The sequence below is a fragment of the Streptopelia decaocto genome, assembly GCF_964273445.1.
Source record: "Streptopelia decaocto genome assembly, chromosome: 1".
Taxonomy (NCBI): domain Eukaryota; kingdom Metazoa; phylum Chordata; class Aves; order Columbiformes; family Columbidae; genus Streptopelia; species Streptopelia decaocto.
Genome location: NC_138663.1, coordinates 134,853,693 through 134,975,588, shown reverse-complemented (window position 1 = coordinate 134,975,588; position 121,896 = coordinate 134,853,693). Strand labels below are relative to the sequence as shown.

Sequence of the window (121,896 nt, the reverse complement as noted above, 5' to 3'; positions counted from 1 at the left end):
GAAATTTTGCTCAGAGGGTGTAATATATTTCTATTGAAAATACTTTTTTCTTCTAATTTTTTTCTAAGAACAGAAGGAAGGTGCCATTATTGTTTTGCTTCAGAAGCCAGTCCCTACTGTCAGAAAAGACTTGGCATGGCCACACACACAAAAGTGTTCAGGTGTACTATCATACAGATCAGTAAAGAATTTACAAAACAACATAGTGTATAATACTGTGACAGTTTTTCCAATATATTCACATACAGTAATCTCTGACTACCTGCAACTAAACTGGCCATAAATCCTGAAGAATCTTGTCTATAAAATTGAGTAACCCATCAATATGCTGTACCTCTTCTAAAAATACCCGTATTTTACACTAATATACAAGGTATCTGCTTGCAAACACAGAAGTAGCCATAAATAAAACTTTATTCTTTCATTTCATTTACAAGCTACCAAGTACCATGTATTTACACAGTACTGGACACTTAAAGTAGTTGCAGTCACAAAATGATCCAGACAGCTGTTGATAAAGTAAAGGATCTCAAGATAAAAGCAAAGTAATACTGTAACAGATAAGTGGCAAAAAAGCAGTTTTGCCGTAATGATCAGACTTGCATGTTGCACCAATTCTGGTTGAAACAACTGAGCGCCATGCGATTCTCAGCTTTAACTGTTTTGCAGTCTGGCTAAAGTTTGTACAGTCATTTCTCTTTTGCAGTTATTAAAATAAAAAAAGTTAAAAACTATAGCAGCAACAAGCAAACCCTGTGACAGGAAGGCAAGGTTTAAGAACTAAAAAAGTTTATACAATGTGCTTAGGAAGGTTGCAGGATTTATCTTCCATCGGCTGGAGTTCGACTGAGTGACAACATAATTCGGGCGTATCTTTCACACAGTTCGTGTGTGGAGTAGGAGGGTAACTTTGGCGGGTCATTGAAACCTTTAATCTCTGTAGAACAATCTAGCAGTTTTGGCAGGAAATCTGTCAGCTTTTCTTGCAAGTTTGCTGCAAATAAAACAAGAAGAACAAACGTAAGCATTTACGCCTGTGTGTGGAATTCTTTTTCTGGCCAACACTGACTTTTTATTTATTGGTGAGTAGGAAGAAGAGGAGTTTCACTTGGAATAATTGACTTTCTTCAGGTCTGCCAGCAATAAAGAGGACATACCAATTTCCAGTAAAATGTTAATATAAAAGCCCCTTCAGATGGTCTATCACCACAAATGTTTTCCCATTCAAAAAGCATGTTTCCTTTAAGGCCTAATATGCCAGTGCAATATACAGAAAAACTGTTTATTTAAAAGTGTACAGGGTCAGGATAGCCCAAAATACATTACCAAGGCACAAAAGAGTCAATTCAAGACACAGAAAACATCACATTTATAAAAAGGGTGCGCAAGGATCTTTTACCTTAATGAATAAATGACTTACGTTCCATTTCTTGTCCAAGATAGGAACACCAACGGTTTCTCATATCTTCCACAGCAACAATATCTTTTTCTTCCATTTCATCCACCAGTAGTAATGGCAAACATGGGACAATAAGCTCATTCATAATGATCAGGCCATTGTTTACTTCCTGATCATCTCCTGATTCAAACAGCGCTGCAGCATGTTCATTTAGTTTCTTCATAAACCACCACAAAAAAGGAAAGCCTTTAAGTATACAGCATTTCACATTCTACCATGCATCAGTTTGTTTGTTTTAAACCACAGTCTTCCTATTTAAATCTATCTTGTAATTTGTATTAACCACAGTTGCACTTTTAACGTTTACAGCAACGATGCATATACTTTATTAAACCACTTGATCTTGTGATATTCTTCAAGTGACTTCAGTTGATACCTGCAAACTGAACCTGTTCTTTTTAAAGACTGAGGTCCTCTCATCTGCTTTTGTTTTCTCACTATTTCTGTAAGTGACATAATCAAGGAAAAAACCCTTGTTTCTCGCTGATGCCTTTTCCAGTCTTTGTGTCTCTGTCAAATTGTGGCACCAGGGCGAATCTGCTGACCAAGACTGTGAAGTGTAGTTACCTGGCCCAGACACGCTGGCAGCCAGCGCACTATTTACAACCATAAAAATGATGGCTGATAATTCAAAAGAAAGTCATGGGAATAATATTTTCCTTCTTACTTTTGACTTTTTTCCTTACACAAGTCCGAAGCATTAACTTGCTAATGAAAGGGGTTTTTTGCTGGTTTTAGTTTGGTTTTAAATGATGGCAACGCTCTTCTACTAATTACTTTTGTTAAAGCTAGGCAGCAAGTTCAACGTTTTTGAAACATACTTCAACCTTCACTTACTAGCAAACATTCTCGTCTGTAGTGAGATATCAGCTCTTCATCGTGCCCTCTGTACGGGCCTTTGGACAAGAGTTCTTTGTTATTCTGGTAAGCATAGATAAGGTAGAGCAAGGCTTCCATATAGCTAAAGTAAAGAAACAAAAACATTAGATACAACATCCAAGTACCACCTATTTCAAGCTAACTACTGTGTTCTTCACAAGGTAGTCAAACAAGGGAAGTTACCTAATTCCACCCCTCCTCACCAATCTCTTCATAACAGTGTTTTTTCTACCATTCAATTTTGTCTTTAATGCACATTAGAACAATTTATTTTATTATCAAGTTAGATCACTTGCACACAAAGTCTGCTCCAAAGCTCACTGAAACTGATGGATATCCTTTCACTCCAAAAATAGTTTTGGATTAGCCTTGAGTATACAGGAAAACCTAATTCTTCTTGTGTGCATTTATGTCACATAGGTTTGATCTTCTGTTACTACGTATATCTTGCTAGCATCCCACACCTTAGAAGATTTAAAGCTGTCACCCTACTTCTAAAAAATAAAATGCAAATTTTTAGCCTCACTAACTGTAAGTTCTTCCAAACTTCTTAAGTCTAAAGTGATGGAAGCCACAATAGCATTTCAAAAGCAGAAGTGCCAAGAGACTCTCGGTATTCCTTTCTTTAATCTAAATACAGAAGATAAACACATGCCTAATTGGTAAAGGATGAGCAACAGAGGACCTAAGAATCTAACAGTTAATAGTCAAGAGAGATCCCTTAACACAGAGATTAACAATCTCCTCTCACACTGCTGCAAACCATTTCCAGCAAACACCTTAAACTGTTAATTCTCTGACTTCCAGAAACCCAGTTATGATAGACAGCCACTGAAAGCAGTTCAAGCAGCTACTCTAAAAACAAGCAGTTAGAAATCTCATTTTTATTCAAACTAAAAAAAAAAAATCTAGGAAGTGAAATTTCCTAATGGATCATTACAGTATGTTGTGTACTCACTCACTCATAGTGAGAACAGGAGGTCACGGTTAAGGTTTAAACTACCAACCCCAAACCATCGAAGTGCTAAAAATTATGTGTGAGCACACACAGGGCACACCTGAAAAAAACCATGTCAGAATTTTCCAAAGAAGACTTACACTAGTGCCTCCCAATGAGATCACATAAAAAGAAGGGAAACAGCTACTTGAAATATCAACGGTTCCTTAAAGCTTTATCTTCTAATATACCTGTTTAGAAGAGCAACATGAAGCCCAACACGATAATTTCAGAATCTACTGTCAATTTATTTATTCCACCATGAGATCTGCTCAGTCACTTGCAATTCTAAATATATATTGCTTAAATAATTAAGATATTACATTACGAGTACAGTCACTATTTTCTACCTTTTTGTCCTCAAAATACAAAGCTCTGCTTTCATTAGAAGAAGTCCTATTATCCTCTATTCAAGTCCATTTCTCCTGCCCATGAAAACTCTTCACACCACTGACCAAACAGCAGAAAACTTAATCTAGTAAGAAAGGGGAGAAGATGAGTGCAAAGAACTGGAATTGCTGGATATAAAGCCAGAGGAGCAGAACCTTCCCTCCTTTTCCTTTCTCAGTTATTTGTGAAAGTGCACGTTTAAATGACAGTGTCAACAGCTCAGATGATCCAAATTAAAACCTGCTGCTGGTAGTGGCCTTAATCCCGGTCCCTCTCTTCCTGTTCCTTCCTCCCAGTTGTGTGACCTTTCCTTGAAACAACTGTAGTGCCATTTAACAGCAAAAAAAGCTATTTTAAACCACCGTTACTATACTTGCAAGCTTCGAGTTCTTAGATATCTCGAGAGTTTAAGGAATACTACTACAGTGTCAATCAGCAAGCAAGTTCTGCCCTTTCACACCTGAAGTGCATAAAAGCTGCAGCGTATGAAGCCTAAGCCTGAAAATCATAGATGCTGCCCACAGAATTATGGAGCTCACTGAGTCTAGGCTTTGGAAAATATGCAGAAAGCATAGGGCGGCTAAATTTCAGTGCTGCTTTGAAAAAGGCATTTTAGTTTAAACTGAAAAACTGTATTTGCTTTCCAAGAAACTTGAAAGGTAACTGCTAAAGTCTACAATTTGTTCACTTTTCAGATACTACCACACGAGTGAGCTGCAGGTAAAACTCCTGCCAAGGCTCATTAGCTGGCTGTGGTCACCTCAGCCAGAGCAGGCCACTTACTCTACAGTGCAGCCAGAGGAGATACACCTGAAACACCCCTTAATTCTCCACAGGGCCTAGTCAACCACCACAAGGAATCACAAATGATCACTGAAATTAGGCATGAAAAACATACACCAAACTACTTCTTTAATATTGATTTTGTGTTTGTCAAAGTACTATTACTTAAGGAAGTCGAAGACCACTAGGTATCAATTAGTGTTACTAAAACTACAAAAAGCTGATCGCCTGAAGGAGATGGGTTTCTGAAAAAAGGCTCAAAACAGTCCTGCGGATAAAGGCTGTGCTTCAATTAAGAAAGTTTATGTTTTAATAAATATTTTTAAATTTTTATGATTTCAGTATTAATAAGGGAATTGGAAGAGTTCATCTATTTAGTCTCACTTCCAGAATAAGGATGGTAGCACTGCCCTCTAGAGTGTACAAGATATGAACCTCATTAAATATTTCAGTCCTTTGGGAACTTGTAGCTGCAACATGAATGTGTAATTGCAACGGATGCCTTTAGAGCTATTCAGTGATACCCAGATCCCCACCCATCCTCTAAGCACACTCAGCTCTAGTCTTACTGCCTTTGTATTAAATACCTCTTGAAGCATTTATGAAATTGCATTTCATATCGTTGTGTTTTGTTTGTTTGTTTTATTTCTGACCAATATTAGAGTCGAGGGCTGGTCATTATAGGCTTGTTTTCTAAATTACAATGATGTTTCGTAAAAAATGCCTCACCCTAATTTTGCAAATTAATCTAAATAATGTAAAACTATACCAAAAACACTGTTTAGCATAGAGCAGAAATCTGTGCTTTCCTGCCTCCTGGTGGCATAATTGGAATGTATTACAATAGGAAGTGGACAAGTGAAAACACTGGTATTTTGCAGTTGAAGGAGCCATCTTGTAGTACCAGTGCCAAGGAACTTGAAGACCTTTCGTTCCTGCCTGAATGCTTAGAGCATGCATATCTCCAGGGGTAGCAAGGAGGGTTCCTATATACCACACCGATGCCCATGACATTTTTGCCACCTTAAAGGATCAAGCAACACCAGAATGTTTATTTTTCAAATAAGCCAGGCAGTCTTCTGACCAACCTTTGCACATAAGCTGTTTAAGACTGGCAAAGTAGCACATTGCAATTTAAGTTACTGATGAATGTACTATTTATTACGTTAGCAACCAGAAGACAAACCAAGACTATGGGCTCATTGTATTAGCCACTTTAGAAACACATAGCTTGTCACAAAGACAAGGTAGTGTCATTTCCAATCAACTATCCTGTTTTGTTTCAGGCCTTTCTTCTTTGTGAACATACAAGACAAGAAAGAGAAATATGAAGCAGTTTACTACATAGCCTAGAGACAAAAAAATAAATTTGATTCTCACTATAATTTCATCACCTACTGTGTTATACATTGTCCTGGTTTTGGCCGGGATAGAGTTAATTTTCTGTCTATAAGCTGTGTTTTGGATTTAGTATGAGAAGAATGTTGATAACACACTGATGCTGCTTTGGTTGTTGTCCGTAGTCCAGGCCTCTTTTGGCTTCCCATCCTTGTCCAGGTGCACAAGAAGCTGGGAGGGGGCACAGCCAGGACAGCTGACCCAAGGTGGCCAAAGGGGTGTTCCTTACTGCATGATGTCATGCTCAGTATATAAACTGGACTTAGCCAAGGGGCAAATATCGCTGCTCTGGCATGGTCTGGCTATCAGTGCAGCAGGCAGGGAGCAACTGCATTGTGTATTACTTGGTTTTTATTTTCTATTATCATTTTATCTTCCTTTACTGTCCTATTAAACTGTTCTTAACTCACAAGTTGCTGTTTATTTGTTTTGTGGGGTTTTGTTTGTTTGATTTTTTTCTTTTTTTGTTCTTTGTCATTTGTTTGTTGGGGGTTTTTGTTGTTGTTTTGGTGCAGGGTTTGTTTGTTTGTTTTCTGATCCTCTCCCCCCGTCCACCTGAGCAGCTGCGCAGTACTAAGTTGCCCGTTAAACCATGACATACATGAAAAAAAATCAGTGATTGACTACAAAACTGTTTTCACTATCAAAGATTTTTATTGTGATAGCTCAATTTTCACACCACAGATGTCAGCCACTGGATATTCTGCAGCTAATCATTTCATTCTTTTGGCTGGGCATGGGAGCAAGAAGTACTTTTGAACAATTCTGTTTCAAAGGCTGCTCTGCAGAATGTTTTGAAGCATCTGTACTGTAATCACTATCATGTTGAATGTAGTAGATCAAAGAATACATTTTAGCTGCATTAAGTACACAAATGTCACCAATTTTATATAGCCACAATTCCTGACTTGGTTCAAAATGAGAAGGAAATGAATCACCACTGCCTCACGGAGCTATGAAGAATCAGCTACAACAATGATATTTGAGGAAAACTATAATGCATAACTATGGGGTTTTTTCCTGACCTTTAAAGCCCATCACAGGTGGATTTTTGGCTCAAAGAAATGCAGAAGGCTCAACTTTGCTGCCGTGGGAAGACCCAATAAAAAGCCAGATAAGACAGGGACCTGACTGACTGTGATTGCTGATGAAAGCAGATAAATGTATGTGCATATGTGGTGACAGAGAAGATTTTTATGGCTGAGGGATACCCAGAACACTTAGAGTAGGAGAGAAGGAATATGGGTGCACTTGAAGGGTGTTCTGAAAAGAGTCCATGGCTTGGTAAGAGATTGGAAAATGAGATTAAGAACAGGAAGTTGCAGGAAACTTTGATGGAGTTGCAAGACTGAAAACATTAATGGTCTGAATAAATGCTTAACTAAAATGAAGAACACATTAAACAATTCTTAATTTAAAAAATAGCTTTATGTATCAATATTACTCTTTACCTTCAAATTGCTTTATTGTATTTGAGTTTTATACTAGCACTTACCTCTTTTTTTGGAAAAACTCCAGTCCTACCATGAGAAACATGGTTGTTTCCCTGAAATTTCTATAGTCTTGATGCCATCTCTGCATATAAGAAAGGGTATATAGAATTTCATTCATGAACATGAAATACATTTATTTATCTTTACACACTCTTTACTTAGAGCTAAATACTCACATAAGTGCTAAGGACCCCTAATAAGTTCGTATGTGTGGAAAGTCTGCCTGAATACCCCCCTCCATCAACAAAAAGAAAACCCTGCAATATCTAAAATATTAGATTAGATTACTTTTACAGAATGTGTTACTATTTGAAAGGAATATAAAGCATTCTTGGAGAACCATGGTCAGAATTATGAGATCCCCTTTTTCCTCTCAAGAAGAGTTGAGAAGCTAATAGCCTTTTTTTCCTTCCCTACATTACACTCAGTTATTTACTCAGAAAGTATCAGAAAGCTTTTTCATACACTAAATATTAAGCTTAACTTTCAATATAGGATTGACATAGAAAAAGCCTGAACATTTCACATGGGAAGTGACAAAAAACATATACAGTACAGCCTGTGGATATGTTTATATTGGAGCAAAACATCTTACTGCATCACCATTTATACCAAGTGGCTACTAGTAAACTTTACAGGTAAATGCTCTAAGTGAGAAAGGCGCTGTTACTGCAGTTGGTTAGTAGCCAAATTTCAACTGCTCATTAAATATGAAATAGAGGACAGCATCCCATAATACACAGCCACTTACAGAATTAACACAAGAGCATGAGAAAGGATCCATGAAATGCCAACTCACTATGTAGGACAAATACTGACACAATCTTTGGAGAACCCACCACCTATCTGCTTCAAGAGCTAAAAAAAGTGGCACTTATCTGCAGGTGAATAGAAGACACCCCCACTCCCTCACTCTTAAAGCTAAGTCCAGAATTGTTTATTCTACCTGTGTAATGCCAGTCAGAAAACGGTAAAATATCGAGTCTTGCACAGTCTAAAAAATGCAATGGAAATCCCACTATAAGAGTCACGGGCTGGGGAGGACACACTGTAAAGTAGTAACAACTACTGTAGGTCCTGAACACAGTAAAAAGAGATGGCAGATATTTTTCACTTGGTTTGTTGAGGGGAAGATTGCTGCCTTAGTCCTCCCTGAACAAGCTGGACCTAATAGCAAAACACTGAGGTCTAAGTGGTGTGCTGGAATCTGCCTAGGACGTAAATATCCACTGCTAAGATGCTTTAATAAACAGTATTATGTAGAGCTGAAACCAATGCTGTAAAAGCAGCTACAGACTTAGCTTTAAATATGAGATGAGTTATTCTGGCAAATGTTAGTCACAATTATTTAATGGCTGAGATTTGCTTTTTTCTCCTTTAATAGTTCTTCTAAATAGCACAAGAGGAAAAATCAAATGCATAAACTGGTTACGTATGGTCTCAGCAAAAAAAAAAAAAAAAAAAAAAAATCTGGTGCTTCTAAGAAAAAAGGGAATGGCTGCAGAGATGGCTGGAAGAAAAGCACAAATAAGACTGTGCCCTTGACCCAGTTCTCAAGATGCATAACACTGATCTTAGACCACTCTCACTCCTTCACTGCTGGCTGTTTCTGACTGCAGAAAGCCAGTTGGCTCACGTGGTGATAAATTACAAAATATTAGTGATGACGGGACGCATTAAGGAGTAAAGGACAGACTCGATTCAAGTTCAAGTCAAATTTGACCTCAGAATTACAGCTTTAGATCAACTGATCAGAACAGCCTTTCTACAAACAAATGGTCTTTCAACAACCAGTTTTAACTTCTCAGCATATGAAAAAATCTTTGAAGACAAAATTCAGCTTACTGATAACTATTTCAAGGTTACAGTTTAATTTAAAGCCTAAAAAATACTGACCTCATATTCTTCCATGTTTACTTCATCTGGCTTTATCATTTCAAGTTTAGATTGGGCAACCTTCATTATGTTACGGCACCTTACAAAAAGCAACAAAAAATCATGGAAGATTACTGGAAATTAGCAAAGCATATTATTGATACAAAGACAGCAGCCTCAAAGAGTATAAGCTACAGTCTTATGCAAAACAGTATGAAAACACTGTGGAAAATATGCTTTTTATTATGCATGGTATAATCAGCAGAGGAGGTCATACTGTTGAAGTATGTGTGATAGAGGCCTGTGCTATCTAAGAATTACTTCTTGTTTTATTTTGCTAAATTGCCACATTTCTCAGTCTTTTTAATTTGAAGTTCAGATGGTTGGAAACTCTCAGATATTTACTTTGCAAAAGTAACATTAGAGGACTATTCACTATACAGCAATCAGACTAATGCAAGTAAATATATGAAATTTTGAGTGGAAAAGAGATAGTCTCTTACATTCAGGTAAGTTACCCAACTAGCTTGGTGTCCCATTTCAGAAGATGGCAAGGCTTTGCTGTCTACTGCTGGCTTTCAGGCCAGTGAAGAAAAGCAAATTACACAGCCTTTCCCAGTGTTTTGAAAGAAGGTACAGAAACCTATGTGTAAAATCATGAAGAAACCCTCAGTATTTCGCCTTATTTCATATTGACAGAAACTTAGATTTGTTTATAGAGATTTTATGAAGATGATAATTTTCACAAAATTATTCTTCCATACGTTTTATATTTGCAAGCTATTAACTAGAAAAGAAAGACAAACACACCAGCCTTCCCTCTATTATGTGTATTATCTGAATACGAAGGGGCACCTCCACCATCAGAGAATGCATTTGAGCACAAGAAATGAGACAAGCAGATCTTATTACCTTTCATCAAAGCTAAGATTGTGATCTCCGAACTGTTCCAGTAATGTTCTCTCAATTATCTTCTTTGGTGCCTGGTTTTGGATGAAGTAAACAATTGCATGACGCAAACGGTAATCACATTCAGGCGGTGGATCTTCCTGGGCTAATTTTAGCAGTCGTGTGTATTCCAATTTAATTGCCTAAATAATTTTAAAAATATACATTATTCTTTCTGGCTTTTAACTCATAAACATCACAGATACTAAGAGAATAATTCAAGTCCCACAGCCCTTTGTCTACAAAATAATTTTTAGTAATTTCACACTCCACCCTTGTATCAATGCTGAACTACATTAAAAACCAGACAAATGGTAAAATTATTCCTGTCTCTCCCCGATTACGGCAGCCAAAATCCCAGGTAGACTTCTTCTCCAAAAGCAATATCAATCTTGTGCTAGGTCCCCCTGAGAAAAGGTTTATCCAGTCCCTAGAAAGGCCTCTTTTAAGCATTTACAGTCCAAAAGCAGTATAGGATTCCAGACACTTAAAAGAATCTTCTAATTTCTCATAAGGTAAAAAAGGTACCTCTAATAGATAGTTAAGATTCAAATACATGAATAAAACAAATTCTACAGAAAGCTTCAACAACATTCACGATTCTGGAAACACTAAGTGAGAATGGAAAATGTCTTTCAACAAAAATAAAATTGTAGGATTTCTAAAGAAAACAATACTTCAATACGAATAGTATTAGTCCTCCATAGGGCAGGATGGACTCCTCACTGAATATTTTAGATTAAATTTAGAGGTCATCAGAAGTGTTTACTTTTCTAGCTTTGCTAGCACACTAGATTTTAATGGGCATCATCTGTTACATTCATTAGGTCTTACTCACTGAAACTATACAGCACAAGTGGAACAAGAAAAATAATGAGGAAAAATTGTGACAATCATTAATATGTTCCATAATTTATCTCTCAAAATAGGGAGGTGATGAGATTGTTTGCCCACACTAAATGTCAGCTTGAAACAAATGGCTTAACACAGTAGCTTCACATTTTACCGAAGTTTCAATACAACATATGCATAAAATAGAGCTCCAAAGCAGGCAGAAAAATTCCCTGTTCAATATTTCAAATTTCTTTATGTTGAAATACCTTGACGTTTAACTATCAGAAATTTGGGCTCCTGTTCTCTAAAACATATTTTGTTGCAAGTCTAAACATGTGGGCAGGATACTGTTCATACAGGCTTAAACACAGAGCATGGGGAGAACTTCAAAACTTAAGAGAAAGTTCTGCATCAGTATTTTTAAATACTAATCATAAGCACTATCAATAAAAAGGAAGTTTGGAAGAACTGATTATAAATACCAAAAGCCACAGAGAGTTTCTATTGTTTTACACGATAAGGAGTTCTGCCATTAGAAAACCAACACGGATAACTACGCAATTAAACCCTGTTTATTGGGGTAGGCCAGAAGCAAAAAGCAATTGCTATTAGACATTTAATTTCTCAGGGAATTACTTAGAAGTATGAAAAAATGCAACGCAAAAACCTATATTTCCATATACAAACAAAATGAAATGGTACATTACAGATTCAGAAATCCTACACACAATGAAAAATAAGACTTTCTTTACACAGAACACAGGAAAAAAAGGGCGGTAGAAAAAAGTATTACATGCTTTCACTTTCTTACTGAGAATGTTATAGAAAGATCTTAAGGCAAACATTCTGCAAGGAATGGTCTATAAAGTTTAAAGAAGGATAAAAGTGGAAGAGGATATGAGGCAAGAAATATCTCAACGGGCTTGTATTAGTCACATCTCAGGCCAGAGATCTAAAGGTGGAGTGAAATCTTGGCAGTGAGAATGACCCACATCAAGTGAGTTTTACCTGGGTTACACTAAAGCAAAGACATCATAGAAAAAACCTCACAATTTAAACACTCATTTTATAAAAAACAAACACGTGAAGAAACCCAGAGTATTAAAAAAACAAAAACCAAAAAAAAAAAACACAGAAGCTTTTACAGTAAGTGTATGGAATAATGTGAGATTTCAACTGATACATTTCAAAACATTAATTTTGTCACTAAGTAGGACCACTTCACCTGCATACACATTCCTTAAAAATGAAGAATGTTGCACCTCATCTAAGTTATCGCAAACATGATTCAGCAGAAAATGAGTAAGGGAACTTTTCTGTTCTCCAACAATTTAGTGTCAGAACATTTTCTTATGCACAGAAAAATTCTGTCCCCCACGAAGTGAAAATGTTTAAGCATTCAAAATTGAAGACCTAAAAATATTTCAACTGAGCATTGTTTTGATAACTACGAAGCACTAAATATAATTTTATTTTGAACTGCATTTCTGTTTCAAAAATCATCAAAATACTCTTCATATTTAAAAAATAATTCAGTGTAATTAACCTTTCTGGAACAGAGTTCAATTTATTTAAATAAACATTTTCTTTTTCAACTAAAAAAGATTGACAGCTTTTCATTATGTTATAAATTTGGAAAAAACCCAGCACTGAATCCCAAACAAAACCTATATCACTGAACAGAGACTATGGCAGGTGTCTCTCCATTCCCTGAGGGCAGGCACAGCTTACAGAGACAGCCCTGCAAATAATTGTTATGGTTATAACATTTCTCTATGTACCCATTACAAAACGCCACAAAAATCAGACAAACAAAACAACCCATGAGATTTCTATTTCCTTACCAAGAGGTCAGAAAATTTTTTGTTGTTGATGGTGGGGGGTGTTTGCGTTTTGGTTTGTTGGTGGTTTTTTCTTTGCTGTTCTTTTGTTTCTTTTGGTTTTTACAATTTTTTCTAATGCAACTACACCAGAATTTAGTAGTAAACAGACTGCTACCCAACAACAAGCAAGAAACTTCTCCCCCCCTCCATATCAGATTTGAGAGGATTTTACATCATGTCAAAATAATTCCCTTTCTAATACCATGAAAATCCAAAAGATCGTGAGCTAGAAATGCTCAGAAGTTTGTGTATTTAAAAAGACTAACACATTTTTAAATCTCATATCATTGTGAAGAGTAATAGCCACAAAAAGCCTACTGTCTAATTCCCAGTAATAAAACACTGCATAAATAAATAGTATGGACATCCATGCAATTATACAAAAGAAAGTAATTCAGATTTACTAAAAATCTTTTAAGGAGTACAAACCAAGAACATCTCTTCAAAATAAACAACAAATGACTAAACGCTGATGTTCCTTGGTAAAAAAATCATGTCCTAAACTGCCTAGCAAAGGGGGAAACAGGAGGAAAGGAAAAACAGAACATATTCTTACTGATTACACATCTAGGTTTCATGTTACTTGCTACTATTCTTAGAAAGGTAGAATGCAGAAAGGTACATAAGCTATTCATATCAAGGCAGCGTATTGCTCAATCACCAGGGAAAGAGCTAGCTGGTTCTGGTTTTCAAGGGAGAAATATCTAAATGAAGGATTGATATTATAGAAGAGTTGCGTATAAATGCTGGAACAGTCTTAATATGCAAAGGGTGGAGGAAGAAGGGATATCTAACAAGACACGTCAGAGGAGAAAAAGTTGAAAATGTTAGTTGTACCTTAAAGAACCCTGCTTCTGGCCCACACCTGTCATAAACATTCCTGGCTTTACCTATAGCCATGATAATACCTTGCATGTTCGGGGTCAGCATGACCTGCCACAAGGGATTTAAGGTAAAAGTTTTGAATGATTAATATCTTAATGACCAAATTCAATATGCTTTTAGTCTCATGCAAGAGAAAAAGCAACTTAACGCATGCATACATTGAAGTGGCACATTTCAATGCAGATCCAGTGTGCACATTCTGCAAACTAGTCATGGCATGTGTATATATTTTTACTATAACAATATATGATTAAAGGAAGCTTATAAAAAAATAGAAGAACTATGCCAAATACAATTTAAAAGTTACATGGTCAAAACTTCCCAGGAAAGGAACATGCATCGTTCAGCATTAGTATCCATCAGAAACTGCATACTGAATGAGTGCTACCCATGGCCACCAAATGATACAAAAAGTTTCATGTAGAAAAATCACCCAATCACACTTCATATATACTATACTAAAAACATCATAAACTACACTGCCTATAGTTTATGTGTATTTCAGTAACAAAAGAAGGGACCCATTGCTGCAAATGCAATTGGTCCATGAAGCATCTGCAGACTTGTTCTTAAAAATGAAATGCACAACATTTAACAAACACAAAGCCAAACATAAGACACACATCTCACAGCTATTCCCATCAGTTATATACAAACAATTTGACCTTTCTGAGCAATGCAGATGTATCTTATCCCCTTTTTTGTTTGTAAGCAAAGAAAAACAGTCCCTCTCTCCCTGCACAATGTATAACTGGCACAGTAACAAAAGAAGAACCCTAAACTCTCCAGAAGTTTCCCACACGTAAGAATAACATTAAGGCAAAAGCGAACACACACGCGCACACACACGCGCACACACACGCGCACACAAAATAGAGAAGACAGACAATGGCATGGGGACAACGCACGGGGGAAGGAGACACACACAAAAACCCAAACAAACAAAAAGCAGGCCATTAGGTGAGGCTAAATCCTCATGTCTTTAACAGTGGAGACTACACATCTGTGAGAAGCTGAATTCAGTGTGACAATGTCAATTAAATAATTTTATTCCCCATCCCATACTCCCAGTTACAATTGGTCACAATTACAGGGCAGAATGACCTGAAATATCCATTTGCACTAGGGAAGCAAGCGCCTCCCATAGTCCACCAAGAAGGCATGTTCAGACACCTCAGAACATGGGCTGCACCAACACTGCCCCCAACCAAAACAAACATGGGGTCAGCAGTGTCAAGGCAGGACAGCTGGATGACCGGGCAGTGTTGCTTGCTGCTACTAAAATAGGGCAGCAGAAAATAATGTGTCTCAGGATAACATGGGCCTTTCATGTGTTCCTCAAGTAGTATCAGGTACAGGCACCACCCTGTGTCTGAACCGTGAAAAAAATAATTTTTCTAATTTTTTTTCCTTAAACTTTGGAAGAGACAGCTCCACCAGCCATATCAGTTTCAAGTTATTTCCACAGATAATTTAATCCCTGAGGTCTGAAAAGCTTAACCTTGGCAAATAAGGGATCAGACTTGAACACCAGCTTTACTGGACTGACAAGAAAGCACAAACATTAAGAACATCACTCACTACACTGTCAATTTTAAATAAAGTTGTAGTCCACAGTCTATCACCAGCATTTCAAAGGCTATCTGGCCTAATGCAAACATTCAACTTCCACAGCTAAAAAGACAAACATACCTCCAGTGTAAACAGTACCATGCAAATTGTGCCCGATTAGAGTAGCTATTGCTTTCCTTTCATATTTCATTACAAATTAAGTCATTGTTAAGGTCACAAATTGCTAAGCATTTAGTTTTGCAGAAATCTGTTAGGTGTCATGATGTGCAAACATGCCAAAAATTCTCATCAGGCAGCACAAGAAAGCACCGAGGAGGAGCGGTGCACACAACTGCAATCAAATGTACCTCATCGTCATAACCCCCCTCCTCTGACTCAATCACAAAAGTCCCTACATCAGGAATCGCCACCTCTACAACTCGCTGGTTAGGAGCTGGTTGAGCTGGGCCATTATCAGAGCTCTGCAGAAGAAAATCATTATCAGTATGCGTGTGTGGGGGAAATAAAAAAATAATCAGAAAAAAAGACAAATTACAGTGACATGCAAACTGACAGGCTGATCAAGTAAAATGATGTGCACTGTCGAAGTTCTGAAAAAAACCTATAAATGCCACTTAAGTTCTCTAACTACTTACAGTTTCTTAATTTAAGCAGTAAATTTTAAAATTAAGCCTTTACTATTAAAATATTTCATTCATCCTTTATTCACTAATTACATCTTTACAGGTTAGTATGCCAGTATTGCAACTCTAACATCCATTACAAATTTAAGGCAGTTGTTAAAGGATGAGCCTGCGAACCACCACTTCTTTTCATACATTCCACAAAAAAATTACTAAATACAACTGAAGTATCTGATGAGTGCATAATAAGGGATGGCAACAAGCCAAAGGCTAACATTTCCTGATGCTCTGAGAAAAAATTAAAAACCAAGCCTCTAGCAAGTAAGATATTTGAAAGAATATTTAAAGGTGCATTACATTGAACAGGTTTATTTTTATTTTTTTAGAAAAGTAATTAGACAGAAAATCAGGGGAAGATTATGTTAGTCATTTTAATTTTTGCTATGTTAAAGTAAGTTTTAAACAACAACACAGACTAATCTCTGCTCCTACGGCCCATCATTGCAAAACAGTCAGTTTACAACATTTTCAGACCTTAAACCTTGACTCTAATCGAAGCAGCGTGCCATGCTAATTGTTTTACAACTATTACAATAGTCTCATTTTATAACAAAGATTGCATAAACAATATCTATTTATAGCCAGTATCTATTTACAGCCAGCACTGTATAAATACAAAGGGAGGCTGTGCAGAGGGTAGAAAAAAAGGACAAAAGGGCAGAAAATGGACACAAATGATCATGTGGTCACGAACTTACACTCCTATCTGTTACACGTTCTGATGTCAGCTTTCCTTCTTTTAGAACAGATAAATAAAAAGTGAAGGAAAGGAAAATATGCCTGCATGTCAGAATGCACATGGTGACAGAATAATTAAAAAGCACGCTGATATACTGAGAAGGAAGCCCAATTCTCCCTAAGTTAAACTTGGGTATACAAAGAACGGCTTTTAAACATCAACAGAGTATCTTCAGATTAGCTAGAAACTGGCTTTAGATTCTAACAGCTGAAATACATTTGTTTCTAAATAAAAGTCTGCATAGTTTGTTTGTTTTGTTTATTTTTTTTAATTCCTGAACAGCCATCCACTTTGTTGCAGAAATATACAGTGAACAACAAAATGACCTACATCAGCATCATTAAGCGTATCATGATGTTCTCCACATGGCTCCTCAACCACTGTCTTGTAAAGTCCTATGGCTGTGCAAAGTGCTGTTAGCCTAAACTAAAACACTTGATCTGTGGAAAGAAGTCAATAAGACTCCTCCACATCCCACTGGGCTGGATGCCCACAGACCCTAGAGAAATGACAGCACTGTGCAAGACATTTTATCATGGGTTTGGTACTTTTGTAGCTACCCCTCCAGCTGGAAGTACCTCACATTAGACAGGGCTCCCCCTAAGCTGTTTTGGATTCTGAGAACTCCAAGAAGTCAGATATGCAATAGCCTAATGCATCTGCATGCAGTTTTCCTGCTTTAATTTCAGTGCTGCTCTGCTCTCTCGACACCACAGGAGAATGGATGGAAAACATGTCAGGTCAATAAGTTGTCGCATAATTTTGAAAGGCTTTAGGAGGACTCTCCTGTTGGCCCCAAAGGTACCTGGGGCTAGACTGCTTTTGTTTCATGAGGATTCTCAACTGAAGTTCAGAAGCGTATTTTGAATTTTGCACAGATCTAAAGTGTTCATATCTCAAGTGGTTACTAGAGGTGCCATACTGTTCACTTCGTGTGTTCTAAACTTACAGATATGGTTCCAACACAAATGAATGTATTGACTTAAAGGCACTTGCTTTTGTGGCAAATACATTGGTCATTTATCTATATACTTATAGAGAGGCAAAAAAATATTTGCTGAAAGAAAAAACTGTTAAATATTAGTTTCATTAATAACTTATGAAGTAGTTACATTTCTAATTCCTCTTAGTATTTGTTGTAGGAAGTGAAAACAGTATCATCCAACACTACCTTTTAACCATATTAAGTTACTATATGCATCTGTTGAAACACAATAAATAATTATCACCAAGATGTGAATTTGTATTAGAACTACAGAATACTGTTGAAAAACCCCTTACTTTTGAAAGCTACTTTAGCACTTCCATAGTTCTTTCAAGGAAACTCAATTATAAATCTTATATTCCTCAGATAAAAATCTGTTTAAATCAGTATTTTTCAGGTCTTTTACATGGAATGTCAATGTTTACTCCTCAAAAATAAATTCAACAATCTAACATTTTGAAAAGATGATGGGCGCAAACATGACTGTCATTTGAAGAACATGCTGTGCTCTCAACAAGTACATTGAACACATAGAAGACATCTACCTTAGTATTTTTCCTTTACTACCCCTACTACTGTAGTAAACACTTTCTGGATGGACTTGAGTGCTGGGCAGTCCTTGAAGAAACAGCAATTTTCAGTACAAAGTTTCCGCACATACCCCTTTTTATCAGCTATCATACCGCTTCCATTTGCAAAATAAAAGCAAAAGAAGTATTTCAAGCTTTAAAACATCCTCACCGAATCCATTATAGCTTCCGGACCTCTATCTTCTTGTTCAGCTAAAGCTTTATTGATTGCTTGCACGGAATCTTCTTTTAAGTGCTTTGAAAGATCAGTTCTTGATGGCTGTTCTAAATATTCTGGTTCTCCTGCTTGAACTTGGTGACAGAAATAACATAACAATTTTATGTGTTAACATGAGCATGAATTCTGAATTGATTGATTAGTTTTATTGAGATCACTATCTCACAGATAAGGCAACCCACACAGAAAAAGTAGGGTAGGTCACACCATTCACAAATAAAACTTTTCACTAGTCTGTGTCTCAAGTCACTTTGAACATTTTCATATAAATGGACCCATGATTTTATATTAGGAACAACAGACCTCTCCTGTCTATAGACCCATTAAGGCTCTTGAGTAAGGGGTGTTCAACAATCATGTAGTGGGTGACTGAGAATAAAGATGACATTCTACTTCAACTTTGTGGCATACAGACCCAATATATGGAATGAACTACAGCCACTTCAGTGCCAGATGTATTTTTACTTCACAAAATAATCAACATGTCATATTCTTCTGACTTAAGGGAAATCTCAAAGTCTCCCCCACTAGAAGGCAATAAAATTGATTAGCATAAATACTGTTTTATGTTCCTTACATGATAAAAGCAACTTTTGGTAGACAAATAAATCATTAATTTAGTATTTTCCATTACTAACAGAAGAACTAAAAGCAGTCTCAAAGTCTTTATAAAGTCAAAACATATAGAGGATGAAGTCACTCTTCATTGAGTTTGTGAAAGAGAAGCGTCATTAAATCACTGCATTTTTTACATTCAGTTTGTAGCCATAAATAGTTATGAGACATATATGCTCAGTCTTAATGACTCAAATACAAGAACACCTGGACAGCGATCTCACTACACAAATCCATCATGTCACTTTTCACATAATGTACATACAGCCTTCTGCAATGGAGCAAATGTAAGCTAAAACCTGACAGGTTTTTCCATGTCAAAGCAGGCATATGTTCTGTAGTCAGATGGCCAGTGGTTTTTATTAGCTAGGTTCCTAACACCATTGGCATCACTGTTGCTGCTAAGAGCCTTTTCCACAGTTTTAACACCCTTGTTTTTACATATTAATTCTAAGTAATTTCTTAAGTGGGCCCTACTATTGCTAACTCTGTTCAATACATCACACTATATCATTTTTTTTCTTTTTAGATCTAAATTCTGTCCTAATTTAAAATGAGAAGGTAGGTCTCCTAATCAATAACTCTGAATAGAACAATATATATCACTTATGGACTAATAAATTCTCAAAACAGACTGCTGAGACTTGTTAAGAATTACCAATCTTAAGAGGCAAAATTTTCCAAAGAAATAAAATTAATTTAGTAAAAGCTAAGCATGACTATGAGGGAAAAGGCAGAAGAACAAACAAATATTTTTCTTCTTTAAATAAAAAATAAAATGAAAAAATCCCAACAGACTAAACTTCAGGTGCAGTTACCTTGGCCAAGTAAATAGTTATAAATCACAGTAACACAAATTCACTTTTTCTTCCTTAAACTGCAAAACAATATATACAAAATCCAGGGATTTTTGGTTCTACTCCTTTTATAAAACCCAGTGATTTTTGGTTCTACTTTAACAAAGAGGTAGAAGCAGCCAACCTGGAGCAGGTGAGGGTGCTGGTGCCCTAGGTATCTGAGATAACAACTTCTCCTGCTGTGCTTTCTGAGCGAGTTCTGCATCCCATTCTTCAAGCTCTTTTTCAAAACGTTTATTGTCTTCCTTGACGTAATCCCTTAGATCAGAAGGTAGCGTGTCCATTCCAACAAGGATTTGTCCCGTTTCTTTGTTAAACTCCTCTGCAGTAACACAAAATAAACATTTCAGAAAAAGAAAGAATAGGGGAAAACAAAGTATGTTTAGCAAATTTCCTCAAGTGAATTACTGGAAACACACAGTACAGCACCAAAACCCCAAAACTGTATTACTTTTAACAAGTTTTATTATCTGTCGGGCACTCTCTGCTACTGAGATGCATTGCTACTGCTCTTAAGATCTTTGGGTTATATATTCTTGGGTACCATCAAATCATTGCCATTTTGAAAGATGAGCCTTTTGGGCTATGAGCACCCTATGATTCAGAAAACAAAGTCACAAGAAACCCACCATAGCTTGATTGCATTACTGCCACATGGGCCTGGACACAACTCAAGTTACCAGCAGAAAAGGGGAAGGAGAGTGGGACTACAGGGATTTGGAAGGTCAACTGATAAGAACAGCAGCTACATGAAGTAACCTTGAGAATGGTCTCTGCAAGACTGAAAGAAAGCTGCCAGATGTTTATTTCTCCGTTTCAAGAGTACCCCAGCTCCTGGGGGACAAACCAGCTCTAATTGTTCCCCAGCCAAGCAGGCCTCAGACTTAATTAACAGAGTGGCACAGCCACCTTAGAGGGCCCATAAACCCTATGGCTGCGAGTCCACTCCTGAGGTAGCAATCTAGAAATGTCAAGGTTCATATCAGTTCTCATTTGAAAACTGAGCAAATGCACATTCTAGCTTTCTGTCCTATGAAAAGACAAGAACATGAAAATATTCTACCATCTCTTATTGAATCTCTGGACATGTGCAGTCAGCTCCTTAGCTGACAGTATCAGGCCCCACAAAACTCATGCTAAGGGATTTCTGCACTCTCTCCAAACCCTTCTGTACAAGCCTTACAATTACATACTACCACCACATGACCTAAAAAAATTTTCCCAATCCACTTGTTACTCTGGGTTAACATGTGGTTGGTAACACGTCCTGGTTTTGGCTGGGACAGAGTTAATTTTCTTCCTAGTAGCTGGTGTTGTGTTGTCTTTTGGATTTAGTATGTGAATAATGATGGTAACACATTGACATTTCAGTTGTTGCTGAGCAGTCACAGACTTCTCAGGTTCTCAAACTGGCCTGCAAATGAGACAGCAGGAAATGCACAAAAGGCTGGGAGGGGACATAGCTGGGACAGCTGACCCCAACTGACCAAAGGGATATTCCATACGGTATAATGTCATGCTCAGCAAATATATCTGGTGACCACTGCTCAGGAACTGGCTGATTGGTTGATAGGTGGTGAGCAATTACATTGTGAAACATTTGTTTTATATACGTTATTATTATTATTATTATTTTCCCTTTCTGTCCTATTAAACTGTCTTTATCTTAACCCACGAGGTCTACCTTTATTTTTCTGATTCTCTCCCCCACCCCAGGGAGGTGAGTGAATGGCTCTGTGTGCTGTTTAGCTACCTACCAGGTCAAACTACAACACAGGGCTAACTTATTTGCATTTCTATATACTGCATAAAGCTTCAAGTTTCCACCCTCCAGCAAAGTTCATCAGAGTTCTGAAGCTTACAAAAAAATAAACCTGCATGAGGATTTTAATGTCAAGAGGGTTAATTTATGTATTTATATATTTCTATTCTAATCTTCAGTGAGATAACATCTCCATAATTCTGAACATGTGATCATCTAGCTAACATGTTTACAAATTAGCAAACTTGGTTTATTTTGCTCTCTTGATAATGCTGGAACACAGGCATTATCTTTATTAACCTAAAAGTAAAGAGCAATTGTTCCACCCATAAAAACAATCCGAGTAACAGTTGTGGGCATAAATACAAATTTCAATAATTATTAAAACCACTTCAAAAACCTGGAAATCCATCTGAAAGAAAGCTTGCAATATATTCAGCTATTCTATATCATGCAGAAAACATATCCATAACATTACCTTGTATCAAGTATTGTTCCTTATCGTTGATATACATTAAACAATATGCACTGGCATTCCTGTAACCACCAAAAGAGTCCCGTTCCAACTCTTCCCAAGTTGACTTTGTCACAGAAATATCATTGTATTTCATCCATCTCTTTTGGTGGTGGTCATAAATATATGCCCAATAGTGTCCTGCATTAGCTTGACCTTCATGAACTAGCACAGCATGCAACCTATAAGGAACCTTAAAAAAAAAAAAAAAAAAAATCAAACTCTCCTTGCCAGTTAAATGGGATCAAAACATGACACAGAGGAAAAAAAAAAGGTAAAACTAGCAACCCTCTAAGCAAAAGGACTTTGAGCTACTTTACTTACCACTACTACTTGCAAGACATCTTATAAACATTAGTGAGTTTACAGCATAAATACCTACTCTGCTGTCTTCACTGTCAGGCAATCCTGTTTTCTTAATTCCTTAATATTCCTACTTTCCTTGTATCTATTAAAAAATCCTCTAATATGTCGGCTCTATGTGCCAGTAAGAGAGTTTATTTAAGGGAATATCTGAGAGTTGAATACTTCCATCACCCAAAGGTAAAATTCTTACAGTAGAATAGGAACGCAACTGTTTTCCAGTATTTAAAGATATCAGTAAAAGCATTGCTAAGAGAAGAATGGAACACATGAAGGCAGAGGAGGAAGATACCAGTTTCTAGGATCAATGTGAAAAGTGTTCCGGATTACATGTGTTCACTGAGAAGAAGAATGGGAAACTTAGTTTCTACAGTAGTAGTTGGAAATCTGAAGGAGAGAGGGAGAGAGCAACAGAACGAATGACTGCTTCCTCACTTAAAAGTCTTTCAAAAGCATCTTAGTGATGGGCTCATTTTAACCTGCTGAAACAGCACATGCAACATACAAGGGAAAACTGATCTTCCCTGCTATGCACAGTATGCCTGAATGACAGCAGCTTAGCCAGGATGAAAAACCTGAAACGCTATTTTACTGGTGTCACAATCCGGACTATAGACACATGGTCTATATAACATACAGTGTACTACATTATTTGTTGCAAATATCATTTGAGCACTACAATAGTCAGTAACCATAAATACATATGTAACTATGATTTGAGAAACCCCTTGAAGTTATTTTTAACCTGATCATTCTCTTCCAGGCTATATGCAAGTGCTGGAGATCTTACAGTCCCTCTTGAACTGTAAAGCTGACTGACTGCACAGCAGCTAGAATCAAAGTCTGTCATCCCAGATGCCAAAACACTCTGTAAATCTCCCAGAGACAAGATATATACACAGAAGAAACCCTAGCAAGTCCTTAAATCTGAATGCCCTTGAGTTTTTAACATGTTACCAAAACAGTGTGAAAGCCTTCTTAAAATCATTGCAAGTCCATGCATATGCACATAAATATATGCAGATCCTCATTTAAAAAGAGGTAAGTAAAGTCTCTTTAGACTTTGACAATAAAATTTCCTCACTCTAAATTGGAGCACTGAAATCCAAGGTGAATTTAAATCATTTTACTTAAAACTATGCTAACTGGGTCAGCTTGAGCGCCCTTCCCCCAGCTCTGGAGGGCTGGCTGTCAGTTGTCCGTGCTGAGCTTCCAGGAAAGTTCCCCACAGAGGTCTGTGACTGGGTGACAGGCAAGTTCAGCGCCGACAGGCATCTCTTGCAATAAGCTCTTATATCAACAGTAATTAACAGTACAGGGTAACACAACAAGTAAATTGTTGGCATTAAGCTTCTTAGCTTACGCTTACTACTCATGAAACAGAAATGGAGGTTCACCACTCTCATCACATGCAGCTACAGAACACACATATTAAAGCAGATACATCAAAGACAAATTCCCACAGGAAAAACAGGTGTGTTTCATTTTCTCACAGCAAGTTCATGGAAGGGGGGAAATAATTACGTAAGCGGCTAATGAAATCTATTCATTCAGGAGGACAAGACAAAATAAGAATTTAAGCGATATACTTGATATGACTATTTGACAAGGGTTTTATGGACAACTGTAGTTTCTTTAGAATCATAGGACACAAGGAGAAGATGAAGAGCTTCTTAAGTAGCTCATACAAACACTAGTAAGTATCCTGTAATCCTAGTATCCTATAATATGTTTTCCTTAAAAAGTCTAGTTTTATATGCCCAGACCGTATTGACTCCCAAGAGAAAAGCTTTCAGTCCTCCAATTGTACCACTCAGAGGAAAAGATCAATACTGCTCCCATAGAAGGGGCAATACTGAGCTACCCAGTCACCCTGGCACAGAAGTAGGCAGGGGAAAGCAGACAGCTGTATGCACCGGCCTCCTTCCTATTATGCCAAAACACCCACAGGGACAAAACCGGCTGAGCTGTAGAAGGGCAGCCTTCACTTCCAGCCTCTGATTTGAGATGGGTTTGGCACCTACTTGTTACGTACCTACCACTTAAAACACACCACTATTTTCAGGCATGGCACAGGAATCTGCTCTACAAATCTATACTATATATCATCTTCATCCTCCTCTCTGAAATTATGTTTCAACACACACACAAAAATCGCAAACCCACCCACACACAAATATTTAGCCTATATAATATAATCTATACTAGGACAAAGTGTTTTACTAATTAATCTCCTTTTTCCATTATAATCATTGCTGACTAATATCTTTGCCATGCAGAGGTATTTCTTCCTATTAACACAAAAGGCAACAAAGGTAGGTTATTTGGATGCAAGATCACCAAATTACTTCCATTTACTGTCAGACGACATGCAGCCTGTAGCCTTCCTGTTGTAACACAAGTATTGAGGAAAAAAATGTCTACAAGTAGCAAGCTTAAATAAAGCCATCTAGGCAAGTCTGCCTGAAATCCTTAACATCAGAGTTCAGCTGCCAGGAACTCTTACAAGCCATGTACAAAATGAAAATGTACCTCAAGGAAAACTATAAGCTGAACAGATATTACGTGGAAGGAAAATAGATCTTTTTACTAACAGAAAGTAACAAAGGAAGTAAACTTTAACCTTAAAACCTGTCAAAGTGAGTGAACATGAGTATGTGAACATAACAAATACCAGAGAAGCCACAACTCTGCAGTAAAGCATTCTAAAAATGCTGTTCAGATTACAGAGCATGCGAATCTCCCTAAAAGGCAGCTTATACTAACAGTGAAGGTTGTGACTGATACTATATCTAGACAGTTTTAAGAAATGCAACAAAAAAACCCAGAACAACAACAAAAAAACCCCACTGGCATTATTAACTACAAATTAAAATCCCAAGCCCTGAATTCCCTAGTATAGAAGCTGCAATACACAATGGCAATAAGCGCTGAAGTATAAACATAATAGTTTATTGTGTGAAATGCTCTGTCACCTTCAAGTCTTAAGGCTACCTAGCAACGTGGTCAAATTGGAGTGAGAAAATTTTATTGCATTATACAAAAACAGAAGTTCTGCATTCAAGTAAAAAAAGTGGAGCAGTGATAGAACATACTTGGGTTTTTCCTCACAAAGTTGCTTAAACTTAACTATGTCATATGATATACCTGTCTCATGGCACCTGCAAAATATTGTAATGCTGTCTTTCACCTGATTGTGCACAATTAAAAGGTCTGCAAAATCCATTACGACTTTCCACTGCAATTTCTCAAACCATTACATATAATTGTTATATACTTGCTCTATTTTCAAGTATCTAAGAACTTTAATAAAAGTGACAAAAGGATCTATTTTGAATTATTTCATGCAGAAATTGTACTTACTTGAACCATTGTTTTGTCAGAGTACATCAATTCAATTGTCCGATGTATTCTAGATATACTTTCTTGTAAATCTAAAACAAACAAACAAAAAAAAGCAGCTCTCCCATGAACCTGCATAATTGCGCATGGCTACATCTTTATGTTTTCTCATTAAAGGCTCAAACAAGGATACATTTCACATTTGGTGCATCTGTCTATCGACCGATATGCCAAATATTAAACTTGCTTGGATGATAAAGCAGAGAGAGTGATTCGTGACACGTCACTGCTCATTTTCTAAAGTTCAACCAAGCCCATTCCTGCTGGCGTAACTGCTTCCCTTGTTTTCCTCAGAGCAACAAAACAGATCATAAGCTCTACCCACTCCAAAAAGCCTTTGCTCAGAAACTTGCAGAATTTTCCCTCATAGAAGGGGCCACTCTACCCTAACTCCTGCACAGAGCACAAAGTCACAGCCTGAGCTCAACCACTATCACACTGACAGCTCAAACACATTCGCAGATGTTCTTTGGTGTGGATCCCACCTCTCTTTCACTCTACTCCCTGCAACACCACACACACACAAACTTGCATGGAAACACCTGTGTACGCTACACTCAATGCCCAGTTTGCATCTTCAGTTTACACAGAATCATAGAATCATTTTGGTTGGAAGAGACCATTAAGATCATAGAGTCCAAACATATCCTAACTCAAGCACTAAACTGTATCTCTAAGAACCTTGTCTGAACGCCTTTTAAACCCCTCCAGGGATGGTGACTCCACCACTTCCCTGGGCAGCCTGTTTCAATGCCTGACAATCCTTTCTGTGAATAATTTTTTCCTAATATCCAATGTAAACCTCCCCTGGTGCAACTTGAGGCCATTTCCTCTTGTCCTATCACTTGCTACTTGGGAGAAGAGACCAACACCCTCCATGCTACAACCTCCTTTCAGGTAGTTGTAGACAGCAATAAGGTCTTCCCTCAGCCTCCTTTTCTCCAGGCTAAACAGCCCCAGTTCCCTCAGCCGCTCCTTATCAGACTTGTGCTCCAGACCCCTCACCAGCTTCGTCGCCTCCCCTGCACTCTCTCTAGTGCCTCAGTGTCTTTCTTGTATTGACAGACCCAAAACTGAACACAGGATTCGAGGTGGGGCCTCATCAGTGCCGAGTATAGGGGGACAATCACTTCCCTGGTCCTCCAGTCTACTACAATCCCTGACTTCCCTTCCTATGTGCTAGAGATAAGCTTAGAAGTACAAAAAAAGCAAGTCAACACACACATGGACATTAAGGCAGATTTTCCCCACTTCCACAAATCTTTTCTGACAGCAAATGCATTCCTCAGCTTGTGGCATTACCTCTAGTGTCATTCTCTACTTCAGTCCTCCAGCGGTGTAAACAGCCTTCTAGGACAGACAGCTCTTCCTCAGTGATGTGCCTTGGTGCCGGATGCATTGGCAGGTCAGGAGGGATTCGTGATTGTGTGAACGGTTTATGTATTACTGATCTTTGTACAGGAGATGTGCTTGGAACATCTGAAGACGAGGGGCCCTGCTGCTCTATTGTGCTGCATTCATTCAAAACATGAAATATAAAAACTGAATCATCATGTATACAAACTAAAAGCTACACCATAAAAATAAGCTTTTCATCTGAAAACAGGAATTTTAAAGGTAATAATTTCCTTCAGTGCAATCGAGGAAACATACCTAAAATATCAATACAGAATTAGTATATATGTTCTGAAAACTTTGTGGTGTACTACAGGCTAGCACAATAACAACTCTGGCTGCTATTACCAAAGATAAAGAAATTGGATCAGTCAAGCTACAGTTTGCTTGACTTGAAATGCTGTTCAATATTTTCAAATAATGTCATACAAGTAAATCACTGTGGTTTGAAACATTTACTGCCACACTGCAGAGAGAAAATTCACAGCAGCTTGTCAAACCAATAAACACAAGTTCTCTGTTTAATAACTCCTTCAGGTGTCTTATGCCTAGCAGACTTTCTTTTCCAATCCCCTACCTACAAATTATGTCAACTGACCAGCAACAATGAAGGGACCTCTGACATTTACAGCACATGGAAAATTTAGCACCAAACCATTTGAACTTTTTCCAAACAAGTCTTCTAATTCAAACAGCAAAGCAGCCATCTTAGGAGAATTTCACAAGATCAGCAGAATGTTAAAAATTAATACCTGTTACAGATTTTTCTCTTCCCATGAAGAAGACCACCTATATGTAATCATATGCATAACAGGAATCTGAAGATCTTTCTAGCAAGCCACTGACTTTTTACTTTGTGTACAGCATTATGATATTGCCTGAGGAACCTGGACTCTTCACTAGTTTAGAAAGTACTAAGAACATTAAGACCTGACAACATGACTCCACTTAACATGCTGTTGTGTTGTTACAGATTGAAAAAAACAGTCATAATGCTTATATTTTTACAAAACAAACTTCCTATATAGAGTTTGAACAAAGTACATTACTTTTGAGACTGTATTTCATCCAAGCAATGGTAGCTTGTACAAGTTTTTCTTCTCTTATTAATCATCATGATTTCTGCTGGCATTGTATCAGGAAGGCATCTGAAATCTTTTAAAGGCTTCATAGATTTATTTACTTCACTTCTCTGAACTACAAAGATAACCATCTTGACTGAACCAGAACCTTGAACCCTACTTTCCAAATGCAATATAAAAAGCTCTGTTGGAAACTAGCCAAGCCCTATCCTAAATTATGCTCTATTAACTGTTAATAATAGTTACTAGCTTTGATAATGAGAAACGTCCAATAATGTTGTATTTATCCCCCTGATACTCTGATTAGTCTGTATGTAAGAAGGCAGACTGTCCCTGACAACTTGGTGGCAAGTATAAGCTGCAAAGCAGACACAAGAGTTTAACTCCCAGGCTAAAGTTAACAGATAAATGGTACACCAGAAACCTTGAAGCTCTGCACCACATACATACTGCCTAAATTCAGATTCTTGACGAATACACTGGGGAAGTGGTGACCTCACCAGATACTGTGTCTATTTGGAATTGTAGTTTGTTTGAAAGTGGTAATTCTCCATCTAAAGACCTTTTCATAAGCACATGAGAAAAACCCAGATTATTAACATTTTAGTTTATTTATTTAAGTCTGTCCTGCTGAAAAATACTCCTAGGAAGAGAGCAGAAACCTTACGCTATACCCCTTAGGAGATGCCTCATTGTATGAACCCGGCAAACGAAACAGTTAAACCTCCTCCTGTCTCTGTCAGTGGCCCGGTTTGCACTGAAGGGATGACCGGCCTCTCACCTTGGGCAAGTGGGTTCAGCCCTTACCTGGGGGAGGTCTGGGCCGGCAGCGTGCCGCTGGCAGGGGCACTAGCACCCAGGTCATCGACGGGAGACGTGCACACTGGCTTGCTGGAGGCGAACTCCAAGGCGTACTGCAGGACATCTACCAAGGGGAACCGTTTAGGACCAGAACCATAGCTTAAATATCTGTTAACCATAAAACATATTAATGCCATGACTCACATATACAAAACCAAAACACACACACACACACACACCAAAAAAAAAAAAAAAAAAAAAGAAAATAGAAAAGAAGGACTTTTTTTCTGGTTGACTGCAATTAAATAAAGCATTTCCTAGGACACTTCACGCACCAGAACTACTGCACTTTACAGTTTCCAAGAAAAACGGTAAAAGAAAAGAGATACAGCAAGGAAATTTAGAGCAAATAACTACAAAGTGCATAGTTGAAAGGAAATATTCTACATAGCTCATAATATAATTTGCATTTACACTGAGAATAGTTATCTATAGTACCGTTCTAATCTCTGCTGTAAAACTGTGAGGTATTCTTTGAGTCTCTTGATTTCATCCCGTTTAATTCTCGTTATTTCTCTGTTTTTGTGCATATACCTGTAAAACATGAAAGTCAGAAAGAGATGTCAGCCCATAGCATTCCAAGACTGAAACTGAGGTCTGTACCCATCAGCCATGCTGCCTAGTGCTAATAAAAACTAACAGTCTCTAGAACCTTGTTTTACCTACAACACTCTAAGCAGTAAATAGAACTGAGAAGAAAAGGATAACCCCATTAAGTCTCCCCTTCCACAACTTCCAGAAGATGCTTTATCCCCAGTGTCAAAAGCTCTGTTCATACCATGGGTATGTCTTATAAATGTACATAAACACACACTAGAAAGCTTCTAAATAAAGTGGTTTCAGAAGCAACCACGCAGCAATATTCCTGTTTCATTGCTTAGGCTCACAAATTACACCCTGCATCTACCTGAAAGCCAGGTGTTTCACCTCTACATATAAGCAGCATGCCACGATGTTTAGAATCCTCTTCAATCCATGCAGTCTATCTGGAACACCATTAAATACTTAACTACTCACCCTCTTTCTCAAATGGACACAAACAGTGTGATTTTTTCAGGGTGTTTTGCCTGTGTACGCAACTACCTAGCAATAAAGACTGAAGTATAAATAGGTTTTGGCACAAAGTAGCAGTAGGTCTCAAACTGTTACCTCCGTGTATTTTCTGAAACAGGTGAAACCCATGAAAATTGTAACTAGTCCAGCTAGAACAGAAATTTGCTGTGATTTAAGTGAGTATAAGATGCATCACTAACTTTAACAAACTCATGAAACTTAATTCATATTCATACTAGGATTTTGTTGATAATATTATACTGTACCTGTCCAGATACAAAATTGGAGGAAATTCTAATTTGTTGTGTATCTTCTCTGGTCTCCCCAAAGCCTGATTAAACTCAAATCTTGATAGCTCGAAAGTTAAGACAGGAGGAAGCTCAGTGAACCAGTGCTGAACAAAAGAAAAATAGAAAATCCCACAATTAATGCCTTCTAATAGCAGAACCTTAGTAATAATGTTACAATACTTGTAGACTGACATAGCTATGGGAGAAATCGCTTTTAGAGGGTGGATTGGCAAAAGCATTCCAAAGTTCCTATCTTTCATTTTCACTGTAAACAGTCCATTTGTCACCCATGCTACATGAGACCTTTTGAACTATCCATCACTATCTGCATTAAAGCAGAGAAGGCGGGAATGCTTCTCCCTTTCTCATTCATTTCACTTGTACTAAAAGTGGCGTAGGCTTGAACCTACCTGCCCTGCCCACTGTCCTCTTCTCCTTTAACTCTCAAAGGGCACTGGAACAATCTTTATACAGTGTCAAGCACTATTCCTGCTATCTGCCTCAGGGTCAAGTTTCTGACCCTTTCATTCACCTGATATTACTCAAAGTTTCTTAGTGACCTCTGAAGCAGGATCAGCAGGTATTCTGCTCTGGGTCAGACGAGCTCACTCAACACTGTAAAACTGGTACATTTCATTGAAATCTCCTCCACGCTAACAACCTCTCCTGAAGTTTCTGCTCACATCTCTAATCACTGCTAATCTGTCCATGGGCCAACACACGTTTTCAACATCTTATCCCAGTTTTCTTTCAGTATTCAATAGAAGTCTATCCTTAGTCCTCATTTCTTTCCTTACATATTTTGTTTCTCAACTATGGGACAAATTCAACTCCAATTCCAGCATTAGAGTTCCTTTTTTCTCCCCACACTCCAATATAAAAACCACAGTCTACCCACTGAATACATTTTGGATGTCTAACCATCAACTCAAGCTTCTCTGATTGCTGCAGACACAGTTGCCGCACACTTCTGACATCAATGCCCACATCCCAGATGTGGCGTTTGACTCGGGGCTTATTTCAAGTTCTCCTATTCAGCCAAATGTCTGGAACAGTCTTTTCATACAATACCTCCAAGACAGCCTTTTCTTCCTGTGCTCATGGCTAAAATTTGGATCTAGGTTCTCATCGCTCCACATCGCAGTGCAATTTTTCCTCTCTTCTCCCCTTGCCAGGCCTTAGCCGTGTCAGGCTAACAGACTTCCAGGATATTGCTGAATTTTCCTAGTTCATTGCTTTCAGCATCACTCCTCCCATCTGTCTACATGCAAAATGAGATGCTTTCCCTTTTCTTGCCTGTATCAGCCTCCACTAATCACCTCTGCAGTTTTAAAGGAGACAATCACAACTTCTCTCTTGCAGCAACTTCACACAGCAGCAAATTTCAATGCTTAAGTCAGCAAAGCCACGCCACAACCCTTCCCCCTACAACCCTTCTCTTGAAAGGCCCCCAAATCACTTAACAACTACGCTACTGATGTGCTGAAGTTCATCAGCCATGAGGCTGACAAACGTTATATCATCTTCCCCACACTTCAAAAGTTCAACTATGTGCATTGACCTTCATCTTCTCTTGAATTCAGATTTAAGTTCCTTGGGATAGAGAATGTCTCTTTTTTTTCTGTTCATACGTTAGCTTGCTTGCTGACAACCTACTTCATGGCTTTAATGCACCATGATAATAACAACAATAATCATAAAGTTGAATAACCCATTAGAGGCAATGGTGGGGACAAGGAAAAAAAAAAATAGAATGTTACTTTCAGGATAAAATGAATCTTTTAACACATGTGACAACCACATTAATATTATTATCTTTAAGCTTTGTTATCTACCTCAGATGAATACCATTTGAAGTCTTTGTTCAGTACGGAGAGACTTCATTAAAATTACAAGAAATTCAGCTTCCTTCATACTTCCAAACCTCTCAACACACTGTAACATCTTTGAAGCATTATGTTTAAACAGAACTACTAATAGCAGCAACCAGTTTGGGAAAATTAACCAATTTGCTTGGTCCTGGTAATAATGCAGTAATGTTTTACTAGATTAGGACTTAACACATTACTTTTCTTGTTAATGTGTCATATGACTATTTCACTTCCATTTCCACATGCTAAGAAGCCAAGCTGATTAAAACACTGGCAGTTTCACAGAACTCAAAGCTTAGCACTCTGGACCTGTACATGTATATCATTCTGTTCCCCATATTCTCCTACATGACAGGTTAAAAAAAACACTCAAAAAACAAAGAAAAAAGTTTGACATTTTTAGTCAAGCATTTATAACTGAACTGACATTTTATGCATAAATGCACATAAGTTTTAACTGCAAGACAACATTCAGTCCATAAGATGAACGATCATACTGTTGCAGTAGGTACATTCAAGATTTCACCTGGCATAAAGAAACTGAACTTGGGATTGTACCAAGATATTTACAAGATTTTTTTTTTTTTCCTTCTAGCTATGTTTCAGGAAACATGTTCATTCTAAGAAGACTTTTCTACGACTGCTAGAATAAAAAAAATTGAAACATCCTGTGGAAGAACACATCCAATGAAGTGTGTAAATGCATTTGAAAATGCTTGTTAACATCTGATTTGGTCCATCAATATTTGATCAACAATAGCTGATCAGAAAAAGGGAGTACATAAAGGGTGCTATAAAATCTGGTTGGTAACATAAAAATGGAAACACAGCTTCAGACTGGAAGATTATTTCAGTGTGTATCACTAGGCTTTGTGATTAAACACTTCGTGTATGTTGATATGATTAAAGGAAGCAAAGCTTCATTACTGCAGAAGATTGACATCTAGGAAGAAACTATATCTGAACATTTTACTTAGGCAGAAGAAACCTTTAAAGATTTCACATCTTTAAAATAACTGTGATGAAACACGAACAACTGTGTAAAGAGAGAGTAGCTCAGCCTTCACAGATAACGGGGATTCCGGTATTTCTAGCACAATAACCCACAAGTTATTAGAGAGCTCTGACAGAGAAAAATGCTGGGCATATTGCAAGCCAGCAATAAGAGCGGGCATTTCAGAGCACACCCTCTTGGTTCTACAACCACCACTGGTCCAGTTACCTCTTTTCCCTAACCTGTGGCACCTGCACAAGAAATCTCATTTGTCACCTCATCGCAACACCATACACTGCATACCCCACACTTCTTAGTGAGAGTCCTTCTGAATCCCTCCACCCATGTTTCCAGCATTCCATGACATTTGGAAGCCTCCTGGTCTAGCAAGAGCTCTCCTGGGAGGAACAGCAGCCCACAGAGCAGGTACTGTCTGTCCACCACTGTAAGCAAAAGAGGAGGAGAATTGCCCACTGTAGGGGGCAAAGAAGAAGATATGCTGGGACACATCAGTAAAAAGAAGAGAAGGGAAGAAGGCTAGGGTGCTGAGGAATTACAAGACAGAGGCACAGAGGAATAACAGCAATGCCCAGAAGCAATGGTCAAGTGCACAGCTCCCAGCTGCCGTTGACAGCACAGCACAGGGCAGCCAGTCAGTCAGAGCGGTGCTCAGCTACCCCAGGACATGATACCCGTGACCTGTCTGGAGATCAAATATCAGCAACAGGTGGGAACCAGCCTGTGCCAAATCACTGTAAGCACTTTATTGTGCCAGCTTTTAATAAGCATGAACTTCATATCTTACAAAAAATACAAAAAGATGATACTCTGAATACTGCAAAAGAGACACCCCCACCCCCTCAAACTAACAATCCAGTTATGCCAGATATCAGAACCTGCACAGCAGCATTTCACATAAAGAACTACTATGAGCCTCAATAAAAACTGAAGAGCACTACAACAATGCCCTGAGAGAGGCCCACAGGAGCACTTAACTCACCTCCTGACCAGACTTCGCAGAGTTTTCTGAATGGAGAGATTCAATTTCCCCTTCAATCATTGCAGCTTCTAGGCACTCATGCAGATCCTTAAAGCCATTAACCTGGAGTGGATACTGGCCGAACATTTCTGTGTTTTCAAATTTTTTACCTTCATATAAGAAATTAAACAGTTATGGTTTTAGGAACAAACATTTACCTATTAAAAAAACCCTAACAATCCTAGGTCACCTGATCCAGTCTGCTGAACAATACCCACATTTTCTTATTGATCAAGTCAATTATATGTATGAAAGTAAGTTACTTGAAAAAGTTGCTTGAACATAATACTGAAAATCACTGTATTTTCCTCTTCAGCCCCTTTTAAAAATTGTTCCTGCATCTACTGGTAATAAGCAAAACTTGAAATTACTTGGCACCACAGATGTATGGGAAGTTTTACATATATAAATCAAAGTCCTCCTCCTGCAAATAGCAGCTCAGTAATACAACCCTACATTGTATTAGAAAAGTCAGTGGAATTGCCAGCATGAAACAGGCCTTTGTATATTTTGCAAAAATAAACCACAAAAGAGAACATTGATGACTTCTGTCCTGAAAACAAGACCATTATCTGGTAAGAGTGTATAAAGATGTAAGGTCAAACATGAGCAGAAACATGGGTGACAAGTGATTTCAATCTACAGTTTCAATTTATTTAATCCTGAAGTTAATAACATCTTCTTACATCCACCAGTTTCTTTACATTGTTTTGTTACGTATCTTCTCCTTTATGATGAGAATGTAGGGGATGAAAGTAGCCAAGTGCAAAGGAACAAGAATGCTAGCTAGCTGCAAGGAATCTGCAGAATGGCTTTGAAATCTGACAACAAATCATTAGATATGCTGTTCCAGGCCGAGTAACAAACTGGAAGCTGCCTTAAAGATTATAGCTGCTTCATTCAAATGCATCTCAGGAGTCATTCAGTCTCGAGATGGGGGCCAGGATCACCAACATTAAAAATACTTTCACAACTGCTGGCCTCCTGGAAACAGAGAATGCTGCAGTTCTGCAGATCTACTAACTCTATGCAGATAAGATAAAGGGAAGCTTGTCGTACAGTCTCTTCTGCCTCAGTACTCTCTCCAACACTGCCCTTGAGCAGGTTTCCACTGATTTGTTTTGAAACTGTGCTTTTAAGAGGGTGTTATCTATACCAGAAATTGTGCAGAAGAAAAAGCAATAATTGAAATTTTAAATTTCATTGAACGAAGCAGAGAGAGTCCGAAAGGCTAGCTCAGTGAAATACAGTAACTCGCCTTCTATATACCATTAGTAAGTGGCAAAAGTGCCCTTATAATAATTTCCTGCAAGCAATTCGCTCAGCGTCTCACACTAACTTCTGCTGCACTTAGGTACATACGCTCAGCTCCTGAAGGTTATCAAAACAGTCTCTCTGGACCATTGGAGCTCACTACATCTGCCTTCAGTCCCATATTCTCAGGACAAACCCTCTGTCACAGATTGAGAGTGTAATCTGCAAGTGTACTCTGCCAAAGTACCTAAAATCCTACAAATAACATCATTCACCTTGGTACTTAGACAAGCACTGAACAGGCACAAGCACAGAAGTCCAGGTAAATTCAGATGCATACCTTCAAGTACACCTACTGCTAGAAATCGTCCATAAAACAGCTCCACCATTGGGTTCTTTGGTTTCTCTCCATCCCTAAAAACAGAAAGCGAGTTAATGCAAAAAAATCAAACACAAACCTACAAACTTTTACAAAACTATGAGCAGAATATTCTGAATTCGTTATGGAAATGCTGCCTCTTTTGCTCAGTTACAGCTCATTAAGTTTTGTACTTTCCTTCAATGACAATAACAATGATTCACATATTTGCAGTAAGTATATTCTGAAAATAAGTTTCAGAAGTGCTTCATTCTAGGAAAATTTACGTAAATCAGATTCAATTCATGAGTGATTAATTGTACAAAACCCTTGTAAAAACTATTTCCTGCAATACTCTAGAGACAATTATGTATTGAAAAGACAGTTTACAGGTGTTCAGTTATATAAATGAGGAGTATTTTCTTCTGAGAATTTGAAGTATTTAAACTACATGATTGAAAATTAAAACTGCATTCAAATGAAAAAAGCCTCATTCATTATGTACAAAACATATCTCTACTGTTTATATATTTTGAATATTCAGCAAGATTTCTAACATGGAAAAAGAACGTGAAAAAAAGAAAACTAATGGAAAACCAAAGGTATCAACACATCTGGAAAAAACACAACAACTAAAACAAGCTACAGAATTGGATCTTTTTCAGCCAAACAGTGAGAAGTGGATTTTTGGCTGCTTGCTTTGCTTTCTTCCCAAGGTGATCAGTATACAGAGCAAGGAAAAAAGAAAAATCTTACCTCTCCTCTTCAGCTTTAATTTGGAAGGCATCCTCTAGCCAATCTAATAATTTGTGTGTAAATTCACTAACATCTTGCTGTTGAAAAACACAAAATGATTAGTATATGTTCACACATATAACAGAACACAATGAAATGTTACAAGATCAGGGAGCAGTATTCCCCTCCACAAGAGCTCCAAAATCACACTATATCTAAGACTATGCCACGATTTTCTTTTTTTAATGGGTGGCTCTTCAAGCACACTAAGGCTCTGCTGTCCCTCAGCCATTATTACACTGCCCTGTGATCATTATTACTTGGTCTCAGCTTTCATACCATCTTAGTCCAAAGGCATCTTATGAATCCCATTGTTCAAACTCTTTGGTATCTCAACAAGTGGTGACTAATCTTACCTTCATCAAGCACAACAGGGTGTTTCAAAAAGACGGACCCAATTTGAAATCACTGTATCTCTGCAACCATGAACCGCCCATGAACGGAACTCCTATCGCTTGAAAGGGTGAAGTACAGAGTTTCAAATTATTTCAAATTTGATAACTCATTAGACCGTTTGTAAATTTTTGAGTAATTGTAACATGTTGCTATCATGAAATACTGTCACGGAGGCATGCCGAGGTTAATTTAAGGGACAACAGAGTCCAAAACAACTTTTATTAAACCGGTGAGAAACAGGGTTTTAGCAATCCAAAAGTGACTTAATTAAAGGTTCGGATATCAGTTGAGGAAAATTATTAAGGGGCAGCAACTAATACAACAGGCGGTCCACAGTGTGCATGCACGTGGCTTCACTCAAAACAATGCCGGAGCCGTCCCTGAGTCCCAGAGAAGTACACACTTGCCTGAACACGGTGCGGGATTATTTTTAAAGAGATATACGTACTCGTAGTGAGTACGGGAAGTGTACACTCGCGATTCCACGAGGGTAAATTTATAATACACTCGCAATCCTGCGAGGGTTAATTTACTTACACATGCAAGTGTGCACAGAGTATTACACGTGCTTATGTGGAAGCACGGGAGGAAAATACACTCGCGATTGTGCGAGGGGCTCTCGGCGGCCACTCGCAATTGTGCGAGGAAATAATTTCTACACGTGCTCGTATTGAGCACGGAAAGTTACGCGTGCAAATGTGCACGGAAGGAAAATACACTCGCGACTGTGCGAGGAAATAATTTAAAGTACACGTGCAAATGTGCACGAAAAGTATAAATATACTCGCAATCCTGCAAGAAGTTTTACTTACACACGTGGCAGCAAGGCAAGCGGAGTCTCAGTCCCGGGGAGCGGGGGGGCCCGTGGCTCCCGGCGGCAGTGGCCAAGCTCGTGCTCCGAGAGACCCACGACAATGGGCGGAGTCTCAATGAGAGTCCCGTTTTTATGGCTTCTGATCAGATCTGACTGTAGGCATTCTAGAAGCTCCTCTGCACCCCCACACTGGCTGTGGGTGCCCCTGAAGCCTTCAATCATCCCCCACACTGGCTCCTTGGCACTCCCTTCTCCTAATGGCCCTGGCCAGGGTGCTCTGGGGCCAAACAAAAGAAGCTGTTAGCCTCAAGTAGCAGAGAAAGAGGGAGAGGTGCCTACTCCTTCCTGAAGGAGGGAGGGGGAGAGAGGAGGGTTGCATTCTGCCACAAATACACTGCTTTGAAATTGGGTCCATCCTTTTGAAACATCCTGTAAATTCAGCAGGCTGCTGTACTTGAACACCTTAGCCATATAACCTGACATGGGGAAAAGAAAAAGCATCCGAAGAAACAAAGTGTTTCTCAGAAAAGCAAAATGTACCCACTGTGATTTAGGGAAGAATCCTGAATATGAATAATAGGACTCTTCAAACTGATTTCTACACAGACAAATAGTGTACTAGGACTGTACCAGCCCTGGATGTACTGTTAGATCAGAACAATAAAGCTCTTTCAAAACTCACAGACTCAAAAGATAAACTAAACCCTAAAAGCAAGAATGTGCAACTACCAGTTAGTTTCTAAAAAAATAGAAAATGTACTTAATGAAAGAGTCACACTGTCCGAAACTCTTTAGTTTTGTTTTTTTGTTTTTAAAAATGACTAGAGATCACATAATATTAAAGTTCAAAGACTTTGATAATTAGAAGTTCCTTTTCTGTGGACATGTTGAATTTTTGTTGTCTATTTTAAGCATTGCCTACTGTTAGATAACCATATGAAAACAAGCATAAACTTGAATGAAAATACATAGAAATTACCTGTTGGGAATCATTTGATTTAAAAGCATCTTTAAGGATTTCAACCGCTCTTGATGGGTCAACATATTTTCTCTTGGAACCAACTAGAAGTGCAAATAGGTACCTCAATTCACGCATGAAAGGCAGATTCCTATGTTCCTGTATTCAAAGAAGAATAAAAAAATATTTAACAAAGTGGTAACAAAAAAACTACAGAAGTGTCACCCAATGAACTAAGTGTATATCCAGTTAATCATTGTAATAATATATAAGCTTACTTGCAGTACTACCAAGGTAGTGTTGTATGCCTTTTACTTGTCAGCTTTACAAAATAATGTGGTTCTCCAAGAAGAAAATCACATTTCAGAAACTGAAAGCTCCCTGAAACCACATCTAGATGTGACTGTTTGACTTGAAAAGGGACTGAATGGAGAAGCTGAGTTGCATTTAAGACAGAACTGTTGTTACCAAAACCTAAAAACCCTTAAGTAATACACTGCGACAATATGCAGTGATTGTATTGAAATTCGTATTTCTCTATATCTCTAGAAGAACTTCTTGTGAACCTACACACTGCCTAGTACTTTTTCAAGCTTATTTTTTACTGAAGACTATATTTGCAAGGTATACACAAATCACCATTATCTCTCTTCACAGAAGTAAAAGAAATTGGTAGAAAGGGGGGCAGGCTATTTTTTGAAGTATAGTTCACAGGGAATATGGAGCTCTTTCTCTGGTTTCTAGGAGAGAAGCAGAAAAATACTTTCTATAGTGAAAAGCAAGTAAACTGAACCACAAATCCGTCATGCCATAGATTAAACCACAAGTTACAAATGCTGTGGAAACTGGGCATCATTCATACTCCTGAGCAGACAGTCGACAAATACTTTTGAAATTAAAACCCATGTAATATCCACTTGTATTTAGAACAAAGTATCATTCAAAGGCAGCCGAGATGTCGGATGCTGGTCAAACTGGAATTACTTGATGACAAACTATTTCACATGCTCAACAAACAGCAGACTTGTTTAGTCACCCCTATGTCAATCTAGTACACATAAAGCTTTTTGTACATAAAGTCTGTTTTGTTTCAGCTTTAAAAACTGTGTGTGGTGAATTGGAATATGTTCTGCATAATACCTAAAAATACTTCTAGTCACATAAATTCCCAAGTTTTTCTTGTTTTTTCTAGTCCACCTTGCGAAACACCTGACAATTACAAACAACATTCACAGAAAAGGCTGAAGACTTCACCAAATGCCACCCTAATTCAGCATTAAATCATCATAATTTAATAACAAAATCAGCCTCCTGTTTACATAATTAAAGGACTTTATAACAACAAAACAAGGAAACAAATTGTGAAAGTGATTTCTTCTTACAATTTTCATAAAGTGTTCTAGTAAAAATAGAATTTCAAGTTTTACATACAAATACATTTTATCCAGCTGCTTCAATACCAGTGATAATTCATATCTATAATACAGATAATTGACCACAGAATAATCTAGATCTTGCCCTCCATTTGTTAAATCTGAAGTATATAGGCAGTGAGTATTATTGCATTACTTACCCAAATTTACACTATTAATTTGCCCCAATTTTAAGCAGACTTGTAGCTTTAGGTTGAACAACTGGCTACTTATGTCAGTAGGATTACTCAGAACAAATGTATCTGTAAAGCCTATAAAAGCTCTCTGAAGCTACAAAAATCCTTGTTGTTCTTTGAGAAAGCTCAATTTAATGCACTAGGCAAGATCCTTGACCAGATTACATGGGCATTACCACAACAAACTGGTTCTGACTAAACAAAGCCTAAGATCTTCAAAAGGACACGAGCCAAGTGCCCAGGACAAGGTATACAGTTCCATAAAGGACTTGCACATTTAAAAAAAAAGAATTAATCAAGTAATCACAGCACAGCATACGGCTCTCAATTTTAAAGCATACTGTAGGTGCAACAACACACATACACACAAAAAAAATAATAAATCGATTTTGAAATAAAAATTGTGAAGTTCAGAATCTAAAGCATTCTCTATTTTATCACCTACCCTGCCTGCATGAATAATTTCTCAATACACTGATGCTCGAATGACTTATGATTAAGAAATGCTTCTAAAGCAATCTACATGTTTAATACACGGCAAACATTCATTATTGTCCCTCAGTGTGCCACGACACTAGCAAAATGATAATGTTTAAACAGACAGAAGGATGTGCTAACCTGTAGCGCAGTAACCCACTCCCTCTGATAATAAAACGTTTCCTGAATATATCATCAAGGCCAAATACTTAGCTGGCCTCACTGCATACAGCAAAAAAGACCTGTTCATATGACAGCAAGAGGTAAGATAACTGGGAGAGCAAAGAAGCTGCAGTAGCTAGAGAACCATATTTGTTCCACAGAAGGAACCTGCGGAACACATCAAGGAATAAAAACATATTTCAAATGAAAAATAACAAAAACAGATTGGAGATTTTAAGTGTATGCCCAAGTTTAAAATCCAGAAAAACAAAGTCAATTAGCTGGGTCAACCAGGGTGGGGTTGTTTTGTGTTTGTTTGGGTTTTGTTTGCTTTTCATTTTTTTTAAGTCAAAATTTATACCAATAGCTTCTAGATTAAAAATTTTACACTGCAAATTATTGACAGCATTTGGATTCAATACATTAATTGAAAGAACAAAAACACCCCACTATGCAATATTCCCTGAAGTATAACCACACACTTTGATTCTAAATCATGGGACTGTCATGACTCTAGCATTAAGCTCTACTTTCCATCAACTGGAAGAACAACAGGATGTAAACCAAAGTCTTGAAAATCTGAGATTATTAAAACTTGGTCTTTATTAGGAAGGAAATTCGGTTCTAGGAAATGTCAGTCACATACAGTACTTAATACTAGGTTAAAAATAAAAACCCAAAGTTGAGATCGTTTTAAAACAAGTACACAGATGGACATAAACTCCAAGGATTTCTGCTGTCAATTTTTGGCTTATATTACAGCTTCAAATCAATTTGCTCCTACTTGCCTTCACCTTATAAAGAAATAAAAGCACCATATTTGGGGCCATGCATGCTTATTTCTTCTATGTCTAAATTCCAACTAGTGAAGCAATTTCTTTTCCTAAGTTCTTCACAAAATGTATTTCAACACCAAGACAATCCTGTTTCAGCTGTAGATAAGACAGACGAGTACATCAATTAATCATGTTATTTCATTTTAGAATTTAGGTTAACGAGAACATACAAAACGCTGCCAGAGATTCTTACTAGGAGACTTGCAGAAAGCAAGGTTTCTGCACAAAACCATATACTTACCTGGTGTCACATCACTTCACCCAGCCTTAATATTGTCTGTCTTGTTAAGTATTTCTAAGAAATAGTACTATGGAATTGCAAAAGGCATTCAGCTGCTAGAATCAATGCCTGGGCAAGATGTTTTTTGAAGACAACGGCTTGTTACTGTCTATTTCATACCATCTCTTAGATGCCAACTGCCTTTTACACTCTGAAAAACTAAGGTAAAGAACTCCAAGCACTGGAGAATATTACTAAAATTATATGACGAATAATGAAATACCAGGCAGAAAAATCAATCTAAAAACCAAAAACTTAATATTTCAGTACAACATTTTGGTAAAGCATAACTTTATCTTCTCTTTCACACTAAAATACACTGTTCTATCACCCTCTTGTGAGTTATTCCCCATACAACATATGTTGGTTTTGCACACCATCTCATGATCTAATTGCAGCTCTTACTTTTGCTAGTGAACATTCCAGTCACGCCCGAAGTACCCAACAACTAAGAACAGGCTGACAACACACTCCCTTTTTAAAATCCAGAAGAAAGGGGCAGTTTCCAGATACACAAAAATTCAGTGCTCTATAAGCCCCTGCTAGAAATCAGGACATGGAGTGTCTTCACATTTCACACAGCAAGTTCCTCTTCCTATTTCTTCCTTTGTATTTCATAATATAAACACCAAGGTGTCCCCATGTTTTTCTCCCAGAGGGCATCCATGAAGGAAGAAAAACTGGTCTGTTTTGTCCCTCGGTCCATGACCATTCCCTCTCACTATTCTGAGGTCACAAGAAACCTGAGCCAAAACCTCCCCTCCCCAATCCCATATGAGTACCAGAACAAACATGGCAAAATTTACACTTACAATCACCTCATGAGAAGGCCAGGAGAGACAAGCAAAAAACTGAAAGCTTAATCTCAGATCATGACTTACAAGTAATTAACATCCCAGAAAAAAAAACAATGAAGTGACCAACAATGCTGCTGGTAAAGCTACACAGATCAAAGGCATGCAGGTATCCAAGAACCATGCCCGCAGCTGCACAGTGTGAGGGGTGTAGAATAAAACAAGTTTGCTAACACAAGCTCCATTCACATCAGAAATGCTCAGCCAGTAGCGGCAGTGCTGCCACAGCTGTTATCAGCCAAGCCCTCCCACTGAACCTGGTCTACACAGCAGCATGATGAACAAATTCTGCCTCTCTCAACACCCTGCCCCATGCTCGACTGTAAAGCCAATGTATTTTATGCAAGATCTGTAAGAGGAAGTTCAGAGAAATGTTAATTGGCACCTATAAAATCCATGCTAATTTGAGCTCGAGAACAGTGCAAAATTCAATTACAAGAGACAAGTACCCTTATCAGTCACCATGGGAAGTTAGCTTCTAATTTTACCTTTTGGTTTCGGGGCAAGTCTTGAGCATTTGCAGGAGGACTGAAATTCAAAACTAGTCTTCGAAACTCCAGTAGGTTAAATAATGACTGAAAAAGAAAAAAAAAAAAAAGAAAGTTAAGCACTTCTGTAAACAAGTTCTTCCAAATATGCCTTAGCAAACTAAATGAAATGCCAAACACATGAAAAGCTAAAGTTTCATTTCAGAATCTGTATTATTTCACTTAACTTTGCTAAACACATTTTCAACAGAAGACAATTATTTTTGCGGAGAAAAAAGCATAACCAAACCCAAACTTTCTTTGCAGTTAATCATATCAATGGAAAAATAATTTCAAATGATCAGTAAATTACCTTTTACAACAAGAATTTTACTAAATGTATAACTGTCAGTTTTCAAATTGAAATTAAAGCCTGTTCAGTCATGCAAAATTAATCTTGTAGTCCCTCATTCATCTACCTCCTCAGTGCAGAGAGAGTATATCTTTGTATATTCAACTTAAATCCACTTGCAATTATCTGTACTTTCTGCATTCTGTCCACTTCTCCCACTATTATAGAATCTGAAAATGATACATTAGAGTAAAGAAACTGGGTTATACACCTTTGCAAGTAAGGAACTGATATTTATGGACATTTTATGGACAGTAAGACATGAGAACAGGTGCACCCATAAAGAACCCCACAGTGTAACACAGAGCCTGGAGCCAAGAGAGTACAAGAAGAAGACACATCTGGGTTGCAAAAATAAAAGCCCAAAGCAGTGGCTGAGAATCAAAGCCCTCAGCACTTGTGTAACTGCATCCTTGCTTTTCTATACAGGCAGACAGTACTTCAGCTGAAGTTCACCTCATTACCATGGACTAGCATGTTGATGAAGAGAGGGTAGCAGAAAGGGCCTAAAGCATTTTAAACATGCTCAGAGAAGCACAGGAAAGATTTGTCCTTTTGTTTTATTATTTATAATTGACTTTTTTTTTTTTTTCATGATCACATATTGCTCTTTATTTTGGAAAGGCAGAGCTTGCCTAACCCCAGGAATAGACTTTGATCCACAAATTGTCCTACACAGATAAAGACTCAATTCACAGACCACAGGCTTAGGTTTAATAAGTGTTCATCTCTGTAGTGCCAAGGAAGTAAACCCCAAATTGTGAGGAGGCACTACCTTTACTCTAAGAACTTAGAACATGAGGAAGGAGAAAAAGACACGTTTGTGAAAAGTTGCAGCATACCAAACTGCCCTCGTAAAAGAGCCTTTACCAAGTTTAACCTCTTCCCATACCCCACAGTATACAGCATCTCCAGTAAAATCAAAAGGCTACCAAAGTTGTCCTTCCTAGCAAGTAAATTAAAAAAAAAAAAAAAAACATAAAAAAAAAACAACAACCCACACCCCCTACACCTCTACAAAAACATCAACCAAAAAAGACCTTTGTGACCTTGTTAAATCAACAGAGACAATTGAGTAGTCAAACTTTTTTTTTTCCCTGTTTTGCTGTTCAAAATGCAGGTTCCCCTTTTATCAGTCCTTGCAGAGAAGCGAGATTAAAACACAAAGTCTTTTGTTTACTTACACAAAGCATAGAAAATGTTAATATTTAGTTCAAATGTCATTCTAGAAGTTGATGCTAACTGAAGTCATGTCTCATGATGTAACAGCATTCCACTGGTGAGTTCTTCATCAAGCAAAACATAGCAATGTCTTACATACAAAATATACCAGCTGCTGAAAAATTATGTCCAAAGACTGACTTCTCTCCATGACTAATCCAAGCGCCATAAAAGTGCCAAGCAGCTGAGCTGGCCAATTTCCTAATACTCACACACAAATCAAGTACAGAAAACTGTACTGAAGTTTAGAATTTTCACCTGGCATTAAAATCCACAAGCTTTTCACAAAAACTACATTGCTTTGATCCAGAACTCTAAACGGTAAACACATAACTCCATGCTTTACTAAGCTGAACCAACCTTTTCCTGCAAGCTGCTGAGAAAAATTAAGAGGACTGCCTGATACACTCTTTTCTTCTTCAGCTTTATTCCACTCAAAATTTCTTATGCAGGATATTTAGTCTTTAAACTTTTCTCAAAAAGAAAGAAAATTAGTTTTAGAGCTTACACTGTTCATTGCTGTACCAAGAAGCAGCAGAACGTTCACAGTAATCTGCTGCTAGCACCACTAATGCTAACAGGACAGTATCATGTGGTAGATCTTCCATACTGAGCTAAATCAACTTCAGGAAACTTCTATCTTCATTAAAAAAGGAGAAAAAAAAAAAATATATATATATATATATGTATAAACACACACATATATATATATATATATATATAATTTCCTAGCATAAGTGTAAACAAGTACACAAGAAGTGTGCTTGAGACCAATAAATTTTTGTGCCCAAAATACCTCAAGAAGGAAATTCTGGTTCTTCCTGAGGTAAGGAAATGTATATGGCCTCACCAAAGCACTCACTGCAGCAGAGACCTCCCATGGCCAGTGCTTCAGAAAGGAGCTGGGCAAAATGATTCCCAATTTGCTGAAGCCATCTGTTGACCAGGCTTCTTACAGCCAGGGCACGTGACACCATGGAGCAGAAGCTGTTCTTCTACAGCCAGCGAGGGAGACACAGCAGAGACCATCCGTGGCCCGAGTGTCACCCGCCGGCTGCAGGCCAAAGCAGTGGCCTTCCAAGCACCTTGCACGGGACAGCACTTCATCTCTCACCCACTTGGCTTCGGCTGCAGAAAGGTGCCAGGAGTCCCAGTGCAAGAAAACAGGCTGGATCCTGAAAGCTGGAGACTTCATATCTCCTCATCTTGGTCAAATATGTTTAAAATTTGCCAATGTAAATTATGCACACAAGAAAAATTCTCTAAAAGGTGGGGTTTTTTTCCAGTGTATTTAAACCTATTTAAAAGTTGTCATCTGGAAACTTGACCAAGCTAAGGCTAAGTTATATAAACTCAAATTATCAGGAGATTTTCAGAATATCTACTTCCTATTATGTCAATTTGGGGGCTTAAGAAGAGATAAAAAGAAAATGAGAATGAACAACAACCGTGCTGAAGGACAGCAGACATACTGTGGCCTTCCCCTGCTATAGATGGTGATCACGTAGACATGGGCAGAGTTGTAGCTTCAAGATTATAATATATTAAAAATCACTTTTCTGAGTAATATCTATCCACATTATATAGAGTCCAAACAATTTCAAACTATAAGCTGCCTTGGTTTCACCTAAAACAACCTGCCTATCCCTTTTTCCCTCTTAATGTCTAGGGTTAGCAAATATAAGGACCTTGGCTGAATTTAGGTTGCCTGAGTAAAGGATTAATTCTTAACATTCAAGTACTGTGATGATGCTTTAATACTGTGAGAATATAAATGAGTCAGCACATTAAAACCATAAAAGCTTGGCATGCAACACAGATCATGAAGAACTGCCAGCAGAGTCCTAAAAAGTAAAGGTATTGATATCAACAGTACTTGGAGAGTAGGAAAACTACTACTGTGTCTAGAGTATGATATACTGAGATGCTGCGCAGGCACTCTGATTCTTGCAATTCTGCAAGCACAGGACACAAAAAACAGCCGTTTCAGTAGCAGACGTATCAAAAACTTTTGCTTTCTTTGACTACGAACTTCATATTTGTTTCCACCCTTGAGAACAAAAAAGCAAAAAAATTTGTGGAAGAACTGGAGATTTTTTAATATTGATCACCTTTCTACAAGTCTACACAAAACCCATAATTTTGTAATACTATGAACATAGCCATCTTTCCATTCAAATCATAAAGATAAGCTTGAAAGGAAGAACTGACTTTCAAATTGATCTGTGAAACTAACAGTAAAGCAATTGTGGCTACTAATTCTAAACCAGTCAGCAAGATGCCAAAAGCATTCTCATTTGGCAGAAAACCATCTAGGATCCTTAAGTGGAATGAGAATACTTTTGACCAATTCTGTAATGACTGCAGAAAATCGAAACTTCTCCTAAGGCGATAAGTAAGGAAAAAAAAAAAAAAACTTAGCAAACAAAAATAGCACCTACCTACTGGCAGACAGCTGGAACACACCAGCGTATTGTAAAATGCAATCATCATTCAGGGTTCTCTTAGTACTGCCCAAGAAAAGTTGTGCAATTTCTATTCCTGTGGCAGGCCAGTTTGCAGGTTCTCTTTTACCAAAGTCAAGGGGATTAACAATAGGCAAGAATGCCACGACTAGTGTTAAGTGTGCGTAATGATACCTATGTGTCAGCAGCAAATACTGGCTACGAATTTGTCCAAATTAATGCCTAGGCTTGAGATTTAATAGGAGAAAAATACAAAGACTAATCTGAATTTCAGCAAAGAAAATGAAGAAAGGACTTGATTTGGCTAGTGACCAAAAACTAAATATCTCTTATTAGTACAGCTTGAAAAGCAACACTTTGGCAGGGAAAGAAAAGTATGCATTCCTATAAAACTCCTAAATTAATTGCTTCAGGTACTGGCATTTCCCTAAAACATGATCTTGTGTAAGCTGAAAGCTTATATAGGCATTAACACATTGCAACACCCAGTTGCCTCATTTATTCACCTGGGGCCTTTTATGCTTTTCCAATTTTACATTTATTCAGATTTTAAAGCTACAAAGCAGAGACTATATCTACCTTTATTTTGTATAGTAAGCAGAGAGCAATCTTAAAGAATGAATACATTATTATTGTTCTAAAAATAAAAAGCAAATACAGTGTTCTGCCTGTGTCATTAAGTATACTATTTTGAACAGTTTGCTAACATGACAAATTAGATTTAAGTTCTCACTTCACTTTATAAACAATTTGTCAGTTTACTGTATACAGAGCTATTTTTAGTGAGGTAGAGCAGCCACTATTAGGGTTAAATTTTATTCATGCCAATAATCTAAATTAAACAAAGAATGCTATGGGATGTATGCTCCCACCCACACACACAACCACATGTTCCTTACAATAACATTAAGAACTTTAAGTTTACTAGTTATGAATATTTGAAGTTCTAAGGGCTCAAAACAGAAGTACTCATAAATAAAGGAAGTATTTAGGCTTATTAGTGACTTCACACATCTGCACACCTTAGATTCAACCCTGCAAACTTCCATATTGCAAAAACATAAATAACTTCACTGGCAACTAAGTCCATTTCTTTCCAGTTTTCAAGTCTTTTGGACTCTAAACCACTAATTGGGCAGCATCATTTCTCCCTCTTCTTTAAGGCCTTCCCACTTTTTCGATTCACTGATCTATTTTACTGTTTTACCTTTTGGTTTATATTATTGAACCTACTTTTCCCACAGCAGAAGTCCAGGAAGTGGCTGTTTATTGGTCACTGCACCATCCGCTGTGCTCCTGCACTATGCTCCTTTCCACCCAGCACCTCCTTGTAACTCGCACTGGGGCTGCCTCCTCCTCTACTCGTGTATGTCTTACAAGTGGTAAATTCTGTTTTCAGAATAGAGACTGACAACAGGCATTAAATGTGGTCATCGGGTCTATATTTGAGCCTATGCATGCACCACGCAGCAGTAAAAGTCAGCAAGCATAATACAAGAATTCTTCCTATAATGCTGAAACTAAAAGGAAACTAACTGCTACGCTTGCATTGGCATGTAAGTTTAAAAACATTTTCCTTATAATGTAGGAAACAATTATTATAACAGGACTATAGAGGATTTTAAGTATATTTTCTCCTAAGCCCACAGTAGCCCTGTGGATTGTCTTCTACATTTTAGAGAAAAAACCTTAAGAAAAAAATAGGAAGTTACCTAAAACACATTCCCAGAGAATCTGGCACAATAAAAAGCCTTCCTGAAAATCCTCACATTCTTTAGAAAATCGCATGTAAGGAAGAGGGAAGGTAGGAAAACAGCTTCAAAGATGGGACTTCAGCACATTCCTGTTTCAAACTTAGTTATGAAAGTATAGGAAGAGGAGTTTTTTCTCTCTCCGTCTCTGAAATAAAACTCCTACAGACAGATACGGCACCATCTCATGGCCGAACTTGAAAAAACCCACATGCACAGTGGTAGCCATCAGGAAAACATTCAGCATTTTCAAAGTCAGAGAGATTCAATCCCAGATCTTCAGTACTTTGGAAAGTATCTCAAAAAGGACATTTTTATTTATAAACAGACAACCAATCAGCATTCCAAGCTGCTGAAAATACAGGTATAAAATGCAGTTTTAAACTGTCCTGTTTTGCTTTTTCAAAAGGCTGAGGTGTAACATGGAAGAAGATGGAAAACAGCTTTCATACTGTTTGATCTAGAAAGTCAAACTAACTTAAGACCTCTAGCAGACTGGGTTAAGTCAACATTTTAAATAAACAGCTCACCATGGTATTACCAGCCTGCATTTAGAGAACACTTACTTGTTTATAGCAACAAACTCAGAACATTACTGCAATTTAGAAGACAGTTAAGTATGATATGAGATGTGTCCAGAAGAATTCACTTTATACTTGTGTTTTGGCACATACTAAAAAATGCCATTCAACCACTTCTCTATGACATGTCCAAAGCAAGAAAAAAAAAAAAAAATCCTGTTAGGACATAAAATAACAGCCAATATTTCCTTACATGGTTGCAGTTTTCAACTTCTTACCAAAATGCACAACAACGTTAAAGAAGTTTGTGGTATAACATTAAAAAACACACCTAAACAATGCAATAGCTTTATGCCCTTCTAGACCTAGGAACTGCACATAGGACTAAAACTCAACACTTATTCTGTATCCTTTAACTAAGTGAACAACTTTTTATTAGGCAAAGCTAAAGCCATCACCCACTAAAGCTTTCCAACCCTTCATAACATAAATTTTGCAATGTTATATACCACTAAACAGAAGGTAAGAGTTTCAAAAACGACACAAGCAACCTGAGGGAACTGCAGACCACAGAGAAGAACAACAAACTAGAAAAGAAATATCTTATCATAAGATATCATAGGATGACTCAACTTTGAAGTGACAGGTCAGTCTTTACAGAGGAACAGAAAGATTGAAGGAGGGAGGGAAAGCAATAAACTAGATTTCCAACATCATTATTCCTCTGCCCATGAAACTCTACAAACATCACAGTCCCCACAATCTCCCCTAAAAAAATAGCAGAAAGAAAATATTCCATCAATGACCATTTTTACTCGAATGAGGCTTGCATACTGAATGTTCTTCAGGGTGTAACCTTTCACTGCATGCCCAGAGAAGCAAGGGAGTCCTGTATAATGCACATATATGCAACTCTTACTACATGATACTAGGCATTAATGGTATTAATGCACTGCAACACCAACCATCACAATCCCTTCCATTCAACACAACAAACAGGAAAAACAAAACAATGCAAAAGTTAGATACTAGTGGTAGACTGCTTCTAAGATGGCAAGAACAACAGCCAAGCCACCAACTGGGAAGAAAATACTTGCTTGATTTTCACCCATCAAGCTGGCTTGCTTCTTCCCAGAACTTGAAGCTTAGGATCAAATGAGATCCTAATCCCAAACATAATGACATCAAGAAAGAAAGAATGCTGCTCCTACACACAACGCAACAGAGTAAAATGCCAGGAGTGGTGTTAGGGAGTCTGGAAAGAAAGGTTAAAGAGCAGCCATGGAGATTTATGCTTGTAAGATGGTAGCTTGTTAATTCTTTGTTCCGGGGAAAAAAAAAAAAAAAAAAAAAAAAAAAGCCTCATTTTTGAATGACTAACCAGACTCTGACAGCCTTCTGGAGAAAAGGAGTGCAGAGCTGCCAAACCCCAGCTGGCCTGTTGGGGCATAACTCATTTGTGAAGCCTCATCTGTGGAGTCAGGGAGTCACCATCCCTAGAGGGGTTTAAAAGGTGTTTAGACGAGGTTCTTAGGAACATGGTTTAGTGCTAGAGTTAGGTTATGGATGGACTAGATGATCCTGAGGGTCTCTTGCAACTGAAATGATTCCATGATTTGGCAAAGGGAGAAGCTACAATCTGGACAGGCCCTCAGGAAGTCAAGAGACCCAGGAAAATGCTGCACTTGGTACTTTAGGTGTGGGTCTGGGGGAGGGGAAATACAGCAGTATTTACAGTTGATTTTCATATGATTCCCCACACACTTTCTTCCTTACATCAGAAATTTGTCTTAGTTGACCGACTGGATGACGTTCACTAAGTGACCAGCTGCGCGACACCTTTTCCAAGGGGTGAGTACTGCCAGGGCATTATGTCTCGCATGTGACTGAAACCCTACTCTGAACTCCAAAAGATAAAGTTACTCTCGTGTGATATTTTCAAGCGAAACACCTGGGAGACAACTGGCACAGGCAGCAAGCCTTCAAACACGATTCCAACAGCGCATCCATGTCCTGTGAGTTATCTACTTTCTGTCTCCTGCTCAGCATGACACAAAGGAGCTGCTTCACAGACTCAATAAATGTATTATTTGTAAGTCATTTTCAGACTGAACTCTTAAAGCAAGGAAAATTGTGAAGTTACCTTTTTACAAGGGAGCCACTGAAATGTACTGGGAGAAAAAAAGTAAAAACACATAGTAGTATATTTGTGTTTTGTTTCTTTAAGGAAATTGATATCTTAAGTTCTATTTCAAGATTGGACACATGTAGTTGCAATAATGAGAATTAAAAAGAAGCCCACATACAAACCACCTCCCGGAAATATTCTAAAAACTCAAGACTTATGGATCTTTCTATAAAATTTAATCTAACTAAACAGTAGCAAAAGTACGTATGGGTGAACCCCTGTCAAAAATGTAGGTTTATTACAAGTTGAGAAGGGGTGGAAAAACCACTGAGGGACTTCATTTGCTTCTTTTCTTGGTAGGTAAAGAAAAAGTGAACATACTTTAATACAGTTTTGTTTTTACTTATTTTCTTGGGCACTCAGTTTTAAATTCAAGGTATTGTCAAGTCAACAGTCTTCAATAGCAGGGCAGACTTTTAGAAGTTAAACTGTGGAAAACATATTATTGTTCATTCTAATTATGCTAAATGTAACTGCTGAAAGCAAAACTTTGTTTTGGAGCTGAGGAGAGACTGCTCTCTTCTCACGCAGAAGAGGATGACTTCCACATATGCGCATTTCTCTAATGCACAAATAAATACAGTTTAAAAGGCAGTATTTCTAGCAATGCCCGAATCTTGTTAGGGTTTGCTGTCACTCACTACAAACGTATCTTAAGGAATTTCATGCTCTTAATGCAAATACAACAAACCACTGGTGGTTGTATATGACTAAGCTAATTGGTGGATATAAAAAACAACATATATTGCGTAAGGAAACTGTCAAAATGTCAAAAGCTTCTTTTTTTTTCCTCCTTATCAAGCACCCCTTAAATAGAAGGAAATAAATTTTTCTTTCTTTACTACTTAGTTTTAGATTACATTAGAAAATGTATCATTGTGACTGACAGTGGTTAACATTTAGATATTGTTGACCTATGTGATGTGTCAGGTTTCAACAGATTCCTAAAGAAAGCTTGAAAATACTTCTACATAGTCAATGCAACCCAAGGAGTCAGTCTACCCTGTGGATAAATAAATATGGTATTAGCTAATGCTCTAAATTAACGTGCATTAAGTTTCCTGAGATGGTTGTTTGAAACATAAGTCTTCCTGGCTGGCAGACAACATTAATAACCTAATTTTTCAACCAACTGAAGTTATAAATCTTTCAATGGTTTACTTGAATTACATTCTGTAGACCTAAGTACAGAAGTTTAACTATCTTTTAGGATCAAACCATTATAATTCCAAACGTCACAGATTTTCACATAATATGGGCAATGATTGTCTAGCTAACCCTCTTTTTAATCGGTTTTCAAGGTATGAAGTAGCCCATCAGGGACAAATAACATGAGATCATAGGTGTAGCACCGGTTTTTACATTCCCTAGCCTCTGCTCTTATCTCTGTGGTTAATGAATTAAAATTCAAGTTTCCTTGAAAACATTTAATTTAAACATTTGCAGTTTCCTGTGCAGAAATATTTCTTTAACAGAAACGTGCACACACATAAAAATCAGTCACCTTGAGATTTGGGACTACTATGGAATGTAAAACTTCACTACACAGAGAAGATAAAAGGCTAAGTCATACCAGCTCCACAAAGAGCTTTATGGAAATAAAATGCTTCTCTATATTAGCACCAAGACAATGTTTCTGCTGTTGAAAAAGAGCTATGCACATGAAGGAACAAGGAAAAGAGAAGAGATGAAGAAGGGAAATATCGGAAGATCTCAGGAAAACATGCTGAAAGGAAAGAGGCCTAAGAATACAAAGACTTCAGTGGGAAGGGAGATGGTAGAACAAATAAGACTGTTTCAATATCTACAGCATTACCTATCACCTGCAGGTAAGTAAATCCTGCCCACTAAAAAAACAAACACACACACCACCACAAACAAAAAACCCCACCCAACACCAACAAGTCAAAAGAACAGCAAGCCAATTTATGTTGTCTTTTAGGATTTCAAAGTAATTTCTGAAGAAGTCATTCAACAAAAGCTTTTAACTAAGCATCAATAAGACAAGACAGAAGGTCCAGGCACAGATAAATAAGCAATCAAAAAAGAAAAAGAAGGCAGGAGTAAACCACAAGTTCCCACCTGAATGGAGGTTACTGCAAATTCATGAAGTCTGTGCTGGTAAGCAAAATTCAGAAGTGATCCAGAAAGGAGGGCAAGTGGCAAGATGACCAAGTTTGCTCAGTACAGAGATATGCAATGTAGTAAAAACAACAGCTGGCAAAGAAGAACTGACAGAAGGATCTTACAGGACTGAGTGATAATGTATTAATAATAAGAAAGCCAAATTCAACACAGACAAGTGTAATGTGAAGTAAATGGTGGAAAGCAACCCTAAAATTTATAGAAAATGACAGGCACTGAACTAACTAGTATTATTCAATTATAGTTCCATGAAAGTATCAGTTGAACACATGAAGAATAAAAGAAAGGAAGACAACGAAGCAGAAAACATTTCTATACAGTCACAGGGTAATTCAGCTCAGAAGGGACTGATGAAGTCTCTTGTCAAACCTCCTGCTCAAAGCAGAAGCAGCCCTGTCAGATCAGACCAAGCTACTCAGGGCTTTTTCCAGGCACATCTTGAAAGCATCCAAAGTTCGACAGAGCCTGCACAGCCTCTCTGCACAATCTCCACTGCCTGACTGTCCTCATGGGGAAAAATGCTTCTTATAATCAGGCTGAATCTCTCTTATCTCAACTTACTCCCATTGCTTCTCATCCTACCAATATGAACTGCTGTGAAAAGCCTGGCTCCATCTTTTCAATGGTCCGCTAATGCAGACAACCCCATAGCTTCTCAGACTGACTTCTTGGCGTGTCTGCAGTTAAATCAGAAACCTCTTTGATTCCCCATGACCTTTCAAAGATTATGGAGGGTGGCCTTGCTAACACGTTTCCCCATTCTCTCAGCACCACTGGATGCAGCTCAGTCGGTCCTGTGGACTTCCACACATGAAGTTTCCTCGGGTAATCTCTGACTTAATCCTTAACCACAGCTCAGAGCTCCTCTCCCGCAACAAAGCACAGTCATCTGAGAGACCTCATCAGTGAGGAATGCAGGAAAGCAAAGCACTGGGTACCTCAGACTTATTTAAGCCTGTTGACACTAAATCACCTTCTCTATTCAGCAACAGAACCGCATTCTCTTTCCTTGGCTTTTTATGACTGGTGTAGCATTAAAATCTCTTCTTGTTACTCTAGACATCCCTTGAGGCATCAACTCTAGGTTAGCTTTCACTTGCCTAACACTATGCCTCAATGGTTGGGAAACATTTCCAAACTCCTCTTCGGTAGCCCACCTCTGATTCCAGATCCTGCACATTGCCTGTTTGCATTGGAGCTTGGCCAGGAGTTCCCTGAGCAGCAGAATGGACCTTTCTTGCAATTAAATGTTGACAGCTTTCCTGGGCTCCTCTGCCATTCCAAGCTGCCTCCAATGGGATCCTAACACCAACTTCCTGAAGAAATCCAAGTCTGCTCTTCTGAACTCTAGGGTCTGTACCCTGCTACTTCAGGATCTTGAACTCCACTATTTCATGGTCAATGCAGTCAAGAGTAGCCACATTCCATCTCCAACTAGTTCTTCCATTTTAGGGAACAGCAGATCCAGCTCTGTATCACCCCTACTTTGCCCATCAGCACTTGCATCAAGAAGTTGCTCCTGATACTCTCTAGAAATCTGTTTTGCTTGTGTCCTGCTCTGTTAAACATCCTGATGCCTGCTGGAGGTCCATTAAAGTTCCCCACAGGAACCATAGACCATGATCCCGAAACTTCTTTGCCTTTAAAGAAAGCTCTGTCCACATCCTTACCCTAAGGAGAGTGGTGTGCAACAGACTGACCAGGGTGGTACCTTTACCAGCCTTTACTCTGATCCTGACCTGCAAACTCTCATCCTAAGCTGTCATCTTGTCCCGCACAAGTAACATGTATATTTGAGCTGCTCCTTCATAAGGAAGGCAACGCCCTTTCTTGTCATGCTTACTTGCCCTTCTTGAAGACCCTGTATCTGTTCATCATACCACCTCACAAATACATAGCTTACTCACACCTTGAGAACTTTCCTGGTCACTTGAGAACTTTTCCTGGCAGTAGAGTTAGAAAAGATGTGGAGAACAGTGACAAGGTGTATCAGAGGAGAGAACAGATTCTATATAGGCAACCACTCAGCTCTCAGCTTGGAAAAAAGACACCACTGACCTGTTGAAAGAGTATGACAGCAGGTCCACAGAACTGTAATGACAACCAACTTTTAAGTGTCTTGTCCACCAGGAGGCATGGAGGCTATCACACAAAGCTAGTGCGAGCCATGTTCAAAAAACAAACAAAACCAAGGTAGTTCTTCAGGCAATAACGACCAAAACTATGGAATTCATACCCAAAGGACCCTACGGGTTCAGAAAGTTTGCAAGGCTCAAGAGAGACAAGTACATAGAATCACGGAATCACAGAATGTTAGGGATTGGAAGGGACCTCAAAAGATCATCTAGTCCAATCCCCCTGCTGGAGCAGGAACACCTAGATGAGGTTACACAGGAATGTGTCCAGGAGGGTTTTGAATGTCTCCAGAGTAGGAGACTCCACAACCTCCCTGGGCAGCCCGTTCCAGTGCTCTGGCACCCTTACTTCTCAAATTTAAGTGGAACCTCTTGTGTTCCAGTTTGAAACCATTACCCCTTGTCCTATCATTGGCTGTCACCGAGAAGAGCCTGGCTCCATCCTCGTGACACTCACCCTTTATATATTTGTAAACTTTAATACAGTCAACCCTCAGTCTCCTCCAAGCTAAAAAGACCCAGCTCCCTCAGCCTTTACTCATAAGGGAGGTGCTCCACTCCCTTAATCATCTTCATTGCTCTGCACTGGACTCTCTCCAGCAGTTCCCTGTCCTTCTTGAACTGAGGGGCCCAGAACTTAACACAACATTCCAGATGCGGTCTCACCAGGGCAGAGTAGAGGGGAAGGAGAACCTCTCTCGACCTACTAACCACCTCTCTTCTAATACACCCCATGATGCCATTGGCCTTCTTGGCCACAAGGGCACAGTGATGGCTCATGGTCATCTTGCTGTCCACCAGGACCCCCAGGTCCCTTTCCCCTACACTGCTCTCTAATAGGTCATTCCCTAACTTATACTGGAACCTGGGGTTGTTCCTGCCCAGATGCAAGACTCTACACTTGCCCTTGTTATATTTCATTAAATTTTTCCCCGCCCAACTCTCCAGGCTGTCCAGGTCTCGCTGGATGGCAGCACAGCCTTCTGGCGTGTCAGCCACTCCTCCCAGCTTGGTGTCATCAGCAAACTTGCTGACAGGGCACTCTATTCCCTCATCCAAATCATTGATGAATATATTGAATAATACAGGTCCCAGTACTGACCCCTGAGGCACTCCACTAGATACAGGCCTCAAACTAGACTCCACCCCATTGACCACGACTCTCTGGCGTCTTCCCTTCAGCCAGTTTGCCGTTCGCCTCACTACCCGATCGTCCAGACCGCACTCCCTCAGTTTAGCTGTAAGGATGCTGTGGGAGACTGTGTCAAATGCCTTGCTGAAGTCAAGGTAGACCACATCCACTGCTCTGCCATCATCCATCCATCTTGTTATGTCCTCATAAAAGTCAATGAGGTTGGTCAAGCATGACTTCCCCTTGGTGAAGCCATGTTGACTGCCCCTAATGACCCTCTTATCCCTGATATGCCTTGAGATGGCACCAAGGGTAAGTCGTTCCATCACTTTCCCAGGGATGGAGGTGAGGCTGATCGGTCTATAGTTACCCGGGTCCTCCCTCTTGCCCTTTTTGAAGACTGGAGTGACATTTGCTTTCCTACAGTCCTCAGACACCTCTCCCGCTTCCCAAGACTTGGCAAAGATGATGGAGAGTGGTCCAGCAATGACCCCAGCCAGCTCCCTCAGGACCAATGGGTGCATGAAAGAGGTCTACCGGGGACTGCCAACTAAAACTGAAGGATCAATAAACTCTCCCAAGAAAAAAGCAGTTAGAGGCTTGGGAGCGTTTTAACAGAGCAGTATCATGCGTACTGTTGGTACTCCTCTGTAAGCATCCATTTGCAGAAACTGCTGGGCAGAACACTGATCTAAATGGACTCAGCCTGAAGTACAACAGCCATCATTATGAAAGTAACAATATCAGTTTATCTGAAGTGCTTCAGCCTGACAGTAATTTGTTAAAAATGCATAATGAATATTTTATTTGCTTCCTCTCAAAATGTCAGACTATGAAAAGTTACAATACGCTGAATTTGCTTCTTGTAGATTAAAAATAAACTTGTCCCTATTGTATTCCAGTTTCACCCACAGTTTTCCGTGGGTTTGCATGCTTTTGAATACATTTACACATTATTTACAGAAACATACACAGATTTAGCAATTACTTCTAGAAGAAAAATCTCTTAAGAAATGGAACCAAAAGTGTATGTTCAATCATTTATTGACATTAGAACATTAGATTTCACTAGACATATTGCAGTATCTGTACTCATTTCCATACTGACTTTAAAAAAAAAAGGTAGCTTTTAATGCAGCTATACACACAGAAAAACAGACTCAGAGCACACATATTTGCTACATTATGTACAACAACCCAAAATGGACACAATTTCACCTGTATCAGACCTTCAGTTTCTTCATTCTCAAGTTTCCTTCTCTATCGCTTATTCTTTCTTCTACCCACCTCAGCTATCTATTTCCTTGTAGCTATTCTAGTTATCACTCATGATTGAGTGTCTCATTTCCGCTACCTACATCCATTGTCAGCCGCCCCCTTTCAGTCATCTGCATGGATTCCTTTTAATATCAAGTCTGTTCCTCTATCTGTAATCCAACTTCCACCCATTTTTAGGCATCCAAAATTGTCACTGATGTCAGCAGGAGCTGCAGAAACCCTGGGTCTTCAGTCTTCATAAGTAATGCTCAAAAACATCTAATGCAGTGGCCTAAACATCCCAGGAAAACAGATATCTTAAATTATCGAGTTAAAAAACAAACCACCTCACCTCACAGTAAATACAATGAAGACTATACACAGCTAATCGAAGAGCGTACTTACCTGAATGACAGCACTAAACCAGCACGTGTTGCCAACATTCTTTAATCCCACTGGACAGTTGTCTTGCCGCTTTCGATCATATGGGTTGGGAGAGTCACTCCACACCTCTGGATGTGTCCTCTTTAAACTTGCTTTATTTTCTGCAATACTGGCTTCTAGGACTCTTCAGGAACAGAAGGGAGGGAAAAATGTGAGAAAAGGCAAAAAAACACAAGACACAGTAAAACACCTTCAGTTACTGACACACATCATAATTACATCATTTGCTAACATATTGTTGATGAACTTTGTTTTAATTTTATATGCAGTATGTCTTCAAAAGTAAGATGCCATTTTACTTTTAGAATGTTGCAGTAATTCCATTACCTTTCGGAAAATTTTATTGGTGAGTGAGTGAATCTCTTGTGAGAGCTCTAGATACAAAAGCCATGTCTGTAAGTCATCAATTATTTAAGAATGAGATTCAAACAGGATGGACAACAAGAAATTTTAGGCAGTACTATTAGTTTCGTCTAAAATGCTTTTATTGGTATGCAAAGCATGAAGTCACCAATATTTAATGACAGGAAACCAAAGCTAGTTAGGCAACTTTCAAAAATGGAAGACTTTTTTTAGTTTTCATTTTTGCAACGTATGCAAGTCTATTTGTTGATTTACGTAGCAAGTAATTACTTTATGACTCATGGAAAGACATCTCCTCACAATTTTTCAAATGTTAGCCAATAAGTTAATTCAATGCTAAAATGACCACACTCTTCGCAGGAAACTGTTCCCATGTGATTTATGCAGAATGTCCATATTTCGCATGACAGTATGATCTGATGCGTGTTATGCTCCCAAACTCAAGCTTCACTCAACACAGTATTTCAATCAGCACATATCAAGAATGCCTAAAGGTAATTTGTGGTAGCCACATATTCTAAACAGAAAGATGGAGATGGGTACATTCAGGTCATATAATAATGACTCTAACTAATACAGAAAGTTGCCTGGTATGTGTGCTACCAACACAGCTACTGTCCCCAGCCACCGAGTCTAAGTGGAGCACTGGAACAGGCTCCCCAGGGAGGTGTCACGGCCCCAAGCCTGACAGTGTTCAAGAAGAGACTGGACAATGTCCTCAGACACATGGTGTGAACTGTGAGGTTGCCCTGTGCAGGGACAGCAGTTGGACTCGATGGTCCTTGTGGGTACCTTCCAACTCAGGACATTTTATGATTCTACTCTATGATTCTATGAAGTACCACACAAAAGGCTGAGCTACTACTGAACTACAATTTTTGCCAAGCACAGGATTTCAGGAGCTGCATGACAAGCATCGAAGCAGCCTGTGCAGCCTGGAGGATTGCCCACTTCGGTTCTGGACTCTCTAAACATCACAGAAAGGCAGGTCTAGGCTGGTCTGTAAATGGAGTTACTAAAGGCAAAAGTTTGAACTCCTTAGAGAAAAACCAATGAAACGGGCAGAAAAACCACCAACCACATGATGTAACGCTTCAGTAACCTAACTGTAAATTTTTGTTTCAAGTTATGCTCTTGTCAAGCATATCTCTCTCGCATATCTTATAAGATACACAAGAACTATGAAGCATTATATGAATTTACTGTAGATAAGTACTTTGGGGAACATACTAATTTATAATTGCTACTTATTTTGAAAAAAATAGAAGCATTCAGAATTTAAGAGCCCATTTGGTATAAATACCACTTTTGTATCAATATATCTCAGGAAGAACCTAAAACTTGTAATTTCCTAATGATTAATCCATTTCTGACATTTAGTTTTTGACATATAACGTCATAAACAGCACAGACTTTTACACTAGCAATTGTAATGTTATCTCCTAAGCAACCCCCAAAATGTAAAGGAACAGTCAAATTCATTTCCCTTCTCACTGATACAATCCTTCAAAAGTGTTAGATGACCAGTGTATCCCTGCCTTGAGAGAAAAAGTTATTTGATGGGAACAATAAAAATTAATTCAAAACAAATGCCATACGTATTCCAAAAAAATTCTCATTCAGGTAGAATTACTTGTACTCTAGTTTAAATTAAATTGAAGGGACCTTTAAAACTGATGGGAAGAATCTGGAAGACTGGAATAAATTTAGTATTATGTTGTTAAAGGACCACAATACCTACTCCATACCACTTTTGTTTCTGGGAAAAAAACTTGCCCCTGCCCCAAGCTCAAGAATATTTCAAGTTATTTCAAGATTCAAGCTCAGAAAAATACATATCGTTAAACTGAAACAGGCCCCTGACCCCAAGAGTATTACCATTTATCAACCTGATTACCTACTAAAATTTCTGCCTGTATTTGGTTTTGTAGTTCTTTAGCAGGTAAGGGATTTCTTCATCTCTAACTCCACCACAAATCCGTTTTTCAGATCTTCAGGATATTTTTCCTTATATTTACTTATAACATTACCTGTTCTAAGAGAGCACATGCAATAGCTGCATACCCTGTATGCCAAATTTATTTTCAGCCACAAGGATAGCTCTGATGCAAACCAATATAAAAGTAAGCATAGTAAACAGGAACCTAATGATCAGTTCAAAAGCCACATCAATAAATGTATTTACCAGCATAATAAGTGTACCTCTTATGCTCTTTTGGAGCACAAGTCTGATGAGGAGTGGCTGAGGGAACTGGGGCTGTTTAGCCTGGAGAAAAGGAGGCTGAGGGGAGACCTTATCGCTATCTACAACTACCTGAAAGGAGGTTGTAGCATGGAGGGTGTTGGTCACTTCTCCCAAGTAGCAAGTGATAGGGCAAGACAAAATGGCCTCAAGTTGCACTAGGGAAGGTTTAGATTGGATATTAGGAAAAAATTACTCATAGAAAGGATTGTCAGGCATTGGAACAGGCTGCCCAGGGAAGTGGTGGAGTCACTATCCCTGAAGGTGCTTAAAAGGCATTTAGACAAGGTTCTTAGGGACATGGTTTAGTGCTAGAGTTAGGTTATGGTTGGACTCAAGTATCCTGAGGGTCTCTTCCAACTGAAATTATTCTATGGTTCTATTCTACGATTCTACTAGAATGTTCACTACTATTATATTCATACAATCCTGATTTGGGAGACTGCCTTGGCAAAGAATCTTAGTCACACATTGCTCTCAACAAAATGAGCATCTTTCCAGAAAGTTAGCACAAAGATTTAGCAAGGTGGATTACACAGCCGAAACATGCTCTTTGCAGCCCTGGGAGAGCACGGCAGCAGTCAGGAGCAGCAGAGCCATAAGCTGCGTGCAGGCCACGGCCTGTCTCCAGCCTCACAGCACCAAAGGCTTCCCCACCTCCAAGTGCTGGAACCTTGTTTGGAGGGAAACTCTGGAGTAAGGGTTAGTTAATGCCAGGCTTGGACTTGAAAGGAGTGTTTTGTTTCTCTCTGGAATGAGCTGGGCACTGCCAAGCAGCTTTCTAGAGCTGCTTACACAGGGCTAGCCAGGCAATGAAATAGGCCCCGGGCAAAGTGAGTCCACAGCACTAAACTTTAGCGAAATCATTTTGTGAAAGCCACTAAACATGTTCCAGAAAAGCCCACTCCAGCAGGCCACTCAGCAAAAAGAACAAGGGTAGGTCTTTATACTGGGACTGTCTTATAGCTTGACATCCAGGAATATCCCTAATCCTACATCCCTTCGGAGTTTCACCTTTGATCTATACACACAATGCTTAGCACAGTGCTGAGCTCCAAGCTAAAAAAAATTAAAAAAAAAAAATAAAATCTAGGGGTTGTAGACTTCCTTATGCGCTGAGAGGCAGGGTTCTCATTTTAATAATGCTACTACCCCAGGCACAACACAGGCCAGCTAGTTTTTCCTTTCAGTCATATCTTACTAGCTTCCCCAGTGAAGCCCTGCCTGGCCAGCCTCATTCTCCTCCAAGCCATGAAAAGCAACATGAACAGGAGAAAAGTTTTCATATTAAGACAGACACCGATCATGCACATTTCCCTGGGAGATGTAGTAAAAAACTTTAAACATGCCATGTACAAGATCTACAGCTTGGACACTTGGACATTTCAGCTGCACTCCTCTCAACACCTACACAGTAATCAGATCTGTCCTTGTTAACTAGCACAAGGCAATTATATTCAGGAAGACAAATTCTATGTGCATTACAACATTAATTACACAAGTCAAGAAATTCCATTAATGCTCCCATGGAAACCTTAACAAAATCAGTGCAAATTAGGTTCCAAACCACTATGAATACCTTTGGAAAAAATATCCTCCACACCAAAGACTATTTAAATATGCATACGTCCTACACAATTAAAAATGAAAGACTTCCATAGTTTAATTTGCTTATAATTGACTTCTTATTTGATTTCTGCTTATTATTTAACTTAGAAAAACAAAAGTAAATGGCTGCAGCTTGCCTTGTTTACAACCATAATGTTCTACTTTTTGCTTTGAGAAGTCCTGAACAGACAATGTGCTTTCTATTGGAATGCCAACATTCTTTTGTGGGGTGTTAACTACAAAGTGATTTTTTTATTTAACAGTCTTAAGTCCTGTTCTTAAGGAAACTGACTGAACAGTTCAGATCCAGAATTCAAGAATTTTGAGCTTCCTGTATTTGTACAACTCTGACATAATTTGTTATCAACTCAGGGTGTATCCTGGTATGTAACTGCATGGATCTAATACCCCAGTGCTGCCAAAACCCTCAAGATCCTCACTCATCTCTGCCTCTATTCACAAGCAAAGTCCCATTTCCCTTTATTCTGCTATGTTACACTCTGGATCTTTTAGTGACTGTCCACATGTCTTTGTACATACAAGGGGAAAAAAAGCCATACGCTTCATTATTTTCTGCAACGAGAAGGAAATACATCATAATTTAAGTAGAATATTTAAGTAGAAATAATACATAGTTATGGGCTAAGCAGATAAGACCAAAAAGGGCTTTTTAGTCTCAGAAGTGAAAAACAAAGTCTCCATGAAAAAAACCTAAAGCTTCAAGGCTCCCAAGAAGAGAGCACAGCAGAAGCAGTCAAAGCTTGGTGAAGGAAAAAAACAGGAAAAAGATTTCCATATCCAGAAATAGGTCCATCTTTCTGAGTGTTTGCCTAAATCACAACTCCGTAATTATGACAGTTCCAACCTAGGAACATGCAAGAGGTGAACTTCTGAATCAGAACTGAACAGAACTCCCACTATAATCTTGTATGCACATGCACATACTGAAGTCTTAGAAAGAAACAACTCCTTAGAATCATCATCTAAGTATTAATGAGAATATAAACCCGTCTAATCTCACTATTCTCTCCTAAAGTATGTTCTCTTAAAACTCAAACAATAAGATGGCTTTTCTCACAAATGGGGTGAGGGAGGTATATGAAAAATAGATGTACTAATTGTGAGAATAAACAAATGGAAAAAGAAAATGACTGCTGATAAAGTAAGACTCTTCATATTCTCAGAGTTGGACTCTTCTGATAAGCCATTTAGTCTGTCAAATACAGCAAAGTGAGGAAAAGAATTGTTGTGATGAATCTCCCCCATCTAAATCATCTTTTTATAAAATTAGTCTTTTACAAGGAGGCAGTACTTAACCTTCTAAACACAAGGCTCAAATCACTGCCCTTTTCCCCTAGAACAAAGCCAGTCACAGATTAAAAAAAAAAAACCCAAACCCAACACCCTTCCCACACAACCCTACACTCAGGCTTCGTTCAAGTCCCAAATATTTCATAATTGTATCTATATTTACATATAAACACATGCTGTACAAAAAATTGCAGTAAAAGCTGATCATAAGTTAACTTACAGACTCATATCACACCCAAGTTGAGAAAATTAAGTTCATACAACTTTAAACCAAGAAGTTAACTTCACTCAAAGCTTATAAATCCTATTTGTTAAATAGGTTAATAACATACTTTATCAGCTAAAATACAGCAGCTGCTCTTAGTATAGCATTACCCCCCCCTCCCTTCAATCTCAGCCTTAGCATAGGGGTAAGAAAATGTTAATGTAAAGTGAAAACTACAAAAAAAAAACCAGGACAAAGAATTAGCTTCTTAATTATATTTTTGTTTTCATTGTTTTTTACCCAATACAAGAGAAACTTTTAGTTTTAGATCCTATTTAGATACAACCGTAATCCTCTATCTCCATCCACTTCCTCCATATTTAACAAATACATCAACATGGAACATACTATTACATCCTAGCCCACACATAAGACTATTTTCCAGTGTAGAACATACAATACATTAAAGCAACATCCTGAAGCCAAGCATATCAGTAGCACAAGTGAAAGTAAATAAGTTTGTTAAATTAAAAGTTAAGAAAAGCAATACAGGCCAATCTCCAACTCTTTAATTCAATGTCTGCTTTATATAAGTTGTTTGTTTACCTGCTAATGGCTTGTTCCTCATCTGTTATTCCAGTCTCCCTGAATGCCCTGTTTGATTCCTCCAAACTCAAGGCAATTGCCCTCTGAAGATCATCTTTATCATCTCCAGTGAGATCAATCACATCTGAAAAGCAAAACTATCTTTCTCAAAATTAAAAGTGAAACAGAATGAAAGGCAAGTCTTACTGTAAAGGAGAGAGAGCCCATGTGGATTGCTGAGTGCCATTCCAGTCCATCCCTCCTGTGCCCTGTGCGCTTCCAACCACTAACCCTGCTAATGGCTCCCTTCCTCCTCCAAGCCAGGTAAAACCCTCAGCAGCTTGCTCTTACTAAGATATGATGGGCAATAGTCTTCTTTCCTCCTAATGACCTTAAGTTTCACAAGGCTATAGGACGAATTAAGGAATCCATTGTTTCTGAAAGCCCTCTATAAGCAATACAATTAAATGTATTATCTCAGCTACCGTGATCTGTTTCTTCCAGGGAACACATGTTGAAGACAAACTTCTCTTAAAAAGGATACCTTAACTGGGCATAGCTGGTTTTCCCTCCTCACGGAGAAACGCGTGCAGAGTTTTCCCAACACAGCTCCAAATTTTCCAAGTATTTCTGTGCACTGGTGAGCCAAATGCTTCCATGGGGTTTCATAATATGTGGGAGAGTCCCTTACTTAACCTAACTTTTGTCTACCCTGTCTGTGCACTCCTTTTCTGAACATATTTAAATCCAATTTCTATGTACTAGAAGTAACCCCTCTCAACAGGAGAATTAAGAAAACAAATACTTAAGTCAAGATGAGGACTCATACTTGGACATGTGGGGAAGGCTGGATGGGCCACTGACTGGGTAATGAAGATGAAAACAACGCTACTTCTGCCTTCCTCTCCAGCTCCCATTATTTAGAGAATCAGATGTTAAAATCCCCCACAAACCTCCCCATTTCCTGAGGGTAGTGACAGCACGCTCCCTCCTGAGTAAAGAGGGATTTCACTATCCACATTGAACCGTGACACCAAGCAGCCCCCGCCGGGCACAGCCATGCTTTCAGAGCAGCCAGGGCCACCAGGCATGTCCATCAACTACACAAGACCTTCAGAAAAGCCAAGGTCAGTGGTTATCATGATTTCAAGGGCCAAAAGTCTCATTTTGCAAGTCAGCCAGACAGAAATAGAGGGAAAAGTGCAAAAGAGACTTCTATGTGTAATATTAGACAGACACGCACGCAGAGCATTGGCTGGTTTCAGTCTCCCTCCTCCAAGACCAAAGATTAACCAAAGAGCTATAAAAGGGACTGTGGTTCAGACATTAGAAGCTAGAAGACTCTGGGATAAAAAGATACAGATTCGAAACTGATGATTGCTCACAAAGAGAAACAAGCAGCTTCTCTGAATTTCTCCTTCCACAAGCCAGCTCAATTACTTGTACCCAAAGAGCTTCTCCACCTAGCTTCTTACTTCTGGATGGGCTGACTTGCTGTAGAGATAGCTTTCCCTGTTTCCTTGGGCTTACTTATCAGTGACATTTCTCATTGGATCACAATAAAACACTGAACTAGTGATACAAAAATAATTGCATATATGTATATGAACAGAAAGTGGGATTAATTATTCTCACAGAAAGCTGAAACTGAAAAGAAGTTGAGAAAGAAACTTTTCTATTAACACCAGCATCTTCTAAAATGAGTTTTCAACCTTTCTTCCCCCAAATAAAGATGGTTGACTTTCTGTTTTACTTAGTGAGCCTTTAAAGGAAGCACTCTTACTTACAAAGTAAACTGAGTAATTTGTCATGATCTGGAAGTATGGAAAAATGCTATGACCACAAAAGCAGCACTTCACAATTTTATTCCTATGTTTTTTATAGTCAGCTCAGATCTTCAAGCATATTCTAAGGATACTTCAACTCAAATGCCTAAAATTCCCCTTCAGAAGTACTACAGCAATTACAAGAACAACCAGCACAAGTCTCACCCAGAGGAGTTTTGATGTACGAGCTGCCATGTTGAGAACAATGTAATTTGGGCTAAAATAATCCCTCAGCCTGGGTCACACGTAAGCATGGTTCTGTTCCAAGTCTGAGAGCAGGAGAAAGGATAGAAAGGTCGACAATGATGAGAGGATCCCATGATCACATATACTACCTATCATGCTCTAAAATGTTGTGCTTATGTTGCATCTTCTACCCATTTCCAGGCAGACACACATGAGCACCTCATCTCCACTGGAGATGAGCTATTTTTCTGAAAGTAGTAATAGTGGTCACAACTGAAGAAGGAGTATGCCTCGATCCAGCAGCCACACACACTGATGGAGAAACATGCGATTATTCCAATCACTTACTTACAGAGAGGAATATTCCTTTAGCTAGTCTCTAGTCAGGTAAGGGTGATGCAATTCGTATATAACAATAAAGAAGAAAGTTAGATTAAGAAGTAGGATCCTTTATATGGGGAGTATTTTCCAGAAAAAAAACTCATAAGCTAGCTGAAACTTATGTGGTTAACAAAAGCTCTCACTATTATACAAAAAAAAAGAAGTATCAAGGCCAACTCCAATTCACACTTTCATTAACTTATTCAACTTCTTTGCACCTCCCTAGCTCCTTAATCTTTTCTAACCTATACCACTACCTTACATGTTCAGAAGTTTATTATTATTCATATTACTGGTGATTACATCACTTTTTAATATGAAAACCCCAAATCCTTGACTTCTGCCTGCTTTCACAAAGCAGATCAACACAACGGTTTCCTTTGGCATGCAATGGTTTTGGAGCAGACAATACAGGAAGATTCTCTTCAGAAATGATGTTTTCACATACACATTGTTCTTGATTTCCATGAAAAATGACCTAACAGTGAGGACCTGCTACCAGATACTACCACCATATGTGAGTGGTGCAACAGATTTGTGTCACAGAGATTTTACCAAGCATAACTTATGCCAGAAAAATACATTTCTAAATATCAGCTGATCCATGGTAACCTATTCCATGCAGGCTTTTAGTTTGTAGCAAATGTAAAATAAAAATGTTTTGGACATTTACGCTAATGCTAATGTATTTTAGTTCATGTTGGTGCAGTCCATGGTCTTTTTCAGCATCTCAGCTAACACAATAACATATTAAGCTACAACAGCTCATGTATGAATCCTAAATCATAGGATTATAAAGAGATCTCAGTAGAAGTCATAACAGAAGGGGAATAGTCTGAGACTAAACTTCTAAAAGAAAAAAAACTTTTAAAAAAAAAATCAGCTTGTCTGCACAGTTTGCATTCCCTTCAGTTGGTTACAGATTATAGAAATGTACACATACTACATGAAATTCATACCAGTTGTTTGGAAATATCTTCATGTTTTGTATATTCTTACACGGGGATTTTTTTTTTTTTTTTTAGTGGAAAGACGTAGAATAACTGCTTGAAAATTGGACAAGTATGATCACTTTGCCTTCTCTCACAATCGTTAATAAATTCAACATTAACCTAGTTTTAATTTCATAGTCCTAATGCAAACATATGACTTTATAGCAAACAGTAGTGAAATTAATTCATGAAACTGATCTACTGAGGCTTCCTATCTGATGAGCTGATTTCTCTGTTCAATGTCTGAGTTTGAAGAAACAAAAAAGCTGACTTTTACTCAAAGTATTTATCAGGCACACGAGTTTCCTGTGACAGGCTGAAGGATGGATTTCATAAAGGTATTAAGAATAATGTCACTTCTCCAAATTTATAGTAACCTGATTTTAATTTACATACGTCGATTTTGTAACGCTCTTCTCATTCAGGTCACAGAACATTTTAGTTCTCACTGGCTCATCCCCATAAAGGTACTTCTTGCTGTACATTACATAGTTAAGAATGTTTACGTTCTCTAAGGTTAAGCCATGACTACTTAATAAACAAAATTTTGCTTCTGAAAAAATTCTTTATGTATGAAGAAACTGCTCATCAAAATAGTCTGGCTCACTGCATTTGTGATGCTTATTCAACTAAAATTAACATGAAGAATTAATCAACTCTTCTACTTAGAAATATATTCTTGGTTTACATTATTCTATAATGGATGTTTGCTTTTGGTATATAAGACCCAGAGAGTTTGACATCATTTGTAATTTTACAAAACAATTTTAAGTTGTATAATGAAATTTGTGACAAACATACTAGTGTATATGTAGTAAATGCACACACTGTACCTATCCTCATACACCTCCTTTTCTAAGAAAAGTTCTTTTCAATCTGTTTACTTAGGAAGTTTCTATCATCATTTAAATAAATAGCTCTTACTTGGTAATTGCCTAGGTCATTAAAATAATTACTGTGTTTTTGACTAGTTACTTATATCAGGAGGAGGCCGAGAGTATGCACTTCCAACTTAAGTAGGATGGGAATCTCAGCATGAGCGACAGATCTGAAGTAACAATTGAACCCAGGGACAGGCAATAAACAACCACAGTGATGCAACGCCTGGCATAAGGAGAGGAAAATGAAGGCACAAGGCTGATGGGTTCAATGGACAGCTGCCAAGTATGGAAATCCAGCAGCAAGACTCCAATTTCAACACACCAACAATACAAAAGGAAAAAAAAAAAAAAAGAAAAAATGAAGTTAGGACTACACTTTTGTTTATTACAAGAAGAGCTAAGCAGGACACTGTATTCTATAGTCTATTCTATAATGTTAAATGTCATGATGGTCTTGAGTTCCTACATAAGATCTGAAGTGATTTAATCGGCTTTATATGCCAATTCTGGTTAAAATTGGATGGGGAGAGAATACACAGCATCCCAGCAGCTGCTTATCCAAGCCAAACAGAGAGCTAGCAAACGTTAGCCACCACTATCTTACAGGAACTTTCTCATCTCAGCTGTATTTACACTGTCCTAGGATGATAACACCTTAAACTGACAATTCTGACGGGGATTGTCATTGAACAGATGAACAAGTGAACCTGTAAGATGAAAGGAAGACCTCAAGGTACAAGACTTCTGACATCTTGAAGCAGAGACCCTGCCATACCAAGCTGGAGACACTCCCAGGAACCTGGACGGAGATGACACAAATAATCCCTGACATAGAAGGAAATGTCATGAAGGCACAGAGCAATATCAGACTTAAGTAAGATGACAGAAGAATCTACTGTCAAATTCTACTGACAGAAACAACAAAATGCACAGCCAGAGAATGAGAAGTGACTAGGACTTGTGCCAAGAGAGATCTAGAAGCTGCAGCTGATTCATGTTCAACCTGCAATTCACATCTTCATACTTTCTTCAGTGCTGTGATGTGTTACACTGAGGTATATTGCCAGAGTCATACATGGATATTTATAGAGATTCACCCATTTTCCCAAGAACTCAGCTGAAGTCTTGGGTATTGTTTTGAGTGTCACAGTGCAAGAAAAAAAGCAGAACAATTAGAGAAGGTGCAGAAGAGAGGAAAAAAAAAAATGACAATAGGTATACGAAATGCATCCAAAGACTTGGAAAGAATTTGGGCTGTTTAGTTTAGATCTGAGAAAAAGTCTGAAGAGGCATTATGATCCACTGTCTTCAAGCATGCAACACTCCTTTCAAGACAAAAGGACTTAAGTGTACTGTAATCTCCACAGGGAACAGTAAAAAGAATAAAAAACTTAACCTGAGGCAAGAGGGATTTAGGCAAAACATTAGGAGTCTAAAAGTAAGGACAGTGAAGCACCAAAAGTGACTCTGTAAACCTGTCAGTGTCTCTAGAATGGAAGAGCTTTTACAAAACGTTACATCAACATCACTTAGGGAGGTGTTAGTTAAGTCTATCTCATTGAAAAGGGTTGATTGAATTACTTTTGAAATCTATGCAAAGGCACCAGCTCTAGGAGAAGGAAGGTATAAAAGCCAGGTCCCCAGAAGCAATGAAGTCTACAACCCTCAAGTTGGTGTGCATGGTGTTTTATAGTTACATTGTACTGTGTCCTTACAAAAGGGCTTGAAATCTTTTGTCTTGGCTGTGGAATGTGCAATTGCAAAGACTAATAATTCAGTTTTTGTGAAAAAGAATTTTGAGTTTTCAAAAGAAGGGAGGGAAAGAATTTGTCTTGACAGCTATTTCATTTAAAGACAATACATCTTCTATAATATATGTCTTCTCTTCATGCTGCTGCTTCCTTTAACCCTGGGTTCTGCCAAGTTTCTCATCTAATGAGAAGGAAATGGATAAAAGCTTATCAATGCAATAGTTCTACTGTGCAGCCATAGATGAAAATAAACTGAATTACTGCAAATGGAAAAAAAAAAGTTTCTAGAGAAATCAGTAAAGTGAAAATATTGGAAAGTACTCCTAAACAACAACTTCTGTTTTGCTCTAAGTGCAGTGCCCAGGATTTATGCTACTAAGTAGAACACAAAAGTGGTCTTAGGTGAAAAGGTGCTCACTTGTACAATGCAACCCTAATACTTAAGCACTTTCTGCTAACATTGCAGGAAGGAAACGAAAAAAAAACACTTTTACAAAAGGATCAGATAAAGTATGCATCACTCTTGACTTCAAAAATCTATACTTGCAGGTACTTGCACATGCCATTTTTAACAGGCAAAAAGGCATCACGAACAAAACTGACCGTGCAAGTCAGCCTTTGGTTTTAAAGATGGAGTAAATTTCAGGCAAACTCAATATTTTTGCAGCTGCTGAAATGCTGCATTTGCTAAAAAGAGAAGTGAGGTTTCCTTATACCTCCTAACATAAAGGATGCAACTCTCAAACAGCAGAATGACTGCTGTCACTTTTGGAACAGCCAGTGCACAATCCAGGCTAACTGCTGGTAGTTAAGGTATGACTTCCTGCTATATACGTTATTATTTTACCCCTTGACTAAGTAACCATTTCAAAGAAAGGTAGTCAGTCAAGCTTGCAGAATACATTTGACAAACCTTTATGCAAGGCATACATTTAAAAGCCTTTGTAAGCGGCTGGAGGTTTTCTGCAGCATAGAAGACAGTTCTGATATTTATCTGCAACTCCCTCTCACCCCCAGCTTGGATGACTTAACTTGGTTGGACCGCGAAGCTCAGTGACTCATGGTATTTTAAGTTCCAAACACACAGAGCTAGTTAAGCAGTAAGGAACAGTAAGGGTGAGTTATAATTATCTTCATGTAATTATATATATGTGGGATAGTAAAAGGGAGTCAAATTTGAAAGGCAAGATACTGCCAGAAACTCAGCTGAGTTACTGGGAAGTGCTAATAGCATTCTTTGCAGAAGGGATTGTTGATGGTTGGAGCTATCACTGCTGAAGATGTTTTCCATCTATGCCCACCCTTCCATTCTCTTCTCCCGAGTCATGTGCTGTCACCATACTCCCTTACACAACAGTACGTACCAATGCAGGGCCCTGAACCTTGTCCATTTTAAGCGTGCTGCATTTTTAAAATTCATAATCAAAATAGTTACAGGCAAGTAGATCCCAACAAAAAAAACTTCAGGGTTCTGCAAGAAGCTTCACTAGATATCTACAGATGGAGGTCTGTGATCAGAGATTGGTTTAGACTTTAGTTCTGCTGTGGGTGTTTAGCTCTTGCCCCATGAGTCCTCCAACATGAAGAAGAGTTGGCCAAGATGCCTTTATCTCGCAACATGCCTTCAGTCTAGCTAAAACAATAAAGACTGGCAAAGGGACCTCATCTTTGCTGCCACTGAGGACCTGGCCAGACACTAAAGATTAAAACAAACAAACAAACAAACAAACAAAAAACCACAACAACAACAAAATCAACCAACCAAATAAAATCCAAAACAAACAAACAAACAAAACTCAAACAAAAAAAACAAAAAAAAAGCCAAACCAAAAGAAAAAACAAAAGTCTGCATGCTTTTTCCACAGCAGTTGACACTTCTTACTGACCTGCAGTGCTATAAAACTGTAAGGAATCTGAGTCTGCCTTCAGCCCTTCAGAAGAGAAGCTGAAATTCAGCTTGGAATGTGCAACTCTAAACTTACTCTTTTTAGTTTGGCCATCAATCACAGGTAATGCAGACTCTGCAGGCCTGACTCTTCTCTTTCTTACATCCCTTGTCTCCTCATATCTTCAATAAAGTTGCACAGCACAGTTAAGTGACAGCAAAACTAAACACATCTATTAATGGGATTGCTAATAAATCTAATTAAACACAGACTGCAAGAGAACCCAGCTTACTATTCCACTGCCATAGTAGATCTTCAGTACTGGAGACTATGACAACAGTGGTAAGTTTGTTGAAAATAGTCTCCATTTCCTCAATGTGAGCTTTCTGACATTGAAAATTAAATACCTGTGGGGTTTTGTGTGAGTTCTCTTTCCAAAGGAGCGGGAAAAACAAAACAAAACAACAACAAAAAAACCCACACCAAAAAAAGAAAGCAAAACCAAACCAAACCAAACACAAACACAAAACAAAAAAAAACCAAACCACCTTCCACCACGCAGGAGGCAGCATAATACAACTGCCTATAATGCACTCAAGGCATTTTATACAGGGTTGCTAGTAATGCCAGGGATTAAAATGCAGTTTTCAGATTGGAGATGTTGAGAATAAACTCATCTCTAATTTAAAAAAAAAAAAAAAAAAAAAAAAAGACAAAAAAAAGTTTATGTCAAGGTGCCAGAGGCAAAAATAAAATTTTGCAACTAACAGGGAGATCTAATTAAACTTCTTTACAATGGTGCCAGCATAGCCACCACAATTTAGCAAAATGAAGAGGGAAAAAAAACCACCTAGTGCAGGTGAATCTAAATAACTCTACTCATTTAATAAAAGCTACAAGCACATACTATATATATAGTCAAAGGATTATTATATAATTTAAATATTGTAAATCTCTGTTTAGAATGTTGGAATTTAAATACAGTATCAAGAAACTCAGATTTTACAGAAATCAACCCCGCTACAGAACTTCCTTTGACTTTTTATTTCATGTTACTTCCCATGTTTATTTGCAGAACACATTTAACATGCAGGGACCACAAGAAACCAAAACTTTCCCTGTCAACAGTTTCCTCATCACCATCTTATAAAAAGTACAGTAGTTTTAATGTTTCCTCCTCCTGTTCCCCCCCGCTAAAAAGAACTATGCAGTTAAGCAAAGGAATAGAACCTGCAAGCCTCAGAGGAATACAAGTTGTGAAACCTCCTGTATCAACTAAATAAAACTGTTTAAAATTAAGTATATTTGATGTTAATTTCACATGTAAAATACCTACTCTTTTACTACAAAATGCGCACCTAATCTCCCACTTCTCCCGTTGGGAAAGTCATCGCTGCCAGGGAGAAGCATATCAAGACAGACATTCACAGACCTCTCTCAAATTTTATCTTGACTGGAAGAGTACCCAACTTTTGCCTTCATTATTTACTGCATGACCCCAAAATAAAACCTATAATATGGAGAGAAAAAAAAAAGAAAAAAAGAAAAGGGGGAAAAGATTGAAAACCCACTTATTCACCCTCCGATCAGTACCGTACCCATACATGTAAAGGTAATGCTTAAGGATAGCTCAAATAAACAAAAAAAAATACACTGAAATAAGGAAAGAAAGAATACATAATAATCTAAAAACTGTTCAGTAAGAATCATAAGCAGATTAACAGTCATCTCACAGGCAAGTTTTTAGTTTCCTTGCCTTTAAGCAAAACTTACAAAAAGAAAAAATACCTACTGCTGTCTGCCTGGCTGCCCACGCTGATGTATCTGTCATTTCCAGGAAGGGCTGTTTGATAGTAAGTCGCCTCCTCTAGCTGGGGAACCTTGGCATTCTTTGCGGTGAGGAAAGCCACAGCCAACTCCAGGTTGCCATTGCTGTCCTTTAATAATAATAAAAAAACCAAAGTGAGAGTCCCCCCCACCCTTTTTTATTTTTCTTAACAGCAAAGGACAACATTGCAAGCAACTTATAAGATCAACGACACGTATTTTCAGGTGAAACAGTGATAAGAAAATAAAGTTTCCAAATTCGATATATTCTGCATACTTCACTGTTTTTAAGCAAAATGAAGACAGAACATCTTGTAAAAATTTACTTGGGTAGAATTCTACTTCTTACAGGAAAAAAAAAAAGTTTTGTAGTATAGGTCAACCTCTCAATAAGCATAATCATCACACTCCCATAGACTTTAGTCAGCCGAATTCTTCTGAAAATCTACCAGTTCATCATTCAGACCAGCAATGTTGGCTTTTGAGAGGAGTTCTGTACATGACTTACACTGAATCTGAAGCAACAACTATATATCAATTTGATATAAATTTACTAAATCCTCATTTACCATGTAGAAATGGCTAAAAACCTCTGCTTAAGGGAGAAAATTGACTTTTTCTTTATATATATATATATCTTTTTTTCCTGGGTGCAGCAGGGACTAGGACGCAGAGAAACCTGCCATTCTTTAGTTGCATCCAAGAACCCTCCTGTGTTGTAGAAGAATTGACAATGGTTGAAAAAGAAAAAAAGTGAAACAACAGCAAATTAGCAAAGTGTGGCAAGTTCAAAGACAGTGCTTCATTCTGTATACTGAGCACAACCTATCCATGATAGAAAACTTAGCTACAGTTTGACAAGAAAACACTGAACTCATCAGGAGTTGACCAGCTGTACTAGTACCAAGGCATCTCAAAACACTTTAGCCAAAGGTTACAGGCAAGTCATACCATTCCTGTCTTTTCATTTTTGAAACTACATTAATTTTTATGTCAATACCAAAACAGGCCAAGATTCCTTTTGAAGTGAACAAGCTTTTTCCCCTGAAATCAATCTAAGAGGTATTCAAGCTGGGAACAGAAGGGAAGGAAAACAAGAGCAAGAAAGGGTGGGGTTTATGGCTTTCACAGGCAGTTAATGACAAGATGTATACTTTCAGCTACAAGTCACACGACCATCTTACCTTCAGTGCCTGTTGCAGTACCTGGATGTCATTGATACCAGTGATCTCCCTCAGCTGATTTAAAAATGTTTGCTGGTGCTAAAAAGAAAAAGAGATCATCAAAATAAGAGCCAAACAACAGCAAAAGGAGTTACTTACAAAGATATGCTTATCTACAAACAGAAGAAGTATCTCCATATAAACTTCATGCACCACAAAGTGGTAGAGCCTTCGTTATTCAGGTTTGTCTTAGTTTCTGCTACGTGGGCACTTTTAATTCCTAAATGTAATGGTTTTGTTTGTTTGCTTGCTTGGGGTTTTTTTATTTGTTTTGTTTTAAATTGATGACGGGTAAGCTCATGCAACATGAGTTTGAGAAGCCTGTATAAAGCCACAACCAGTCCTCCTAAACAAATACAACTCCAAAGCTTGGTTTTCAAAGGCAATAGGGGAAATAGCTGATAGAACTCTCACCAAAACCAATTTCTTCAACTCCCAATTATTCTCAATCCCACTATTTCCTTAACATACACAATTCCCAGCCATTCTAATATCAAAAAATAAGAAATTAATCCTTCCTGATTAGGTAGGTGTTTTAAGAGAAGTACTATAAAAACATCCACACAAAACAGAGGAGTTTCTTGAGACTAAAGCAAAATATCAGGAATTCATCTTAACCACCTTCCCAGACCAGCTGAATCCAGCTCTCACAAATCACAGTATCAGTCAGCATTTATCACAGAGTTTGAAGATAATAAGAGGTTCTGGGCCTCTTAAATAACAATTCACATGAATTTTGAGGCCTTTTTTTTAAAAAAAATAAAAAATTGGTCCCACTCCTTGTTAGAGCCAACAGACAATTCCCTCCACTCATGCTCAGATATCACATCATGGAGGCAAAAAGCAGGCACTAGCATGGAACAATCCTTGAACTTCAGTTAACCATTAAAAGCATCTTAACCATTGAAACCATGAAAACACGGAGAACTGACCATTGTTGCATACTAAAAATTCCATTCTTCCTTTGGCATGGGAAAAGGAGAAAAGCTTGGTGGTATTTGCAAGTGGTTTTTCATTTTTGTTGTTTGCCCACCACACCCTGACCTCAAAACAATAATTTCATCTATAAATGAGGAGATTTTGTACGGAGCTTTGTTTGTTAGACAAAAAGCGTATTTCATATCAGTGACAAATAAACATTCTCAAGTTACTCTCCAAATTCAATTAAAAAAAAAAAAAACTATAATTGCCTTGCGGCTACTTCTAAAACACTTTTCTTTAAAACGAATTATTTGGAATCAAACATTCAAATACCCTTATTCTCTCCTTATCATAGCTTTGTACAGAAGAAGAAATTAAGAGCTACATCAATGCTGAGTTCCCCAGTGTGAAATTAACCTGGCAGGCACTACTTCACGCCCTAATAAGTTGAAATAGAAGGCGTATAGTTCAGGATGTTTATGAATTACATACACAAACTTCCCTTCATTTATGATCCTAAGGGACACTGTTAACAATCCAATCTGCCCTTTTTTTTCCCCTTTTCTTTTTAAAAGCCCTGCTATTGGCACAAGAAAAGTGAAGCGATGCAGCAAAACAAACTCCCACTCCATCCCTGTCTCTCACCCCCTCGTTTGTTTACTCTGTGCATTTCACAGCACTGTACAAAGGCAGGACTTGTTTCCCCCACAAAGTTGGTTTCCTGCCCCTGGGTCTGGCAAGAAGCAAAGAAAAGAAATAGATTATTTGGGAAAAGTAATTACAACAGCATTAAAACTGGCAGGAGCAATTCAAAGGCAGTGCATGGCACCAAAATGATTTCGTTTTGTATTTGCTACCAATGCCATGGCTAATAAAGTGGAAAGTAGTTGCACTATAAAGTATTATAAAAAGTTATAACAGATTTCTGTATCTTCCACAATATATACAACACTTGGAAAGGCTGACTGGAGGATATTCATTGTTCATGGAGACTGGGAAAAGACAGAAGAGACATAGTTTAGCAACAAACAACCTCTTAGCAGTTCAAAATATTGGCTGTTAATTTATGAGCACAGCTGCGACTTATAAACCTAGACATCTGTAGTTTATATCCAGATTTTTGTATTCCAGTGTAAAGCTGTGGCTGAAGGCTCCCTTCCCAAGGCCATACAAATTTAACAGATCAGAACTAGACACAGAGATGCGCCTTTCTCATTAGGAGATTATTTAAGTATCTAAATATGCTTTTTTAAGGCCAAAGGCTTAAGGCACTCAGCTCCAAAAATTCTAACTGGTAATTAAGTGAACACCACAGAGATTGCATAAGCATCGTCCTTAAAAGTGACAGAAATTAAGAAGAAAATTAACAGTTATCCTGAATGCCTCAAATGGAGCTAAACTGCTTTGAGACCACAAACACCCGATTTAGACGTTACTGGCTTTTCTGGTAAATGTGGAAAAGCTGCCATTAATCTCATATGTGATCTGAAATTACTCAATTAAAGACAGACGATACACTTCCCTTCATAGAAAAAGGAAGAAACGTATAAAACCAAAGTATCAAAAAAGTATAATTTGTTTCCAGCTGATCAATGTACTCTTTCAATTCCTGCTAACAGACTAATAGGTCTTCAGAAACAATTCTGGACCTGCATAAGGCAGGTAAAAACTCCTTAATGTGGCATTAGACTGGTAGCCTTCTCTTTTATGCATTCACCGCTCTCCCCTCATCCTCCCAAATCTGACATAGCTGCATTATCTGTGCTGCATACAGACCTTTCTTGCAACTGCATGTTTAACTTTGCCATTATTCTCTTTCACTGTTATATTAACAATATGTTATCACCCATGAAACTGTATTAATTCAGGTAATTCTATTTCTTCTCATTACAAATGACAGTGTGGGCATTACTACCAAACTCCTTCCTCATTCATTAATCAGAGGGTGAGACCAAATTTTCTTTTTGTTTTTCTTTTCACTTTGGAAGTTTAAGAGATACAATCACAGTCATATTCAGAGAGCTGAGATTACTTCATCCTTGATGGAACTTTCATTTAGTGCATTTACACTAGACTGCCAAAGTCAAAACGGGTTAAGCTTACTTGTTTTGAATCATATTCCTTTTGTACATGCTACAGTGGTGTATAGAAAGACTAAAAAAAAAAAAAAGAAAAAATTATTTAATTTACTATTACCCATAACTGAATTGTGGAGATCAACTTGTAATACAACCACTAAATGACTAAGTCTCTTCTGTACTGTAACTGATATTTAATAGAATACTCAGGACAGACTTCTATACACAAAGTGAGCCACCCTCCTTACTCCTATTAATGCTCTACCCAATGACACCTACCATAGAAGCTTTACCCTTCCTGGAACTTGGGCCATCTTGAGTTGAAGTGACTGTAGCATCCAGACCCTCAAATGTCCACAAACACTAATGTAGATGTTCTAAACAATTACGATCATAATTCACTCAAAGGCTTACCAAAAACACCCAAAAAAGCTCACACTACACTAAAGCAAAGCTAAAAATTAAAGAGCGAGCCTACAATTACATACGCCTGAAGTAACTACATTAATGTGCATTAATTGTATCAGGTCAGCAAGGGAGATTCAGAACACAACTAGCAGTCCTAACATAAACAATCCGCTTCCTTTGTTCAATACAGCTCTTCCCCAGTTCCCTATTTTTTTCCATTAGTAGGGGTCCAAATTCCAAATTCTAACTCACTGCACTTTAATAAGCAACCTGTCTCTTCAAATGCAGAGCCAAAGAGATTATTCCAACAGATTCAGGTGTACCTAGTGGTGCAAAGAAACCCAGTTTCAGTTTATTTGCCTGTCCTCACTTCTGTTTGCCATCCTTTCCTCAAATTTACATGACAGATTCCATAGTTTACCTATAGCACAGATCCTCCGGTTTACTAAGTCAATATTCCACATACATCTGCAGCGTACACACACCACCAAATGTGTTATGTTATACATGCACCCACATAACATATACACACATCCATGCAGCCTGAATTGCATTTGACTCAACTCCAGAAAGGCTCTGCTCTGTGACACCAGACTCTGCTGGTGCAAGCGCTGCAGGGCAAGCCCCAGTCCCCAGCCATGGGAAGGAGCAGGTCTGCTGATGCTACAGCTGCCCTGCGATCCAGCTGCTCACACCCCTCAGTCCCACCACATCTCGGGTCCCCAGGGCTTTCATGCTCGAGCTGTTCCCAGCCTTCCCCCTTCCGCTGGCTCCTCGAGGTACGTGGTACACATCTCCAGGCTTTCAGCTCTTGGAAGATTTCAACTAACAGGAAATTCTCCCATTTTCCTGGATGGAAGCCAAATTCGAATATTAGGAATGCATGCCCTTATTTCCAATTCTTTCCTTTTTCAGCCATCCCTCCCTTCCTCTCAGGAAATACCCAATTAAGATTATCTGGTTTATAACTTCACACAATAGCATATTCAGTAGCTAAGCCAGTGCAAGTGAAGCAGAAAAGGATCTACACTATTATCTGCTTAGGGAGATACTGTGCTCAAATTAGTTCCACAACAGTACTGTAAACTCTGATAACTTATCAAAAGCAGAAAAAAATGCCAAATTATACAAATGCTTTTTTGGACAAAGTAAATCTCCTAAATTGACTAATCCTGAAGTATACTGCAGATACATTTGAGGGAAAAAAAATAGCCACCTTTTCATATGTTTATTTTCTCATCTTTGTAGCTTCTGAAGAAGTACATGTAAGCTTTGGCTTTATTCATTACAACATCCAAATATTTGTATTTGCAACATGAACACTTTCAAATTTAGAAGATAAAACAACCTTCTTCAGTTTCCAAGCACAGAAAAAGTCATACGTTTAGTAATAAATTATATGGTCGAGTCATTACCAGGAGAAAACAGGGCCTACAGCCTCACTACACAGTTCATTTAAACAGTATATAACGAAAAGTAACTAAGGGAATCCCTTCCTTCAAGGGATGAATACTTGTACTAAAGAAAAAAAGCAAGGGGGGTGGAATGCAAGTGCGAAGAACAGTATCTTGACTCTGTTCCTCCACACAAAACCTGCTTACTTCACTTGCCATGCAATACTGATTCAAAAGAGCTATTTGTTGGAGGAAAAAACAAATGACATTGCACAAAATATTTAATATTCAAGACTTCTGACGTAACCTGAAATACTGAGGGCCTGCTAATGGCACTGTTTGCAGGCAAATAGCTAATAAGCTAGTTTCCTCATAGGATGTTGCTGTAATGAGAATAATACTGCAAGATTAGAGGAATGTAATCCTCTATAAAAGGTTTTTGGTTTCTGCTACGAACAAACAAAAAATAGGAAATGTACAAAGGACGAGTATACTAAAGACCCTTCATTACTACTGTGAATGTCATTTTCTGCCACATTAATCACATCTCTGAGGAACAGTTAAAAGGCCCACATACACTGCTGAGCACTATGGCTGCCAGCAACACAGATATACTAACCATCTTCTAAATAAGCTGATGGTCAAGTTCCAAAGAGGCAAATAAAAACTCTTTCTATGAAGACACTAAGTTGAAACACATGGAAAACACACAGTCAGTTCCAGAAAGCTTTGTTGCCTGTCTTTGTTCATACCGCCTCCGACCTCAAGACTTTTCTGTGTGTGTGTGTACAGAATAAACACACATAAGTATGTAAATTTAAAAGTGGGTATATGTATATATACATATATTTTTTTTAAAGCAGTATTTTGATACTGCAAAGACTAAATTAAATCTCTGCACTGGCTTCAAGGTGTTCATTCTTACAGTACCTTACCAAAGCACAGCTGACTGACATTCCCTTGCCTGCTATCTGCTAACTGGGTTTCCTTTTGTTCAGTTAGGGAAAGAAAAACCACTTGCATGACATTGTATCGACTAAGAAAGTAGGTAAAGATATATTTTTATACACACACAAATGCAAAACGCACCTCGCCTTTGGCTTGGACAAAATCACCTGTGAAAAGCAAAGGACATGCACAGAGACTGCGGACTTTCAGTCCAGGTGTGCTCTGCACAGACTGCCAAAACTTGTCAATGACAGCAGCAGCTTGTGCAAACTGGGTCATCACCCACCTGCAACTGGACTGAGAGCAAACTTACTTCAAGGAAGCAAAAGGACACATTGTATGGCAGTAACTTCCAGTCAACCACAGCCTGGATGAAATAAAAGTTTCATGGGAAAAATGCCTGAGCACATTATTTATGTGCATACAGTCCTCCTTGAAAAAATAAAGGAAGGATCCTGCTTAATCATAGCATTATATAGCCTATATTCATCATAAGACAACACTCTGTATACTCTCACCACATTTCTGTGGTTTCTGTGGACAGTAACAAAGCTGTAATTCAACTGAAAATGGTTTAACTACTGGCTTTCCAATGAATTTCAAGATGTGATATTAAGAATTCTACACAAGAGCATGCACTCATGTAAACACTCACTATATCCTGAGCCTCCTATGTGCCCTCTCACCCCACTCAAAAAAAAGCCTCATTTATTCTCAACATATAACACTTAAATTTATTTTAATTCAAGCTAATATTTAAACTTTTTGAAATGAGCTTTTTAAAGAGAGGCATGAGGAGTTTGTTTTGTATTTACTGACACTAAATATAAAGCAAACCCACCTCATATAGTGATTACATATTTACCAAAAACAGAAGTTAAATGTGAGCCAAATCGTCACCCATGTGGGAAATACTCCTGCAATGAGCAGGAAACCCTGCCAGTTCACAGGAGGAGAGACTCTCCCAACTATTCCACCCATAGGCAGGAGAACAGGTTTCACACCCTTTCTTCCACAATCACATGGAGAACACAGGGAAGGAATGAGACCCTGAAGCCAGATTTCTTATACAGCTCAGGCAGAAGAAAAGCAGGGGAAAAGCGTCACCTTATTAAGGTGTATTAAGGTATATTACTATACAGGTCTTCCTAGGCAAATTTTGGGCTGCTAAAGAAACGGAGTAATAATGCAGCTGGAGAAGAGGCATCACTGGGTACATACATACGATAACATGGAAAGCATTCAGAAAGCAACAAAATCACACTTCCTTGAACATCTTGAGTGGATTTTGTCTCATGTTCCCACAAACCAAAGTAGTACTGAAACTCAGACCTGGACTCCAGCTCAATGCCTCTGCAGGTCTATTGCCTGGATTAAAACTAATCATGCTCTGTGTACATTAGCAAGAGATTTGGCTTTCCCCTGTGAAAACAAAACAAAACCAAACCAAAAACAACAAAAATGAAAACATTGGCTGAAGGCAATTAGAGTAGTAATTATAAAGACAAAGCAAGAGCAAACACTAGGAAGGCAACAAAGCCATTTAAACTAACTTAAAAGAACATGATAAAATGCCGTGATCTACCAGAACAGAAGCATAAACTGGCTCAAAAATCTTGTCATTTCCATCAAAGCAACACGGTTTAAAAGTAATTCTCCAAACCAAAAGAGAAACAACTAAAATGTAACTGAAGTTCTGTCTTAAAATTAGTTGATGAACTGATTTATGAACACTGCTGCTTGAGCGAAGAAGCATGTGAAGAATTCCTTATTTCCACATTTTGTGGAACACATAGCTCATGTTGGTAACTACTCCTACACAAGCTTCAGTGGCAGGCTTCTAATAAGAAAATATAGCAGCCTTAGTATTACTTAATACTTACTGAAAACATAAAAGGTGCCAGAAATGTAAAATTATTGAGAGTTTTGAGGTCTGTGTGTTTTAAACCACCATAATGATTTCTCACACCCTGCTCAGAACTAGAAAGCTTCTCAATAGTAATGACAACTTCTCTAAAAATTAATTAACTGCCATAAAACCAATGAGTTCTTGAGTTTCATTTAACTAGATGCAAGTTAAACTTCAGGTTGTATTCCCTGGAACAGCTACAGGAAAATTTGCTTCACAAAAATTGCTTTTGATTCTTATTCCAATAACTGTGACAGTAATTAGCAAATGTATCTCTGCTACAATGCAAATCTGATGGGTGATTAGAGTTACTGGTGTCAGCGGGGGGTCTTTCAAAGCACCAGCACACATTATCTATAAACTATGTATAAAATCCAGAAGCATTCTCTCAAGAGCCCGCTCATGGACTGGGCAACACCACATCCCAGTGGTATGCTCCAGCCGCAGGTCAGGTCCCAGTCCCACATCAACGCATTTGGATCCAGCATCAAGACAGCTGCCAACAATGTGCACAAGCCACAGCAAATTAAAGCCAGTGGGACTCAATAATAAGTGACATTATGCAGAAAGGAGGAGGCTGGAGGATGACAGATACACAGCTGTGTGTGTGTAAACACTCACATACATATTCACACATATCTTCCAATCACTCCTGGTTACTTTCTGTTGTAAAAGCTTCCTCCTTAATTTTTTTTCTTTTGTTCACAGACATTTGCCATCATGCCTAAACATTCAATTTTTCAGTGTCTGCTCAGATATTATCACCAAAGCACATGCTTCCTCCTCACAGGAGAGACTATTGCCCAGGGTATAATAATTTTACTGCAGCAGCTATTAAAAATGTCCTTTTGAATGTCTCAATTCATGAAATTTGTCTTTCTGAGGTCTAAAACAATGCCAGAAAGATCCACATTTTAACTTTGTCCTTTGAGATGTTTTCCTTTGCATTCCAATCACAGTTTAACCCATTACACCAAACACAAGCTATCCTGGCTCACATTTGAGGCTCTTCACAGTCCTTTCATTGCCCATTTATTATCTGTCACTGATCAGCTAATATCTACCTCTCAACTCAAGAGGGCAGCCCCGCTAGCCCATTCAAGCATCTAGCTTTTATGTCTTTTTCTCCAAATAGCCATCATGATAATCTCTCCATGCTCTTCACAATGTAGAAGAGCTCTCAAGAAAACAACATCAAGCTAGCCCCTTTGTTCTCCTTCCTCTGCCTTATAACAAGGACAACAACTCTGGGAACCAACCAACCAACTCTGGAAGCTGCAAGTATCCTCAGATCGGTGGGATGCCAGACTCTGCAACACTTGCAAACAATGAAGTTTACAGGGGCTGTCAGACCACAAGCTGCTGCTGCCGAGTCAGCTGTCCTTCCCAGGCTGTAGCTCCTGCCAGTGCTGGCCAGCCCAGGCTGGTGTTGCCAGATGCCACCCGCCCTGGCCACAAGCCACTCCTCCCTTTGAGCCAGAACTGACACTTGCCTCAACCTCCGGCAAGCCAACCCAGGCTCTCAACAAACCATCAGAAGGCTCCTCTTCGCTTTTAATTAATTTTTTGCTGACTTTGTGAGAGCCAGTGGTGGGACAGGGGAGAGGACAAGACCAAGGCTGAGCCTGTTTCCACTGGATTAAACTGTTGTAGAGCAGCAGCCAGATAAGAACGAATTGTTTTGCTGCCTTTATTTTAATGTTATTTTTAACCAGTGAAAGAAACTGAAGGGGAAAAAAGCCTCCTGCAGTCCTCGTCCTACTTAGGCAATATTGCAGAAAACTCACTCCAACAAAAGATGCATATGAAATTCATACAGCAACAGGGATCTGATGTTCCTGGTATGCCTGGGTGGTCAAAGCTGCACACCATACAAATGAACGCACACACTCGTGCCCAGTCCTGCACAGGCTGAAACCCCATATACTGTTCTCCGTTCCCTGGTTGTTAATCCCAACCGTTAATGGCACAAGTACCAAAGATCTCACCTCAAACAACTCTGCTATGCGACCTAAGTAAGCAATACCGGGAAAGGCTTCACAAATAATTTTTCCACACAAAATTCAGAATAATACAGCATGGAAATCCTAAATAAAAGTTAAATCACACTGTTTAAGACAGGTCTGTACTACAAATAGTCCACAGTATGCAATAGCAGGGACACATTTGGGTGAAGAGCTCAAGTGTCTGTTTCGAATAGAGAGAAAAAAATAAGAAAAACTTATCAGAAAACTTTTCAATACAGGCTTTTCCATTTAGTTTGATTAAAAAAAACCCCAAACACTAACCCGATTTTCTAAAGAAACACACCTTGTGATCACAGAGTGTGCACGTACCCAGGCATGCCTGCCCGTCAGAGGAACAGCCCTGGCAGCCCAGAGCCACTGCCAGCAGCCCAGCCTGACTCCAGGGCTCCCCGACACCCTCGGCAGCACCTTCTGGCCACAGGGGCTGCCCCCAGCAGCTCAGCCAGCCAGCACGCAGCTCCTGACCCCCTGACTGCTGCTGCCTGCTTCCCTACCACAAGAAATCAGGTGAGACAAGACAGGGGGCTGGGGAAGGAGAGCCAAAGGGAGCACCTCCACCCCACCGCAGGGAGATCTTCCAGAGGAAAACTCATCCTGCAGCCTCAACCGATCCGCCCTCACTGCAACTTTTAATCCGATGGCATTACATGAGGAAATGGCCTCAAGTTGTGCCAGGGAAGGCTTAGAGGCTTACCTTTCTGAGGTACTCGAGAGAGTGCAGAGGAGGGTGATGAGGCTGATGAGGCGCCTGGAGCACAAGTCTGATGAGGAGCAGCTGAGGGAACTGGGGCTGTTTAGCCTGGAGAAAAGGAGGCTGAGGGGAGACCTTATCGCTGTCTACAACTACCTGAAAGGAGTTTATAGCATGGAGGGTATTGGTCTCTTCTTCCAAGTAGCAAGTGATAGGACAAGAGGAAATGGCCTCAAGTTGCACCAGGGGAGGTTTAGACTGGATATTAGGAAAAAATTATTCACAGAAAGGGTTGTCAGGCATTGGAACAGGCTGCCCAGGGAAGCAGTTGAGTCACCACCCCAGAGATGTTTAAAAGATGTGTAAATGAGGTTCTTAGCGACATGGTTTAGAGATAGACTTGGCAGCATTAGGTTAATGGTTAGACTCCATAAAGGTTTTTTCCAACCAAACCGATTCTATGAAATTCCATCAGAAAAGTCACGCAGCAGTTCTGGGCTCCCCAGTTTAAGAAGGACAAGGAACTACTGGAGGGAATCCAGCAGCAGGCTATGAAGATGATTAGAGGCCTAGAACACCTTTCTTATGAGGAGAGACTGAGAGATCTGGGTCTGTTCAGCCTGGAGAACAGAAGGCTGAGAGAGGATCTCATCAATGTTTACAAATATCTCAAGGGTAGGTGTCAAGAGGATGCGACCAGACTCCTTTCAGTGGTGCCCAACAATAGGATGAGGGGCAATGGGCACAGACTGAAGCACAGAAGGTTCCATCTGGATATGAGGGGAAACTTCTTTACTTTGAGGGTGCCAGAGCACTGGAACCGGCTGCCCGGAGAGGTTGTGAAATCTCCTCTGGAGACGTTCAAGACCTGTCTGGACACATTCCTGTGCAATCTGCTCTGGGTGAACCTGCTTTAGTAGGTGGGTTGGACTAGATGGTCTCCAGAGGTCGCTTCCAACCCCAACCATTCTGTGATTGTGTCATAGCTTATCCTTCCTCCTACTAATCACTTCAAAAGGAAACCTGTGAAGAGACACGCATTGTTAGCTTGAGGGGAATAAATACGTAAATAAACTCTGCAAAAGAACGAGACTACAGATAACATTAAATCATCTAAATTCTGGGCCAGGATTTAACAGGGTGCCTGCAAGGTGAGAGGTTTCCAAGGGCAGTCCCAGCTTCTCCAGCGAGACAGCCTTTCCTGGGTCAGGCGCCAGGAATCCACTGGCACGTGCTGCCTCCCTGACGAAAAGCCACGGCAACGCCACGGACTGCCAACCTCTGGAGGTCAGCGAGGTAACAACCTCAACAGATGCAGATGACCCTAGAACTAAAGTGAACCTCAAATGCAGAGGCACTATAGTATTTGAAGATGCGCTGAGATTTGTACTGAACGTCAGCATATAAGTTTACTACCTCACAATTAAAAAAATCGTAAATTCAGCAGTGCACTCCACAGAGGGCAAATGAAATTTCCCAGACCATTTTCTTTCAAGGAAAAAGCAGAAAGACAAACTTGAGAATCTTTGTTTTTTGGGGGTTTTTTAATGTAATTCGAATTACCTGATTTTGAAAGACACATTTGCCTCAGCTCCCACAGAAAGCTCAACATGTTATATTCTAATATGTGAGGGCACGGTCTCAAACTTACAACAACTTTGCTTTACAACTGCTCTTTGTTGTAATTTTGCCCCATCACTCTTCCCTATCTCAGTGGTGGTGTGGCAATATCAACAGTGACTTTCTGCCATCCTTCATCACCACCCCCCTAGCTGAAACTTCATAGGCTGACTTGAGTAAAAGAGGTATGAAAGCCTCCTCTAAAGAGTTAACATTTTTGAGAAATAATTTGAAAATTGAAATTCTGTGCAGCCCTCCTACCAGCAGCATTCAGCCAATACATTCCCCATAAAACAAGATGGATCATAACTCCAACAGCAAAATTTTCAACCCTTTTCTATTCAGTAAGGTAACAAAGCAACAGTCTTGGGCACCTTTGCTGGGGATAGCAGGCAGCTGTGAATGCCCTCTCTGGTCCGTAGCAACACAGCAGAGTCTGTTCACTGCACCCACACCCCCGCTCAGTGCTGGGAAACAGGTGACACGTTCACCAGCATTCCTTAAATCATCCCAGAAGAAAGTTCAAGGCAATCTGCCAAGTCAGCAAGAGCAGGAACTGGTGATGATGAGTGAAATCTGTCCATCTTTGCCATCAATGAATCCAAAGGTTACCCAGCAGACTGTACCCAGAAAAGCAGCCCCGCCAGCTTCAGGCAAGGGGACAATTCTGGTCCAGCCAAGGTTGTCACAAGAGACGTTCTGTGGCTTTCAGCACCAAGTCCCATAAAACAGAAGCAAGACTGGAAGGAACTTTTTAAAGTTGCCACTAAGATGTTGTTTATTTTTCAATTTCCAAACAAGTAAAGGAATACCGAGATAATGAGAAGACTTAATTCTAGTACCCCTTAAAAAAAAAAAAGTTAGAAACTTATGTGTCTGAATTTAAAAAGCTTGCTGATTACTACTACCAAAATAATTAAAAGGTTCTAATGTAAGAAAGGAAGACTGTAGTGGAAAGTCTTTAAATTAAAAGAGCATGGTCCTCAAACAGGTGAGAAATTACATGAGACACACAAGCAGAATTTGAAGAAAGGAAGCTGACAAACAGTGAAGCAGGTAATACAAAGAAACAACTCTGCAAACTGTCTAAAAGCTATTTAGCTTTCAAAAAAAAAATTTACAAGCTTAAAACCTTTTTCTTATACACTTGCCCATGAAACTGTACCAAAACAAAGCAAAAGGTAGAATCTGCAAAATACAGAAATGCTTTCTCAGTCATAAGATATCTGGGATATGATGAAATACACAGTATCCAATCCTCTAACCAGGCCACGTATACCTATGCTCTTCATAAAGTGTAAAAAAATAAAGTTCAGTTCTAACAGCTGTGGTCCCAGAAGAAACCTCTTTTTCAAAACAGCTAACTTTCAGAAGAATAAAATGAAACAAAACACAAAAGGGAAGTGGAGTAGGAGTCTTGTTCTCACCATCTCCTTCACTTCTGAATAGAATGAAGAATGCCACATGCCTGTGCATATTGAGCCTTCTCCGGCTGCTTACTTTAAAGCACTCTCAAATCATACACCTGAATGTACATGAATACTATTTTGAACTTTCATGTAGCATTATTTTTTTCTGGCTTAATCCCAGTAAAAACTCAACTAAATTCAGCTTCTAAAAATGAGGTTTTGGGGGGGTTTGTTGTTGTTTCTTTGCGGGGGTTTTTGTTTTGGTTTTGGTTTTGTTTTTAATTGAAATTTTATCAAAATATCAAAAAAGGTTTAGTTAAAGATACTATAAGCACAATCTGCTTGACGCAAACTTCTATAAGCTTGACTGTTGCCAATTAGCTGATAACAGAAATAGTTTAAAATAAATGTTGTGCAGGGTATAATTTTTTTCAGCAAGAATTCACCAGCTAAAATAATTCAGAAACCTACTATAAACAAAAGCATTGAGTCTAAGCTGTGCATCTCACAATAAATACTGTTAGAATCTGCATACTGATATTTCTGCTGCCTTAAAAAAAAAAAAAAAAAAAGGCATTTTACATACACAAATCTGTGTCCGGTGACATTTCCAAAGTTAACCTAGTTGTACACCAGCCTTCAAGCTGTTCACACTACATTAAAACTGTGGACAGTGTGTTGCCACCTCGCACAACAGTGCTGTTTCTATTAAAAGTCCCATCATCAGATAATGTGAGGTTTCAGGAAAACTCTTATACTGATGTTTTTCAACATGCTCCTGTATTTCATTGATTAGGGCAAAGAAAAGCAGAAGTATGTAGCTAATTATATTTGCTAAAGAACTAAAGCTACAAAACCTAACTGTAAACATCATCAATGCCTTCTTAAATTGCAAGACTCTGTCTAAATAGATTAAATATTTTTATTGTGAATTTCAAATGTTTGAAATTAATGATGTTACTAAATACATGGAAAACTAGTCCATAATTAAATAGACAAGAACTCACAAAGCCTGCCTGAGATGACTAAAATTATCACAGTGTCCTGCTCACGACATTTTGTACCTATCTGTCCTTTACACCATCTTAGGATCCAATTCTTCCTTCCTAGGAATCTCAAAATTGACTCAAATGTTGTTTAACATCTCATTCTTGTTAAAGCCTAAAACCCCAGATTCTGCACCGCAGTGACCGGGAAAACTACTACGCAGTTCAGTGTATTAAAACCACCCCTCTATCAGAAAAACCATCCCTGCAGCTGTCAGCACAACACTTCTGCCACTCCGGATCACAGACCAGTGCTCTCGTCCCAAATACCCAGGCAGGGAGGTGCAGATCGCTGCAGCAAAGAGATGGATTTACGCTCCCTCTATTCACTTTTGGAAACTGGGATGGTAACGTGGAGCAGAAAGGTGGTATGGACAGGATTACTCAAAACGAAGTTCCATGAAAATTTTCAAATTATGGTCCATAGAGCCCTTAGCGTACTGCAAGTTTTGAAGTGCTAAAGAAACCCAGTGATAAAAGATCTAAAGCCTGCAATACAATGAGAAAGCATAAATTTGAACACTATAAGAAAACATTTTGGATGGTGATTGTACTCAACCATGGCACATACTACAGCTGTTCCCCATTCTACCTGCAAGCTTGGCTGAGGTGTGTTGGCACAATGCAGCCTCTGACAACATTTATATTCAGCACCGCAATAATGTAAGGTAACACTGAAAAATCTGACATGCATTGTTCAGAATGCTGTGTTGCCAAATTAAGAGTTACAAGTGTTCGCAAAAAATAGCAAGAGATACCATTTGCCAACCTGATGCAGGAAACAGGAAAAAGTATTTCCTTTTTTTATACTTTGCACAAAGCCTGAATTTGTACCAGCATGCAAGGCATGCCCCTGCTACTGCTATCCTGTTGAGCAGTAAAGCACCTCGCCACTTTCTCTTTACTTCAGCCTCACAGCTTTAGATTGCTTTGTAACTGTATTTTCTCTTTTTAAAAATAATTCTAAAAAAATATTTAAATAATAAAAAATTAAAGTATTTTATTTAAATAAAAGAGACAGATTTAAAATGAAAGTTTCAACTTAGTTTTACACGCAACCAACTATTGTGATTTACAGTACTAGCTTTTCCCTGTCAATTATACCTGACCATCCATTAACCAGAACTTTGCACATATCACAGTCCTGAAGTGAATGAAAGGAGTTACCACCCCACCTCTGGCACATTTAGCTCTCTGGCAGAAGTCCCATGTGAGTTATGTTAGTTTCAATGAACTTGGTTAAACTAACATTTCACTCCGGTTAAATATTTTCTACTCTTGGCAGATAATGACTTCTTCAACAGCACCCCAACTGATGAAGTGTTGTCATCAGCTAACAGAAGCAGTCTTTATTTCCTAACGGGAAGAAAAGACTGAAGCCTACTCTGAATTCATAAAATTCATTCTGAAATACATTGTCACAACAGCCTCTCCTACATCACTCACCCAATACTCTGGCTTGATAATTACATCGTGATGCTATGCTGCTACCCCAGGCACGAGTTAACAGCCCCTGGTGAGCTCAATTCTCTCCAAATACAGGTGTCTCTGCTCACTAAAGACCATCACATCCATAACTTAGTCACTGGGTTTTGATGGGGAAGTTGAACACATCCACGTAAAACAAACAAACAAACAAACCACCACAAAACAAAACTAAACACAAAAAACTACAACACACACAAACCTTTGTTGTGACTCAATACAACCTTCCCCACCCTTACGTAATTCCACTGGTTATCACAAGAGAACTAGAAAGTGAAAGTGCTCAGGAGACACTAGTTTCCCAGAGAAACTGCTCCCACACACGTGCCTTTCCGACTCAGTAAAAGCAGAAAAACTTCCCTGGCTTGGTCCAGGTCCAGGCAATGCACAGACATCTCCCTCAGATTTTTAAGAGCTCTGTTCCACAATAAGTACAAGAAGTCTATAATAAAAAAAAAAAAAAAAAAAAAAAAGTTTCCTACATGAAAACAAGTAGGTGAAGACACTGCTTTTAAGCTTTTTGTTTAATTTTTATGCTAAGAAACATCAGGAATATCAGGAATGTCATCTTTGGCTCTTGTCTTTTGCCAGATAACAAGCTAGTAATAGCAAATCAGCATCTTCACTACAGAAAGCAAAGAGCAATAAAATATAAAGGAACCCTGGAAGCACCCCTGGGCACCTGGATAACGCCTCCATCACTGGCACACCAGCAGCAGCTGTAAGGGGGTGACTGATGGCAGCACCCCAAACAACTCCTGGCACAGATGACTTGTGAGGGTTAAACACCTCTCAGGTAGTTCTGCGAAGATTTTGGCCCTGCCTGAAATGGCAGCCTCCAAGTTCGCTAGGGTCAATTTAACAACTCTGTCACTGCACCAGTCCCGAGCATCCAGGGTGTCTCTCAAGCCAACCATTCACCATCCACAAGTCATGGAGCCAGCTGCTCAGGGACTGAATAACTGGACAGTCAACACTTGGGTGGGTTCTTCAGCCAGGAAAAAGAGAAGATTTAGTCAAAACCAAAACAGAAACTACATCTTTCATTCATCTTCAGTTAGAGAAGTCCCTGAACAGCAACTGAATTCAGAGGCTTAGAGAGATGCTACTTGCTGCTTTAACATATCTTGTCAGGCATAAGAGTGCAAGAAAAGCAACTATTCAATTATCCTCCCACTTATCTTTACAAACTCTTAAAAATGTGAAATATTTTTTCTATTTTGAGACATGGTAATTTGCTTTTTGAAGCTGATGGGTTTTGTCATCTTTTGTAACTGCTGCTCCTCATAGTTGTAGATACAGAGTCATCCTAAAAATATATTTTCAGCAAGTACTAAGGATATTTTAAAATAACATTACAAAAGATTAACAGGAAAATGTAAAAACCTTAATTTTCATATTCTGAAGCAGTATTTTGCTTTCAATATGTGGATCAAAAGATATGTAAAGACATTATTTTCGATAGATGCTAATGATAGTACTATAGTTGTAAACTTCTGCTACCACAATCAAAAATATTACTGAACTTCCGTGAAACATTTTCCAGAACGCAACAGGTTTTAAAATGCTATTAAAGGTTTCAGAAAGGTGCAGATTCATGGCATATACCAATTAAAAAAATCCAAGATTCAGCAGGATTGTATAGCTACAAAAAAAAAAGCAACACCACACACAACCACATCCATCTCCTCCCACCAAAATCCATGAGAACATTCACAAAACCAGAAGGCGTTCAGCACAGCAGTCTAAGAGCTTTCAAACTTACTTTGAATCACTGATCTTTGCACCTTGCTCCAGCTTCCAGAAAATACAAGCAGAAGCCTATGTAGAACGTGTAACTACATGTAATATGAACTTTTTCATGAACTTTGTTTTAAATAAATAACAAGAGGTGTGTATCTAAGTGTGACTCTGTAACGCTTCAAATAATTCTTGCCAATTACTTAGTAGTCGCTGCAACCACTTTCAGTAAACCATTCTGCTCTTCCTCACCAGAGGAGGTAATAAAGCTTTAAACACCAGCAGTAGCAGGTATAACCCCCATATTCAAGCCCATCACACAAGCAGCCCGCCTGCCACGCAGCCCAAACACAGGCAGCCCATTCATGGGGAGATAAGTACCCCAAGCCCCACTACGTGACCTGGGGTGCATTTCTGAGGTACGGCAGGACACCTTCGTTTGGGTCACAGGCAAGAGCAGCTCTGGCCACACGGTGAGAGCAGGAGCCTGCAGCCTCTTGGATCCACCAGGCAAACGGTGGCTCAGACAACCCTGAACTCAACTGATCAAAACACGAAGACTCCATAAACGTATCCTTGGAAGGGTGCCACCTATCACGATGAAAAACATATCAGCACAACTTCCAAAATACTGCACTTGTGTACCAAGTCACGAGTGGATAATCCATGTGACCATCTCTTGCCATTCAGCACTACATTAACCTCTACTTCCATTGTTGGAGACATATGACTATCATCTTCTGTATGACCTAGTGCAGCATTAAGAAGTTAATGGCTATTGCTTTCAGCAAAGAAAACCAGTCAGTACCATATTATTAGCTAAAATCTTTCAGTAATATATACATCAAATGCATGGGATGAGCAGAGCAGAAGCACACACAGATGCTAGTACAATTTCTTCCTTACTACCTCGAAAAAGAGCAAAAGAGAGGAAGTAAATAGTATTAGACCTTGCTTAGCGCCATGCATTATTTCAAGTGGTAAATATCCTTAAAGGTTTGTGCTTATTTTTTTAAAAAATGGGCAGACCTGACACACCTGACTTTATTCTACTGTTTCTGTGATTACACTGGCAATGTGCTGCTGAATGACGGGTCTGAAATAACAGTGGGTGTGGGAAGCCAAAGAACAGATAGAACAGACTTTAAATCCATGTATCAACCAACACTCAGCCTCCATCCAGAAGCAGTAGAATTGATAATACACATTGCTGAGAGGCCAGCTAAACACCATTCTTTAAAACCCAGTTCCTTCAATCTGTTGTTCTGAGACGACCATCATGATAATTATTAGTTAGAGCTGACACACTGCTGAAACATGTATGACCTCTCCAGATCACTTTTTCCAATTACTAGAAATATCACCATTCACCCACCCCCGTTGCCAAACCCGCTGCATAAAGGACACTGGCTAAGGGAAGAGTCTGCACAGCACAAGGGGCAGCCTTGGATGGTCTCAGGGAGAGAAAAAATAAAGTAAATCAACATACACATGCACCAGCACAAGCTGCCCCCGCGGCAGTGGTGCAGGACTGCCTGAAGTATGGGGTATCCTGCAAAGCACATGCCTTAGCTCTTCAGCAGCAAAATGCCTGACAAAAAGTATTGTACTGGATGGAAATACAGACAGGGCAAAACAACAAGCTACTTATTTTTAAAATTCTCAGGCCATTTACCTTTATTCACATGCTTCAGTCTTAACATGAACATTACAGATAATCAACAGATACCTAACAACATTAGAGAAGCACATAAGAGCTGTGAGCAACAACAGTAAGACAATTAATTATTTGCTTCAGAAGATAAATGACAAGTTTTAACTAGGAGTCAAGATGACCAGTAAACATGAAAGAAAAAAATTTCTTTTGACCCGATCCAGATGCTTTAACTACACAATAAACTAAAGATAGCTTCAGTGGGAAATTGACTCTTTGTAGTTAGAGCATTTATTAATACAAACCTCCAAGTAACGCTGACACACAATTCTGCATAACGGTAAGAAAACATCTGATGAACAATGTTAAGAACCACAGCTCTGAATAAGGTATGTTGGTAACTCAGGCATCTGTCTCGAAAAGCAAATATATTTCTGCTTGTATGTGGTTTCTTCACACTAACAAAAAACAATAATGAAAAACTTTGAGGTCTCCAGAACAAACTCTCACTATTCATGGAGCATGGGATTTTCTTCTTTTGAGGGAAGATGATGAGTTAGTGGTATGGTAGCTTCTTCAGCTTTCAACCATGCATCAGCTCACTGTACCTTTACAATTTTGCTTCTTATATGCAAATAAGCTGAACAATGTTAAAGTTTGCCATCCAATTAGCTATTCATTAGTCTGAATAAGCAATGAGACACTCACTTTGGAGTCAAATAATATTTTTTTTTTTTCAAAATATTCTCAAGATTGACCTGCTCCCCGCCCCAGCATGCAATTAGGGATAAAGTAGGTAACAAGGAGTTTCAGATAATAATCAGATGATCCAACAGAAATAAAAAAGAAAATCCATACCATGGAAAAATTGTTTTATATAGTTTCTCTAGATGCTTTGTCAACATTAGAATTATTGCTAATTTCACTTTTTACAGCAGTAAGGATTACCAGGTGATCTACCACTACCAACCACCCTTTAAGTTTATCCTCGACTTACAACTAAAGTAATCCCGAACTACTGGGCTGCAAGCAGTAGTTTAGCTGAAAACTGTAATATTTCTTCTCTACATGTTTACTGACAGAAAGTACAAACAGGCAGCTCTGACCACCATATACCAGGTATTACATAACAGAGTATATGATACAATAATTAAGGGATATTTAAGTAAAACATCAACAAGAGGTTTTGTAAAAGATAACCTCATTCATGAAACTTGTCAGGTGACACAGCAGCACCAAATCAAGTTGTTCAACACGGAAGACCCAGGTAGCATGGGCCCTGGCAGGAAAAGCCTGCTACATTAGCCTGCTAGCACACCTCAACACTACTGACTGGGGAACGAAGAGACAAAATTCAGGCCTTGCCTTCCTGCTGAAGCGGCCAAAATCACTGCTAACTACTTCCAACTACGATAGTAGAATAGTAGAATTTGGCGATGCATGCCTCTCCCTCCAAATGAGCTTCTTGAATGTAAATTGAACCAATTATACCTTAATCACGGCATTCCCACTATCCACTGTAACGACTACTGTAACGACTGGAGCCATTAAACTTCCACACTGACTCCACCAAAGCAAATATACATTTATCCTCTCATAAAAGCATCACATGCCATAAAAAAAAAAAAAATCACCACACAAGGAAGAGGAGGCAGTCACATTGCTAACCAGAACAGTTCCAATAACCAGCAAGTTACCTTTAAAAAAAATAACAATTTTTAAAGCACTGTGATTTAATTTTAGATTTTTCTTTTGCCAATTCAGTTCACTTCAAGCAAGGAAGAGCTGTTGAAGGTTTCAATTTGTTTTTTTGTTACAAAGAAACATTTTCCAGCAACTCCTGGTACGCACTGAGATTCATGAACACTGTCATTCCCTTAACCACATTTCACGATGCACGTTAATACCAGTCCCTAAATCCAGCACTTTTTTACTCGGGCGAGAGCGTCGCAGCCAGCCGTATGTCACACGCTGGAAATAGCGTTCACCTTTAGCAGGCGGGCAGGGATGCCGGCGCAGCAGGGTCACGCCGTGCCATGTGCAGCATCTCCCTCCGGCCCCGGGCTCACGCCGGGGGCTCAGGCAGGACCTGCCGGTCCTCACCGACACGCTGCTCCCCGTCCTGCCGCTCTGCCCGGCAGCTCTGTCAGTGCAACAGGCCCGACCGCCCAGGGCCCCGGCGCCGTCGCAGCCCGGGGAGTGGCGGGTCTCTCCCGAGGCGAGGAGCGCTGAGGGGAAGGACCCAGACCGGAGGAGGGGGTGAGCCGCAGCCACGGTCACGGCGGCCCCGCTGCCCGGCCGCGCCTAGCGCAGCGCCCGGCCCCGCCGCACCCCCCCCAACAACCCCGAGGCGGCTTCGCAGTCGCCCTGGCCCCAGTCCGGGGCTAGAGCAACGGGGACAGGGAGAGGCCGCGGCGCAGGGAAGGCCGGGCCCCCCCCTCAGTCAGGAGAAGCTTCCCAGGGGCCCGGGAGACAGCTTGGGGGGGGAGGCTGCGCCCGCGTTGCAAGGGGGAAAAGTTACCGGCAGGGCGAGGACCGGGCGCCGGGGCAGCAGCCAGAGCCGCACAGGAAAGGAGCGGCTGCGGGAGGGGGTTGGGGGCCAGGCCCGAGCGAGGCCGGCGGGGCGGGCAGGGACGCGGCGAGGGGCGCGCAGCCGGCTCCCAGGCCGGGCCCTGGCGCAGCGGGCGGGCTCCCGCGGCGCAGGGTCGCGGGCCGGGCCGGTGTCTCACCTTGGCGGCGCCGCCGGGCTGCAGCACGTTCTGTTCCACCGTCATGGCCCCCACGCGGCTCCCGGCTGCGCCCCGGGCTCGGCGGGCGGCGGCGGCGCCGTGCGGCAGCGGCTGGGCCGGGCCCAGGCTGGGCGAGCGGAGCAGGAGGCGGCGGCAGAGGAGGAGGAGGGGCGGGAGGGGGAGCCCGAGTCACCGCCAGGCGGGCGGGCCGCCGAGGCGGGCGGCCGCCATGGGGGCAGCGGATCAGCTCAGACCCCGCTGTCGCTCCCAGCGCGGCCGCCACCGCCCAGCGTGCCCGGAGCGCCCAGCGCGCCGCCGGCCCCACCCTCGGCTCGGCCCGCGCCGCCGCCTGACAACGGCTCCTCGGCGGCGCCGCCCCGCGCACCTGCCCCGGGCGGAGCCCCCGGCCGTCCCCAGCCCCCCTCGCTGGCCGCCAGCGGGGCCGCCGCTGCCCTGCCCCTTTCCCGCCGTATTTACACCGGCCGCCTCCATCTTGGTAGCGGTTAGCCCCCGCGGGACAGCGCCGGCCCGACCTTCGCCCCAGCGGGAGCGGCCCGGCCCCACCAAGCCCTTAATCGCCCTGTGCCGCTCTGCCAGGAAGGACCCCGCGTCCTCCGGTAGGTGCGGGCTCCCCTCCGCCCCGGGCACGGGCAGCTCCGCCGCGCTGCGTCCCGAGGAAAAGCGAAGTTTCCCCCGCGGCTGCCCGAGGGAGCCGCGGTCGGGCCGCGGCGGCGGCGGAACCGAGAGCACGTCGGTGGCTCCGAGGAGCGGCACCCCGGCCCGGGAGTGCGTGGGCCAGGCTGCAGGTTTCTCCCTGGGCGTGGGAGCCGAGGGTGGCCTGCCCTGCGGTCAGCCCAGTCTGACAGTCGTCAGCTGTATTTCGGCTTCAAAAACCAGGCGATTTCCAGGGGTTTTGAAGGAAATTTCTGATCAATTCCAGCGCTGGCTGCTTGTATCGACAAGAAGCCTTTGCACTGAATGGCACTTGAAGTTGCAGATCTTCCCCTCCCTGCTTAGGTTTAGCCGGGAGAACGGCGAGGTGATGGTATTCAGTAGTCAAATGAAATGGAAACGTCCTTAACTATTTCACTGCTGATTAAAACATGGGCAGGGTTTCAGGTCTTGCAACCTACAGTGAATTTTAGCAACGCAGGTAAACGGTATTAGGAAAGTGACCGTCCCTCTGTCACTCTGCTCTGTGGAGTCAAGGAAAGGGAGGGAAAGGGCTCGGCTTTGGGCATCAGCACAAGCAGGGGAAAGCCAGCCTTGGGAAGTCCCGGTGGTGCTGGGTCCTATGAAGTTATTTGAACTGCAGCGGGTGAAGGGCAGCAAAGGAATCCCGTCCATAGTTTGGGTGCCTGCACGGTAAATTGTAGCCGAGTCCCAGTCAGGTTTCTCAAGCTAGTGAAGCTTGGTCTATAGCAAAAGCTGAAGAGAGCAGCACTATTCTGATATTCCCAAGTACCTAAAATTTATGAGCTGGGGGCCTAATGCAACAGAACTATGACTACTGCTTGGCAATCACACAGAGCCTTAGCATTTATGACTCTCAATTCCTTCCTCTCCCCACAGTAGAGTATGAATCTTTAAAAAAAAAGATGAAGTAGTATCAGGTAGTAACATCACTGCAGAATCTTAAAGTAAAACACTAATTTTTGCACAGCTCATGACAACCTGCAGACACTGCCCTATTTCATTGGAGTTTCTGTGCAGGAGATTTTGCAATTTGATCAATATTTGCTCTTCTAAGCTTTGTTGCTCATAGATTGTATCAGGTTGGGTTTTTTGCCTTTTATGCTGCAATATACAAGGCGATTTTTAAAATTAATGTTCCCAAATCATGTATTGTGCAAAATACAAGAAACTATGTAGATAATATGAGATAAGAAATGGCTCACCAATTACCATTCTATTGATAAGCATAGAAATGATCTCTGCTCAGACTGATGGCTACGTGTGAGAAATATAGGAGTACCACTTCGGGGTCTTTTTAAGAAAAGTTTTCTGTTGTACTGCTGCACCAGAGTGCTAGACCAGTTCCCGTGTCCTTCTCTTCCAATACATTTTGATGCTTTTTCTCATGCAATTTTATAGCTTCTACACCATGTTTTTGACATATGCTACACTATTTGTGTTCAGATAATTTCCATCAAAGCTATTCATTGTTTATAGTATTTGAAAATATTTGCTTTGATGCAGCATTTAAAAAATACATTAGTCTTGTAATATTTTTTGAAGTCTTTTCTCAGTTTTATTTACCTCAATGGAATAGCTTCCCTGACAGATACAATGTGTCCAAAAATAAGCTGTTGGAAATAAATTTTACTTTTTGTCCAATTCACCTCAAATCAGGATAGAGTGAGAAAGTATCATCTTCCATTAAATTCCTTTCCTTCTCCCCTCTCGCCCCAAAATTATGCCCTTATAAGCCTCCTCCCCTTCCTCACTTTCTTTAAAATAAAAAAAAAAGGATGAGCAATCCATTCCTGAGACAGGGATTTATCATTGAAATACTGACATAATCTGAACCATAGCCATGCAAATTAGGATTCTGTTGTACATATGATGTTGCTGAAAATGAGATGGAATGGAGTTTCATATTCTGCTTGCAGCACAGGCTCTATACAAAGTACATTAAGCACAAGACTGGAATTTGTACCTCGTCAGAAAACACTAACAATTTTGTGAGAGCTACAATTTAGAAAGAGCTAGTGATGACACTAGTATTCTTAAGTGTTTATAATATATTAAGGAACTATAGTTTCAGAAGAAATTAAAAATGTAGTTTTCTTGGTTTTACCGCTCCTTCTTTTACTGCCTTCCAGTCCCATTGACTGGAGCCCAGATGAATTTTGTGCGAACCTCACAGAGAGTTTGTCATATTAACTCAAGGTCCAAAAGCTGTCACACCTACACTGGTACAGCACAAAAAGAACCATATAGGATACTTGCTTTTTTTCACTATGTGGTGTTGTCTGATCTCCTACAGAGCAGTACCCATAAAGTATTGTTTCTGAGACATGCTGCCTTAACAAAGAGCCCACAGTCTTAAATTTCTGAGTTCCTGTCACTAGTCTGCAATGATCTTTTAGCTGTCACATGTTCAGAGCTGCCAGCATTTTCTTGCTAGTCTTATTGATGGTACTGGTGCACCGAAGGAAGTGATCAGAGGCTGCACGATGACATCTGCTTATGAGTCTCAAGCTGAAATCTATTTCTCTTTTTCTATCCCTTCCTGTTGCTTATATTGTTTGTTACAAGTTGGCCACTGTGCCTTAATGTACCCTTAATATCTTAAATACTATAAGATGTAGCTATACATATTTTCCCTAAAGTTTATAATATTTCCCCTCAGTTGCACCTCACCTTTTAACAATATTACAGGGTTTGCTTGTTAAACATTTGGCAACACATTGCACAACTCTGCCTCCATCTGCTTGGTCCCCTCAGCAAGGCTACCCCTGTTGGCATGGTCTCCCCACCAGCAGTGCTGGGGAAGAGATCCACCTGAAATACAACCACAGCCTCCCCTCCCCCCTAAAAACAGTTGTTTTCTTCTGCTAGATCAGTTCCCCAAAATGGTTCACTGACCGGCTGTACAAACAGCTGTGCCAGCCCAAAAGAGAGGGTGACATGGGCTCAGCGATGATACTCGTTGAGCTTCGTTTCACCTATTGCTTAAATCAGTAAGTGATCGTGCCTTTCTGATCTGCAGACTGCCTGTCAGATGCAAACCCTGCTCCTGCTCAGTGAGCTCCTTGCCTTCCCATTTTTGTAAAGAGCAAACAAGACACCAGCCAACCACAAAACGCTTTAGCACGTGTTTTATTATATATTATACAAAGATTGTGCACGACAAGAAATAGCTCATTATTTCCCTCCGCTTTCAATAGGTTTGTTTTTGTCTTTAATTAAGTGCATAATTTATTTAGGGCTTTAATTATACTGTGGCTGCATTGGTTAGAGCTAGGGAAGTACAAGTTGGGACTTCTTGGTTTTCTTTTCCCAAATGTGTAACCTGATGTATTGGCCATGGGAATGCACTGCTTTAAAAAAGTGCTGTAAATGCTACAAATGTACAGCTTCTGTAATTAACCCTAGGGAAGAGTTTATAAAACCCATTTTGGAGCACTTTTACTTAGGCCTTTTTGCTTTGCAGTTCAGTCACCTGAAACAAAACCACTGCCACTCAAGAAGCTTTTTAAGCACGACACCATTTAAATCATAATTCGACAATTACCCTCTGTGTCACTGGTAACCATTCTAACATTGCTTCTGCTCTTGCAAAAGCTCATGTTGGTTATTCTCCAAGGGAACAAAAAAAAACCCCAGCTAACCAAAGTTGTAACTCAGGAAAGAAAGCAATCATTGTCTGGAAGTGTTCTAAAAATCTAAAAGTAAGACTAAAATTATGAGAAGGTAGTTTTTGTTGCTGTACAAAACACAACTTCATATTCTATTGTTTAAGTATCTTAAATTGAAGGTCCCTTCCAGTTGCTTCCTGACAGTAGATGCCTATTCATATACCTCCTAAAAGTCAGATGCTACATTGAAAATAAAAATTCCGACATTTAGAATACTGAGTCCATGTAACTGCAGATTAATTCCACAGAAATTATTGATTCTCTGAGAACCTACTTCAAGTGCCTTACATTTAACCTTAGCCATCTTCACATTTTATTTACTTTCTTGACCACACTTGCCCATTGATCATATATTTCACACAGCTTTCCTGAGAGGCAGTAAGATTTTTTCCTATATGGCTGAAAGTAACTTAGAGCTCAGCAATGAATACTAGTCCTTCGAATAAGCATTACCCACCATTAATCAAGTAGTAGAAAGTTTCAGAACTTTTCCCCCAAATACTTCTTTCTGTCATTGAAAAGGTACTTCATTTGAAGGAGCATTTTTCTCAACAAATCACTATCTCCACTGAATTTCCTTTTAGGTAAAATAATAATTAACACTCCCCCTGTTTTAGATATCACCTAATTGTTATTTCCAATGTTTATTTTCATGGAATCATAGAATGATTTGTGTTGGAAGGGACTTTAAAGACCATCTAGTTCCAATCCCCCTGCTGTGGGAAGAGATGTCTTCCACTAGACTAGGTTGCTCAGAACCCCATCCAGCCTGGCCTTGAACACTTCCAGGAATGGGGCATCTGCAGCTTCTCTGGGCAACCTGTTCCAGTGCCTCACCACCGTCATGGTGAAAAATTCCTTACTTATATCTAATCCAAATCTACCTTTCAGTTTAAAGCCATTACCCCTTGTCCTATCACTACATGCCCTTGTTAAAATTTCCTCTCCAGCTTTCTTGTAGGCCCCCTTTAGATACTGGAAGGCTGCAATAAGGTGCTCCAGCCCTTTGATCATCTTCATGGCCCTCTGGACTTGTTCCAACAGGTCCATGTTGAAACTATTACTAATATTTCAGCTCAAACATTTATAATTTTTAATATCACAACTGTGTAACACTCAGATATTCAAGGTTTAAACAACTTATTTTTAATTACAAGTAATTAAACCAGTTCTGCAGCAAATTCATTTTTTTTTTCATTTTTACTTTGAAAATATTTTTTCAAATGGCAGAACTGCCTTCAAAGTAAAAACTCACATTCTTGTCTTCCATTCACTTTCTCAGTCATTCCCTGATTTCTGTTCAAGCAAATGCCCATTGACCATGATGACAACCTATCATACCTCCTGGACAAGTTTCCCATACATGCAGTCAGTCAAGTACATGCATGCACTCTTCCTTAATTAAATAATGACAAACAATTGCTTCATTAGCCAATGACCTTACATCTGATGTGGATAAACAAGGTTGCTCTCCATCAGGATCCTGTAATCCACAGATAAAACTAGAAGACAAAGCTGATGGGACTAATACAAAATTCACACTTTTTGCTTCTGCCATTTTTGATGCCTGTCTACTCACTCATAATCTGCTACTCAAAGACTGAGAAATGAATGGACCCAGGCCACTGAAGTACATTATTTCATGTAGGTTTCAGGTATTCAGTTCTCAGGGTAATGTCAAAACCACTCAGGTAGTAACCTAAGCTCCTTGTCCTAGGTGTGGAAGTGACTTGAATGCTGCAAGCCAGGATATACAACATGCAGCAACCTACAACTTGCTAAATTGCTGAAAGAGGCACGAGGCTAATATGGACTAGGAAGCTACTTTTGAACAGGTGGGAAGCTGCTTTAGGTAAGGATTCACATTTCACAGCTGAAGCTGAATGATTTTTTTTCATGTCCAACCACACCACTTCCTTATCGCAGCACGGTCTACAGCGTCCTTGTCTGGCCAGTCCTCTGGAATGAGGGAAATGTTGACACCAAACCCCTGATGGCGTAGGAGGACACCCTAATCTTCCATCTCCTGGGAGAGTACTTTAAACACGAGGAGATTAAATAAGGAACAAACATCATTACCGCCTGCCACGCTGGCTATATTTTTAAATGTAAGCACCCAAGGCTGCTGTGTGTCATGTTGATTCATTCCCGTTAGCGTGCTCAAAGCACAGCTCTCAAGTGGTCTCGGGGAAGATGAACTGGGGAATACACCACTTCCCCTTTAGGCAACATCTCTAGGCACTCAGGCCTGGCAAGCTGGAAGCATACACACAGCTTTCCCAGCACTTAGGAAACTTCACCCATGAACATTTATTTGTCTAAAAATTTAGGTGGGAGTTTTGCTCTTTTTTTCTTTTTTTTTTTTTTTTTTTTCCCCTTTTAGATCTGCATTTTCAGTCAACCCAGCTGTAGACAGGTAGCTTCTATGGAACATGGTGGGCATTAGCACAAGGTTCATTGTACTCAGTCCTTAGAAACATTAAAGAAAGACTGGACCATGGCAGGACTTGATAACAGATTTTTTTCCCCAAGGGAAAAAAAATTAAAAAGAGGATAAAGAAGACTTTTATGATTTTAATAGGATCTTGTATGATTTTTATAGCATGAAGTTTTCATGCCTTCAGCCCAGAGGTTTTTAAAAATTAATACTTCTCAGTCTGGATCACACAAACTACTGAGTAGTAGGTGTAGTAGTATCTTTAAAATGAACTTCATGCTGGCTTATTTCATTTTGTCTGAGAGATTTTCTTTCTCTTATATCCAGTTATGGGACCATGTGTCCTTCATTTTCTCAAATATGCGTCAGTTTGTTTTGTATCTTGCTACTGTCCGTAAGAAATTATATGTAAAAATTCCAGTAGATGTGAAACATTATTGACATATGTGCATGGTTAGGCCCATGCCATCTTGTATTTATTACCTGTATGTAGAAAATAATTATTTGTAAAATATTTTTTGACAGAAAATAATGTATTCTCCATGTTATTCAGTGACCCATGGCATCTGACCACATTTACTGACTGCAACAATAGCAGTTTTGTACATCAGAAGGCATCTGAGAAAACAAAAATTAATTTGGTTTCTTTTCTTGTCATGGTTTTAACCAACAAGCCTGCTTCACTTAAATTTTACAGAAGAATGTTGAGAGTTGCAGACCATTTCACCTGCAATATTTGACATGTTTCATCTGAGCACAGTTTTCATTTGGGTGATGAAAAAAGTTAACATTTTAATAAATAATGCTGGGGAGGTTACCTACCAGAAAGAAAGAAAAATAAAGTTTTCAATCAATATAAAATGGGACTTTAAGACCTTCTTACTGCTATTAACACAGAGAAGCACTGAGGCTAGTGTGTGGCTGTTGTCATTGGGCACTCTAGACACAGCTGTAGGACAACCTCCAAATGAATATGCAGCTATACTCTCTGTGTGTTCACATGAAGGACAATATTGGGCTCCAAGAGTATGGCTGGCACCGCAAAATCTGTCACTATAAATTCTAACGAGACTTCCAGTCCCGCTTGTGCTGATACAACCAACTGAAAGCAAAGTCATTTAATACGTGCAACATTTAAAGCTGATCTCGTCAACAGACTTCACTGTGACTCTTCCTCATCACGTTTGGTGTATAAAAATGAAACCCACCTAATTGTAAAGTCAGCTTAGTGACCTTCAACACTACAGGATCAGGCACAGCAGACGCGAAGCCTTTAAATGTTAAAACATGGACAGCTGGGGTGAAACTTAAGACTTAAAGTGTGACACATTAGATAAATGGGAGCCTGATGAGGTGGAGTCATAAATTGTGTTAGTCACAGCGTTTGACAAATGATCTTCAGTGACACTTGCTTCTCGGTGGGGACTTTCATTGGTGATCTTTAGTATTGCATTGGTAAAACTTTATTCAGCTTGTTACACTATTACGCATCTGGCACATGTTACCAAGGAAAACCATTCTTGGGGAAAGCTTTGGTGGCAGAAACTCAACATTTGTGCAGGAATGAGAGGAGTGATACACTAGCTAGGACTCTGCTGCACAGTTAAAATGAGGGTTAATTTGCAGGAGGGGAGGGTGAGTCTACAACTTAAAATGGAGACAGGACTGAGGTGGTGACATTAGATAATGCTTTTGGAGAACCTGGATGCAGCAGTCTCATCAGAAACATCATGTACCGATCAACAACAAGAGCCACTCTGAACAGCAGTTCATCTATGTTTTATGGAGGCATGCTACACATGCATATACTTTGCAATTTAAAACAAGCTGAACATAATATTCCAGAGAATCAATGAAGCAAGAAAACTTCCGAAGGCAAAAGCCTAAAGGAAGTATTAGTTATAAAAATGGACAAAATGAAGACAAGGAAATAATTCATCACATGAACAGGATGGGGACTGATTATTTAACCACGAAGGCTGAGATGGATAAGAAGGTTTTTCAACAGTAGCTTGTCAGCATTACAGGTAGGTGAAGTCTCATACATTTAGTTTAGTGGTCCATCTAGAAAATGAAGCCAGAGCTATTAACTCTGAGGGCTCACTATTTTTGTTAACCAAGGCTGGGACACAGTACAGTTGAACAGTATTAAGGAATAGCAAAATGTTAACTGTAGAAGGACATAATAGCAAGAAGGAACTGTGGGGAAAAAAGGCCACAGTATGAGGGCAACCAGCATTCTGCACCAGCTTAGGTGACTGGCATGGAAGTTCTGCAGCATGCAGCCTGGGAGGTGGACATGTCACAGTGTCTCCACCACTCTCTGAGCCTTTGCAAACACACGCCTTCAAAGCCTGTCAAAGAGAAGTCATGATGCTGTACTGGAAATATGACTTCTGTGCACACAGTGACAGAGCAAGACAAACAGGGCAAGAGACTCAGAATTCTCCATGCCACCACATGTATATTTGTAATAAGGTAAGAATTCAGGTAAATACATCTCATATGGTATGATAGGGTGTTTGTTGTTTCTTTGTTTCAGATATATGACAAAAGGGAATTCAAACTGGATTCTATTCTAGGGGACTCTTCTTCAGAGAGAAGACCCATGGATCAATCTGATCCACAAGCATCTTTGTGTGAGGTTCTGTGGTTCAAAGGATGTATCTATTAGTTCGTGCCATGATGAGAGTTTGGATCTTCACTAGAGGAATTCAGTGGAAGGAAAACTTTGCATCTAGGGATCATACTTAAAGACCAGGTTGTACAGACTGTAGAGTCAATTTTGCTACAAGCAGTCATGGATTTGAGGACTCATCTGGAAAGGTCCTGCATGAAGGCAGCTGTTTCCTCAGAAATCAATGTTGCTTAATCTGATCCATCAGAATTTTCTTCTTAAAGCCTACCACACTTTTTAGAGTCACCTAAACTTAATTCATGAATGATATGGCTCTGTTGACAGGCACGTATCTGAGACTTTCACAGATGACCAGGAAAATTACTGAAGGCCAACTGAGGCTCTGCACAACAGAGCCTGCAGAGTAATAGTCTGCCTTTGACAAGAGTTAGTACTCATGTCCTTCCCAGCTGTTTTCAGTTGCAGTGTCTTAAGTGTCTTCCCTTTTCTAGCCCTTCCAGCCAGCCATCCTTATGACAAAGCAGGAAAAGACAAACTAAGGAAGTAGATGGTATCAGCTTGGCTATAATTACTGCTTAGGAAGTTGCAATACCTTCTGCTTCTAACACAGCTATTACTGCAACAGCATCAACACATCAGATACCCCTCATGTGGACTTTAAGGAAGCTTTCAAAATGCAGGCAGTTAGAAGCCAGCTCATTGCACCAACTAGGTAAGGGAGCTTCGAACTTGCAACCTGTAGACTTGTATCCTCCTCCCCTTCTACAAGGCAGCTGCACCCTCAGCCACAGTGCTGTGACTTCAGTCGAGCTCCCTGGCGAGGCTGCGTGAAGAAGATGCATCATGGCCCAGGAGCAGACAGCAGACAGCAACTGCTGTGGCTGGAACAGCCCTGTTTCTTCTGGGTATGCAGTGAAGCACTGCAGCCCAGTACCACAAGATGGGTGCTACAAATCAGGAAACACAGAAAACATAGTAATTGGGAGAAAACCGTAAGTATTGGATTTGTCTCTAGTACAAAACTTACTGGTTGGATCTGAGTTTAAAATGAGAAATTAGCAAACGCTAGCTATAAACCAGCTTTGGTAACATCTAAGCCACCTAACTTTGGATTTCTTACCTTGCCATAAGGAAAGCTGCAGCAGAACTGCTGTCATGTTGCAACATATGCAGTTCATACTGGCAGTAATTCTACCTTCTCCTGTAATAGCACTTCACTGTTTTGACACTGAATAGTAGAAAGAATACAGTTACTAGTAAAAAATGAGAGAACCACTCTCAACATTAAAGAATTCATTTTACTAGGATAGATTAACTTGTAATTGAAGACTCAGGCTATTCCAGGATGGTGAAAATAGTTTGTCTGAAAAGACTTTTCTAAATGTGTGCATACATTATGTTGCCATTTAGGTGGCGCCACTCCTTGCATAAAATTTATTTTGCATAATTACAGACAGATTTACAAAATACTTAGTTGTAACCTTCAGTACTTGCATACCACGTATTTTTTCTCTTGGTTGAGAACGTAATAGCCTTCTGCTGTAGATATTTAAATGGAGTTAAGGATTGATTTCTGCAATCCCATAGAAAAAAGTCTTTGGCTGCTCATATGACAGAAATGACCAGTGGTTTAAGCCACTACTTTTCTTTTGCTTCTAGGCCCTCCACAATTCATTACCACTTGTTTTCCAGGGGAAAACATCTCTTCAGAAAAGCAGCTGGCTGGGACTGTGTGTACATGCCTCAGATGCAGAGTCCAGCAGTTTTCATTAAAGTGCTGACAAAAGCTGGTTTGTGCTAAGACAGCAGACTTTGCGCTGAGACATGTGCAGGTGCTCCATCCTGCCAGGCCAGCCGTGGCAGGGGTGGCACAGACAGCTGGAAGGGCTCTGCCTGGAACAACCTCACTGCCATCTGCCAGGCTGCCTCTGTCCTTGTCCCTGGACTGAAAGTGTGGGTAAACTGCTTTGTTCAAGGAATAATTGCAAGTGTTATGCATAATGGGGTACCTGTGTGATGGATGAAGTAAACCTGTGACATCTCCCATTTCCAAGCAGAATAATTCAGTGGGAAAATTCTGGTTCATTGTGTTCAGAGCATTTAGTTCACACCACCTTCAGGTCTGGTGGCCTTCTGCTAAATCCAAGGTAGAGGCAAAACCTTTCCATGGTTACTGCAGACAGCTGGGAGCAAAAGAAGGTCTCTGAGTTTTGTGGTTCCGTGTCAGAGCCACCAGTCCTGTGGGCTTCAAGGGAAGCCATGGTAAGTTTGCTAGCTCATATGGGGCATTAGGAAGAGAGAGAAGCTCAGAGAGAGCACATCAGATGTGGTATGTGTAGGGTGATTAATAGGACGAGAGATGTAATAAGGAAGGAAAATTATGATCTAACATACTGCACATCATTTTTAGGATTCAGCAAGACTTCTGTGTTCAGATTCATGTTTCATAAGAATTTGTTTCTCCCTTTTCATTAGATGCCAAAAATCTTTATGTTTTGTTCCCCATTTCTTTTTTCCCTCTGCATTGTTTCTTCCCATTTTCTGAGTATTTGTAAAACTCAGTTTCACAAAAGCTCATTTTTCACATGTAGCAGGCTGTAAAATATAGGAGCCAATTGTTGCTCACTTTCACAGATGTAAAGATAAATCTAAAATTGAAGTAAAAATGTTGAATGGCTGAGATTTTTTCACATACAGACAAATCTCATTATAAAACTATAAAGAATTGTCCTGCTGCCCTTCCTAGATACATAGCTTAATACTGGATGTATTTAGTTTTCAGAGTGCCTCTCCCACAGGCAAAAGCCAAGATGAAGTAGGAATGTTCAGTTGCTATATAATGGCAGAATATTTATAAAAAACAAAGCTACATTCAGCAAAGTATTGTTCATTTAGATGGATGAACTGAGCAATGTAATTAATTCTAACTTTAATGTGAACTTCTACGTGTATGATTAAGAACCCATACAGATAATTAGATTTTTAACTTGACTGTGCAGAGTTTGAAACCTGATTGTTTTGGTAGACATCACAGACCTGGTTCTACTAGTCTGCTAGCTGTACAGCTCCTTGGCTCACAACAGCTTTGCATGGCGTAGAAGGGAGGTGATATCTGCATTCCTTTATATGACTAAGTTACTTTGTCATGAACCTAGTATATACAAGTTAAGATGAAGGACAGGATTCTTCATTCCACCCACAAGAAGGAGTAACTCATTTGAACAGAGATATATTTCAGACGTAGCTTGAAGGTCATTTTGAACTAGCACAGACACGTTCATTTGGTGACAAACACTCCCTTAAGGTCTACACTCTCCTACGTGGTCTCCTACGTAGAATTCTAGCTAATTATTTTGGCAGACTAGGTTTCTTCTTCAGCTTACAAAGTACAGCAAAATGCACGGATGTGACACAAAAAATCTGCTTCTACAGGGAACAGATCAAAATCCCCAGAGGAAAAAGAAATCTGGCCACTAGATGGTTGTTATATTTGGTGGTTGTTATATTCAGCAGTTGGTATATTCAAAACATGATGCATTGCAGAGCAACTATTTGCACAGTGCAACTAGTCCTTTTTACTTCGTTTCAATTTCCCACACAGAAAGAAGAGCTAATGAATGGGCTCTGCTTCCTTGACACTTTGTCACCATCAATACTTTTTCCACTTACAAAGATGTTCATTAAAATAATACAATTCCCCAGCTTTATTCTGCCGTCACTGTCCAACTCCCAGTGAGGTCTATGGCATGGCAGTCTGTGGTGAAATGAGAGATGCGGTAACAGCTCATCTGACACGTTCTTTTTGTTTCAGAGGTAATACCCAATTTAAAATACACAGAGGTCGGCCTGAACTCACAAGCTGTCCACAGCCAGTAAATGAACAGCAACCTACACTGCAGGTAATTGAGAGTCTTAGGCTTTGAAAAAGCATAATTAGTCTGAGACCATTAATATCTATAGCTTGGGAAAATATCTCCAGCCAGCTTTCGCAGAAGGGCACGACTGGCTTCAGTGCTGAGGCACCTTCCTGAGGAACAAGTGGAACAGGGTTTCCACACTAGGTTCAAGTCATCCCCACTACAGTAAACAGGTGGCTTGGGAGAGTTTAATCTGATTGCATTTGTGAGTTGACATTCAGGAATTTTCTCTCTCTTTAGAACTATCAATCAAAAGTATTTACAGATTTAGGAAACTGTCACTAAACAGGCCTGGCCAGGAACTGGGTTTTCCATTTCACACGAAACTTCATGCTGCCATTTTTTCCCATTTCAACCTAATAAATTCTATTTTTCTGTCGTTGCAATAAGTTTCATATAGAGTTCAAATTTCTCTGAATTGTTTTTTGTTTCTTTGATTTTTTTTTCCTAAAAATGGCCAAAATGTTCTTTCCTGGACTCTTTTTTAGTGCTTTATCGGTTTTCCTTTTCCTCTGACTTACATCAACTTGGAATATTTTTCAAAGCATTTCATTTTTGACAGAAATAACACTGCATTAACAAAAAGAATCCCTGAACAAGCTACACTAAAGATCTCATCTACTATATTTGGCATACACCTTTCTATTTCTTTCCCTACTTTTACAGTTCCTAGACAGCCTCATGTTCACCCAGAAGAGGAGCATAAACATGATGGCAGTCATTCTGTAAGGCCTTAGTTCAAGAAGCTTTTAATGGATTTAGTGGTTATTTCTTTAAAAATATTCTTGCTAATATTGCTCTAGTATCTATTTATATCCTAATGAAAAATGCCAGGAAAAAAAAAAAAAGCTCAGCTTTGCTCAAATAAATGTTAACATCCATAACAATTTAGAGAGCCACTGCAGAGTAGTGAACCACTGAAAGGAATCACTATGTGAAGAAGCCTCTTCCCTTCCCTTCAAGTCTTTTCTCTATGAGAGGATATTTTTTAAAGCTCTCATTACAAAATAGAAATATTGAAGGTCTTTTGCATGTGCTAAGCCAAATCTAAGAGCCCCTTTCGGATACAGGCACACCTCTGATTAGCACTGTAAACTTCAAACCCTTTTTACATCAGCCTGTACTTCAGTGCATTAGGTTCCAAACTCTGGGGGGAGGATGGCAGTCAAGTTCTTGATGCAGCAAATTTCTTAGTTGATAAGCTAAATTCATGAGATGAGCCAAACCAAGGAGCTCTAAAACAATCACCAATGTGCACATAGTCACTGTTTCTTAAAAGGACTAATTGTTTGACTTGTGATTGTATTCTACCTTGAAAAGTGGTGGATCATTTTTTGACTTAGTGTAGGGACTAAACTTTCAGAATACACTGAAAATATCTCAGTTTACCAGGCTCAGTTAAAAAAAAAGGTGCATACACAGCATTTATGTAGTGTTTTGACAGACTTTATTTTCTGCTTAAGTGATTCAGTTTTCCCTGGATACGTATGGCTCTCTCTTTGTTATGCATAACTGTAATTGCACAGAAAGAGGATGAGGTCATCAACTAAGTTACAATACATCCACTTAACATTTCAAATATCTTTAAATAAACGAAATGTTCTGTAACTAAAATCAGATTCTCACCTACTTTAAACATTAGGCTGCTAGGCTAAATGAGAAAAAAAAACCCACATAGTATCTGTTAATAAAAAGAAACACTGATAACAGCATACAAAATAGTGTTATACTCAAGAAGAGCCAGTAGCCTTCGGACTTTTGTACCCACCAAAGTTTCGGATTCAGGGAAGTTTTTTATGTCTTAATTGCTGTAGGAAAGCTGAGCGATTTTCTTGGATGAGAAGGATTAATACTGAAGAATCTGTCAACAAATTTACAGATCCAGATACTTTGAGCCTTCTGTCTGAGTAAAATTTTAGTACTAACTAAATAAAAGGATATAGCAGTGCAGTGCAAAAGGGGACAGCAAGTTACGGGGCTTCTTAGCAGAGACTGTCTGGCACAAAGATGCAGGAGGTCAGTGCCCACGTAGAGGATTTTCTAAAGTGAATCAGTCAGTGCATACATTGTCTTTGAAGTCTGCTGATGACCTCTCCGAAGTCTAGCTTTGTGTAGATCCAAAACTGTGAAGCCAGAAAGACAATGCAGATATGGGTGAAGGTGTGCCCACAACTTCAAAGGCCTGAGCAACTCTAGTCTCAGAGGTACAACTGAACAGGCTTCTCATGGCCAGCCCCTGAGACAGATGTGGGGATGGCAGCTGGCAGGTCAGAGGGTCTCTGGTACTTGCACATGTTCCTGAAAACACTCTTGAAGTGCAAAGACACAGTCGGTGCTTTCTGAATGCAGATGTTATCACCCACAGCTGACAACCACAAGTGGAACAAAACATTACTCAGAACTTAATGTCATATATTAATAATTTGCCTGGCATAAGCATGTGCAAGAAGACCTTGCCCCAAAATGTCAGATACATCATCATCTACAATATTTTTGAAAAACAAAAGCCAGGTATGACAGAGAACCTCTAAGGGAAGGGAAAGGATGGACTGATATTCCTAAGAATAAGTGGCTGAACTGGTAGACTGCAGGTCAGATACTGGGCACACAAGATGGTCCTAACTCACCACCTTTTCTGCAGCAGTTCTGGAGGAGACAAGGCATGGTAGCTGGTGAAAACTGGTACTCTGCATCCGTGCATGGCACCTGTCAGGAGAGCCCCAGACCTGGCAGCCAGTCTCCAGCACTGAAGAACTGGGACCACCAGTGCAAGTCCACCCCTCACATACTGCCAAGGTTATCTAAGACAGTGTAAAATAAGAGTGTATTTATGTTGTTGTTTTTATTCTGTAATATTATGTATAATCCAAGTAGCTGATGATGCTATTTTCCTGGCAGCAGAACAAGGAGCTATTGTAATTAGAAGCAGTTAGACAATTTTCATATGAAACATACAGTATATGTTACAGCTTTCTGAAACACTATGGCAAGATTCAAGGTTATAACAGAAGAATGTGGAGAAAGCCCATACAGATGAAATAAGGAAGAAAAGAACTGGACACGGCTGATAATTTCTTCATCTTTCTCATGGGTAAAGTCAGCCAATGACACTTGCTAGTCCTGCATACCATCCTCTGAAGCTGGTGGTGATGTTGCAGCTCAGAGCCACCGCAGGACAAGATCTGGGAACACCCAGGTCCAATCCTGCCACCTGTATAAACTCCCCTGTGATCAAAGGACAAGGCAAGGCTGGGCCTTCACTGACTATATAACAACAACTTTTAAAATTAACACTTTACAAAATAAAAAAGTAGTCACCTGAAAAACATTACTTTCTTGCTGAAATATGGCAAATAGAGAAATAAATGGAATATATTTATTTCTCAGCAGTCAGACACGGCAGATACATCAGATCTCTCTTGTAATTTTCTCTTCTCTGCTCTTCCTCTCCCAGAATGCATTTTCAAAATTAGTAAGGGAGAGAGGGCAAACAACATCAGTTGACAAGTTCCTCTGTAACCATGGTGTTAACATTGAGAAAGACAGTATTTACCCTCATAAACTTTTTGTTCAAATATACGGCTTAGCGTAGAATAATATATCAAATGCAAAAGTTTTGAATTTTTTTATAAATGCATTCCCCTTGTTTTTTTAATTGTGGAGTTACATCGATGTTTCTTAGGAAGGGTGTATATAACTCATGCACCAGAAGTGGTATGTAGGCAGCTAGACTTTGCTACAGAGTGACAAGATACAGAGACTTCTGCAGGACCCCAAGTGTTTTTAGTCCAGAGCAGAAAGCCCTTTACTAAGAACTGTGATAGATGAGCTGTCTAGCTTGCAGCACTGAAACCAGGTGCCTGGAACTGTCTGGAGTTAGTACCTGCCTTCAGGATGAAAAGAGATATTGCAGGTGCTGGCTTCATACAATTCACTCTGGGCGATTCATCCCCAGATAGTTCAGGTTCATCTTTAAAGCAGTGAACAGACTAGTAATCTATGTCCCAAATGCTGAGTGTTTTCAGCAACATGACTTTGCACCCATTCACTATTTATGGAAAGAAAAAGAAAATAAAAAAACTTGAAACCTAGCATTCTAACTCCTAAACATCTTCTTGTATGATCAGTATTATAATTAACAACCTGGAAATACAAATTCCTGCTGTGCACAAAAGACCCCCAACCAAGCAAGATTATGATCTGTGCTGTTAACACCAGGTAGCCTGTCTGCGAGAATCCCTTCTCCCCGTGCTGGGCTACATGCTACCCTTGGTGACACAGCGCCGATCCCAGAAGCGTCCACACGTCCTGTAGTTGCAGATGACACCGAGTGCAGCTCCTGCTAGAGCCCCGTGGCCAGGCAGCTCTCGCCAGAGACTTACCAGCACATTGCCAAGGACTGGCGCTAGCGGATGCCGCTCGGCACGTCACAGCTGCGGGGTTATGGTTACCACAAGCAGCACTGACAGGTCAAAGGCTGGGGAGTAGGTCAGAGACCTAAACCAACATCTTCAGCAAACAGAATACTTCAATAAACACATAAAAGAAATAAAAGATTAATTTCCCAGTAAATTTGATTTTTTAAAAGAAATTTCTCCACTACCATCATGCACTTACAGAAAAAATACTGCAGACATTTCAAATTGCCACTAGACTTTATTAAACACCAATTCAATGTTGTTACTTATTTTGAGAAATATAATTCATAGGTATAACAAAGGCCTAACAACTCCTTATTTCTATTTTGCTGAAACTAGAAGTAATCATTGTATATTCAAAACTATTTAACATCTAGCCTCCCTTCCCAAACCCATACAAAATTATTGTAGATCTTTATAAATAACTGCCATTCTGTGTATGTAAACTGTTTTCTGAATTCAGCGAAAGCTACAAATCTATTATGGCAGCCTTCCTACAGGAAGAATCATGACAGGAAACAGAACTTTTTCAAGAATTGGACTTATACATTGGAAGCCCCTTGTGCAAGTGCAGATGACTATAAATCTCATCACATTCAAAAGATGGTAGAAATCTCTCACTAAAATCTCAATTATTTGATTAAGGTTTCTGCTAAACTGTTCTAGACACACACAATAAACATATACGCAGTTTTTTTCCTCACACCTACAGAAATGTAAATTATGGATGAAGAATTTCAAAACAGCAGGGACAAGCTCTGAGAGAATATGGTATCATACTACCTGAATAGCACAGTTAAGACTGGTCCATTCACTTCTCAGCCAGATCTGTAGCCTGCCCTTCCATACATACTATTGCTCAAAGTATTAACTTTCCTTAAACCTGTTTAAATACATATTATCTGACAAACGTATAGATTTCAGATACTGAAAGAATAATTTTTGAATGAAACTGTTATTATTTCCCCTCTCTTTGTCATCAGTTTTCAAGTTGCTGTTAATGTAAACCAGAAAGTACAGAATTGTTCAGCACAGATGGCACAGCAATAAAAATCTGGACATTTTTCAAGTGAATATCTGTCTTTGGACTTATTTGCTAAGCATATGGAATAGAAACTACTACATACGCTTCCATCCTCTAGTGGGTGTAGGGGGAAACATAATGACATAGGATGAGGGAAAGGCTGAGGTACTAAATGGCTTCTTTGCCTCTGTCTTTAATAGTTAAGAGCAGTTGTGCTCCAGGTACACACCCCCCTGAGCCAGAAGACAGGGATGGGGAGCACAGTGAAGCCCCAATAATCCAAGGGGAAATGCTTGGTGACCTGCTACACCACTTAGACACACATAAGTCTACAGGGCCAGATGGGATCCATCCAAGGGTGCTGAAGGAGCTGGCAGAGGTGCTCACCAAGCCACTTTCCGTTATCTATCAGCAGTCCTGTCTAACTGGGGAGGTCCCAGTTGACTGGAAGCTGGTAAATGTGATGCCCATCTACAAGAAGGGCCGGAAGGAAGATCCAGTGAATTAGAGGCCTGTCAGTCTGACCTTGGTGCCAGGAAAGATCACCAAACAGATCATCCTGAGTGCCATCACACAGCACATACAAGACAACCAAGTGATGAGGCTCAGTCAGCACAGGTTTATGAAAGGCAGGTCCTGCTCGACCAACCTGATCTCCTTCTATGACAAGGTGACCCACTTAGTCAATGAGGGAAAGGCTGTGAGTGTTGTGTACTTAGACTTCAGTGAAGCCTTTGACACTGTATCCCACAGCACTCTCCTGGAATAGCTGGCAGCTCATGGCCTAGATGGGTGTACTCTTCACTGGGTAGAGAACTGGCTGGATGGCCGGGCCCAAAGAGTTGTGGTGAACGGAGCCGGTCACAAGTGGTGTTCCCCAGGGCTCAGTATTGGGGCCAGTTCTGTTTAATCTCTTTATCAGTGATCTGGATGAAGGGATTGAGTGAACCCTTAGCAAGTTTGCAGATAACACCAAATTGTGTGGGAGTGTTGATCTGCTGGAGGGTAGGAAGGCCATACAGAGGGATCTGGACCAGCTGGATTATCGGGCTGAGGCCAATTGTATGAGGTTTAACAAGACCAAGTACCGGGTCCTGCACTTGGGTCACAACAACCCCAGACAGCGCTACAGGCTCGGGGAAGAGTGGCTGGAAAGCTGCCTGGCAGAAAGGGATCTGGAGGTGTTGATTGACAGCCAGCTGAACATGAGCCAGCAGTGTGCCCAGGTGGCCAAAAAGGCCAACAGCATCCTGGCTTGTATCAGAAATAGTGTAGCCAGCAGGACCAGAGAAGTGATCATTCCACTGTACTCAGCACTGGTGAGGCCCCACCTGGAATCCTGTGTTCAGTTTTGGGCCCCTCACTACAGGAAGGACATTGAGGTACTAGAGAGAGCGCAGAGGAGGGTGACGAGGCTGGTGAGGGGCCTGGAGCACAAGTCTGACGAGGAGCAGCTGAGGGAACTGGGGCTGTTTAGCCTGGAGAAAAGGAGGCTGAGGGGAGACCTTATTGCCATCTACAGTTACCTGAGAGGAGGTTGTAGCACGGAGGATGTTGGTCTCTTCTCCCAAGTAGCAAGTGTAAGAATAAGAGGAATTTGCCTCAGGTTGCACCAGGGGAGGTTCAGATTGGATATTAGGAAACGTTTCTTCATGGAAAGGGTTGTGAAGCACTGGAACAGGCTGCCCAGGGAAGTGGTGGAGTCACCATCCCTGGAGGTGTTTAAAAGACATGTAGATGAGGATCTTAAGGACATGGTTTAGTGCCAGTGTTAGGTTAACGGTTGGACTCCGTGATCTTAAAGGTCTTTTCCAACCAAAATGATTCTATGATTCTATACTGCAGTATGGTAACACTCTTGACAGTGATTAATGAGAAATGGCTATTACTTGAGTACAATGTTAAGGGTCACGACATAAAAGAAATGTCTTAAAACAGGTTATCTACTTTGGTACCATACTGAAGTCTTTCTACTTCATCTGGTACAGTATGAAATCCATCTGCTGTTTCTAGATATCTTCGATGTTGAGGCTCAAGGTGGTAATCTCAAGGATGAAACATATAAATGTCTCTTCCAGTCAGCTGAAAGGATGGCAGAGGTTTAACTTATAGGAATACAAGATAGACTTGGACTACAAAAATCAAATTCTACCCTCCTAAAAGAAAAATCTGTCTTGCTATATGAATAAGCCTGTATTACTGTTATTTTGGAATGAGGGAGAAAGAAAAAAAAAAAAAGAGGATTCAGAAACCATTTTAGGCCAGCAAGTCAGACCAGTTATCACACAAAGACAAACATAGCTAGTGTAGCACTGTAAAGAGATACCCAAGTTAATTTTAAGCTGGCTGGTCAAGTGTCAGAAGCTCATATTAGAAGGCCACCCATGGCAGCAAGGAACTGAGTATTAACCAGCTTATCTGATAAGAGTCGACTACGCCATATCACACTCTGATATGGCCACTTCTGATACCTCAATGGCTAAGTTACAGCTAGCTTAAGTATGGATAACTCCAGTTCATTATTTCTAAATATTTTTTTAAGAACAGTTTTGAGATGGTAATATATCTTCTCAGTGACAAGTCCTACACATCCTCTCTCATTTTAAATAGAAAATGGGGATTCATCCAAACTTGAAATGGTCCCTCAAATTAGAAGGTATCGATTGCTGCAAATCAAGAAACATTTGAAATACACTTCTAAGAAAATCAGATTATTCAGTTTTTCATGTCATGAATTACATTTTTTGAAGGGATTGTTATGAAATTTCTCATACCAAATTTGCATATATGCAGTCTCCTTATATTTTTAAATTATTTCTGATTGATTCCTAGTGTTAGATTAATTTAGTTTATTGCGTAGCTGTCATGTCACACTTTTTTTTTTTTTTAATCTAAGACAACTCAGAACTACTTTTAAGTCATGGGATATCTACAATTTTTTTTTTTTTTCCAGCTGTCCAGCCCAACTAAATCTGAATTTTCTCTGAAAGAATAATCGTCACATTGTTGTGTTTCTTTAGCATTAAGCACAACTGCACTCTAAGAATCTCTGGCAATAATTGAGACTGTTGTATTGAACACAACTTATATTATAAAAAATGACAACCTTCCAAATAAGACCTTATGAATAACTGGAAATTTTAAGAGACATAAAACTTTTTAAGAATCATCTTCTGAGACTCCTTCTATACCAGTGTGACTGCAGTTTTTCTTGTGCAGTTAAAACTGAGTACAGAGCTACTGCTTACTACTATTCTAATACAGGTCATGTAACATACCTCACATAAGGTCAATGCAATTTTGGGATATGATTTTTGCAAGTGCCGACTACCTGCCATTCCTCTGAACATAAACTTCTGATATGTGAGATTTCTAAGGAGCGAGCCTGTGATATCTCATACAAATCTTGCTGTAGGCTGTAGATGTGGGTAATGGTATAAACAAGATAGAAATTGTTCTTAAAACACTAAACCTTAAAATAAAGCAAGAGCAGGAGTAGAGACATTCTGGTGAATCAGGATGCCTGGAAATGCTCTCAAAGTACTGCAGTTCAGACATAGATACTTGCAGCATCCAAGAGGTCTCATATGCTCCCTAAAATAAAACCTGGCCAGTTCCACAGCTCTTCCAAAAAGTCAACTTCCACAACAAGGTGCTTGCTGTCAAATTAGTTGCCCCATGAGGAATCAAATTATGTGCCTCAAAATCTATATTTAAACCCTTGCTGCTACATAATCAGGCTATTAACACCATCCACTCATGCATTCTTTGAGATTTGGGACAATTCCACAATTACTACACTCTGGCTGGTGTTAAATTTCGGAGTCATTTACTCTGTATTAATTACATCATGTGAGAGTAGGGTATGACTAACCTCTTACTAACATTACCCGCAGCACATAATACATGCAGAGGGCCTTAGTGACACATTTTTTTGTGCCATACTCTGGCTGACAACTAATAGCGCTACAGTTTAGTGATTTCTAAGCTAGTGAAGGAAATAGCAGCTAGTTCACAGTTACCGTTAACTTCTGCTTTAAGAAGTACCAAGATAAAGAACATTATATAAAATCTCATTATTATTCTGCCTCCCCCTACATTTGAGTTTCATTCCCTTTATTATTTATTCCACT

At 39.4% G+C, this 121,896-nt stretch overlaps 1 protein-coding gene across 4 annotated transcripts; it reads right to left on the bottom strand.

Moving 5' to 3' along the window:
* Positions 1-396: 396 nt before the first annotated feature.
* On the bottom strand, positions 397-99,282 carry USP25 (ubiquitin specific peptidase 25). 4 transcript variants are annotated; one of them, XM_082076212.1, is made up of 26 exons: positions 98,966-99,282; positions 76,868-76,945; positions 75,649-75,793; positions 65,975-66,098; positions 59,601-59,763; positions 43,990-44,076; positions 39,305-39,442; positions 37,077-37,153; positions 36,303-36,376; positions 34,670-34,818; positions 30,781-30,908; positions 29,900-29,995; positions 29,408-29,569; positions 27,426-27,634; positions 26,085-26,155; positions 22,323-22,551; positions 20,207-20,404; positions 18,545-18,684; positions 15,744-15,857; positions 13,777-13,872; positions 10,187-10,365; positions 9,296-9,374; positions 7,402-7,481; positions 2,297-2,420; positions 1,421-1,616; positions 397-994 (listed from the first exon to the last, which is right to left on the bottom strand). In XM_082076212.1, the coding sequence occupies exons 1-26, from the start codon at positions 99,008-99,010 to the stop codon at positions 822-824; spliced, it is 3,354 nt and encodes a 1,117-aa protein (XP_081932338.1). In that variant the 5' UTR covers positions 99,011-99,282; the 3' UTR covers positions 397-821. The 4 variants fall into 4 exon arrangements, with proteins under 4 accessions (XP_081932338.1, XP_081932340.1, XP_081932339.1 ...); XM_082076214.1 differs by lacking the exon at positions 98,966-99,282 and having other exon boundaries at positions 75,645-75,793; XM_082076213.1 differs by lacking the exons at positions 13,777-13,872; positions 15,744-15,857.
* Between the last annotated feature and the right edge of the window lie 22,614 nt (positions 99,283-121,896).

Coding starts and splice junctions, on each gene's coding strand:
- USP25 (XM_082076212.1), bottom strand. CDS start 99,010: ATGACGGTGGAACAGAACGTGCTGCAGCCCGGCGGCGCCGCCAAG. Junction 39,443..43,989: donor ACTTGCCCCGAAACCAAAAG/GTAAAATTAGAA, acceptor CTTTGAATACAG/GAACATAGGAATCTGCCTTT. Junction 20,405..22,322: donor GGAACAATACTTGATACAAG/GTAATGTTATGG, acceptor GTGTTACTGCAG/AGGAGTTTAACAAAGAAACG.